Source organism: Bos taurus, chromosome 4 (genome assembly GCF_002263795.3).
Source record: "Bos taurus isolate L1 Dominette 01449 registration number 42190680 breed Hereford chromosome 4, ARS-UCD2.0, whole genome shotgun sequence".
Lineage (NCBI taxonomy): Eukaryota > Metazoa > Chordata > Mammalia > Artiodactyla > Bovidae > Bos > Bos taurus.
The window spans coordinates 89087807-89231985 of NC_037331.1; the positions used below are offsets into that span (position 1 = coordinate 89087807).

The following is a 144179-nucleotide window of genomic DNA, read 5'->3' on the forward strand; positions in this document are numbered from 1 at the left end:
TGGGTCTCCCACATTGCAGGCTTTAAGTCTGAGCCACAGGAAAGCCCATGGTACTTCCCACCCGACCCCATAAAACCACAACTATGCCTACCTATGACAAGCGGTGTTTTCACCTGACTTCAGCAATTGTGATTTTTAAATGTATTACTTTTCTTATTAACACTTATGGCAACTTGGGACAGAAAATCATTTAAGAGGTAGCTAAACTTGGCAAGGGAAATTCTACAAAGACTTTGCTCTCTAATGGAGGACAAAAATCTGCTGAGGGATAGTTTTATGTAAAGACAAATTGGCTTTATCTGGGAATCCATATTGCACAGCAGGGAAAAATCATTCTGAAGGTACAGGAAAACAAAAAAAGTATATACCAGGGTTTCAGGGTTGTATATGAAAAGGTACCAAAGGTACCTATTTAGAAACTGCAACAATATTTGATGGAATATTTTATTAATAGATGATAAGGCTTTCAGTAAACACATGCTCCACATCTTCAAAGTACTGTAGAATAGATGAAATAAAAGAAAATTTTCACACAAGTTGAAAATGTCTTGCTTTGGCCATCGTGGGTTAAGGTTGTCAAGTAAATTCCAACACAGCGCCCTGCAAAGTGAACTCAAAGCAGAGAATAAACGTGAGCATACACTCCCATGCACACACGAATACCAATGTGACTTTGTGGCCTAGATTCCAAGGGGAAGACAAGACAGACATTCATCAGGATGTTGCTATGGTCTAAAAATAGTAGAGGAGTCTCTGAACTATCCATGTTTCACCAATTGGCATATCCGAGGGAATGCTCCCTTACACATTGATGCATTATCTTTATCATTGTAATTGATGCCTAATGCTTTTCTACCCATCAAAAGCAGTCTTGAATGGAAGGGACATTAATCTCCTTGTAAGACGATCATCACTTTGAAATCCTAAGTGATCTCACATTTCCTAATAGCTTAAATCACAACGCTGAAGGGAACAATACAGAGTGCTACTGATTCATTTCCTGACTACCAAAAGATATGATCTCACATACCTGAGCACCCTGGTGAGTTCTGATATTATTTCCAAGTACCAGAGGGTGGAGAAGAAAGATCACTCTGCCTTTCCTAGAGTAGTGGGAGGCTTTGACACTATCGAGAGACCCCGAGGGGCCAAAACAGGAAGAAATTTTTTTCATTTCACCTAAAATGATGCTCTAGAACTTGAGTGTGACTCATCATAGCCGTCAAAGAGCCTGAATTTCCTAATGAAAAGCGCTACAGGAGGCATTTTCCTTTTTTCACATTAACGTAATTTTTTTTCAATGAGTTCTTTAAAAAAGCATAGAAGAATATATCAAGGCAGCTATGTCTATGGCAGAGTCTTAACCTGTATTAGGAAATATCGACAGGCTTTCAAAATTCTGATCACTTGAAAACCCCCAGGGGGTAAGAGTGAAATGATGTCCCAGGAGCTCAGATTTATTTAAAGGGAAAATTCTTTTAAAAAAACTTTTAATGAAAGTTTTAAATAAAATTCCAGAATACTGGAGTGGGTAGCCTTTCCCTTCTCCAGGGGATCATCCCAACCCAGGTATCAAACCCAGGTCTCCCATATTGCAGGCAGATTCTTCACCAGCTGAGCCATAAGGGAAGCCCAAAAGGAAAACAATACCAGATAAAACAGTCTAAACAGTAATAATTGCCCACTAAAGCATTACTGAGTGATTACAAACAAGTTTCTCCTTATATGTGTATGTGTTAGTCACTCAGCTGTGTCCAACTTTTTGCAACCCCATGGAATGTAGCTCACCAGGCTCTTCTATCCATGGAATTCTCCAGGCAAGAATACTGGAGTGGGTAGCCATTCCCTTCTCCTGGGAATCTTCCTGACTCAGGGATCAAACCCAGGTCTCTTGCATTGCAGGCAGATTCTTTACCATCCTGAGCCAGCAAGGAAGCTCCCTTATATGTGTACTGACAAAAAGTCTACAAAGTGACAGAAGCAAGTTGCAGAAATATATTTGTAACATGATGCTATTTTAAATATGTATATATATATATATATATATATATATATATATATACATACATAGTTGTTCTCAGGAAAAACAGTCTGGAAAATTATATAACAAATTATTGAAAGTGTTTTCCTCTGGGGTGCTAGTTAAACCAGCAATTAATACAAACTTACATAGCTTATGCTGTTTCAAATTTTTACAAGTACATGGTACTTTCATTTTTTAAAAATGCTGGATAAAAGCAAAACTCAATGAAATGCATGGTAGAAATTCAAGACACTGAAAATAATCAAAATAATGTAGTAATGTTTTTCCCAGGTACCAGTGAAAGTTTCCAGAAGATATAGAAGAGAGTTGGCTGGATTGAGTCACAATTAGTGACAAACGCATGCTTTGACTTTGGAAACAAAATGGCGGTGAGCTGGTAAGCAGGCGGGAGGAAGATTTTGGTCCAGTCCTGTGAGTGCAAGTAGCTTGGATGGTGGTTTAGTTGCTAAGTCCAGTCCGACTCGCTTGCAACCCCCTGGACTGTAGCTCTCAAGGCTCCTCTGTCCATGGGATTTCCCAGGTGAGAGCCATTTCCTTTTCCAGGGGATCTTCCTGACTCAGGGATGGAACCTGTGTCTCTTGCATTGCTGGAATTCTTTATTCCTGAGACACCAGGGTAGCCTCAAGCTTGGGTACAGGATTCAAAAATCCAGCAGCCAGTACTGTGTGGCAACTGCTTTCCCAGGTAGTCAGACACGTATTCAGCTCCTTCCAGACTATCAACACCAACATTTCTCTATTTATTTAGAAACAATACCTAATGTGCAACAACGTGACCAAGGAAAAAAGAAGTGGGGAATGATGCACTCCTTGGCAGGTATAATTCCTTCAAATAAGGCAGTATGAGGGTGGCCACAGAAACAGCCTGTGAGCAGGTATTTTTTTTTGGTCACATCTAGATAAAGAAGGATCAACTGCCTCAGATTTTCTAAGACATGCACTCTCTTCCTCATACACAACAGGGCAGGGGACTCAACAGTTGATCCAGTAGTGTCTGAAACAATGGAAGTTACGGAGACTAGAAACTGAGGAAGAGGCTGAACACAAACTGCGTTCTTAACTTTATGTAATTTAAGGTCTGGTGGGAAGTTCCTACCACGATTCACAGGGACCACAAAAGGGACAGGGTTTCAACCTGGGCACAATGAACTAGTTGTTGCTCCAGAAATGGAACTCCTCTAAAACTTAGGGCTCCCAATGAGGGTAAGGTACATGTATCACTGGATAAACACTAGTGCCTGACAAACTCTTTTTGTTCAAAACTGACAATTTAGAAAACAAATGATGACAGTCTTGGGGTTTATCAAAACGGACAAAGATAAAGCATGAAAACGCATAGCAAGAGTTACTTTATTAACAAGACAGCCCAGGCTGACACTTGTGGTACCCACTGCACCTCTGACCCCGACTCCCCTAGACTGGGTGCTTCCCGAAGGAAGAGAAAATGCCTCTCTCATTCTTGTCTCCCTGGCGTACCACCAACACGGAAACATACTGACTCAATTGTATGATTCTTAACACTTTCTTCCTCCAATGTTTGATTGATTCAAACTCTTGATTCGATGTTTTGAATCCAAAACAGCAGCATCAGTCTCCTTCACTGTCTTGAACATGCTGACAATTTGGTGATGGGGAGATGGGCATTTAGCCAGGGAGATGTGTTAATATACTCAGGAACTCTAATTTAGAGTTATTGTGAACAGAGGAAATCAGATATCCAATCCCTTTTTGTCAATAACGTGTGAAAAACCTTTTAGTTAGTGTAAGAGAACACATCACTGACTCCTCTTTTAACCTATCTCCAATGTTACTTCAGATATTTAAGAGAACTCACTTGCAGAAAAATCCCATGCTAACTTTTGCTCCAGAATCCTGGAGTGGTTATTAGCAGTGTAGCCTCTGAGCAGAGACGGTGTGAATTCAAGTGCTGACTGACACTTAATAATTGTATGCATTTAGGCAAGTCAGCTTGTCAAGTCTCAGTTTTCTTATCAGGAAAATGGGTTACCTGAAACTAAAATACATATTAGTTACTCAGTCTGTCTGACTCTTTGTGACCCCATGACTGTAGCACAACAGGCTCCTCTGTCCATGGAATTCTCCAGGCAAGAATACTAAAGTGGGTAGCCATTCCCTTCTCTGGGAGATCTTCCTGACCCAGGGATCAAACCTGGATTTTCTGCATTGCAGGCAGATTCTTTACCATCTGAGCCACCAGAGAAGTTCAAAATACAAGTTAAGTACTTACTTAGTATGGTACTTGGTGCATGGACAGTCCTAAATATCTGTTATATTGATACATCTGCTTTGACTCTTCACTTCCAATCATGCCTCAGCTCAACATAGGGCAAATAAATAAAAACAGTTGAAATTATATATTTATTTATTCTTTATTAATACTGAACTAGGCAGATCTGTATCTCTCAGTTGTTAGCAAATAACATACAAAAATTTGTACATATATACAAATATATACAAGTATTTGTATAAAACTGAATACTCATGATTTTAAATTTGACAAATATCATCAGGTAAAAAGCAGACTATCATACTGAGTTAATTTTTCTCTCAATGTTCAACCTGAAATAGAAGTATATTTTACATAAGATCCTAACAAAAAGGTTAATACAAGTAAGCCACGAACATTGCAAATTTAACCGCTTGATTAGATTGAGAAGGAATGGAATAACTTCTAGTATCATGTAGAGAAACAAGCAATCAAAGCACATGATTCTGAAAAAATGGAGTTATCCTCAATGGGTCATAATCAGCACCTGAGGAAAGCAATTCCACTACTTTCACTTAAAGCGAATCACTCTTTCAAGCACACTGTAGCTCACGCAGAAAAGCACTTCTTCCAGGAGTACTTGTTTAAGCAGATCCCTTTGTACAAAAATGAAACAAATCAAATCCTTGCATTCAGTAAAAGTTGAAGGTTTAAGGTGAGGACATTTCCTAAGCCCATAGGCTTGCTAAAATCATCCACATGGCTGATGTAATGCTGATGCTTTTTCTTCAGAAAAAGCAGTTCAACCGGGATGGTAGATGGCAGAGAAATCAGTGGGTGACACATGGAAATACCAACAGGGGGAGCATTTTTAGGGTGCCTGTGCTCAGCAGCTCAGTCGGTTCCAACTCTTTGTGACCCCATGGACTGCAGTCCCCCAAGCTCCTTTGTCTACAAAATTTTGCAGGCAAGAATACTGGAGTGGGTTGCCATTTCCTACTCCAACTGTTAGGTCAGGGTAGCAAAATAGCTTCTCTGAAAGGAGAAGAGTCAAGAGTAAGTGAAAACACAGTCCTTATTTATTTGATGTCTCTCTTTTATACCCCTCACAGCTATCATATTGGAGATTCTGAGCAACAGGAACATTTTGAACTTACAAGAGGGCATTAAGATAACACAATGCCTATTGGTCAAAAAAAGCAAACAAACAAAACAAAAAAAACTGGCTAAAATGGAAAATAAACCACAGAATTAGATGTTTCATGTGTTTTATAGCAATCTCATAGAAAATGGTAATGTTTTCTAAAATTACAATATTTCATATGCTCTAAGCTGAATGTCAAAATTAGATAACATCATCTGCAATTGTAGTATCAAAAATCTGATAGCATATCTGCTGCTCCTTTCCACTTGTGACATTATATGACCTGATGAAGAATTCCAGCCATGGATATGCATCTACAAATCAAAAAAAGAAGTGATATTGAATCATTCAAACTAAACAAATAACTCTGAAAGATGTACCTAAGCATAACACTTAACTAGTAAAATTAACATATTTAATTTAGCTTGAGAAGTAAATAAATGCACTCACCAAATTTAACATCATCTGTTCTTTCAAATACACGGTGGCTTCATGTTACTGTTTTGCAGCAATTCTGACTAATTTGAATTTTTCCCAAATAACAAGAAAAAGTAACAATGTAGGGTTTTCAAAATATTTGATATCACAGGTAGGAATCTAAATCATTCCCAACTTTTTTAAATTTTATTTTTTGGCTGTGTTGGGTCTTTGCTGCTACTTGGGCTTTCTTCTCTAGTTAGAGCGGGAGCTACTCTTCTTTGCAGTGCATGGGCTTCTCATTATGGTGGCTTCTCTTGTTGCAGAGCACAGGCTCTAGAGCACGCGGGCTTCAGCAGTTGAGCCACAGAAGCCTCTAAAGTGCAGGCTCAGTGGTTACAAGCACACAGGCTTAGCTGCCTCGCGGCATGCGGGATCTTCCTGAGCCGGGGACTGAACACGTGTCTCCTGCATTGGAAGGCAGATTCTCAGCCAGTGGACCACCAGGGAAGTCCCTGGTGGGGACTTTTCTTTTTTCTTTTTTTTTTTCTGCTGAGTGCTTACTGATCTCCCCTGTTTTGTTTTTCTTGGTTGACTGTGAAGAAAACCAGCTCCCCTTTACATCTGTCTAGCTGAAAGCCCTGTCAGGTATCAGGTACTCTGTCCAGGCAATACGGCAGCCACAGGTGCCATTTCCAAGCTTTGGTCATGACCACAGTGAATCTATATATAGCTTCTAGAATAGTCTGGTAACATTTCTTCAAGTTTGAATTGGAAAGACACTTAGTATTATCCTAACTATTGGCAAGGGTCAAGCAAGACAGGCTTCTCCCACGCTGTCGGTAGAACCATGAATAGGGAAAATGCTCTTGAAAAGCCATCTGGCAGTATGTATCAAAAGCCTATCACATCTATGGTTTTTGACATGAGTGTTTTATTTTCAAATATCTATCCAAAAGAATCCAAACAGCCAATAAATATGAAAACTGACATCAAATAAAAGTATGTAAGTTAGACTTAGTTATGGATGTACAAAAACTCTCTCTTTGGAATTGTTATAAAATGCAAAGACTGACCAGGGGAAAATAAAACCTGATTTAAGACAAACTATAAAAGTTAAACTGACAACAGCTAAATTTGCTGCTGGTAGAATCTGTTACTGATGAAAAATTGTTAGAAGAAGTCAAATTGCTTTAAAATGATTTAGATCTGCACATTTAAGGCAAAGAGAAATAACGGCCACAAAAGGAAGTAGGTGTAATCAATGGAATCTGACTTGAAGACTGGCTGGTGAATCAAATATTACACAGAAAACAACAAAAGCTAGCAAAATATTTACTAAAATAAAAACTTATAAAATCTGAAATTAGTTAATATTGAATAAACAATTCATCAGTGAACTGGGTAAGTGAGTTTTTTATAGGAAATGTTTGTCAAAATTTCGTCCCTGTTGGCTTAATTTCAACTGTTTGCATGCACAAGCAGCTTATCAAATGTGTTTGCGATCGAAACTGCCTCCCCCTGATACATTTCAAAATATATAAAAAATCTTTTTTTCATTTCAGGAATTACGATTCATACCTGTCTTATCCTTGCCACAGCCTTCATCAGTAGGTAGGTCATACAGTCTCATCAATCACTACTTTATAAATTTATTTGGATTCAGATTTCAAAACTTTTTAACCTCTAAAAGTCCAGAGATTAGCCATAAGCTAAGTATTATTTCAAGAAAAAGAATGAATGGCATTAACAAATATTACTGCCTACCAATTTTTGCTCCTGGAGGACAAAACATATCCATGATCATTTCCATACTGTGCTGAAGATTATCATTGTTTAAGACTTCTGATGCTGGAATCTGGAAGAAATTTTCCTTAAGAAAAACATGAAGAAACAAGGAAATGATCAGAAATTATAATCAATGTGAAAGTATTTGAATATTATCTAATTAAAATCATCTATACTATTTTACTCTATTTATATTGGAGAATTCGTAAACTGGAGTGCTAAACTCTAAAATCTAATTCATTACTTTAATCTAAAGACAGCTTTGAGATACATATAAAATCAAGTTAAATTGTTTTGACAAATGATAGAAGTAATGAGCAGAACACAGTGAAGTTTTCTGTTCTCTTGACAGCACACAGACTAAGCACCTACAATGTCTAAGTGTCAAGTTTAAAAGAGTATAATATATACTATATATTTATTTAACTTTTTTCTCCTCTACTATTTGTAAGATCCAGGAGGGAAAGGAGTTTGCTTGCTTCACTCACTGCCACATTCCTATCACAAAGAATAGCACTTGGCATAGCACAGGTGCTCATTAAATATTTAACAAATGGATAAACTGCTTAGGCAGAAGAAAAGCTGTCCTCCTCTTTATCCCAGATTTTTCTCAATGTGTGTTGTAAAAAATTTAACCTCATTGGCCTTTGCTCTCAGTTTCTGAGAGGTAATCTCTAAAACCTTGGGACATCATGCCTCACAGGCGTGTCTGCATTTGCCTGGGGAACTTGGGTCACTCTAACATTGTGATTTAGGGTAGAAAGTTTGGAGCATGTGGTTTTAACCTGACCATTGGAGGGGCTGAAGACTGAGATAAGTCACATGGGCAGCCAATGACTACCTGATGAAGCGCCAATAAAAACTGGACACTACGGCTCCTTTGGGCTTCCCTGGTTGGCAACACCTCATGTGTACTGCCAAATGTCATTACCAGGAAAGTAACACTGTCCACAATTCCACAGGAAGAGAACAAATGGAAGCTCCATGTTTGAAACTTTCCTGGATTCATTTATGCACCTCTTCCCTTGATGATTTTAACTATACCCTTTAGCCATAATAAATTGTTAACAGTGAGCATAATGGCACACAGTAAGTTCTGTGAATCTTTGTAGTAAAAGAGTGGTCATGGAGACCTTTGTACTTTTGATTGATGTCAGAGGTAAAGGTCTTGGTCTTGGGAACCCCTCAACTTCAAATTGTTAGAAATAAAGGTGGTCTTGTGGATAGCTACCAAGCTTCACATAATACAAAGGATCTCCCCATAAAAGTAATTTCATTCTTTCTAATATGAAATGTTGGAGACTTAAAAAGCCCAGTGAAATGCTAATAGATATTGCCTGAGGGTATGGCCACGCCTCTGCCTTTCTTGGAGTAGAACTTCAGCATGGTATGGAGAAGTCTTTCCTTAAATTCTTATTTTTCAATTTCTCACTATTCACATATTAAGATTATAGTGTCAAATCAAAAGAGAGTAAATACATACATAATTTAAGATTTATGTGCTTGTGTTTTATTTATTCTTCTGAGTTGCCTTAAATGTTCTCAGTAATAAGGTAGGCATGAATAAATATATTAAAATTCAAAAAAGTACTATTTTAGAAATATCTTCACTACCTCTGTTACTTACAGAATCCATGAGGTAAGCTTCCAATACTCCCGTTCCATCGTCAAGAGTAAATGTCATCACAAACACTTGTTGGAGGGGAACAATGCCCAGTGCTAATGAAGGAAAAAAGTTGAAACCATATGAATCTATGTCTTTTTTCTTTGACCACACTGTGCTCCCTCCAGTAAAAGCATGGAGTCTCACAACCACTGGACCACCAAGAAGTCCCACTACGCCTTTTAATAAAAGTAAAGAAAAAAGTTGTTTTGGGATATTATGTTCCTGTTAATCTTGTTTACTAAAATAAATCAAGAGACTAAAAAAAAAAAAACAAAAGGTACTCCTTTTTGTTCCTGAATACTAATATGTTAAGCTCATTTCAGAAGGGTAATTTTGGAATATTACACTATACCTGTATAGAGACAATGACTCAAGAGCAATGGTATCTTTTTTTGTTAATTTTATTTTCAAAAATTTATGTTTTGGCTGCACTGGGTCTTCCTTGCTGCATGAGAGCTTTTCCCAGTTGTGAGTGGCAAGCAGGGGATACTCTCCATTGCACTGCAGGGGCTTCTCACTGTGGTGGCTTCTCTTGTTGCGGAGCACAGGCTCTAGAGTATGGGCTCAGTAACTGGGGTGCAAGGGCTTAGCTGCTCTGCAGCATGTGGGATCTTCCCAGACGAGGGATGGAACCCATGTCCTTGTATTGGCAGGTGGACTCTTAACCACTGGACCATCAGAGAAGTCCCAGTATATTTTTAAAAAACTAAATATTGATATAGCATTATCTTTAAAATGAGTCGATGTTCATAGAAAATATAAAAATGAATTCAAGAAAGGCAATTCAATGAATGCTACCTTATGAAAGAGAAAATTTAAATGCCAGAATGTTCTTACAAAAAACAGCATACAGTTCAATGGTTAGGATTTGTAACCTGTCTCTATCCTTTGGATTTTAAGCACAGAGATCACTTATTTTTTAAAGATAGCATCTGGTTGAATGATGCCAGAATCTGAGATTTCATAATTTGGTTAAGATGAGGAAAAAGGAAGAAATTAAAGTGATACTAAATCCTATGAAAATGTATAGGTTAAAATGAATATCTTACTTTGTGTCTATAAATGAAAGACATTCAAAATGCTTATATAATGGAATATTGTCTTCCATCTGTGGGATTCATATTCAAATATGACTAATAAAGGGGGCAAGTAAGAAAAATAAATTAGAGACATGACAGAAATTGTTAATATAGAGGAACTGATTTTAAAGATTCAAAAGTCCTCAATAGACTGTGGGCTAAAACCAAGAAGGATGAACATAAAACCTACTCTAAGGGACCAATAAGCAAACCAAGAACTATGTTCAGTACAGGATGACGAGACCAAGCTTGAAGCACACAGCAAGAAACTCATGCAAAAGTTAACCTGGACTTTAACTGGACCACAAACAAAATATAAATTAGTAGTATCATATAGCTAGATTAAAAGACAAAGAAAACAAAACCAAGAATACAAACCAATATCTACACAATAAAATTTTCAGGCAAGCAGGAGCACTGTCCAATTTTAGGGAATAAAGGTTTTCTCCATATTCCAAATTGGCCAACATCTGCAGCCCTATTTCTAGCTTTGAGTACCAAACTTTGAGAAGAACATGGGTAAAATGGAATGCTTATTGAAGAGGAGAAATAAAGCAGTAAGAATCATGGGAAAGTACCAAAGGAAGTGTGGGCACCTGCTTGGAGAAATAAGGACTTAATGAATACTTGACAGATTACCTTCAAATGCAGTCTACTGATTTTATACAAGAGGGAACACGTGGACTCTAATTCTATTAATAGTAGGCAAAATGTGGCCCATGTTAAAATTGCAAGTAAGCAGATTTTGCCCCACTGTTAAGTACTGCATCTAATAAGTAAGAGATTTGTTACCTTACAATGTAAATCCCGTGGACAGAGGAGCCTGATGGGCTGCTGTCCGTGGGGTTGCACAGAGTTGTACATGACTGAAGTGACTTAGCAATGTAAACGGGTCCCCAGTCGCTGGGGAGTTTTAAGCCAAGGTTGGATGACCATAGTTAATGATGTGATATAAAAAGACTCTTATTATTCCAGCTAAAGACTTGTATTGGGTAAAAATTGTAATAGCTAGCTCTAAAATTCTTTTCAAACCCAAGATACCATAAACTGCAGAGATTTTTCACAAGTTGTATTTATGATTAATGCTAAATTACTGAAAATTAAAATGTAGTAACTGAAAAATACTGGCAGATTCTTAAAAGTACATTTTCAGGTTTTTTAAATATTTAAATTTTTATTATGATCACTGTGAATGGTTCTGCTTACGAAAAACTAAACTTTAGCATAACCTTTATTTTGATTTTAAAATATCCACAAATACTGAAATATGAGTGAGACTATCCTATACAAAGACAGTTATAATTATAGGACATAGAAATTTAGCTAACCTTCTGCCACAGAAGAAGGAATCCACGATGTTTTATTAACCAGGGAATTTAGATTTTTTATTGGTCTCAAACTAGAGCAGTGTTTACATCTGAAATCAATAAAAGAAAAAATAATTTATTATAAGTAATTATTATAACTCATTTAATTATTATAAATCTTTGCTGTGCAAGCACACACAATTTAAAAAGTATATTATTAAACAAAAGAGCACTGCAATTTCTGTACTTTAATGTGCATATTACAAAAATTATTAAAAAAATAAACTTCTTACAATACAAGCAATCAAAAAAGATAGTACAGTCAGAATATACATTGCTAAGCTGACAATGAGAAAGGTTCCAGGTGCAGGATATTAATTAATTTGGCTAATTTCCTTATTTGGTAAAGTGAAAAACTCTAAAGACTCTTTCGATTTATGGCTCTGAGAATAATATGTAATACCTAAGACCTTAAATTTATAAATATAGCCAATAGGAGATAGCATATTCAAAAGCAGAGACATTACTTTGCCAACTAAGGTCCATCTAGTCAGGGCTATGGTTTTTCCAGTGGTCATGTATGGATGTGAGAGTTGGACTGTTAAGAAGGCTGAGCGCCTAAGAATTGATGTTTTTGAACTGTGGTGTTGGAGAAGACTCTTGAGAGTCCCTTGGACTGCAAGGAGCCCTGGGATTTCTTTGGAAGGAATGATGCTAAAGCTGAAACTCCAGTACTTTGGCCACCTCATTCGAAGAGTTGATTCATTGGAAAAGACTCTGATGCCAAGAGGGATTGGGGGCAGGAGGAGAAGGGGACGACAGAGGATGAGATGGCTGAATGGCATCACCGACTCCATGGACATGCGTTTGAGTGAACTCCAGGAGTTGGTGACGGACAGGGAGGCCTGGCGTACCGGGATTCATGGTGTCACAAAAAGTTGGACACGACTGAGCGACTGAACTGACCTGAACTGAAGTGAACTGACTTTTTATTATACATATTAATATTCAGGAGATGTTGATAAGAAAATACACTTGGATAAAAATATAAAATTAACATTTAAAAGGTTCATGCAGAATACTTTTCATTTGCAATCTAGGGAGGAACAGAGGATAACTATATTAAATATTATCTCCTTTCACTCTTCAAATACACTGAAGTGTTTTCTTTAACAGAAAAAGCTAACTGGGTGAGTTACCTTTAAAAATGGCTCTAATACTAAACTTTAGACATTGATAAAGTAAGTATACAAATTAAAAATTAGAGTAACAAGCATAAATAAGAGAATTCATTACTTCCAAAGTAATGAAAGAGGAAAAAGGAGAAAAATAAGAACATTTTAATAAATTAATCCAATAGATGACTGGAGAAAAAAAATAAAGTAATAACAAAAAAGGGTGAGAAGGGAAACAACAATACTATGGTAAGCGTGGAGAAGGAAATGGCAACCCACTCCAGTATTCTTGCCTGGAGAATCTCATGGACAGAGGAGCTTGGCGGGCTACAGTCCATAGAGTCACAAGAGTTGGACATGACTTAGCAACTAAACCACTGCCACCACCACCAAGTGTGAAACAACATGAAATATAGTGTAGAAATAAAACCTAGATGTTTCAGTAATTAACTTATTTTAAAATCATCTACAAAAAACAACTAAAATCTATTGGTATTTATTTATGAGACCTACTAAAATATAATAACAAAGAAATATAAAAGCAATGGGATGAGAATAAGGTACAATATGCAATTACCAACCAAAAATGCTGATACAGTTATAAGAATATGAAAAAAAATAAACATTACAGCAAAAAATCATGATTATAGATGAAGTTATTACATAAGGATATATAGTACACTGAATTCACCAAGAAGATGAAATGCTGAACCTGAATGAATAAGCAAAAAAGACTCAAAACTTATAAAGTACACATTGACAGAATAAAACGCCACAAACCTACAATCACAGAGGACATTAACCACAGCCTCTAAGAAGGTACTATATAGTTAAAATCACAAAGGAAAGAAGGTTTGGATACAATTAATAAGCTTGTCTAATGGACATAACTAAACACTACTAAACATTAAACACAACTGTTAGAATACACATTCTTTTAAAAATCTATGTAGTATGTACAAATTATGAACAAACATATTCCTTGATAAAGCAAAGATGAATCATTATGAAATACATCAAGTTATTTGGTTAAAAAGTAATTAACTAAAATATAAATAAGAATGTAGCACATAAAATGAGTGTGTAAAAAATTTTAAACATACAGTGAAATAATTCATGGGCCAAAGAAATCATAATGGAAATTGTGAAACATTTAGAAATGACAAGAAAAATAGTATCTATCAAACCTTCGGTTAAAGCTACGGCTATTTTCTCAGGGGAAAATTATAGACTTCAATATAAATATTTAAACGTATACTAAAAAACAATGAATTAAGTAAGGCAAACATTCAATTTAAAACATTACATAAATGGAGTACTAACCTACAGAAAGTAAAGGAAAAAAGTAAAGAACAATAATAAACAAAATACAGACCATCAACAAAAACAAAAGCTAGTTGCTTTGGCAAAAAAGGCCAAGGGTTAAAAAGTTGCAAATAATATAAAGTGAATTCAAGAAGAGACAAAAAGAAGACTTAAGCACTATGAATAATTTTATGTCAATAAATTTAAACCTGAAAAACAAATGAAATACTATTCTAGAAAACTTTCATTACTAAAATAGATTCAAGGACAAACAAATTCTTAAGAGATGTGCAACTGCTAAAAAACTGAAGCAGTAGTTTCAGTTCTATTAAAAAAGTATCATATCCAGAAATCTAAGTAAAGTTTTATAAAAACTTTAAGGTCTTGTCAAACATTTTGGTAAATATGACTACATTAATATTGGAAAAATCTGTAAAATAAAAATAACCATAGAGTTAAAAAAGTATAGGGCGGACTAGAAGTTTCATGAGATGCATGTAACTGCATACAAAAGCTTGCAAAAATTCTTTCTACATCTCTTTGTAGAATTATTACAATCAGCTAAACACACACAGGACTTCCCTGATGACTCAGACAGTACAGAATCCGCCTGCAATGCAGGAGACATGGGTTCGATCCCTGGATTGGGAAGATCCCTTGGAGGAGGGCATGGCAACCCACTCTAGTATTCTTGCCTGGAGAATCCCTATGGACAGAGGAGTCTGGCAGGCTACAGTCCATGGGGGTCACAGAGTTAAACACAATTGAGTGAGTAAGCATATGGCACAAACACACACAAGAACCAAAACAGGGACCAATAATTCAATAGGAAAAACAAGTGAAAAATGTGTATATGGAATTCACAGAAGAGAAAACCTAAATAGCCAATAAACATGAGATGTTTAAACTCACAAAGACAACAGCTACTACTTGATGCTCATCAGTCTATCAAAATCACAAGTCAGACTAATACCAAGAGCTAAGTGTCAAAGAGAATCCGAGGTAAACAAATTTTTACACATTGCTGATTCAACCATATGGCAATCCACTCCAGTATTCTTGCCTGGAGAATTCCATAGACAGAGGAATCTGGAGGGCTGCAGTCCATAGAGTCGCAAATGGTCAGCCACAACTGAAACAACTTAGCACGCACACATGCACGACTGGACCATAATCACTGGAAAAACAATCTGGCATTTTCCAATAAAGCAGAAAATATTCTATAACCCAAGGCTTCACAAAGCAGAACCCTTTGACTGTTTGATCAGGTGGAAACACAGATATTACCTACACTGCCTCTTTCCAAACCTAGTAAGTAGCTCCTAATGTATTTTGATATCTTTTACCTTCTCACTGGCAACTCATTTATAACTCTGTGGCACAGAAATTCTGGAATTCAATTACTTACCTTTTACTAGGATGCAGCTCTGAACTTTCTCTGTAACAAGCATCTAAATTTTTAGAAAGCAAATGAATATTAGCCTTTGCTGCTGCTGCTAAGTCACTTCAGTCGTGTCCGACTCTGTTCGACCCCAGAGATGGCAGCCCACCAGGCTCCCCAATCCCTGGGATTCTCCAGGCAAGAACACTGGAGTGGGTTGCCATTTCCTTCTCCAATGCATGAAAGTGAAAAGTGAAAGTGAAGTCGCTCAGTTGTGTCCGACCCTCAGCTACCCCATGGACTGCAGCCTACCAGGATCCTCCGTCCATAGGATTTTCTAGGCAAGAGTACTGGAGTGGGGTGCCATTGCCTTTAGGGCAGCCTTAAACCTAGCAGAGTACAGACACTCAATATTCATGCTATTCAAAGAAGAGACATATACCAAAAAAATCTATCACCTATAAACTGATACTCAATCACTGTCCACTGAATATAGTAACAACTGGGATAAAATAATAAACAAATAAATAAAATTAAAAATTCCCATGATTGAAAACATACCCATAGTGATGTATTTTTCCTTGTATAAGAAATGGAGCTGAAAGGTCAAGGATTTCCAGGTCTTCATGGCCAGATCTTACAGGAATTACACTATGAAACTTGTCTGAGAGTTTGCAGATTTCACTGAGTGTACCTCCTATTAAAAGGGAACAAATAACCCTTCAAATAGTACAAATATAAAGTAGACAAACTGGGGTATTAACTGTGCAACACCTTAAAGGCAGTAAAATACTAAAAGGATTGACAGAAAAAGACAACAAATGCCATGAATTTAACACACTTATACATTTATTGTTAAAAATAGCAATTTGTAAACTTAGGATCCTATTCACTTTAAAGAAACCACTGAGAAAAAATGCTCAGATATGAGCAAATAAAAGGTTTGTGAAATATGAACCATCATCTTTTAAAATGTATACAAATTGCTCTTTATGCCTGGAACACTTTGGTTCAAATGACCTAAAAAGAGGTAAATTTGAGAATGAAAAAAATGATGGGATTCCCATTAAGTTTTCTATATACTACTAATGTCTAGGCAAATTTAGTCTTGAGTTTGAAATGAATCTTTTCAGTTTTCAGTTCAGTTCAGTCCCTCAGTCGTGTCTGACTCTTTGCGACCCCATAGACTGCAGCACGCCAGGCCTCCCTGTCCATCACCAACTCCAGGAGTTCACTCAAACTCATGTCCACTGAGTTGGTGATGCCATCCAACCATCTTATCCTCTGTTGTCCCCTTCTCCTCCTGCCCTCAATCTTTCCCAGCATCAGGGTCTTTTCAAATGAGTCAGCTCTTCGCATCAGGTGGCCAAAGTATTGGAGTTTCAGTTTCAGCATCAGTCCTTCCAATGAACACTCAGGGCTGATCTCCGTTAGGATGGACTTATTGGATCTCCTTGCAGTCCAAGGGACTCTCAAGAGTCTTCTCCAAGACCACAGTTGAAAAGCATCAATTCTTCGGCACACAGCATTCTTTATAGTCCAACTCTCACATCCATACATGACTACTGGAAAAACCATAGCCTTGACTAGAGGGACTTTTGTTGGCGAAGTAATGTCTCTGCTTTTTAATATGCTGTCTATGTTGGTCATAACTTTCCTTCCAAGGAGCAAGCGTCTTTTAATTTCATGGCTGTATCACCATCTGCAGTGATTTTGGAGCCCCCAAAAGTAAAGTCTGCCACTGTTTCCACATCTATTTCCCATGAAGTGATGGGACCGGATGCCATGATCTTTGTTTTCTGAATGTTGAGCTTTACACCAACTTTTTCACTCTCCTCTTTCACTTTCATCAAGAGGCTCTTTAGTTCTTCTTCACTTTCTGCCATAAGGGTGGTGTCATCTGCATATCTGAGGTTATTGATATTTCTCCCAGCAATCTTGATTTCAGCCTGTGCTTCATCCAGCCCAGCATTTCTCATGATGTACTCTGCATATAAGTTAAATAGGCAGGGTGACAAGATACAGCCTTGACAGACTCCTTTCCCTATTTGGAACCAGTCTGTTGTTCCATGTCCAGTTCTAACTGTTGCTTCTTGACCTGTACGCAGATTTCTCAAGAGGCAGGTCAGTTCAGTTCAGTTGCTCAGTCGTGTCCAACTCTTTGCAACCCCGTGAACTGCAGCACACCAGGCCTCCCTATCCATTACCAACTGCTGGAGTCTATCCAAACCCATGTCCATTGAGTTGGTGATGCCATCCAACCATCTCATCCTCTGTCGTCCCCTTCTCCTCCTGCCCTCAATCTTTCCCAGCATCAGGGTCTTTTCAAATGAGTCAGCTCTTCGCATCAGGTGGCCAAAGTATTGGAGTTTTAGCTTCAACATCAGGCCTTCCAATGAACACCCAGGACTGATCTCCTTTAGGAGGCAGGTCAGGTTGTCTGGTATTCCCATCTCTTTCACAGTTTATTGTGATCCTCACAATCAATGGCTTTGGCATAGTTAATAAAGCAGAAATAGATGTTTTTCTGGAATTCTCTTGTTTTTTTGATGATCCAGAGGATGTTGGCAATTTGATCTCTGGTTCCTCTGCCTTTTCTAAAACTGTCTTGAACATCTGGAAGTTCACAGTTCTTTTTAGTTTAACATTTAATTTAAATATAGATGTGAACAGTTCAAGTAATTGAAATTCCTGTATAGGGTTTATTCATTTTTCCTATGAAAAATCATCACACCCAAATGTTATGACAGGAAGGGCACTAAAACCATCAGGTTGGCTGAGAAGAAATAGAATGTTCAATGGCATACCATTATTAGAAGGCAGCCTTATCTCTGATTACTCAAACCTACCAGTACCTTTTCTGGTATACTTTCACTTAGACTGATAATTCTTCCTCTCCAGGGAAAGAGAAGATGATTTATAAAAATAGTTTCGTGTATTTCCTAAAATTTGTGTAAAATTTATAATGTTGAAATTCAATTGTGAGGGGGAAGTATTTCTGGCATAGTGGAGTAAGAACATTCAAAAATACACAGCTCTATAACAGCAAAAAGAACGTTGGCAAAAATGAACAAATTCAACTTTTTCAGAACTCTAGAAATTACAGTAAAGAAACTGCCTGCAATGTGGGAGACCTGGGTTCGATCCCTGGGTTGTGAAGATCTCCAGGTGGAGTGCATGGCAATCCACTCCAGTATTCTTGCCTGGAGAATTCCAACCACAGAGGAGCCTGGTGTCTATCAGTCCATGCGGTCACAAAGAGTTGGACACGACTGAGTGACTAAGCACAGAAACCAATCAAAGGTTTGCAACAATTCAAGGAGTGGTCATTCAAAAATAGTGGATAAATCTTGGTGAGAACAGCAAGTTTTGTGGCGTTTTAACTTGTCTGGCTCCTATACCTCTTTTCTCAGACCTGTAATAGCAGGATCTAACTACAGTTAGATCCTAGCCTAGGCCTGGAGTTATAATACTCAGAAATATGGTAAAATAAAAATAGCCTGGCTGGCTACAGTCCATAGGGTTGCAAACAAAGTCAGTTACACATCAGGTTTACTACTCCAGGTGTTGAAGTTACATAGATTAAAATTACATGTATTCTGACCTCAGGGAATTTTAAATTCTAATAAAGACAACAAATCTATAAACAGACAGATAAGGCACAAATATACGAAGAAAATGCCCTACTAGAAGTTCATATGGTATGTAATAAGAACGACTCAAATCTGCCTGATGAATCAGAAAAATGCCTGATGCATGTAGGTGTTCATTAAATATTATATGGGAATTGCTGGAGAATTGCTGCATTTACTTCTGAAGAAGTATTAGAGCAGAATTTCCCAGGAAAGCGGCAATGGATTGGCAAAGAGGTACAGAGAAATACACTAGGTTTAAGATGTATCAGCAGTTTAGTACGCCTACAGGGTGGGATGGGAATTGAGGTAGGAGATGAGATTGAAAGTTTGAGGGATAACTGGTAATTAAAGATAGAAGCGGGAGCTACAGGGACTTCTCTGTTAAGCTTCCTTTGGACCTTCAAGGCCAACTTGGCTAAGAACAGAAATCTGTGGGAGGCAGCAAAGCACAGAAGGACCCGAAGGCGTATTTGTCATCCTCTTGGCTCTACAAGGACAGTTCTAATACAGTCTGATAGGATCATGGCTTTATTTTATTTTTAGGGCATATAAATAGTCTTACTCCATTTGTGTGTGTGTGTGTATGTCTTTGTTTTATGTCTATCTCCTGGTACAGGTAAAAATACTGTAAGTTGTCACATTTCACTCATAAAAGTGGCCAAGTTTTTTAAAGCTCTAGTATATCACAATGATGAGGGTAGGGGAACAGATAATTTCATATGCTACTAAAGCATATGCACACTACGATAAGTTTCCTAGAGAGAAACTGGGTAACATTTATTTAATTCTTTGTGCCCCCATAATTACACTTCATCCAGGGGGAGATAAAGTTTATCACAGAGTTACTATGTCAAGAAACAGGAAGTAACTCAGTTTCACTTGTCACTATACTGGGAACCACTATTCCGTGGTTGTTTTCTCATGTATAAAATAGCTTATAATAGTACCAACTTCACAGGATTATTGTGATTATTACATCAGTTAAGATGTAGAAATTAATTAGAATAGTTTCCTATATGCTATAATGTATTAAAACAAGAAATGTTCATGAACACACCACCAATGCTTAAACACATATGTATTCAAACATACATATATATATAATTATTTTTTAAAAGATTATGAATTACTTTTATAAACAGAAAAACATCAATAATAAAAATGATCATCATCCATTGTAATTAAGATCAGTTCATTTACAAAATGAAACTAAAGTTTTCTCTATTGCAAATTAGAGGTGGTCTTCTTTTATTATGTATTGTTATATAAATATTAGATAAAAATAAGACAAAAGTATAAAAGAAATGAAAAAACAAATTTGACTTAAAGCTTCATTCTTTTAAAATACTGTATGTCAAGTTATCTTTACTTGAGTTAAGGATTCCTTCCTTGATTTAGCTGTCAATAGAAGACTTTCACTGTATTTTTATGAAACAAGAGTGACATCCAGAGGCCAAGTCAACAGCAACAATATATAATAAACAGCTTCTTGATTATTATTCAGCTCAAAAATCACACTGGATCTCATTAAGATTGCATGTAGGACTCTAACAAGATGAACAAATGCAAACACTTAAGTTTAATGTATAATTTCAAAATGTCATTCAGTTAAACTTAGATATGTATATGTGTACGTATATAGTTGAATCTGTTACATATATTATATTATATAAAATTTAAAGCAACAATATTTTGATTTTATATGTTCAAGGTTGCCCCTAAAATAAATTTAACAATAATTAATCAGAGAAAGTCAGAAGAAAAAGCTGTATGTTAATAAAACGGTAAAAACATCATACCTTCTATCAAAATTAGACAGTCATTTGAAAGTGGAAGAATACCATTATTTTTCACAAAATGAATAGCTACTTTTCGTTCTCCTTGATCTTTAGTGGTCCAGACCTTTGAATTATATAAGGATGTATTTTGTAGCGTGGTATCTGGGGTTTTGCTTGTACCCTCTTGCAAAATCTTATCCAAATCAATCTCATGTGGCACTTCTTGCCTAAAATCATCAACAATGGAATAACACAAAAACAACTGGTATAAGCTTACAAAGTCAAATTTAACAAATTATCCAATTAAAAGAACATTTATATGCTTATGAATCATCTACTTATTTTAAAATATTGAGATAATTCACTCTGCAGATTAAAGGACTCATTCAATAGAAAGATATTTGATGACATTTCATGGTTAATTTGGAGAAGGCAATGGCCACCCACTCCAGTACTCTTGCCTGGAAAATCCCATGGACAGAGGAGCCTGGTGGGCTGCAGTCCATGGGGTCGCAAAGAGTTGGACACGACTGAGCGACTTCACTTTGACTTTTCCCTTTCATGCATTGGAGAAGGAAATGGCAACCCACTCCAGTGTTCTTGCCTGGAGAATCCCAGGGATGGGGGAGCCTGGTGGGCTGCCGTCTATGGGGTCGCACAGAGTCGGACAGGACTGAAGTAACTTAGCAGCAGCATGGTTAATTAGATCCATATAATAATTACATTAACAACCAGCAATTTCCTTGCCTGGCTCTGTGATACCAAGATTATGTATAATTACTTCTTCACCAAATTGTTCTCCTCTGTAAGGAATGGAAACCTCCCAGTAGGAACCCTATCTTCACTCCAGCTAAACATTCACTTATTATTTAAGTAATTTCACTTTCATAGGGTACCTATTTTATAGACCAGTATTTATTTTGATTCCTTTTAATCTAGAATATATTTTTTTAAATCATATGGCAAAATATGATACAGTAGAAATTACATAATCTGGAATCAAAAGGTCTATTTCCTTTCTTGGTTCTGTCACCAATCAAGTGTGTAACTTTAGGTAAAATCTCTTTAATCTTACTAAATGTTCTACTTTTTTGTGTTGTATTTAATATTTATCTAATTTTACAGCTATGATTGGTCTTTGTTGCTGCACATGGGCTTTCTCTAGTTGTGGGGAGTGGGGGCTACTCTTTGTTGGAGTACATGGGCTTCTCAGGAGATTGCCTCATGGCTCACCTGGTAAAGAATCCGCCTGCAATGAGGGAGACCTGGGTTTGATCCCTGGGTTAGGAAGATCCCCTGGAGAAGGGAACGGATACTCACTCCAGTATTCTGGCCTGCAGAATTCCATGGACCGTATAGTCCATGGGTCACAAAGAGTTGGACACAACTGAGCAACTTTCACTTCACTATGGGCTTCTCACTGAGGTGGCTTCTCTTGCTGAGGAACACAGGCTCTAAGTTGCACAGGCTTCAGTAGTTGTACATGGGCTCAGTACTTGGGGCTTGTGGGCTCCAGAGTATAGGCTCAGTAGTTGTGGTACACAGGCCGAGCTGCCCTGAGGCATGTGGCTACCTCCCGGGCCAGGGGTCAAACCAGTGTCCCTTGCATTACAAGGCAGATTCTTAACCACTGGACTACCAGGAAAGCCCCAAACCTCTTAACCTGTCTGAAATGTTTTCCTCATTTGTTTAAAAAAGGATCATACAGGGTGGCTTTGTTTGGTAAAGTTATATAATTTTACAGAATTTTACCAACTATAATTTGATAATACTTAAAGATCTAAAATCTATACTCATATTCCAACTATTATTTCAAGCCCAAATAGATAAAAAACAACCCCTTGTTTTACAGAAGGAGATCTGATGATTAAAAATCTCCACAAACAGTACTATACCTACATTTCAGAGGGGAAACCATATGTATATTAGTGCACAGAGCACACACACAACATGTCCGAATGACGATGTATATACATGTATTTGTTACATACATAGAGAGAAGATAGTCAAGTTGCATAAATAGAGGAAGAGGGATTAAAAATAATTTTCAGAATATGTCTTGAGCCATAATAAGTACATATATATTCTAATGTTCTATATACTTACTCATTTATATAAAAATTGATGCTTAGAATAAAGATTTTCAGAAACTGAGAAATCCTCAATTATTAACAAAAATTTAAATTATGTTCACTGTATTATAGTTATTAAGCAGGACAGGAATATTTCCAACAAGGTAACAATTAGGAATTTCAACTAACCAGAAATCTTATCCATTTAAGAATTTTAGTTAATAATGGTTTACTTTCAAGATTTTTTTGTTACAAATGAGAAAGTCTGCTTAAATATTTTCATAGTCTGTTACTTGTTTGCATGTATGAGAGCTACTAAATTGAATTTCAGATCTAAAAATAGCACCTACTTTTTTTTACTATTATGAAGAAATATCAAAAGGATTTATCTTTAAGGAATTAGTGTTTTCTCTTAAAAAGATTACCATTCTTTCAAAATACAATAGATTTAAACCATAACTGATTCACTTCCAGGACTTAAACTTATACATAAGAAAATATATATACACAAATTTATGAAATGAAAACTTTGGTTTTATTACAGGAAATACTTACAGTAAATGACATTTTGGACAATAAAGTTTGACAGACTGAAAGAGTCTTCTGGGCTTATATGATCTCAGTTTTGCTCGGATCCGATATTGTTGAGGAGCGTTTTGTTTCAAAATAGCACACAGTGGGGTTTTCTCCAAATATTGATGATCTGTAAGTACTATGAAGAATTTTTGGATTAAGTTAGATAAATCTATAAGGATATCAATATATTCATGATAAGAATCTCCATGAAAAAAATATACAATAAAATCTAAGTTGTATTAACTGTCAACCTTGGTAGCATTTTGCCACATCATCTCTGTCATTTTCTATGTCTCTGTTTATATATATATGTATATATATAAATCTTACAGATACATGATTCACATATACATATATTCACATATTTATATATATATGAATCATTTGATAGTAATTTCCAAACATTATACCCCTTAACCCCTAACTACTTCCGTGTGTATTTTACATGAACAAGAAATTTCATTAATATATTATAATGCAATTTTCAACATCAAAACACTTACCAATGATTATCACTGAATCAACAGATGTTCAAATTTCTCCAACTAGCCCCATAATGCTCCTTTTTTTTTTAAAATTTTATTTTAAAACTTTACATAATTGTATTAGTTTTGCCAAATATCAAAATGAATCCGCCACAGGTATACATGTGTTCCTATTCAGCATTTTATTTTCAGGTCCAGGATCTAATCCTGAACAATGCATTGCATTTATTTCTTCCGTCTCTTTGGAGTCCTTCGGTGTAGAATAGTTCCTAAGATTTTCTTCGTCTTTCAAGACGTTGATATACTGAGAATTTGAGGCTGCTTATTTGGGTGGGTCTGGTTTTTATCATGATCAGACACCAATTATGCATTGCTGGTAGGAATACTACCATGTAAGTGATCCTGTGGCCCTCAGAGCACATGAAGAGCACACGAAGAGGCACGTGGTGTCAGTGTTTTCATTCCTGGGGATGTGAACTTTGCTCAGCTCATTAAGGTGGTGTTCAGTAGGTTTCTCCACTATAACCTTATTATTTCCCCCTCCATAATTAATAAGAAAGCATTTGATAAAATATAAATATCCCAATTTCATCAAATGTTTAGAATCCTGCTAGTTTAGGATCCACCAATGATTGGCAACTTAATAAATTATCATGATTAAAAATGGTGACTTTTTCCCTAACTTGATTATTTCTTTTATGTTTATCAGCTTCCATTCTATTTGAAATAACAATTTTCTATTCAACCTCATTTATTTGTTTTTTTCTTTCTTTACTCTCCATATGGACTAATAGATTCCTACTTTACTCAAGCAGTACTATCTCATCACTAGTAATTTTAATTTTGACACTTAAATTGTACCAGATTTGACACCCTGTCACCATTAACCAGGGGACTTCTCTACTTTATGGCACAATAAGATGTTCCAGAATCATCTTACAATTCTCCTTCCCAATTCTGGAATATGTTATTTCTCCAAGAAGCCCTGGTTGGGGATATTATTTATAAACTAAGATCTGAACACTGCTGCTGCAGCTGCTGCTGCTAAGTCACTTCAGTTGTGTCCGACTCTGTGCAAACCCATAGATGGCAGCCTACCAGGCTCTGCCGTCCCTGGGATTTTCCAGGCAAGAACAGTGGAGTGGATTGCCATTTCCTTCTCCAATGCGTGAAAATGAAAAGTGAAAGTAAAGTCGCTCAGTCGTGTGTGACTCTTCGTGACCCCATGGACTGCAGCCTACCAGGCTCCTATGTCCATGGGATTCTCCAGGCAAGAGTACTGGAGTGGGGTGCCATCGCCTTCTCCGAGGGTCTGAACACTAGGTGTGCTCATTGCTACTGGATGTCATTGTTTCCATTTCCTTTTATCAACAGAGCTGGGGCACATATGCATATGTTTACACCTATACTTACACATATGAGCCTGCATGTGTATGAATATATACATGAGTGAATACATATATACAAACACACACATATATCTATTTCTTTATCTGTCTCTAACACCATGAGTGCATATTAACACCTCCAAATCTAATACAATACCATAAGCTTCTTTCTTCTAGCCCTCTGCCATTTCATAGTTATACATCCTTTCTCCAGTTATGAAAAACTTATGTTTTTATAATAGTATATTACAGAATTTTAATATATTGTGCATATAAATATTTTCTTAATTGTTCTATTTCACCTTAGCTGAAGTAACAGAAGATGGGTATCTGATGAATTGATTATCATTGCTAACATTAAAATTTGGGGGAATATTTTAAGGAGCTCCTTTTTGGGTATACCACTAAATACATAGTGTGGATTGATTAAAACTAATACTATATAAGATATTTTATACTCTCTGCTATGCAGTGGGGCTTATTTTTATAAATATGTCTTTATTTATATGTCTAAATTTATCTATAAAATTTATAGATAAATGATATAAATATATACACTCAATTTAAAAACATATATCTTTCTGGGTTCCATTTTATGCCAGTTAGGATGAGGTAGAGGATTAAAAGATAAATATGGGTATGTTTTTGTTCTCATGGATATACGCTCTCAATATTAGATAGTGCTAAGTGAAAATCGCTCAGTCGTGTCTGACTCTTTGAGACCCCATGGACCATACAGTCCGTGGAATTCTCCAGGCCAGAATACTGGAGTGGGTAGCCGTTCCTTCTCCAGGGATCTTCCCAACCCAGGGATCGAACCCAGGTCTCCCACATTGCAGGCGGATTCTTTACCATCTGAGCCACAAGGGAAGCCCAATGATGAGTTCCCTGATAAATATAAAGACAGACTTCATTATGCTTACTATTGTGTCTCAATTTCAAAGATGAAAATGGTCTTACTTGTAGCTGATAGTTGTTGACATCTTTCAACTTCATATAATGATACTGATCCAGAGCCTATTAGGAAAAAGGAGAGAATTATATTTTAAAATCCATTAAAAGCTCAATGTGGCAATGAAAACTATAAAACATTACTGAGAGAAACTGAAGAAAAGCTAAGTCAATGGAGAAATTTGTTTATAGATTCATGTCATTTGTTCATGGAATGGAAAGTTCAATATTGTTAATAACTGATATTCTTCCCAATTGATTTGTAGATTCAATGCAATCTTAATCAAAATTGCATAGGCTTTATTATAGAGACAAGTGGATTCCATCAATTAAGTGAAAATGGCAAGGAATTTAAAATCTAAACATTTTAAATTTGTTTAGAATCCTAAACAAATACTGAACTGTAGATAATGATATTCATTCACTGAAGTATTTAGAAGGTGTACTTACGTCTGCAAATTACTTTGAAATGCATCAAAAACTAAAATGAATTGATGGATTAAAAAAGATAAAAGACACAGCAAAAGAGTAAAAGGTTAACGGAGAAACTGATGGTGGGAATATGAATGTTGACTGAACAACTGTTTCAACTTTTCTATATGTTTGAAAGTTTTTTTAATGTTGAAAAAGTACACTGTGATGGAAATAAGGGATAGGTAGATAAAATAATAAATTAACTAAATTTAATAGGATGACTTGATGAATGCCATAAAATATAATTTTACTTAAACCAAAGAGCAAAAATAGTGATCACAGCAATACATTTTAGTAATGCTTTCTAAAATGAAGAATTCAAGACTTAAAAAAAAAGTATTCACATTTTGCACTTACATGAGCTTACCACCTTCTATTACATATAATAGTATGTTACATTTTTATAATTTATTATATGAAACATCATATACAAACATATGGATTACTTGTCCTTTAACATCACTAATAAATGGCACAAAGACCCATGGTAAGAGAACCTGCATGGACATCTTAAACTGGCAAACTATAATTTCAAAGAATCTGATTACTTAATATCTGCCATTCTGCATGAAGTGAAACAATGCAAAAGCCTGATTAGTAAACAGATAATAAGAAAATAAGAGAAAAGATGTGCAAAACTGTATTAAAACAGTCTCCCACAAACTGACAAGAAAAAAGAAAAAAAGCCCAACAGAAAATCAGGTAAAGAGTAAGAGCAGACAATTCAAAGAAGTAAAAAGGTTCGATAAATATAAGATTTTTTAAGTTTCCAAGTACTCAGGGAAACTAAATATACCTAAAACCTGCCAAACTGAAAAAAGTACACATATTGTTAAAGCAATACCACTGACAGTATAAGGAAGGGACATGCTATTTGCATTTGAATCCTATGACATTTTGGCATATAATCTGGTGTCATCTACGAAAATAACACGTGTTTACTCTTTGATTCTTCAACCCCACCTTTATGAGTTTATTTTAGAGAAAAAATAAGCTTGAATGTACAACTGTTCAAGGATGTTTATTAAAGCATTATTTGTAAGAGTAAGAAACTGAAAACCACCTGTCTATCAAACAGAAAATGGCTGCATTCATTATATTAGATGGACGTAAAACATAATGCAGCTATGTATACCTGTGATGGGTTCATTTTGATATTTGGCAAAACTAATACAATTATGCAAAGTTTAAAAAAAAAATAAAAAATAAAAGAATGAGTTTGAGTTATATGAATTAGCCCAGAAAGAGGTCTATGATCTATCATTAAAGGAAGCAACCACTATACTAAGGTCTCACTTTTGTGAAAATTTTAAACAGAGGAAAAGATATATATGTTCATATAGAATTATATATATATTTTTATAAACATGAATGGTTTGAAGAAATCATAGTCAACTGTTACCTTTACCTCAGCAAGTGGGCATAAAGGCATGGAAAAGCTACGTAGCTTGATACTGTTGTATATACTACTTCTGTTACTTGAAAATAACTGGAAAAACATTTTAGGAGAAAAGAGATTTCAAAAAGTATAATTATAAATCATACTGGCTCTAAATGATTGGCACCTGAAGTAAATTGGCCTCATAATGGGTGGTTCAAGTTGTCACAGATTAGGCTAAAATGCTCTCATCAAGGTGCTAGGAAATATGAAGAATTTTAAAGCACATAAAATGAAGAAACAAACATGGACAAAATAACCAAATCACCAGCATTTGAATGGCACTGACTTTGCCATCAGTTAATAGTAAGAGAGGTTGGGCAAATTATATGATCCCCATTACTCAAAGCCTCAGTTTCCTTTCTGCAAAAGGGAAGAATAATAGCAACCTCACAGGAGTGCGGTTAGGATTAAATAATGACTGTTAGCATTTATTTAGTGCCTCTCAAGTCACAGATGTTAATTTTAATGCTTATTATTACTGATATAGATAGAGCATAAATATTCATTAAATAGATCATAGTAGGGAAGAAGTTAGGTTGTAGGAAAAAAAAAACATAGGGGATAGAAACATGACATAGATTTTAAAGCTCAAAATGTACAAGCAAATACTGAGACAAAATGGTAAAGGAAAAATTATTACAGATTGAGTAAATTTTTAAAATTTATATTCGAATAGCCATCTATTCAGGTAGATAATAATATAAATATACCATCAATTATCTGCTAATATTTTATAATTAGGTACTTAAATAGCTCAATATAACTGGGAACTCTTAAGATATGTATGATCAAAAAATACTTGGGCTATTGGAAGTAAAGCAGCTAGAAAATAACAAGCAAATTGTTGACTGGGAAATGAATACAGATTTTTAATAAGTATATATATTTTTGTTGTTATTGTTGTTTATTAACTAAAGTTGTGTGGGACTCTTTGCCACATCATGGGCTATAGCCCGCCAGGCTCCTCAGCTCAGTTCAGTAGCTCAGTCATGTCAAACTATTTGTGACCCCATGGACTGCAGCACACTAGGCTTCCCTGTCCATCATCAACTCCTGGAGCTTGCTCAAACTCATGTTCATTAAGTCAGTGATGCCATCCAACCACCTCATCCTCTGTCATCCCCTTCTTCTGCCTTCAATCTTTCTCAGCATCAGGGTCTTTTTCAGTGAGTCAGTTCTTTGCATCAGGTGGCCAAAGTATTGGAGCTTCAGCTTCAGCATCAATCCTCCAATGAGTATTCGGGACTGATTTCCTTTAGGATTTATTGGTTTCATCTCTTGCTGTCCAAGGGACTCTCAGGAATTTCTCTAACACCACAGTTCAAAAGCATCAATTCTTCAGCGCTCAGAGTTCTTTATGGTCCAACTCTCACATCTATACATGACTACTGGTGAAACCATAGCCTTGACCAGACGAACCACTGTTGGCAAAATCATCTCTCTGCTTTTTAATATGCTGTCTAGGTTGGTCTTCTCTCCATGGCATCTGGTCCCATCACTTCATGGCAAATAGATGGAGAAACAGTGGAAACAGTGACAGACTTTATTTTCTTGGGCTCCAAAATCACTGCAGATGGTGACTGCAGCCATGAAATTAAAAGACGCTTGCTCCTTGGAAGGAAAGTTATGACCAACATAGACAGCATATTAAAAAGCAGAGACATTACTTTGCTAACAAATGTTCGTCTAGTCAAAGCTATGGTTTTTCCAGTAGTTACGTATGGATGTGAGAGTTGGACTATAAAGAAAGCTGAGCACAGAAGAACTGATGCTTTTGAACTGTGGTGTTGGAGAAGACTCTTGAGAGTCCCTTTGACTGCAAGGAGATCAAACCAGTCCATCCTAAAGGAAATGAGTCCTGAATATTCATTGATGGGACTGATGCTGAAGCTGAAACTCCAATACTTTGGTCACCTGATGCGAAGAACTGACTCATTTGAAAAGAGCCTGATGCTGGGAAAGATTGAAGGCAGGAGGAGAAGGGGACGACAGAGGATGAGATGGTTGGATGGCATCACCGACTCTATGGACATGAGTTTAAGCAAACTCTGGGAGTTGGCGATGGACAGGGAAGCCTGGCGTGCTGAAATCCATGGGGTCACAAAGAGTTGGACACGACTGAGTGACTGAACTGCACTGTACTGAGGTTGGTCATAGCTTTTCTTCCAAGGAGCAAGAATCTTTTAATTTCATGACTGCAGTCACCATCTGCAGTGATTTTGGAGCCCAAGAAAATAAAGTCTGTCATTGTTTCTCCAGTTTCCTCATCTATTTGACATGAAGTGATAGGACTGGATACCATGATCTTCATTTACTGAATGTTGAGTTTTAAGACAGCTTTTTCACTTTCATCAAGAGGCTCTTAAGATTTTCTTCACTTTCTGCCATAAGAGTGGTGTCATCTGCATATCCGAGGTTATTGATATTTCTCCCAGTAATCTTGATTTCAGCTTGTGCTTCAGTCAGCCTGGCATTTAGCATGATGTACTCTGCATATAAGTTAAATAAGCAGGGTGACAATATACAGCCTTGATGTGCTCCTTTCTCAATTTGGAACCATTCTGTTGTTCCATGTCCAGTTCTAACTGTTGCTTCCTGACATGCATACAGATTTCTCAGGAGGCAGATCAGGTGGTCTCGAATTCCCATCTCTTTAAGAATTTGTTTAGGAAGCATCACTACATAAAAACCTAGCAGATGTGATGGAATTCCAGCTGAGCTATTTCAAATCCTAAAAGATGATGCTGTTAAAATGCTACACTCAATATGCCAGCATATCTGGAAAACTGAGCAGTGGCCACAGGACTGGAAAAGGTCAGTTTTCATTCCAATCCCACTAGGCTCCTTTGTCCATGGGATATTTTCAGGCAAGAATACTGGAGTGGGTTGCCATTTCCTTCTCCAGGGGATCTTTCTGACCCGAGAATTAAACCCATGTCTCCTGCATTTCCTGTATTGGCAGGTGGATTCTTTACCACTGAGTCACCTGCGAAGCCCAATAGGTATATACACACACATAAATGTATGTACATAAATACTAATATAACCCAAATCAAGTAATCCTTACCATTCCAATTTGAAAATGTAACTACATAATTAAGGGAGGAGTACTGTTTTTTTGTATTAGGATACAAAAAGGTTTAGCATGTTTCTTTATAATGAATATCAATTTAACAAAAAAAAAGGAGATAGGGAGATATTAAAAAAGAGAATTTATGTTGATGTAGTAATTTTACTTAACAGAAACTAAACTGGCAGCATCAAAAATCACCCTTAGTTATTAGGGGTATGGAATTAACGGATATACACCACTATATATAAAAACTGGTAAATAACCAGAATTTACTGTATAGCACATGGAACTATATTCAATATCTTGTTAATAACCTATAATGGAAAATAATCTAAAGCTGTACACCTGAAACTAACACAATATTATAAGTCAACTATAGTTAGGTAATTTATTAAAAAACTGTCCTTACTTGAAATGTTTGAAAAGCTGTCCTCTTGCTCTGATTGACATACACCACCAAAACTCTGGTTGGGGGGCAAATGTGCAGATTCTAAAATCCTATAATTGAAAGAATACAACTTTTAATTGCATAAAGCACAGTCAAATAATGGTCAGTTTACCCATAGAAACCAAGAGCTTAGTGAAATTACATGAAAATCTGTGTGCGTTTTTGTGTGTGTACGCATTCTTCAGTAGGTCTATAGCTTTCATCAGATTATCAGGAGGTTCCAAGAGACTCTAAAATTTAAAAATTATCTAGAAAGATAAAAGTGAAATAGTGGGATCATGAAATATTACAAATAAGCTGGGTATATAATACATGTCATTCTAAGAACAATCTCACTCTAGACTCAAGCAATGAAATACTATATGGCTATATTCTGCAATCTAAGAAATAAAGTAGGAAAACTGATATAAGGTTATTAAAATAGCTAATTTCATTGATGTTAAAGTCATCTTGATTTAAATATGTTAAAACAGAAAATAGTTATGTCATTTTAATTTACTGAACAGGATATTTTGTATATCTCTTTGAAAATATGCAGAAGACTTTTTATTTCCCCAGAGTATAGGTCAAAGAGTTTCTACACACAATGACTAATAGGAATACTTCATGGAAAAGGGAAGTACAAGTATAGCAGGATTTAAGGTACTACTCACTTTCTGGGCACACCTGAAAGTTTTAAAAATATGACACCATGAAATAATTCTGCTACCTATTTTCTTAGGTATACATACTTTAGAAAGGCAGTATTTTTTCCATGGAGGACCAAGTACGTTTGGCATTCTAGGTATATATATATCAAGTTTTCCAAACTTTAGCTAAGCTCCAGTTTCCACTGTTTGTTTCCATACTTAGAGAAGGTAAAAAATGGTAGAACATAAAGTGCAAAGAGTAAAGGTAGGAAAGAATATAAGTAAATGTTAGAAAACTAAGGACTATAAACTCAGCTCTGCTACTGTTTAGCTATTTGAACTCACGATCACTTGATTTGTTTCATTTGGTTCAGCTATTTTTAAAAAATGGATAATGGCACAAAAGGCTCTAAGAATCAATTACAAGGGACTCATTAGATTCCCCAGAGAAGGCAACGGCACCCCACTCCAGTACTCTTGCCTGGAAAATCCCATGGATGGAGGAGCCTGGTGGGCTGCAGTCCATGCGGTCACTAGGAGTTGGACACGACTGAGCGACTTCACTTTCACTTTTCACTTTCACGCATTGGAGAAGGAAATGGCAACCCACTCCAGTGTTCTTGCCTGGAGAATCCCAGGGACGGGGGAGCCTGGTGGGCTGCTATCTCTGGGGTCGCACAGAGTCAGACACGACTGAAGCGACTTAGCAATAGCAGCATTAGATTCCCTCTCCTCACCTCAGAACTACATTTTCTTAGAAATCAGCTTAATTAATACCTTATTTACAATTTCTGGATAGGTATATAATAGGCTTACTTTTTCAGCTGATCCACATCGGAGTTATTTTCAGGCAAGACTCTGATTCCCCGACCATAACTTGTGCCTCCATGAAGATGAAACTCTAGGGCTAAAGACGTTGCCAGGTTCTCTGAACTGACTGACTGAAGTTTGGTATGGAGGCTATAAATTCTAAGGAAGCTTCCAACCTAAAAGCAGATGGTTTGTTATTTAGAAAATGGAGAAAATGAAAAAAAAAAATCTCTGATTCAATATTTAACAACTAATATGGGGTACAGACCAATAACCAGGGGTGTTGACCCATCAGAAAGGGAACTGGTATGCTACACTGATGTATACTCAATATCAGCCCCAAGGACACCATATAGAAACCAAAATGTGTGTATGTATACATACATATGCATGTATAGATACGTATTATGCATTTTTTTCAAATCTAAAGGCACATTTTCATTTTGGGGATATTAAGACATGAAATACGATTGAGTCTTAGCTTTAGTAAAATATAGTAGCTGAGAAACCTATTACCTAAATCAAATTCAAGCCCCCTATTTGATTAGGTTGTTGAAAATAACCTGCTTTAGCTAATTTAAGATATATCACTGATAGCTGGCCCACTCAGTTGTGTTTGACTCTTTGCTACTCCATGGGCTGCAGTCCACCATGCTAATCTGTCCATGGGATTTCTCAGGCAAGAATTATGGAGTGGGCTGCCATTTCCTACTCCAGAGAATCTTCTTAACCAGGGATCAAATTCATGTCTCCTGCATTGCCAGGTGGATTCTTTACCATTAAGCCCACTGGGAAGCCCAATTTCAGGTAACATTTAATTAAATATGACAACTAAAACACTCTCATTATGAGACTACTAGAATAGTTTTAAATGTGTTATTATATCAAAATAATAAACTTCCTCTATTCCACAAGAATTCACCTGCCAGTTCAAGAGATGCAAGAGCCAGGGGTTCAATCCCTGGGTTGGGAAGATCTCCTGGAGTAGGAAATGGGAACCCACTCCAGTATTCTTGCCTGAGAAATCCCATGGAAAGAGAAGCCTGGTGGGCTACAGTTCATGGGGTCTCAAAGAGTCTGATACAACTGAACAACTCTGAATGCAGCACACATTCCACAAGTTTGATGGAAAGAAAACATTTGTAAAAACAATTTCTGTCAGGACACCATAATGTGAAACAGACTCTGTGAGTTCAAATGTAGAATTAAACCAAATATATTTTTGAATTAAATGTCCTATTGTAAATTTTAGATGTTGTGCCAAACTTAATCTTAAAAATTTAACTCAGATGACCATTATATCTACTACTGTGGGCAAGAATGCCTTAGAAGAAATGGAATAGCCATTACAGTAAACAAAAGAATCTGAAATGCAATACTTTGATGCAATCTCAAAAACAACAGAATGACCTCTGTTTGTTTTTAAGGCAAACCATTCAATATCACAGTAATCCAAGTCTATGCCCCAACTAGTAATGCTGAAGAAGCTGAAGTTGAATGGTTCTATTAAGACCTACAAGACCTTCTAGAACTAACACCCAAAAAAGATGTCCTTTTCATTATAGGGGACTGAAATGGAAAAGTAGGAAGTCAAGAGATAACTGGAATAACAGGGAAATTTGGCCTTGGAGTACAAAACGAAGCAGGACAAAGGCTAACAGAATTTTGCCAAGAGAACACACTGGTCTTAGCAAACACCCTCTTCCAACAACACAAGAGAAGACTCTACACACTGATATCACCAGATGGTCAACACCAAAATCAAGATGCATCCTTTGCAGCCAAAGATGGAGAACCTCTATACAGTCAGCAAAAACAAGACCGGGAGCTGACTGTGGCTCAGATTATGAACTTCTTATTGGCAAATTCAGACTTAAATTGAAGAAAGTAGGGAAAACCACTAGACCATTCAGGTATAACCTAAATCAAATCCCTTATGATTATACAGTGGTAGTGAGAAACAGATTCCCAGGATTAGATCTGATAGACTGCTTGAAGATCTATGGATGGAGGTTCGTGACACTATATAAGAGGCAGTGATCAAGACCATCCCCAATAAAAAGAAATGCAAAAAGGCAAAATGGTTGTCTGAGGAAGCTTTACAAATAGCTGAGAAAAGAAGAGAAGCTAAAGGCAAAGGAGAAAAGGAAAGATACACCCATCTGAATGCAGAGTTACAAAGAATAGCAAGGAGAGATAAGAATGCCCTCCTCAGTGATCAATGCAAAGAAATAGAGGGAAATAATAGAATGGGAAAGACTAGAGATCTCTTCAAGAAAACTAGAGATACCAAGGGAACATTTCATGCAAAGATGGACTCAATAAAGGACAGAAATGGTATGGACCTAACAGAAGCAGAAGATATTAAGAAGAGGTGGCAAGAATACACAGAAGAACTGTACAAAAAGGATCTTCATGACACAGATAACCATGATGGTGTGATCACTGGACTAGAGCCAGACAACCTGGAATGTGAAGTCAAGTGGGCCTTAGGAAGCATGACTACAAACAAAGCTAATGGAAGTGATGGAATTCCAGTTGAACTATTTCAAATCCTGAAAGATGATGCTATGAAAGTGCTGCACTCAATATGCCAGCAAATTTGGAAAACTCAGCAGTGGCCACAAGACTGAACATGGTAGTTTTCATTCTAATCCCAAAGGAAGGCAATGCCAAAGAATGCTCAAACTACTGCACAACTGCACTCATCTCACATGCTAGCAAAGTAATGCTAAAAATTCTCCAAGCCATGCTTCAACAGTACATAAACTGTGAACTTCCAGATGTTCAAGCTGGATTTAGAAAAGGCAGAGGAACCAGAGATCAAATTGACAACAACCGCTGGATCATGGAAAAAGCAAGAGAGTTCTAGAAAAACATCTACTTCTGCTTTATTGATTATGCCAAAGCCTTTGACTGTGTGGATCACAATAAACTGTGGAAAATTCTAAAATAGATGGGAATACTAGACCACCTGACCTGACTCCTGAGAAATCTGTATGCAGGTCAAGCAGCAACAGTTAGAACTGGACATGGAACAACAGACTGGTTCCAAATAGGGAAAGGAATCTGTCAAGGCTATATCTTGTCACCCTGCTTATTTAACTTATATGTAGAGTACTACATGCGAAATGCTGGACTGGATGAAGCATAAACTGAAATGAAGATTACCGGGAGAAATATCAATAACCTCAGATATGCAGATGATACCCTTATGGCAGAAAGCGAAGAAGTTAAGAGCCTCTTGATGAAAGTGAAAGAGGATGGTGAAAAAGTTGACTTAAAACTCAACATTCAGCAAAACTAAGATCACGGCATCCGGTGCCACTACTTCATGGGCAAATAGATGAGGAAACAATGGAAATAGTGACAGACTTTATTATTTGGGGTTCCAAAATCACTGCAGATGGTGACTGCAGCCATGAAATTAAAAGACACTTGTTCCTTGCAAGAAAAGCTATGACCAACCTAGACAGCATATTAAAAAGCAGAGACATTACTTTGCCAATAAAGGTCCATCTAGTCAAAACTATGGTTTTTCCAGTAGTCATGTAAGAAAGCTGAATGCTGAAGAATGGATGCTTTTGAACTGTGATGTGGAGAAGTCTCTTGAGAGTCCTTTGGACTGTTACGAGATCAAACCAGTCCATCCTAAAGGAAATCAGTCCTGAATATTCATTGGAAGGACTGATGCTCTAGCTGAAGCTACAGTACTTTGGCCACCTGATGCCAAGAACTGACTTATTTGAAAAGACTCTCATGCTGGGAAAGATTGAAGGCAGGAGGAAAAGGGGACGACAGAGGATGAGACGGTTTGATGGCATCACCGATTCTATGGAAATGAGTTTGATCCAGCTCCAGGAGTTGCTTATGGACAAGGAAGCCTGGCATGCTGCAGTTCACAAGATCACAAAGAGTCAGACATGACTGAGCGACTGAACTGAGTCCTAAAAATACCTTTAATATACAGTATTTGATATTCTCTTAAGAAGACTTAAAAAGAGACACATACAGAATATTATTAAAGAAACTGACTTCTACTGAAGGAAGAAGCTGTATAACCTAAATCACATTTATTATAAATCAATTTCCCACCTCTGCTTATTATTGTCTCAGTTCATTGTATTTCTTGTCATCACTCTGGATTTGATAGGAGAGAAACGGTGGGGGAAAGAAAAGGAGGGGGAAATCCGTACTCCTTGAGCTACTTCTTCATTCTCAAGGATACTTTTCCCAAATAATCACACGTTTTATAAAGAGGTAAAGCATTTATTCTTTTCTTCCCTGACTTCTAACACTGACAGAACAGCAGGGGAGCAGGGAAAATAAACTCAAGAAGAAAAACACAAAAGGAAAAATAAAAAAAAGGATAACAAATTGATTTTCCTCATGGTCTCCAAAGTAAAGTAAAAAGAAAATATAAAATTTATTTCTATTTATGCACTTCTATCTCATTCTTTTTGAACATTTATTATTCTATAATTCTTTTTAATATACTCAATATACTAGAACAGTATTTGTATGTAATCTACAAAGTACTTAAGGCCAGACCCAGGTGAAAGATACCATATGCAGAAGTGAAAAGTTTCAAAATATAATGATAATTTCCTAATTAATTACTCTCTAAAATTAATGCAATTTCTGTCAAAATCCCCAGTGCCTTTCCTGAAACTGTAAAAATTGATCTGAAAGTGAACAGTTAAGTTAGTTTTGAAGACTGAACTGGGAGTGAGGGCTTAACCTATGAAGTTTCATTTAAAAATAAAGGTATAAAAATTAAGACAGGCTGGTATTAATGGAGACACATGTATGATCATGGATAAATCTTAGAAATATAATGCAAAAGGAGAAAAGCAATTTATAGAATGATAAATAACTATATGCATTTTTCAGAAAAAATTCATAAAATAAAAGCATACTAAAAATGGTTGTACATACCTAAATGTTAGGATAAATAAAAAAGGATATTGGGAAGCAAAAAATTAGGATAGGCAGAAGTACAAAGAAGGTTCCACACACAGAGTTTCATTTCTTAAAGTTAAAAATACCTAAAATAAGTGTGCAAAACATTTATAAATATTAAGTTTGGGTGACAGACACATGGATGTTCGTTTGTCTCTACTACTGCATTTCATAATTAAACAAAATAATATTTTAAAGATCAAGAGAGAATTTATATATACATAGGCTATAAAAATGACAAGTTGCTATTTCCAGAAATTCCTTCTGGAGGCAGCATTGTATTTTTTTAAGCTTGCTAAATATACTATAAAATATGCCCGATGTGCTGTTAAAATAGACAAATACATAATAAATAGTCTTGTTGTTAATGTGGTAAGATTCCAAAAATACAGGTGAGGGAATCATAATCCCAAAATTATAAAACATATGTCTAAACGTTGTTATAAAAGTCCATTTTAATACATAAACAAAAAAAGCAAACAAACTAGCTATTAAGAAATTATTATTCCTTTTTAAATAATTTAAATATTCCCTATAAACTTTCAAAACTTTCCCTTTAGGTTTAACATTTTTAATAACCTGTATATGTCTGAAAATAATCAAACTATAGTTCTTGGGTCACTGAATGCCAAACATACTAACTAGGTATATTTTATAATTATTTTTAAATTGTGTCAGAATAAGCCTGGGGATTGAAAATACCCTGCTTTTGTTTATAGACAAAATGTTTGAAATGTCATTATGTGTGTGTGTATTAAATGTTTAGGGAATGTGAAATCTTACTTAAAAAGCAAATTTTCAGAAAAATGTTAAAAACGTTACAGCTAAAAAACTTAAGCTGTAAAATGTACAGAGAATTCAATTATGTCATACTTTATAACTGCCTTAATTGTTCTTTATTAAATAAAATAAAAACCACATTTTTCCTGTTCCTACTCAACAAAAATACATGCATTCCATGCATTTCATTATAGATATGCAACTTTAACCAGTTTTCTTCAAGTGCTGATAAGAATTCATTGGCTATCAGTATCATTCGACTCGGGATTTCTTAATTTAGTATGAAATGGTTGGAGTTTACCTCAGAACAAATAAAATATGCTATCACTGTACATTAAATAAAAGCCTACAGTTATATTATTTTTATACAGATAAAATTATTTCCATTTTTCTATAACATTACAGATAAATATGTCATGATATCTTTAGAGAAAAATTAATTGCCTACATTTTCTTAATTATGTGTGCTCAGAGCACCCTCTAGTGGGTGAGATAAAGCAGTGAAAAGGGAGATGAAAAATATTTTTTTTAATTTCAGGAGGCTTACTGATTGATTCATTCATCAGAAGATAGTATTTACTTCACCCTTACAATATGGAAAGCATTGTGGTAGGTACTGTTCAGGACTCGGACAAGAGAGAGGAACAGAACGACCTATAGAAGCAGCACAGAGACAGGGAAGGGAATTAAACGGTAAAAGTCCAATCTAAAATATAAATTTTTTCATTTGTAAAAGAACTCTACCTGTATCTTAAAAAGATTTTAGAATTGGCTTTATCATTACATTTATTTTTGAAACTAATCAATGCAGATAAAATCAGGGAAAAGCATCAAAAGATACCTTCAACGGTCAATTTTCTGACAAAGTATGAACACACTCACAAAGGAAAAAAAGTGCACTTATCACCTTCCTTGATCTGGATTTGACCTAATTTATTGAGTTGGGTGGGCTTATTTGTAAATAGTATGAAAGTGGTAATACTTCCTCTTCAAGAACATTTATTTGCAAAAAAGAAATTAGGCACTAAAATTCATATCTAAAAAAACTGCAATTCACTTTCACTGTTTTCTTCCTATTATGTTGGCTGTATAACTTCTTTAAGGTAGGATGGAAGCCTTATTTGCAATAAAGAAAATCATTTCTTTATACTGCTTAAGAGGATTAGCTCTGGAAGCAGACACTGTACATTCAGATACATGCTTCACCCAAGTGGCTGTGAAATCTTGGGCTTAACCTCTGAGTGCCTCAGTTTTCTCATTTGTAAACAGAAATGATAGTACCTACTGCATGAGACAGTGCTAAATACATATGAAGTGCTTCATAAATGTTACTATTATGATTGCTATTATTAATGATACTCTTCTTGGCAAGAAAGGATACTTGCAAACATAAAATATAGTAAAATGAAGAAAAATATTTCTTAAAATGTTATTAATAAACAAGAAGTGCCATAATTAAGCAGGATGCTTTTACTTAGAAAATTTTATCTCAAAAACTGAGCAAATTCTAATAAAATGCATGATACACATAAACAATTTATAATATATTTTAGAGATAGATTAACAATTTCTTAGATCAATGAGTACAAAGTTAAAGACTGGATTTTATCAAACCAATTAAAAAAGCTTAGCATTTTTTAGGTTTACAAATATTTCATACATCCTCCATCAGTTTCAGCAAATTTTATTACAGGATAAAATTTTTCTTTCTTATTTTCATAGCAAAATTGGGCACAGCTTGAAGATATTCAGAAATGCTCTTAAATTTTAAAAAGCTGTTCAAGCCATTATAATTTTAATGTATCATCTAATAATTTTAAACATGCATTTTACAAATTAGAAATTAAAGAAAAAATAAATTTGGAATTAATTTCTAGACCTCAAATATTACCTACCATGTGATTTACCCTAAAATTAATAAAAACACAAAAGACAAACAAGTTTGCAATGTAACATCACCTTTAGAGATTTAGCCACTTGAACATGGTTATCATAGACTAAAATGTCTGCTGTCAGATTCTGCAGCTGATGGATGCGACTTAAATCACCTTCAAGAGCAAGGTCCTGCATTAAGACTCTCCAAGATGGGAATGGGGTCCTGGTGCCATCCCATACCTGCACAAGAGGCAGAACAAAACTTTAATGACCTTTTTATAAAACTGTGGAGGCTAAAAGAGGTTTATTTGCTGGTAATATAGCTTAAAAGTAATTAAATATATTCCCCCAAATATCTGCTAAGGTTTAAATAGGATCTATATTTTTTCCTGATTGTACAAGGACTACATATGTATAGGCAATGAATAAAATATAAGTAAAAAAATTAAAACTGTGAGCTTAGAAAAATGATTAACACATTGCTGAATTTTATTATTTTTTCTTTTGTGTATTTATAATATATATGTCTTTTCCTTTTTACCTTTTTCTACTCTGCTTTTCATTTCTTACTTTACTGCTGGGCAGTTTTTCAAGCAATCTTATATTAGATGTAATGAACACAAGTGAATGACAATCATGGGTCCTTGAAAAGGGAAAGGTATGTTGGATTGCTGTTTAAGTTACCTTGAGATAGAGATAGGAAAGGAGCACAGGCCAAGCATGCACTATCCCATCCTTAAGACTTGAACTAGCTTGTGCTGTGCTAAGTTGGTAGAGATGACTGATGCTTTATTATGCTAAAAAGGCATCGCAAAAGAGTTTTAATGAGAGGTGGGAATGGCCCTGCATGTCCGAAGTTGGGTTGTACTACAGAAAACAAGCTACTTAAGTAGAAAACACATTTCTTTTTTTAACTGTTATTTTTTTTTTTTTCAGTTGATGTAGAGCTGATTTACAATGTATTAGTTTCAGGTGTACAACAGTGATTCAGTCACACATGCGTGTGATCAGTTACACATGTGTGCAATCAGTTACACATGCGTGAGCACACACATACATACACGTTAACTTTTTCGTATTCTTTTCCATTATAGGTTATTACAAGATATTGAATACAGTTCTCTGTGCTATACACAGGTCCTTATTGTTTATTTTATATATAGTAGTGTGTATCTTGGAGAAGGCAATGGCACCCCACTCCAGTACTTTTGCCTGGAAAATCCATGGACAGAGGAGCCTGGTAGGCCGCAGTCCATGGGGTCGCTAAGAGTCGGGCACGACTGAGCGACTTCACTTTCATTTTTCTCTTTCATGCATTGGAGAAGGAAATGGCAACCCACTCCAGTATTCTTGCCTGGAGAATCCCAGGGACAGAGGAGCCTGGTGGGCTGCCGTCTATGGGGTCACACAGAGTTGGACACGACTCAAGCGACGTAGCATTAGCATAGCATTAGCATTAGTGTGTATCTATTAATTCCAAATGCCTAATTTATTCCTCCCCTTGTCCTTTCCCTTTTGGTAACTGTAAATTTGTTTTCTATGTTTTTAAGTCTATTTCTGTTTTGTAAATAAGTTCATTTGTTTTATTTTTTAAGATTCCAATAATAAGTGATATCATATGACGTCTGTCTTTCTCTTTACTTAGTACCATAACGTCTAGGTCCACCCATGTTGCTGCAAATGGCACTATTTCATTCTTTTTTTGGGTAAATAATATTCTATTGTGTGTGTGTGTGTGTGTGTGCGTGCGTGCATAAAAATGGTATATCTTCTTTATTCATTCATCTGTTCATAGATATTTAGGCTGCTTCCATGTCTTGGGTATTGTAAATAGTGCTATGAAAACTGGACATATCTTTTCAAATTAGTTTTTGCCTTTTCTATATACATGACCAGGAACAGGACTGCTAGATCATATGGTAACTCTATTTTTAGTTTTTTAAGGAACTTTCACACTGTTCTCCACAGTGGCTGCACCAATTTACATTCCCACCAACAGTGTCGGAAGCTTCCCTTTCTCCCTATGCTCTCCAGCATTTGTTATTTGCAGACTTTTTAACAATGGCCATTTTGACCAGTTTTGATAACTCATTGTAGTTCTGATTTGTGTTTCTCTAATAAAGTGATATTGAGCATCTTTTCATGTGCATTTTGGCCATTTTCATGTCTTCTTTGGAGAAATATCATTTTAGGTTTTCTGCCTATTTTCTGATGGGGTTGTTTGGAAAAGACCACATTTCCATACAAGTGTCTGCTAGGGTCAGCTTACAGAGGAAGTACTGAATAATGCTGGTACCAGTGCTAGGTGTTAAAGTATCTTGAGTTTGTGTCACTAGCTCTGTTACTAAAAGAACCGGGACAATAACGTTGGAAGTAGTAACATTATGTCCCAGACACTTATCTTCACTTGGAATTTGTTCTTGCATTGTGTGTACATGTTTTTGAGCAGACCAATTCATGAGTCTTTTGAAGGAGGGACTGAGAGTAGAGTGTAAATCAGACTTTGCTTTGAAATTCTGGAACTTTTGCAATCTTGCATCAAAACTCAATGTGTTAGGAATTTGCATATTATATACAGATCTTTTTTCCAAATAGATAACAATCACCATTTAACAATCTTTCTTTGTCAATTTGAAATGCTAATGTTATTTTTATTATTATATTAACAGCAACATGGGAACAAGAGAGGATGGCAAGGAGAGAAACTTTTTTACTATGTACTGTTTAAAAAAATATTTTAAATTTCTGGGCAATGCTAAAATTACCTACTCCAAAATTAAATACCTTATTAAAATACTACCTTGTACTTTCTACAGTTATGTTTGTTACTTTTTCAATTTCTTGACATGAAAGATTATTCTAATATGCTATGCCTTTTTTTCTTTGTTTATGAAGACATTTAAGGCTCTAAATTTTGTCTTTGAGTATACCTCCAGACATAGCCTTTAACCTATTCTTATTAACATTATAGTCTTAATAACCTATAATTAAAATTAATTTCTTTTAACAAACAGCACTATATAAGGGAATCATGTCTACTAGAATAATTAAAGTGAATAGTTTACTATTTTATAATATTTATAATATTTATAGTTACTAATAAGGAGACTGATATTAGTATCATATCTCAGTTAATAGGAGAAATAATTATGCTATATTCTATGGTGACCGGAACTCATTTGGAGTAAGATCTGGCTTCTTTTGTTTTCAAAATAAAATTTAAAAAATATATAGTTCTAGTTTGGGATAGGAAAATCAACTTCAGAAAAAAAGTATTAAAATCTGACTTCCTGTATATGAAATGAGTAAAATATTGCTATATATTCATCTCAATATATTTTTGCTATGTATAGGAAACATTTTTAAGTATATAAATGAAGGTGCATTAATCACTAAAGAGAATATTGTGAATTTCTATCTTAGTAAGTTTATGTCTGCAATGTCATTTTAGTCATTAGAGTACAGTATTCCATAATACATAAATAATTCACAAAATTCTCTATTGCTAGAACCCAAGTTTTTTTCTGATTTTTGTCACTGTAAGAAATATATGGAGAAATATTCCCTTAAAGGCATTTTCTCACATTCTAAATTATTAGTATAAAATAGATTTATGAAAAGAGTTGTTGAGATGTATAGAGAGACTTCTGAGATTTCTTTCAAATTGTCCTCAAGGAAATCTTACTAAAATAACTTCTTATATTCATAGCTGAATGCTATATTTTAAAATAATCTCTACATGAAAGTTGTTTCTACTTATCTGAAAAGGCTATCGATAAAAATGGGATGCATGCATGATTTCTTGCTTTAGAGAGAAAATGCAGATTCAGCTATGTCAGCTAAAAGGTGGTAGGTTTTACCTCAGAATTGCGTACTAACAACACAGCAGTCAAAAGATGGAGAATACTTCTGTGCACAGCAGATTCATTATCATTAGAAGTGTTTGATGACTAACAAATGCTCATTTGTTAAGTAAGTCACTTGGGGCATAAAGTATGACTAGTTGACTTAAAATACCTTCTCATTTTGTTTGGATGATTTTATGTTGCTTTAGCTTCAGTTTTGTCAGATTTAACTCATTCACCCTTTTTTATAGCACACATTTACTTTCTTAGATTATTTCACGTATATATAAATATGTGCTATTTTCAACTTCAGAAACTTATTTTATTCAATCATTTCTATCTTCGCTATTTTTTTTTAATATGGGCATGATACAACTGATAATAATGCTACAACCCAATACCTGCCCAATGCCACTGAATTCCACTTCCCATTGCATTCCATCACCGCAAAGAATAGGAAGCTAAGAAAGAACCACAGAAGCAGGGCTGAAGTAGTGTTTGTTTAACAGCATCCTGCCTTGGCAGGGTTCAGTGAAGATAATATCAGACAACTGACCTCTCCAGAAGCTATTCATAAATAAACTGGAATAGGTATAAACAAAGATTAGATGGGTCTTAGGTCACCTTTTTAATCCTGTGGATTTAAAAACAAAACAAAATACAAGAAAAATAAACACTTCAAAACCATCTATGATCTACCCGTGAAGCAGGTAGTGAAATAACCCAGAAGAGAACCCAATGTCAACAAACAAAGAAAGCAGATAAGTGAGAAGAAAGGCTACATCCACATGGAGTAACAAAACTACACATTTTTCGAAATGTAGTTTAAAAATAGCAAGAGGAAACAACTCTTTTTACCAGTACTAAAATAAGAAATATATAAACAGCATAAAGTATACTATATTTAAAATATAGAACTGATAATACTATTTTTCTCTAAAAGTTTAGGAATGAAGAAGGAAAGTTCAAGAATAAAGACACATGGGAATACAGGATCATTAAAAAGGTTAGATTTTAAGTTATTAATACATAGCTGCTTATTTATTCCATCAGAATGCTGAAATATAAGGTCTTTTTAGGCTTCGAGGTCATGCTAACTTACAATTCTAAGTACTTAAAAACACCCACCTTTAGAAGAAATGATGCTCCATCCACTTCAGCTTTGCCCAAGAGCTGGCAAGTCAGGTCAAAATACTGCATTGGCTGGACATCACACAATTTGACTAATATTGAAGAAGGTGAAATATGAGTCGATGCCCAAATACGTAAAGCTTCTACCATTTTCTGGTCCTCAGCAGTGAAGTTAAAACACTTGCTTGCAGTACGAGGAATGATAGGGGCCCCCAAAGTTCCCTCAAATGTCAAAGATGCAAAGCCAGAGCTGGTGATACCTTGAGTCTCCTTTTTATATACTTGGATCTAAGAAAGTGGCAATGTAGAAAACAGAACAAACAGGTTACTGATGTAGAACTTAGGAACTGGGAACAGGAGACTATAAAATTTTGCCAATACAGTTATTAGAGGACATTATTTTTAAATAACTAGTGCATGAAATGATAAAAATCTACTGGGCTATATCAAAATCCTTAAGTACCATGTAAACTGTAAAACACTATGCAAAACTTATTTTTTTTTTTAAAGAGCTAGGTGATAGCTCCCCTAATACTATCGGTGCACTTTTACTAACAAGACAATCATTAGCTTTTTTAAAGATATAATTTATAAAAAGAAAAAGGATAATAAGAAATAGTTACTTATGAATATTGTAGGGAAAACTAGAATACTCAAAATATAAGAGTCTGAAGTGGATAAAACGGAGCTGAAACTAAGGTTTCATCAGTCTGACTGAGAGAACTCAGATAAGCCTTAAAAACATTGGCTTTCTGAATTTTGAGGCTCAGTTATTAGGTGCACATGTAACATGACTGTTACATCATCATAAAATAATCCTTCTGAACTTATGAAATGCCTTTTAAGTCTCCTGTAATACTGTCTGATATTAATAAATATATTTATGTATTTATGGAAAATTGGAAAATGTAGTCAACTGATGGATGCTTAAACTGTGATGTGTTAAAACTTGTTTGATATAACTAAATCAGTACATAGATAAAAATTTACAGAAATAAGTGAATATTTTACAAAGGAATAATGGTTAAAAATCAGAAATTTAGGCTTCTATCTCAAGAAGCTACACAAAGATTATCTCAAATCCAAGGAAAGTAGAAGGGAAACACAGTCAAAGGTAAGAGAAATAGAAACATATAATAGAGAAAATCAAAGCTAAAAACTAGTTCTCTGAAGAGATTAACAAAAATAATAACCCTAGAAAATGGTTGATTTGGAAAAAAAGAAATGAAACACAAATTATAATATTAAGACTGCAAAAAAGGATTTATCATTACAAATCCACCAAACAGCTAAAAGATGAGTAACATATGACCAAATTTATACCAATAAAGTCAACAATTTGAATGAAATAATTTTTTCTAAAAATTAAATACATCAAAGCTGATAGAAAGAATAAAAAAAAACTCATTCGTCTTAAAGAAATCTTAATTCATTAATATAATCTATCAACAAAGAAATCATCAAGCTCGGATAGCTTTACCAGTGCATTATTCCAAGCAGTTAAGTAAGGAAAAACCTAGTAATCTTGCATAAACTCTTCCAGAATTGATAAAGAAGGGCCCATTTCCTGTTTTCATGAGGCAGAAAAACTTTAATTTCAAAATTTGTCAAAGACATTGTAGGAAAAGGAAATTCCAGATCTAAATATGAAACAAGAAAATTGTAATGACTTCGAGGAAAACTTAGAAGCTATCTTCATAAAATGAGTAGACAAAGAGTTCTTAAACAAGAAATTACAAAAGTATTGACCATAAAATAAAAGTTAATAAAGTAGATTATATTAAAATAAAGAAATTTTGTTCATCCAAAGACACCATTAAGAGGGTAAATAGGCACTATAGAGTGAAAAAAATATTCACAATTCATATACCTGACAAAAAAATCTGTAGAGCCTAAATATATAAAGAACTTTCACAAATCATTAAGAAATGGATTTTAAAATCCTATAAAAAATGAGCCAAAGACTCAAATGGACCCTTCATACTTGAGAAGACACACACATTTTTAAAGGTTCTCAGTTTCTTAATTTTTCAGGGAAATTCACGTTAAAATCACAATAAGATACTAATACAAATGCAACAGAATGGTTGAATTCAGAAAAATGGAAAATATCAACTGCTGGTGAAAATGTGGAACAACTAGAATTCTTCTGTATCACTAAGAGAGTTTAAGTGGTAAAAATCACTCTGGAAAATTAAATACATAGTTTAGCTACGAAGTGAAGTGAAGTGAAGTCGCTCAGTTGTGTCCGACTCTTTGTGACCCCATGGACTGTAGCCTACCAGGCTCCTCAGTCCATGGGATTTTCTAGGCAAGAGTACTGGAGTTGGTTGCCATTTCCTTCTCCAGGGATCTTCCCGACTCAGGGATCGAACCTAGGTCTCTCGCGCTGTAGGCAGATACTTTATCGTCTGAGCTACCAGGGAAGCCCAGTTTAGCTATAAACTAAAGCAAATATATGCACAGCCTTGAACTTAGGAACTACAATCCTTGATATGCAATCAACTGAAATGCATATTATATAATATACATTATAACTACATATGTAAATGTGTATCTTATAAAATTATACATATTCAGTAAAATATATGTAGTAGACTGTCTATAGCAGCATAATAGCCCAAACTGAAAACTACTTAAACAACTAACAGTCATGTTAGTTGTTTGAACTAAGTCATGAACTAACGGAATAAATATATAAATTCTAGTGTGTTCTAACAATGGTATACCATTTAGCAGTGAAAATGAAGAAAGTAAAACTATATGCAATAGTACAGTTGAATCAAAGAAGCAGAAATCAAATGTTTCAAAAAAAAAAAAAAGACTAATAGTGTATTCTTTTTATATAAAGAACAAATATAGAGAAACTAATAAATGTGAGAAGTTATGAGATTATTTACTGCTAAGGGTGGGGAGAGTGTGAATGGCAACCCTAGGTGAGGGTATAATGGAAGTTTCTACAGTGCTAGATACATGAGCATGCTAATACTGTGGAAAGAGAGATGTATATTCCACTTCAATTAAACAACAGACAAGAATTGTAAATAGTTTTCCATGAACAGTGAGGTTAAGGGCACCAACCATCCATGTAACTAAAAATCCTCTTTTAACTTACAGTCAGCCCTCTATTGGAGACGGAAATGGCAACCCACTCCAGTGTTCTTGCCTGGAGAAATCCCAGGGGTGGGGGAGCCTGGTGGGCTGCCGTCTCTGGGGTCGCACAGAGTCAGACACAACTGAAGCGACTTAGCTTAGCAGACTTCTATCCTCATTTCAGCATCCATGGATTCAACTAACCATGGAATCTTGTTTACTACTGAAAAGAATCCGTGCGTAAGTGGACCTGTGAAGTTTAAAACTGTGCTGTTCAAAAGTCAACTGTACTATAGGAAACAGCAATGTGTGAGAATCAGCTATTTTTTTTTGGAAATGTGTATAAGCCTGTAATATAGTGTTATAATAATAATCTTTCCAGTTCTCTTTAACCAAATGTTCTCCACTATTCTTCTGTCCTCAGGAGAAAGGCATTAATAGAGCAAGAGAGTTATTTCCCACCATATCTAAGACCACTGATAGAATACCCCCGGAGTACCTCACTCATTTATGAGCATCAGTGATCACAAGAACCACAGACAAACCGAAACATTAGAAGAAAAGACAACAAAGATAGTGAAGGAGTTGCATGGAAACTCATGTAACAAGAGCAAAATAGCAAGGGACTAAAATGTTTAAAACTTACGAGACTGAAAATACTTTTCAGTACTGAAAAGCTGATTATTAAAAAATCACATACTATCTAATAGTTTTGCCCTTTTACTAAAATTCTTTCACGAAATGCAGCTAGTCTGAATCGCAGCAGCTAACACTTTCGTAGACGGAGGTCAGGTAGTTTGTTCAAATGAAGAGGTTTCCTAATATAAATCATTTGAAGTCTGATCTTATTTACATTTCTTCTTATCTCTTGAAATGCCTGAAGTCACGTTCTAACAAAGCAATCACATTAATTAGTGTTAAATAGTTTCAGTGAGCAACATTGAGTTCTCTTCAAACAAATGTAAGTTCTAAACAGTATGAGTTATACCTTCAGCCTGTGAAAGCGAACGATATCTCCATTTTTATAAATCATTGGAAGGGCTTCATAATTTCCACTAAAGAACAGGCAGGTTAGTTTTACATTTGTCTGGTCCACAATTGTTACAACTGAGCAATAATCTGGAAAACACAAAAATATTTTACTTGACTTTTCGTATTTCAAAGCATCTAATAAAATAAGAAAGTATTAATACTGAGTTCAAAACATCAAACTTTATTCCTCCCTTTAGTCTTCTAAGAACAGGATCAAAACATAGAGAAATTTTCTTCTCTCTTGAAACGCACTGCCAAATTATTTTGCAAAAATGTTTCACAAAAATTCATTTTAGAAAGTTTAATAAAACAAAAATAAAAACCCTACTTAATGTAAATTGTCTGGAGGTAAAATAACATTTTTATTACCTCAAATTTATAAACTGTAAAACAGATAAAATATTTAAATAACATAATTTATAAACACAATTAAATTTAGAGTAAAAACAAACAAAAAAATACCAGAAGATATTTGCAGTTAATATGATTAAGAGTGAACATATTGCAAAAAGACACTGTAAAAACTGGTTATAAACCCCAGGGATTTACACTGAATATGAAATTCAAATGAACAATTCATAGAAAACTATATAATACCAAATTAAAAGGAAAAGCAATGATCTGCTATTAATACTTACAAAAGGTTACACATGAGAACAAGAGGGGTATTTTATACAATTTAAACTGGCAAAAAAGAACTAACCAAACTTAATGATAGTTGGGCTGCCATGAAAAACAAGTAACTTCAAACTGGTGGTAGCAAAAACTATAATAGATGTTATCATTTAAAGTACATGTTTCAGAAAAATGAACACTGAGAATATGTGTTGATTTCCTTCCTTCTCAATACTATACTCAGTACAGACAGAGGAAAAGATAAACCCAAAACAGTGAAGGGAGAGGAGAGGTGAGGAGAGAAGCGTGAAGGAGATGGAAAAAAGATATCAACATTATTTCAGGAAGTTTGGAAAGTAAATGGTTAAGGGATCAGATGGACAGAGAGGATGCAAACAGAAAATACTCTGAAGCAGCTACAGCAAAGACGGGAGCCTTTAGGATTAAGGGAGACAGTGAAAAACAGCTAAAATTGGGGCTAATGCAAAGTTTACACATGGAACAACTGCTTCAATGATCACCATCTTAACCTTCCCTTGAAGATGATTTCAGGTAGGCAGGTGGGATATCTCAGTCTCTAACTGCACCTCTTCGTGGAACACAGACTGCTTTCCAAGGAAGTTTCACTGATAGACCAAGAAGTGGTAAGGCTTCTGATGAGGATGTTAGTACCCAGAATAAACCCTCTGCATTATCACTTTAGGAGGTCTATAACCAGATAGAAAGCTGTCCTCCCACCCACCTTAGACTGACACTTTCAATGTGCCCGGTGTGAGTACTATTTGTTTCCTATTATAAGATTTGTCTCTTATTAGAAGTGTGAACATTATAAGATTTCCCATTTAAAAAAGAGATCCTGTTGAAAAAACAAACTCTTCATATACAAAGCAAAGGAAACAAATGTCTAAAATGTCTAAAACAAATGTCAAAAATCTAAAATAAATGATACCTACGTTTGTAAATGTAAAAATAAGACACAGAACAAAAACAGAAGAAAAGGAAGAAACACCAGGAGGGGGAAGGGAGAAGGAGATGGAAGAGAACAGAGGAGTACGGAGAAAGGGGCAGGAATGGGAAAGTGGGGAGACAGGACTGGAGGGAAAGAGGGAAAACAGAAACCTGATTCTGTGAGGAGGGGACAATAATTAACTCAGAGAACATAAAAAACTTTAAAAACAAAACCTTAACAAGCATCTTCAAAAACAGTGAAAATACATTATCTCCTCATCTCTTGATGTAGAGAGTCTATTGGACCCAGTTTTTAGTTTTGGAGTTTCCTTTGTCAGTAGTTTTAACTATTTGTAAGGAGTGTTATTTCGTGACATTTTTTCTCTTAGCAGTCTTCCAAAGATTAAAGGTAAATTCACTTATTTTTCAATAGAATAAAACACATTCTTTTTTAATAGAATAAAACATATTCTTGCTTGTGATGACCATATGGCTCTTTTTTACCCTTTTATAAATCTAAGATCTATTATGGAATTTTTAATCATGTATTTTCCTTTATCTTGAAATATTTTTTCAATTTCATTCTCCTATTATTTCATCATTATTCCTACCTATGCTTAAAAAAGACTAAATTAATATTAAAATGGGAAAATGAGAGACTTGCTTAGGAGAAAGATGCAAGAGTGTAAAGAGTCATCCCTGGTGCACGCACTGCTCAATGTGTTATAACACCTTTCAAGACGATATAAAAAAACAAGTTTGAAAATGAACTTTGGAATTTCTTCTTCTGCTTTAAGAATTCAGTTAAGAATTCAGAACTGAAATTTTCTGCTAATGGCCATAGAGAAGAAAATCGATAGAATTTCTTTAACCATTATTAGATGAAGCAGAAGCTGAATGCAAAGACAGGCAACAGCACATTAGATTCTATGGATAATGAGTAATGTACTTTGAATAAAACACAAATGATCTGAAGGTTTTAAGTTTCATGTAATTTCATGACAGACAAAACATAAGGGCAAAGAGATCACTACTCTAATGAAATCTAATTCAGGTACACAAAGATCAAACTCGGTATCTTTATATTTTTGTTTCCTGACAGCTTCTGCAAAATCACGTATCACAGATGTATTTGTACTAGAATACACAAACTCACATTTCATATTTATATCAGAGAACTAGTTACTACTAGTAATTATAGTGTTATTTTAAGTTGCAGTGATTCTAAATTACTCCTCTCATTTTAAATGCTTCACAATGAGCCTCTTTTGTAAACTGGGAATACAATACATCAACAAAACTGCAAATTTAGCAGGCATAAATAACAGTAGTTGAATCTAAATGTTAGCCAGGATGAACTTACAGAGCCCAGTCTTTGTGGCATATACATGATACTGAAGAGTGGAATAACTGAAAAACAAAGCAAAACTGGGGTGTGGTTAAAAAAAAAATCAGGCTTAACCTAAATTTCAGAATATTGAAAACTGCCTTAGGTTTTTGTTTTTCCTGGAAAATGCAGCCTTCCCATAGATAACTTGATAGGTTGCAAAGGACTCCATATGGCACTCTGAGAAAAACAGTGTGAAGACCCGTTTTCTAGAGGGTCTAATATAGGGTCCCATTAGCTTTTGTAGTATCTTTGTGCAAATTAGAAAAAGACTCCTCTTTCTCAAATAGAAATACTCTACAACCTAACTAGCTTTAAGAGGAACTTTACTGAGCCCAAGAGAGTAGCAGTCTTGGCACACATTTACTTTCTGGCCTTTCTATCCAATGCTTGGTCACTGGATGTAAAGAGCTGACTCACTGGAAAAGACTGTGATGCTGGGAAACTGAGGGCAGGAGGAGAAGGGGTCAACAAAGGATGAGATGGTTGAATGGTTCAATGGACAGGAGTATGAGCAAGAGACAGTGAGATATCCAGGAGATAGTGAAGGACAGGGAAGCCTGGTGTGCTGCAGTCCATGGGGTCACAAACAGTTGGACACGACTTAGTGATTGAACAACTTTCTATCCAAACCTTCAGAAACAGGGACACTTGTACATGTGACACCTGCAATGCACACATTCCTTCTCTAGGTCCTTCCTCCTCCCCACTCCCCTTGAAGTGTCTGTGTCAGGTTTGGAGTTAGGTAGGAATGGACTGCCAAGAAAGAAAGAAGTGACCTCGGGACTGCCCAAAGAACAACACAAAGGTTGTGTTGTTGATACATGCTCAGAATTCTAAGAGGGTAAAAGGAATGGCTCCACAAGCTGCTATAGATTTACGTAGCAGAGGGCATTCCCAAGTGGCAGCAGAACTTGGCCTGAAATCTACACAGCTGTGTTTTCATCTAAGTGACTCCATGTGGATGAAAAAGGCATCTCCTTAGACAGTGCACACCTGTGCACTTCACACACGAGCTATCACATGCCAAGTCCCTGTTCTTTCCTTTCTTTCTTTCATTGGAAGTACTACCAATGGCTTTTCACAAGTTTAAGCCAAATAGATCTACCTAGTGCTCAAATCCTTTTATAAAAATAAGATTTTATTAACAGAGAAAAAAGAGAATCTTTCCATAGAGCAAAGTCTTCCTTGAAAGCAAAAAAAAAAAAAAAAAACCCAAAAAAACCCCCTATACTACATACATATATACAGTGATAAAATACTGACATCTGTAAGCATATAAGACTTAGCTCAGTAAGCATCTAAATATTATGCAACGGTAGAATCACCATAGATACTAACTATAGGCGAATGACAAAGCTCTCTAGAACATAAACCTCCTTAGGAATTCCCTCCACCACCACAGAATGCTGAATATTTCAGTGGTGGTTAGTAGTTTGTATTTCAGCAGCAAGGAACTCTACTTGGGTCTCTGCTATTTTCCAATCCAGTTTTTAAAAAAATTTAGTACATAAGCTAATCTGAATTTTATTGAGTGTCTACCTAATGCTAGGTATATATATGTACTAGTCAGGAAGACTACTAAATGAATAGGGCATGGAACCTTCTCTTATGAAGTTTACATTTTCCTTACACTGACTTACCTCTTAACACTAATGCTGTGATCTCAGTTTGTGTGTTATTTTATATGCGAATATTTGCTAGTGTATAGAGTTTATACTCTGTATACATAATGATTCATCACAATAACCGCAGAACTAATGATCCAGATGACATTTTCTAGAATAACTGGAAACTGACATTTAAGCTTGACACTGGATAAACAGACAGGCTTAAGATGGCCCTGGATCCTTGGTGAGCAGTAAAATAAGCATTCATATTTCAGAAAAGTGGTGAAAACAAAATTTTTCATACATTTCACATCTAGCTTTGGAGTTCAAAAAATGAGACCTAAAGATAAATTTCAAACCATGACTGAAGCTTAACCAGAGTCTGAAATTATGTTTAACATTAAAGGATATATACTTTGGTAAAAGATATTTATATTCCTAAATATAGTTTGAGTTATCAAATAATAATAATAATGTACAAAATAAAATGTCAACATTCCAAATTAATTTATGAAATGGAATAATGTATTTGATGTTGAAGCTGAAACTCCAATACTTTGGCCACCTGATGAGAAGAGCTGACTCATTTGAAAAGACCCTGATGCTGGGAAAGATTGAGGGCAGGAAAAGGGGACGACAGAGGATGAGATGGTTGGATGGCATCACCGACTCGATGGACATGAGTTTGGGTGGACTCTGGGAGTTGGTGATGGACAGGGAGGCCTGGCGTGCTGCGGTTTATGGGGTCGCAAAGTCAGACACGACTGAGCAATTGAACCGAACTGAATGTATTTGACTTTTCAGACAGAAAACAAAACCAAACCACAGTACCTATGTTATGCAAGGTATCTTATTCCCAAGCCTACAAATGGCGGGGGGGAGGGGGGAGGAGGAGGGGGTTTTTATGTTATGTTACTTAGCAGTCAGCAACTACTGAGGGCTTACTAAATACCAGGTTTCTGCTAAGCAATTTATACGCATTGTCTCCCTGAATTTTTAGATAGTTGTGTACTAAAATTAACAAACAAGAAAACTTAAGTTTTTTAAAAGGTCTAGGTAAGATATCCAAGTATGAAAGTCACATGTAGCTTAGCATAACTGATTCCTGTGTTTCTATATTTAACCAGAACACTGTACTGTCTCCATATTACATGTTTTTCAAACATAAACAGTAATTTCAAAGAAAGTAAAATATTATGCTTAAAACTGTGATAGAGGCTTGAGAGTTTTTCTAAATAGGAAAAATTATACTGTATCAACTCTATATTATCTACAATTTCATGCATCTATTAAAGGATTCATTACTAAAGAATTAACATATCATTCATTATAATGAAACTTCCTTCACCTATAAATTTACTCCAGAAACAGACCTCACAAACATAGAAAAAGTCTATAAAAATTCATTATGATGATGCTTGAACTTATTTTTACATTCTTTGCAACAATTATTTTTTGACTCATAAGTTAAAAGAAGAAAAGAAAACAAAAAAGAGCATCTTCTGAGGTAGTTGAACAAGAGTTAAATCCTAGTGAAGAGACAAAGGCAATAAAAGAAGATATATGGTTAAATGTGAGGCTACATAGAGAGGTATTTTGAGTGGTTAGAAGAAAAAGAAGAGAGCACAGCATTATAAATTAGGAGCTGGCAAACGATGGTCCACAGCCACATCCAGCCCACTGCCTGTTTATTATCTTTCCAAAGCATTCAACTTTCAAAAAAACACACAAAAAACAGTCTTTTCACATTCATATTCATCTGTCTCCATAAGATTTAATGAAATTACTTAGAATAACAAGGAAAAAGAGTACAGAGAGATTTGGGAACAAAACTGCAAGAACACAAGTCTTGAGAGAACACAGTTCTACTAATAGGAGCAGAAATTGAGCAGGGGCATTAGGGCTGGTCAGTTCTGGATCACCAATTCCCAGCTGTGAGAGCAAAGAGTCGGACACGACTGAGCGACTGAACTGAACTGAACAGGGTTCAATGGGGGAGTGGAAACACTTTGCTCATTGTCAAATTAGATAAGAGGTAGGTTAAGACACTTTCTTATTTAAATAAGGACTTAGCTGTGGGAAGACACCCAATGTGTCTTGAAATAGATCACATATATTTATTGTGTAATGAATGACATATGTGAACACAGCAAATATTTTTCAGAATATTAATTTAGAGGATTTCTAAAGCACGCCAGAAGCAGACATTCTTTAACCAGAAAACACAGACAATAGGCTTCCAGATTTAGTATTAAGTCTTCACAGTTCACAGATTCTATACTACATAGTAGTTGACCAACCATCTTTACTAAATTAATGCATGTCATTGTGTGTTCAGTTGTTGAGTCTGACTCTTTGCAGCACCATGGACTGTAGCCTGCCAAGCTTCTCTGCCCATGGATTTTCCAGGTAGGCATACTGGAGAGGGGTGCCATGTCCTACTCCAAGGGATCTTCCTGACTCAGAGATTGAACCCAAGTCTCGGGCAATGTCTCTCCTGCGTTGGGAGGCAATTCATTACCACTAGCGCCACCTGGGAAGTACCACCTACAGTGAATATATGGTACTTGTAAAAATTCTCCCTCTGAACTGTGGTGTTGGAGAAGACTCTTGAGAGTCCCTTGGACTGCAAGGAGATCCAATCAGTCCATTCTGAAGGAGATCAGCCCTGGGATTTCTTTGGAGGGAATGATGCTGAAGCTGAAACTCCGGTACTTTGGCCACCTCATGCGAAGAGTTGACTCATTGGAAAAGACTCTGATGCTGGGAGGGATTGGGGGCAGGAGGAGAAGGGGACGACAGAGGATGAGATGGCTGGATGGCATCACTGACTTGATGGACCTGAGTCTGAGTGAACTCTGGGAGATGGTGATGGACAGGGAGGCCTGGCGTGCTGCGATTCATGGGGTCGCAAAGAGTCGGACACGGCTGAGCGACTGAAATGAACTGAACTGAAGCTTACTGCAGACACTGAAAATCATTTAGCCTCTTTATGCCTCAATTTCCATATTTGAAAAATGGGGGAAATTAGTATTCACCTCGTATGATTGCTAAAATTAAATATGTAATCACATGTAAAGTGCTTAAAACTGCACCTAGAACATGGCTAAATGGTATATATAAGAGCTGGTCAGTGGTGGTGATGGTGGTGGTAGCAGCAGCAGCAATAGCAGCATGTCTCTTACTGTTAATAAATTGTAACATTCTTATCTAATGAACTCAGATATAATCTTAGAATCTGCCTTAACAAAGAACCTAAAGACACTGCCAATATACAACGTCAAACTAACTGCAGTTGGTACATGAAAAAAAAGTACAGATGTAAGAGATTGCAAAAGAATTCCAATTTGAATTTCCACTGGAATTTCAATTAGTGGCTTTTAGATATGCATCAATCAAGCATCCACAGAGAAATATCTTATAGTTAACAAGATAATCTGGTTCTCAAGTGAAATATCATTTGGAACACAAAGAGTTTCTGAGAAGCTATAAGGTAGAAAATATTCAAATACTAAAATGTTGAAGATAATATAGAACTGCTAAAGAGATAAGAGAATCCTGCTACTTTTATTATGTGTTAAAGATAAAAATACTTTCAAAAAATGTGAAACAATACCACACTCCATGTTTTTGGAAAATATATTTTTCATTAAAAATGTTATTTATGTTTACATGTAATAGACTATTTTTGGTTTAAATGAATTATTAAATGTTAGTCTTTCACTTTTAATTTCCAGTATGTTTAAATATCTGTAACTATGACCCATAAAAATAGAAGCTCCTTGAGATCTTGATAATTTTTAGAACAAAAAATGAAAAATCACTGATTTAGGGCATCAACAATATTATACTCTTTGAAAGTGAAAATTCACAAAGTACTACATTTTATATAGAAAACTACAGAGATGAGGCCCTTGCAATTCTATCATAATCAAACTGCAAAGATACAGATGTATACTTATGGCTGATTCATGCTAATGTACAGCAGAAACCAATGAAATATTGTAAACCAATTATCCTCTAATTAAAAATAAATAAATTTTTAAAAATTGCAAGAAAATACGAATTGGCCCTAACCCTTCCTAGTTGCTAATCTCTAAACTTGACTCCACAGAACAAGTTTCAGCAAACAAAAATCAGAGTACATTAAAAAGGGTTCCATGTTCAAGTAATTCCAAGTAAAATATGCTAAAAATAAAGTTAAACAGGTTCCTTTCTTAAAACTTTTCAGAGGTGATAACATGCTAATAATGCATCATGAACCTCAAGAGCCAGATACAGTATGCAAAATTTACCACTTTTTCATAGAATGTTTCACAGAATTGGTGTTTCTCCCACTGAAAATGCTTTGCTAAAAGTGTACGCAGATTAGATCTGCAAGTTATTTTAAGGGAAGTATTACTGAGAAAATGGAGAACTTACAGACTCACTTGATGAAGATGCAGACACCTTTTCAGGACTGCAGTTCACTGTTGTCTTGAGATATTCTCTTTAGCAGTTCCCACCTCTCCATTATCTACCTATCTCCTGTCTATCCACTGTTTTACACTTTTGTCTCTTCTTTTTTTGCCTTCTTATCTCCTTCTTTGTTGTTACTTACAAGAGAACAATTTAAAATTAAAATCAAAAAAGTAAAATTTCATTTTGATGCTTCCTGATATCAAACCAATTGCTACGCTGACTTCTCCTAATCCTCCAAAAGGGATGTCAAAAGGCTGTCCTTATGTGTCCATAAAATGAGTATGGGGCAACTGACACATTGAAGAATATTCCAAATTTACATAAACTATACAACTAAGTAACCAAAATAACCTAGACAGTGTGTTGAAAAGCAGAGATACTACTCTACTGACAAAGGTCCATATAGTCAAGGCTATGGTCTTCCCAGTGGTCATGTATGTGTGTGACAGCTGGACTGTAAAGAAGGCAAAGCGCCAAAGAACCAATGCCTTGGAACTGTGGTGCTGGAGAAGACTCCTAAGAGTCCCTTAACAGCAAGGAGATCAAACCAATCATTCTTAAAGGAAATCAAATGAATACTCGTTGGAAAGACTGATGCTGTAGCTGAAGCTCCAGTATTTTGGTCATCTGATGCAAACAGCCAACTCATTGGAAAAGTCTCTAATGCTGGGAAAGACTGAGGGTAGAAGAGGGTGTCAGAGGATGAGATGGCTGCATAGCATCACTGATGCAATGGACATGCACTTGGGCAAACTCCGTGAGATGGTGAGGGACAGGGAGCCCTGGCATGCTGCAGTCCATGGGTCACAAAGAGTCAGACATGGCTGGGCAACTGAACAACAAAAACAACCAAAATAAACTTTGAAACAACCGGGTGAACTAAAATCCAGTGACATATGTAACCTTATTACTTGTCCCTAATAATAAAAGTAACTAGCAACCTAGACCATCAGAAAAGTCTAAGATTCAGTTTCCATCTTCTTTATCTTCTTGAAAGTTTATCTTCTTCCATCTTCTTTAAAGTTTATAGACCTTTTTTTTAGTATTTCCTATACAAATGAGTATTTTCTAGCAATAAGTGATAAAGCTTTTCATTTTTTGAATATCCAATAGTATTATAGTATTTGATTTTATATTATGGATAGACAAAAACATAGTCATAAACTTGTACTACATACAATGGATTTAAGTGGGTCAACACGAACAAAACCCTCATACATTTCATTGCATGTAACAGATTCCCCCCACAAAAAAAGAACTGCATATAAACACTGAACTCTAGTTGATAGTTAGTGACGTACATCCTAAAATATTTAGGGATAATGTGTACTGATATCTTCAACTTACTCTGAAATGGATCAAAAAAGAAATTAACTATTGGAGTCATCAACAATGGTCAGTATATATGGGTGTTCATTGCATAATTCCTTCAAATATTCTGTATATTTAAATATTTTTATTAAAATGCTGAGAAAAACAAGTACTTTTTTAAATTAAATATTACCCATATAACAGTATTTTCATTAGCTGTTTGACTAGAACACCTTTATAGAATCTTTTGACCTGTTAAATTCTCAAAAAATCCTGAATTAGGTATATCAGAAATTAAAAGGTATTAATAAACTTATCTCAAAAGTACCAAGAATGAAAGAAAATAGTTCGACAGTATTATGGAAGATAATAAACAAATCAATAAACCATAGTTTTGATCTTTCTTCTTTTCTCAATTTGAAGTGTTTTCTTATCTATAATGCTACATGGATCTTATTTCAGTTATAGAAGGTGATTGTGGGTGATGATACCAGTTTCTCAAAAGTATCATATGAACTGGGAAATTGAGAGGAGTTGAGAGAAGCCTGAAGAGTCTGCTAAAAACTGATGGACAGCTGTTGAGCTTTTGGTAGGGATTGGGGTATATACACTGTTTATAATTAAATGATCAAAACTGTTTTTAGTGGTAACAGAAATTCATGTGTACTTCTAAGTTCTTATTCTGTTGCTGGTACATGGTACCATTAACCTTTTGCTTAAATCTAATTTATATAATGCATTCAATGACAAATCTTTCAAATATTTAGCATAAAATATGAACTTTCTTATCATGATATTTCTGCAGAGAATATGTATTTGGTTTATCACTCCACCCTAAAAATCATATTCACTGGTTTTCACTGGTAATAACCTCTAGGTATACACACAAATTCTATGAAGTCCTGATACTGTTTTCCAAGTAAAGCAAAATTTTTCAAATTTCTAAAAGTAAAAAACTAAAAGTATAAAAAATTATAAGAAATAATCCAAGGCATAAGTTAATTTTTATTAGTTTTCCTATTCCAAACTTCTTAAAAAAAATGCTTCTCATTTTTTAACCAAAAAACAATTTTTTTGTATGTGTTTTCACTCAAAGAGGAGATGGGAAGGTGAGGTTATCATACAACTCTCAGAAAGTTGGAAGTTTATGAAGAAACTTGAAAAACAATCTATTTTTAAGCCATTTGGGTAGAAGTTATACATTTCAGCAGAATGTGTTTTGTTTCAAAAACAACTTTGCTCTCAAACTTAATCTGTACATCAAAAGGTAACATTAATATATCCATGTGTGGTAAGTCATTTTAGTTCTGTCTGACTTTTTGCAATCCTATGGACTGTAGCCCACCAGGCTCCTCTGTACATGAAATCCTCCAGACAAGAATACTGGAATGGGTTGCCAAGCCCTTCATCAGGGAATCTTCCCAAACCTGGGTCTCCTGCACCGCGGCCAATGTTCTTCAAAATATCATCTACTGGCTACAAAACAAGCTCCCGAGAAGAGCGTAAGTAAACATGAGGAAGTTCTCAGACTCTCCTAAGGTTATCTACAAAAATAATGAGGAGTTTCAAACTAAAATTTTATATATTTTGGTGTTTAGATATGTATACAGTTATGTAAGAAACAAAACTTCAGATCCAAGAAATAGGAGGCATTAAAAAAAAATCTGTCCAATAATTTGCCCTGAAGAACAATAGAGTAGCAATACAAATGAAATATTAAACAGCTTTCAGGTTCTTTCAAAAATTACCATTAGATTCCTGATATAACTGGAAACCAAGCTACTCATTTTAACAAATACTAACAGGGCAAACTATCAAACAAGTTTCAAGTTTTTCACCAACTAAATAATCCTTCAATAATGACTACCTAAAATAATAAAAATAGTTATTTTCCCCATGCCTCATTTTTGACTCCCAATGAAAAAAAAAAAAGTGTGAAGTCACAATCAACCTAGAACGTTGTATTTTAATAACAGAGTTACAAAACAAAGGTTCAGTTCAGTTCAGTCGCTCAGTCCTGTCCGACTCTTTGCGACCCCATGAACCGCAGCACGCCTGCCCTCCCTGTTTATCACCCACTCCTGGAGTCCACCCAAACCCATATCCATTGAGTCAGTGATGCCATCCAACCATCTCATCCTCTGTCATCCCCTTCTCTTCCTGCCTTCAATCTTTCCCAGCATCAGGGTCTTTTCAAATGAGTCAGCTCTTCGCATCAGGTGGCCAAAGTATTAGAGTTTCAGCTTCAACATCAGTCCTTCCAATGAATACCCAGAACTGATCTTTAGGATGGACTGGTTGGATCTCCTTGCAGTCCAGGGGACTCTCAAGTCTTCTCCAACACTACAGTTTAAAAGCATCAATTCTTCGGTGCTCAGCTTTCTTTTTAAAAAAATTTTTTTCTTTTCTTTGTTTTTGAAGAAGGGGAGAGCGCAAGGGCCACATGGACGCCCGCGTGCCGTCTTCCCTCCCCCCATCGGCTGGGGCAGAGGGAACGCACACGTGCTCGGACGCGTGTGACAGCCGTGACAGGCACGCGCCGCCGGCCCCCCTTCCGCCCTGGCCCCCAGGCCCCCCGCCCCGCCCCCCCCCCCGGAAAGGGTACGGCGGGGCCGCCCTGCGACGCCCCGGTCCCGGACTCTCGCCTGCAACACGCCTCTCCCCCGTCCCCCAGCCCAGCCCGCGGGCAAGGACCCCCGGTGGGGAAGCGGAGGAGGGCACGGCACCCGGAGGCCAGGAGGCACAGCTTTCTTTATAGTCCAACTCTTAGGAAAAACCATAGCCTTGATTAGACGGACTTTTGTTGGAAAAGTAATGTCTCTGCTTTTGAATATGCTGTCTAGGTTGGTCATAACTTTCCTTCCAAGGAGTAAGCCTCTTTTAATTTCATGGCTGCAATCACCATCTGCAGTGATTTTGGAGCCCAGAAAAATAAAGTCTGACACTGTTTCCCCGTCTATTTGCCATGAAGTGATGGGACCAGATGCCATGATCTTCGTTTTCTGAATAATGAGTTTTAAACCAACTTTTTCACTCTCCTCTTTCACTTTCATCAAGAGGCTTTTTAGTTCCTCTTCACTTTCTGCCATGGTGTCATCTGCATATCTGAGGTTATTGATATTTCTCCCTGCAATCTTGATTCCAGCTTGTGCTTATTCCAGCCCAGCATTTCTCATGAGGTACTCTGCATGTAAGTTAAATAAGCAGGGTGACAATGTACAGCCTTGATGTATTCCTTTTCCTATTTGGAACCAGTCTGTTGTTCCATGTCCAGTTCTAACTGTTGCTACCTGATCTGCATATAGGTTTCTCAAGAGGCAGGTCAGCTGGTCTGGCATTCCCATCTCTTGAAGAATTTTCCAGTTTATTCTGATCCACACAGTCAAAGGCTTTGGCATAGTCAATAAAGCAGAAATAGATGTTTTTCTGGAACTCTCTTGCTTTTTCGATGATCCAGCGGATGTTGGCAATTTGATCTCTAGTTCCTCTGCATTTTCTAAAACCAGCTTGAACATCTGGAAATTCACAGTTCACATATTGCTGAAGCCTGGCTTGGAGTATTTTGAGCATTACTTTACCAGCGTGTGAGATGAGTGCAATTGTGGGGTAGTTTGAGCACTCTTTGGCATTGCCTTTCTTTGGGATTGGAATGAAAACTGACCTTTTGCAGTCCTGTGGCCACTGCCGAGTTTTCCAAATTTGCTGACATATTGAGTGCAGCACTTTCACAGTGTCATCTTTCAGGATCTGAAATAGCTCAACTGGAATTCCGTCACCTCTATTAGCTTTGTTCGTAGTGATGCTTCCTAAGGCCCACTTGACTTCACATTCCAGGATGTCTGGCTCTAGGTGAGTGATCATATCATCGTGATTATCGGGGTCGTGAAGATCTTTTTTGTACAGTTCTTCTGTGTATTCTTGCCATCTCTTTTTAATATCTTCTGCTTCTCTTAGGTCCCTACTATTTCTGTCTTTTATTGTGCCCATCTTTGCATGAGATGTTCCCTTGGTATCTCTAATTTTCTTGAAGAGATCTCTAGTCTTTCTGGTCCACTGGAGAAGGGAATGGCAAACCACTTCAGTATTCTTGCCTTGAGAACCCCATGAAAAGTATGAAAAACAAAGGTAATTTAACTTTATTTTCTTGAAAGCTAATACCAGTAGAGAAAGTACGGAGAGTAGAACAACATTTAATAATTCATTATTCTTTCTTAGTTTCTCTAAATATTAATATAATGTCTGTGTATGTGTACATGTGTGTGCTCATTTCTGTCTGCCTCTTTGTGATCCCACAGACTGTTGCCAGCAGACTCCTCTATCCATGAGATTCTATAGGCAAGAATACTGGAGTGGGTTGCCATTTCCTCCTCCAGGGGATCCTCCTGACCCAGGGATTACACCCGCATCTTTGGTGTCCCTTGCAGTGGCAGGCAAATTTTCTTACCACTGAGCCACCTGGAACCCCCAAATAACCTCTAAAACACATATTTAAACTTTTGATAAAGGATTGATTTTAACTACTTTAATGCTTCAGTAAGACTTCATGTTTAAACTGAGAAAGTGTTTTAACTACTTTAACACTTAGGTAATACTTCATGTAACTTGATATAAGTCTAGAAAAGGTAACAAATGATAAATTAAGCCCTATAGTCTGCAATCTTAAGCAATTCACCTAATTTCCTCAGTATGATTAAGTGTAAATTGCCTTGGAGTTATATTATAAGGAAAAGCTGGTAGTTCATCTAAGCAAGGTCTTTAATCAAAGAAGCATGCATGCATGCATAAATTATATAATCCACAAAAAATTCCTCCATGAAAGTTGCTTTACCATCTTTTATCTATTATCAATACTAGAGCAGCATTGCTTTTAAACCAATCAGTATTTCCCCAACAGTTTTCTATTTGTATGAAAGTTTATTATTGAATCACTAAAGTAAAAGCCATGAAGGCAAATCACTGAACTCAGGTGATACTGTATGCTACAACCTTATCTGTTTAAAAGGATACTTTCTATATAATACATAACAGCACTCTTTAACCATGCTGGTATGAAGTTATAATTTCCACTCATGTTTTTATAATATTGGAAAAGACCATGGGAAGCAGGAAGAGAAGAAAGCATGAACAGTGTGATAGAGATACAGGTTCAAAATACATGTGTGCACATACACACAGATTAGACAGGAAAGTAAGTAGGTAGGTAGACAGACACTCGACAAGTTTATAAATGTTATTCTAGAATTACACCTGGGGGCATTTTCCTCTTATGTTTTACTCTAGGTATTAAGCAACCACAGGTCATAGATAGTATACTAGGTTTAAGGATTTATATTAAAACTAGCAGTGTTCTTTATCTTTCCAGAGTTTGTGCTTAAAATAAGGTAGATAAAATAAAAAGAATGACTTTTAAAATAACTATAAAAGTATATTGATATTCATCAATAAAAAGGAATAAACTACTAATACATGCTATAACATGGAGCCTTAAGATCATTATGCTAAGTGAAAGAAGCCAGAAGCAAAGTGAGGCTCTCTATATGAAGTGAACATAAAGGCATAAAAATATTAGTTTGGTGCAAAAGTAATCACAGTTTTACTTTACTAAATTTTGTTGTTTGATACTGGAATACATTTTTAAATAAATATGGTTATATATTATACATCATTTTAATGCACATTTCTCCCTTTATGTTTTTTTTGCTGACTTACTATTGTTGTTCAGTTGCTAACTCATGTCCAACTCTTTCCGACCCCATGGACTACAGCATGCCAGGCTTCCTTATCCCTCACCATCCCCCAGAGTTTGCTCAAATTCATGTACATTGAGTCAGTGATGCTATCTAACCCTCTTATCCTTTGTTGCCCTCTTCTCTTCCTGCCCTCAATCTTTCCCAGCATCAGGGTCTTTTCCAATGAGTCAGCTCTTCTCATCAGGTAGTCAAAGTATTGGAGCTTCAGCTTCAGCATCAGTCCTTCCAATGAGTATTTAGGGTTGCTTTCATGTAGGACTGACTGGGTTGACTTATTACTTGCTGCTTATTGCATATTTATTTTAGACTATGGAAATGATGTTAGACAAAAAGCAAATTTGAGTAATTTTCTTATTCAAGTTCAAATGGGTTGTAAAGCAGTGGAGACAACTGGCAACGACAACAACACATGTGGCCTAGGAACTGCTAATGAACATACAGTGCAGTGGTGGTTCAAGGAGTTTTGCAAAGGAGACAAAAGCCTTGAAGATGAGGAGCGCAGTGGCATAAAAAACTCATGTAGAGACTGTAGTAAATACTCTGCCTAATGATTAAAAATTGGGCAACATCTGAATAGTCCTCTTTTTTGAGGAGACCTATTGCAGATCATACACTGGGAGAAGAGAATTCACCCCAAGCTCTCTGTTAGCTGTTCTTCCACAGATCCTTATATGGAGGTACAGATAATATACATGACTTACACACATCATAATATTTAATAGATGATTTTGAAACAAGACAGTTATCAACAAAAAGTGAGATCATTGCACACTACATACAAAATAAAATTCGAGGCAATACATCCAGTTTTAAAAATTATAAAATAATTTTAAAGAAAAAAATCTTTTTGCAGATCTTCTATGGGTAAGACTCTCCAAACAAACAAATTATGACTCCACAAGCACTATAAACATTTATATTTCAAAAACTATCAGCACAAAACTAAAATGCTGGGGAAATCATCTATAACATATATGATGAAAAAGAGTAAGAAGCTGCCAGAAATCACTGAAAAAGGACAACCAAACTGAAAAATACGAAAGAGAATATATTTTTATTTTCTTAACTGATGTATGTGAAGTTGGGAGGGAAAGTAATATACTGAAGTAGAAGAAAGTCTTAAAAATGCAGATAGAAATCAAAGTTTTTTGTAACTTAGAAGTAATTTTTGTGAGCCCAATATTAATAGAATCCATTAGACCTATGATGGATATATAATATAATACATTATATATTATATAATATAATGAAGTATTGCATTGACAGCCACTTAAAATATGAGTGTGTGTTAGTCCCTTAGTTGTGTCCGACTCTTTGTGACCCCATGGACTGCATCCCACCAGACTCCTCTGTCCATGGGATTCTCCAGGCAAGAATATGGAGTGGGTTGCCATTTCCTTCTCCACGGGATCTTCCTGACCCAAGGATCAAACCTGGGTCTGTTGTATTGCAGGCAGATTCTTTACCATCTGAGCTATAGGGAAGTCCACTTAAAATATATTTGTAATAATTCTGAATAACCTTGCAAAGACCAACTGCCAATGATTGATACATGACAGTTCTAGCATATAAAGATGTTGACTGTATATATAACCAATACAATCTGAACCAGCCAGTTTTACCACATATGAAAACCATAAATTAAATACAAAATTTTTTTTAATTTTATTCAAGAATATAAACAAGGAGTGTATCACACAGTGTATCATAGGTCCTTAATAACAATCCCTAAAAAAGCCCGCTACAAGAGCATAAAAGTATGCATCAATATACTGCTGACATTCTATTGCTTCAAATTATATTTAAGTCGACTGTTTCAGCACTAAGTACACATTTTCATTATAAAGCTGACAACTGTTGCTGCTATTTTCAAAGTCTGGAATGTTACCTCTTCTTCCTCTTCTATCAAAATCCAATATCCTTTAAAGTTCAGCTCAAAGGGCTACATCTCCTAGAAACTTTTCTCCGTTAGCATTTATCTCTGCATTCCCACTCTAAAAGCACCTTGTTTATTCCTTTAATCGCAGCATAATACAACTGTGCCTTTTATTAACTAGCTGATTACCTTTGGATCTCTCTCACTTATAAACTCTCTGAGAGTTATTTTATCTATGGACAACAACCTATTAGTCTCCGTCTTTAGACAACAACTAACTATAGTATAATGCTACGCAAGCTAGCAAAGACATTTTCTAATTGAATGAATAAAAGAATGTACCACAAGTTTCATGAAAGAATGAGAAAACACTGATATTTTTATTCACTGAAATAATTAAAACTATAAACTCATGAAACATAGTAAGTGGGCTAATAATTTTTTAGAGGAAAAGGTTCTGAGAGACATATTCCTAGGATATGGACAGGAAAGAGGCGATGCCACAAACCTCAAAGAAGTCATCTTGAATATAAGAAAGCAATCCATACAAAGGTTCAGTGACAGAATAAGAAAGTTCTTTCTTCACCTTCACTCTCCAAGTGGAAACCTAAATATTTCCTACTGGCATGGACAGAATAGCCTGAAAACAGTGAAGAGAGGCTTAGCTCTTCTTTCCAAATGCTTAAAGAGATAAGTGATGACTAGCCGTGCTCTGGCTGCCCTCCCATCATGAAAGTAAGATAGCCAAGCAATTGAGAAGTCTCAACTCACTCAACTAGACATAATGCTTTAGCTCGAAAGAAATGGAAAACTCCATGCCTGCCCACAACCTTCATCTCATAGAAAAGGTAAATCCACTATTCAGCTTTAAAATACACATTCAAAAAGTTTAGTATGTTTCACAATGACGATTCTGTCCATTTTCAACAATAAAATAGACAACTAGAATTTTACAAATTGGGGAAAGACTAAAACCAAAGTGAAATCGTGAATAATTATAATTATTGTATTGTAATGATTATCTGTATAAACTGTAAATTTTAATTTCTTGAGGGTGGAAAACAATTACATAAATCTTTGAATGTCTCATGTCTAATATAACACCTGGCACATAGAAAGTTGTCAATGTTTGTTGAATAAATGCAAATGAGTGAACTGAAAAAAAAAAACCTATATATTTATTTTGTTTTAAATGCCATATATTAAACCAATACATATGCTGTAGCTTTGATATTAACTGAATATTCAGATAAGTGAGTCTAAACATATCACAGATCAGGAGTTTCCAATCTGAAGCTCAAAGGAAGCAGGGAATGAATCTTTGATATTGTATGTTTAAGTCTTTACACATGTATATGTATTTTTCTAGAGCAGGTTCTACATAGCTGTCATCATACTTTCATAACATAAAGGTTGAAGACTACAAAACAGTCAAATGTCTAAAGATGCATTATCAATTGTAAAAAATTAAAAATATAATTAAATATTACACACAATTTATGTTACACCTGATGTTTTCATCTTTGATGAATCAGAAAAGCTCCTGGATTATATGGAGTAACAAAGAGTCATTAATCATTCAGTATTTAATAAATGCTTTTTCAATCATTTAAATGTAGAAAATGTGGGAATTTATTATTATACTTTGTGAAATTAAAAGATACTAGCTATATCATCATTAATAGGCAACCAATATTACTCATGCAAAACAAAAATATTCAAAAAATTATGCGACATGACATTAATACAAAAGTGGTTAAGACATTTTCATAAGTGAAAATAGCATTTTTACAAAACCAAAACTAGTAATCCAGAGTTAGCTAGAACATTTAACAAAACAGGAAAAGATAAAGTCCTGGGGTTCTATATCCTAGTACTCTAACCTAAAAACCAGAAGTAAGTAAAATAGATAGGAGCTCTCAGAAATCCAATGTTGTAGATACAATGTTAGTAATTTGATTATACTGCTCAGGAAGGAGCTGCAACAGGTGTCCTTTTTCTAAGAAATCGAATACAAGAAGTCCACTTCTAGAAACACTGTAACATCCAAAACTGGTCAGTTTAACCAAGATGTTTTTTTCTGATATTGAGAATTTTTGATGGAAGGTGAGGTATGAAAATAATTTCACAACATAAAGCATTCCTGAGGAAAGCTTGCAAGCCATAGGTGATGGGCCATACCACACGGCACAAAAAGGCTGAGACCTCTAGGGCCTCAAAGGTGGAGAGAGAATGGAAAAAGGAGAGGTAAACAATAAAAACAGATGATATGAATACTCTGACTATTCTCTCCCTTCCTCTGGGCTCAAATATTAGGAAGAATAAGCACAAACAAGAGTTCTCCCTACTCATCCCATTTGCTCTGTGAGCGGGGATTATACTAACCAAGTAAGCATCACTATACACTGTTAACAGGTCTGGATGGAAATGATTTATGGCCTGCCTCCATCCACCTTACTTAGTAAGAACAGACAATAAGAACAGCGTAAAGGTGTCTCAAGTTTAAAGTAAGTATTAAGCTATTTCTTAAAATCTGAGACAAAGCTAAAAATAAATTCCTTTACACGTGTTATCTAAGAAAATATGCCCAATGTTATCTGTACAAGATGAAACACCGCATACCTAGCTCTCTAAATCCAGCTCTGTAAAGTGAAAGTAACTGTAAGGCTTTCACAGGAGCTAACTGCTACAAATCTCAAAATCCCAAGAAGGTGACAATTACCTTGTCTTCCTACATGAAAGAGGCCATATTATGTACCCCAATGAGTGATTATCAAAATCAATTTTGATGATACAATGATCTTTTAATACATGTTGTTCTCATTATCCCTGATATATTCTTGGTTTTCATGACATCTTATCACAAATGAGTAAGAGACTGAGTATCTGTAGTCCTTTTAACACAGGATTGATAAGACTTCTGCAAAAGCTGCAACTGCCCTGAGACTGAATACAAAGCTTAGGAAATAAAGCTTGTGCAATGCTTTAAAACAAGATGGCAATGTGCCACAGGTCATGTGTAATCATTATCACAGAGGAGGAAAGTCTTCAAGAAAAGCTCCAGCCAAGTAGTAAGGATGCAAAATTGCACCAAATTGCCTCTAATGCACTGAATTGAACATTTATAAAGTGAATTTTAATGAAAAATTCTGGCTGATGATATAGAATTTTTTTCCACCTACCTAAGTTTGAGTTGCATAAAAGTAACTTTCCTCCACATAACTATTTTGTACATTAAGATGTAATATTTAGGTTGTAGCCATGTATTTGTGAAATAAGGTTGCTTTATATCATACAAAAGAGGCACAGCTGTGGGTTATTCCTGTACATTTATTCTAGTACTTCTCAGTGGTAATACTAATGAAGGTGATCCTTTCCTGAACACAAAAATCAGAGCTTTCTGTCTGACTCTCCTGCAGCATGTTGAAGGATGAACTCTATCAAACAGAAATAAAAATGTAAGTGTAACTAAAATGAAAAGACAGATAGTCTGCAAATGCTACTATCTTGCTATTATCTTGCTTGTAAAGATATCGCCCTATATCTTCAGACATATTTTAGAGTTTCAATGAATATATTCAGAAAAAATTGATGACATTCATTTTAACTTAGTATCTCAGAAGAAACAGAAATATAGGGACTGGATATCCGAGAGACATATAAGATGCATAGAATATATAATAAACATATTATTATATAGTTTCCCAGTGCTTTCATTATATACACGTGAATTAATAACACTGTCAGAAGAAAATGATTATGCTATATAAAATTAATGTTGAGTCATCACAGCTGTTTTAAAAACAGCTAACTTTTTATTTTCTAATTTCATTTCATGTTATTTTTTAACATAATATACTTGCTGATTAATTTACTGTAAACTTTTAATGATAAGCAATTGCAACACACCAAGTGCAAAAAAATTTTAAAATTATATCTTGTACCAAGTTAGAGGAACATTATTACCAATATGTCGCTTATTCCTACATTTGGCAGGCCAATGAAAGCCAGCGGGATAACACTCACCATCGGAAGAGGATCACAGTAACAGAATTCTCAGAATGAGCAATGTAAAATTCAGGGGGGAAAATTCAATGAGAAGAAACTACAAAAGTGAAAGTATGTATGTGTATTTTGAATGGTATGATGGGGTATGGAATGTACTTTGCAAAAAGGTAAAGTTGAATGAAAATATTTGAGAAATTCAAACAAAAATTTCTCTGCTTCAACCTTAGGGTTTTTTTCCCCTCCTGCTAAAACAACAGAAATCAGGGTTTTCAATAAAACATCCCTTTGGGCTCTTCAAATTTAGTTACCTTCTATTTCAAAACTTCTTATCTCTAGATTTAATAGGCTTCACATAATCATTTTCACATAAACTAAGTTGTACCTACACATTAACAAAATATTCGGACCACATGAAAATAAAATTTTCCTCCATCCAACAAAGCAAGGAGTAAACTTAGAGGCCATTTCATAATAAAATTTACATATGTAATTTAATTAGGGCTTCCCAGGTAGCTCAGTAAAGAATCTGTCTACAATGCAGGAGACATGGGTTCGATCCTTGGGTCAGGAAGGTCCCCTGAGGAGGAAAAGGAAACCCACCCCAGTATTCTCACCTAGGAAATCCCATGAACAGAGGAGCCTGGCAGACCACAGTCCATGGAGTCACAAAAGAGTCAGATACAACTTAGTGACTGAACAACAATTTAATAAATTAAATCTTTAAAGAATATTAACTCACTAGGAACATCTTAGTGTTCTCAGCTTGAGCCACAGCAGTTAGCAGACACACAGTATATAAAGAAAATGTTTCCTTACTACTACCCGTTTCATATTTTTACATCTTAAAATATGGCTACATCTTAAAACTGACAGTAAAGTATAGCTTTTATTAATAACACATAAAACAATGGTGCGTTTTACAAACTATTGTTTAAAATTAGACTTAACAGAGTAATAAATGTGAAATTTAATGCTGAACTGAATTAAACCAAGATGAAAGTGCACTGTCTGTTAAATACATTAACTCTCAGAAAACTGAAATTCAGGCTTTTTGAACACATTATTTTACATTAGTCTGTTTAAAAGTTTGCACTTTTATATAGAATAGATTCAGTTCAGTTCAGTTCCTCAGTCGTGTTTGATTCTTTGCGACCCCATGAACCGCAGCACGCCAGGCCTCCCTGTCCATCACTAACTCCTGGATTCCACTCAAACCCATATCCATTGAGTCAGTGATGCCATCCAACCATCTCATCCTCTGTTGTCCCCTTCTCTTCCTGCCCTCAATCTTTCCCAACATTACGGTTTTTATCAAATGAGTCAGCTCTTTGCATCAGGTAGCCAAAGCACTGGAGTTTCGGCTTCAACATCAGTCCTTCCAATGAACACCCAGGACTGATCCTTTAGGATGGACTGGTTGGATCTCCTTGCAGTCCAAAGGACTCTCAAGAGTCTTCTCCAACACCACAGTTCAAAAGCATCAATTCTTTGGTGCTCAGCTTTCTTCACAGTCCAACTCTCACACCCATACATGACCACTGGAAAAACCATAGCCTTGATTAGACAGACTTTTGTTGGCAAAGTAATGTCTCTGCTTTTTTAATATGCTGTCTAGGTTGGTCATAACTTTCCTTCCAAGGAGTAAGCGTCTTTTAATTTCATGGCTACAATCACCATCTGCAGTGATTTTGGAGTCCAAAAAAATAAAGTCTGACACTGTTTCCACTGTTTCCCCATCTATTTCCCATGAAGTGATGGGACCAGATGCCATGATCTTCGTTTTCTGAATGTTGAGCTTTACGCCAACATTTTCACTCTCCTCTTTCACTTTCATCAAGAGGCTCTTTAGTTCTTCTTCGCTTTCTGCCATAAGGGTGGTGTCATCTGCATGTCTGAGGTTATTGATATTTCTCCCAGCAATCTTGATTCCAGCTTGTGCTTATTTCAGCCCAGTGTTTCTCATGGTGTACTCTGCATATAAGCTAAATAAGCAGGGTGACAATGTACAGCCTTGATGTACTCCTTTTCCTATTTGGAACCAGTCTGTTGTTTCATGTTCAGTCCTAACTGTTGCTTCCTGATCTGCATATAGGCTTCTCAAGAGGCAGGTCAGCTGGTCTGGTATTCCCATCTCTTTCAGAATTTTCCACAGATTATTGTGATCCACACAGTCGAAGGCTTTGGCATAGTCAATAAAGCAGAAATAGATGTTTTTCTGGAACTCTCTTGCTTTTTCGATGATCTAGCGGATGTTGGCAATTTGATCTCTGGTTGCTCTGCCTTTTCTAACACCAGCTTGAACATCTGGAAGTTCATGGTTCATGCATTGCTGAAGCCTGGCTTGGAGAATTTGAGCATTACTTTACTAGAGTGTGAGATGAGTGCAATTGTGTGGTAGTTTGAGCACTCTTTGGCATTGCCTTTCTTTGGGATTGGAATGAAAACTGACCTTTTCCAGTCCTGTGGCCCACTGCTAAGAATAGGTTATATCTTTTCAATTAACTTTAAAAACAACCCAAGTCTTTTGAATAGGGCGTTTAACCCTTTTACATTTAAAGAAGAACTTACTCTTGCCATTTTGCTAATTCTTTTCTGACTTGTAGCTCTTTTGATCCCTGTTTCCTCTTATGATCTTCCTTTGTATTTCATTGATTTTTTTTTTTTTTGTCATTAGATAAGGTCTGATTCCTTTCCCATTTTCTTTTGAGTACCATCCATAGATATTTTCTTTTTGGTTAACACAAAATTTACATAAGACATTTTACAGTTAAAACTGTCTCAAGCTGATAAAAAATAAACTATCACACATAAAAACGCTACACTTTTACTCTTCCCAACACATACTCTATATCACTGACATTACAACATTACAATGTTATCCTTTTATATTGTGTACCCACTAACATGTATTTACAGGTGGTCCTTTTTTATACATTTGTTTTTTAACTTCTATACCAGAATTAAAATGATTTACAAATCATCATTACAGTATTACAGTATTCTGTAATTGGCTATAAATTTACTTTTTCTATCTTATTCTTTCATATATACTTTCATATCTGTCATGTTACTGTTTAGCATCCTTTTAATTTCTTTATTCTTTAGAACCTAAAGACAACACATATTTTATAAATAAAACTGGCCAAAAAAATCTGCATCAGTATTGTTTGACAATGACAAATCAGAATTGAGCCTATTAGGCTTAGAGTACTGAAGGAGCTGTGTTGAAACCAATAAAGCAGATTCAGTCCATTAAAATCTTCACCCAATACCTACCAGTTCCTCTGCTTAAGTACGGAGGTTTAAAGAACTTCACGACACCATAGACATTCACAATCATGCCACCTTTAAGTTGATTCAGGGGTGTATATACATAATGTGTGGCTGGAGCCTAAAGAAAGACAGTGAATATATCAATATTATTAAGTATTTATTTAGATTTTAGAATCATGTTATGATCAATTTGTAAGTTAATAAATTGATCTGCATCATTTCTTTGTGTCTAAAAAGAGATGGCTTAAAAAAAAGGGAAATGCACAGCTTATGAAGGTTACCGTATAAACTAGTTTTTCTTATAAATATCTTTGATTATTAATGTTGCAATCTGTATACAACTTTAAAAAAAAAAGCAGTTTAAGAGATTTTAGTTCTAGTTTTTAACCTTAACTAGAATCACTTCAAAACTTATGGCATATATTTGTTTTTCTTATACTGCTATGAAGATTTTACTAAGGCCTAAATAAAGACAAATTTGAATATAAATGATACAAAGACATTAAAATGGTAATAAAAGAAGAAAATATATGAAATAACTGTACATAAGTTTGGAAATAAAAGGGGAAGTGATTTACAGGGGTTAGGTAAACCATTTCTTAAAATCAGCAATAAAACAATAACCTAGGAGACCTCCCTGGGATGGAAGGCGGCTTTACCAATAGCTCTCCTCCACATCTGTAATGCCCCTAAGGAACAGGTTGGTCTTAGTCCTCATGAGATGCTATATGGGAGACCTTTTGTTTATGTCAGTCACCTCTTCCTAGGTTCAGAGGCTCAGACCTTCCAGTTTTATACCATGGCCATTGTGTACTTCCAACAAGATATACACTTGTGGGGTGTCAACTAGGGCCCAAAAGATTCTAAACAGCTACCATTATATGCTCCAGGGACTCAAGTCCTGATTAAAGTCTGCAAAGATGGGTCCGAAAAGCTCAACTTCAGCCCACATGGAAGGGCCCCTACGCTGTAATACTTTCTACCCCAGCAGCAGTCAAGGTACTCAGACACGACTCCTGGATTCACTACTCATGAGTCAAGCCGTGGAAAAAAACAGAAGAGGACACTCAATATACCTGTGAGCCCCTGGGAGATCTCAGACACCTATTCAGGACTACAGATGAGTGTCATACCAATGAACACCCCCAAAATTAAGTTTCCGGGGATAAGGTTTCTCAGAACAGTTCTAAAGAGCAAACACAGCTTGGCAGGGAATGTACTCCAAAATAGACATGAGATAAATCTCCTGATCCCTGAACAAGGAGGGGCTTGAGTCATCTTGAATGAGACATGTTGTTTCTGGGTAAATACCTCCAGGTAAGATAATAAAGTAATGCTCAAAATTCTCCAAGCCAGGCTTCAGCAATGCATGAACCATGAACTTCCAGATGCTCAAGCTGGTTTTAGAAAAGGCAGAGCAACCAGAGATCAAATTGCCAACATCCGCTGGATCATTGAAAAAGCAAGAGAGTTCCAGAAAAACATCTATTTCTGCTTTATTGACTATGCCAAAGCCTTTGACTGTGGATCACAATAAACTGCGGAAAATTCTGAAAGAGATGGGAATACCAGACCAGCTGACCTGCCTCTTGAGAAACCTATATGCAGATTAGGAAGCAACAGTTAGAACTGGACATGGAACAACAGACTGGTTCCAAATAGGAAAAGGAGTACGTCAAGGCTGCATATTGTCACCCTGCTTATTTAACTTCTATGCAGAGTACATCACGAGAAAACGCTGGGCTGGAATAAGCATAAGCTGGAATCAAGATTGCTGGGAGAAATATCAATAACCTCAGATATGCAGATGATACCACCTTTATGGCAGAAAGTGAAGAGGAACTAAAAAGCCTCTTGATGAAAGTGAAAGAGGAGAGTGAAAAAGTTGGCTTAAAGCTCAACATTCAGAAAACTAAGATCATGGCATCTGGTCCCATCACTTCATAGTGATGGGGAATAGATGGGAAACAGTGGGAATAGTGTCAGACTTTATGTTTTTGGAGTCCAAAATCACTGCAGATGGTGATTGTAACCATGAAATTAAAAGACGCTTACTCCTTGGAAGCAAAGTTATGACCAACCTAGATAGTATATTGAGAAGAAGAGATATTACTTTGCCAACAAAGGTCCATCTAGTCAAGGCTATGGTTTTTCCAGTGGTCATGTACGGATGTGAGAATTGGACTGTGAAGAAAGCTGAGCACCAAAGAATTGATGCTTTTGAACTGTGGTGTTGGGGGAGACTCTTGAGAGTCCTTGGACTGCAAGGAGATCCAACCAGTCCATCCTAAAGGAGATCAGTTTTGGATGTTCACTGGAAGGACTGATGCTGAGGCTGAAACTCCAATACTTCGGCCACCTCATGCGAAGAGTTGACTCATTGGAAAGACCCTGATGCTGGAAGGGATTAGGGGCAGGAGGAGAAGGGGTCGACAGATGATGATGGCACCACTGACTCGATGGACATGTGTTTGAGTGAACTCTGGGAGTTGGTGATGGACAGGGAGGCCTGGCGTGCCGTGATTCATGAGGTCGCAAAGAGTTGGACACGACTGAGCGAGTGAACTGAACTGAAGTTAAAGAAAGTCTTACAGTCCTCAAAAAAAAAATTCAGATCCTACAGGATCTCAAAGAATGAGCAGGAGAATTCTAGGGGTCGCTACAATCTCTCTTTGGGGGATCCTTCTCCTGGTGATGGGAAATTTGGAGTTGGCTAATACCCGTATTAATCACTGTTATCACCATATTGATGGTGCTTATGATTGCTCCATGTAGTATCAATTGTCTAACCCGTTTTGTCTCTGCCCAGGTCAACAAGCTACAACATTCAGTGCCAGTTCAACAAGGATACATAAAACTAGAGCCGACCACTGAAAATATCACTCACCCTTAGATGGACACTGCTATAAGGACTCTGAGGCTTGAGACTAGCAAGAGGGGGAGGCCCAATGCCCCTCCCCATCCCAGTTCAGCAGGAAGTAGCCAGAGAGACCTCAACGCCCCTATTCCCAAAGAATTGGGCCTCCCATCTTGAGTCTCTTGAGGGAGGAATGTTAGGTAGTTAGAATAGGAAAACAGAATCCAGAATGGTGGTGGCTAACTGAGAAAGAAAGGAAAAAGCCCAGAAAAATAGAACAAAGGAAGGCCTGAGGAGTGGAGTGAGAACCTCAGGTGAAACAAACAGCCCTCCTGGCTAGCCCAATTTACATAGGGCAGGTTCAGGGGGAGGAGAAAAGAAAAACAAATAAAATGAGGAGCCAAAATTGAGACTCTCTCTCTCTTCTCTGTGCTTCTTTTGGGTTGGCCCGCCCTCATGCCTCGAGGATGTATTTTCCTTTGTTTGCCAAATAAAACTGAGCTGTAACCAAGCAGTAACACTGAGCTGTAATAACACTTGTCCGTCCATTGCTTCAAATTTTTGCTGCGGCAAGACAGAACTGAGGAAATTACAAACACTATTAGTCAAACAATCCTGAAAAGGGCTCAGTCACTTGGCTCTGTCACCCACCAATCTCACTCCCAACTGAAATAAGGTTACCTATCATACTAACAGTTACAATTTTTTAAATCTAATCAAAATGAATTGGTTTTTTTCAAGAAGGCTCAGGTCAAACACAAGAAGGACAGAGCTAGCTTAGAAATCTCATCAAACCATGATAAAAAAAATGAAAGAAAAATAATGGTCAGCATATAGGACAGGAAGACCTGAGAGGAGCTCAGCTCCCAAAACAACTGGATCAAATAAATTATCTTAAGAAACATCTCCCTAATGTAGAGATGAAGAGGAAGGGCAGCACAGCTCAAAGACCCTAACCATTATGGTCTTCCAAATAATATACTTGTTAATTCACAACCAGCAATAAACTTCTTGACAGTAATTTGGTTCTCAATGTAAGTAAAACATATGTATATGTGTGTATAGCAGCTAAATTATATGCTAATATTTCAGAATACCTGAGCTTCCTGAAAAACCATTTTTCCTAAGTTCAGAGGCTTTCATTTACTTCTGCCTTATTTACAGGTGCATGGATGAATCAAATATTTGAACTTGACCTATTTATAACAATTTTAAAAATAGTAATATCAGAGTTAATTGATATTTTTAAAAAAGTATAATCCTCTTATTGGTTATTGTTTCCCTAAATAACAAATTTATATTATACTATTATGGTAGTATTCAGAATTTAAAGCCTATACCCTGAAGTTACTGTTAACTAGAAACAAAGTTGACGAACTCTGTCCAATAGAAAGTAAAGGTTTAAGAACAGGTAGAACATAAACTTTATATTAAACTTTATCAACATATTACCTTCATTCTAGTTTCACTCAGCTACAAGTAGTTTACTTGAAAAAATGGGAACCTTTTCATTGCTATGAGATAACAATATTTTTAAAATATTGAAAAAATGATTGTAAAAGAAAAGCAAAATATGTCACAAGTGTAAAAAACTTCTTTACTGAAAATTACATAATTTATCAAATCACAGTTTAGTGCATAATAATCAGTTTTAAACATAAGCTGATGAAAAGCAAAAGAAATGACTGCTTAAGATTTAGAAGTAGCAAAAATCCTAGTGTCTTCACACAATAAAACTTTTTTTCCACTTTAATTTTCTTATATACATAACTTTTGCAAAAATATATGCAAATATTCCAGGTAATAGACAAACCAAATATTAATTATTATGCAAATATATAACTAAAATGTAATATCATTGTGTATTAAAAAAGCAGAGATTATGTTTTCCCATTGTACTGATACTATTTCAAACTTTATAGCTAGCTATAAAGTTGCCTGAATACATATTTGTATGTATATATAGGTATGTGTTTGTGGGAGGGTGTACATTTCTAAATTAAAATGAACATCATCTTACCAAAGACATTGATTCTGTAGAACAATCTCTTACAGATTTAACATAAACCTGAAAAAAACAAGAGGATTTATTTGTATCCAAACATGTGCAATGTGATTACAGATGTTTATTGTATTAAACCTACAATCTTAATTTAAAATATTAAAGTTCACTAGAATGGCATAAAGCTTACAAATGAACAGTGACAGTTACAAAATTGTCTAAGCTAAGCTTCAGTTTAAATTCATTAATTTTAATATCATACGACCACACTGGTCTATATAATGCCCTGTTCAGATAAACAGAATACAACAAAACAGGTAGATGTTGGCCTGCAGGCACATGGCTTGACCCAATTTTGCCTCTCTGCCTGACAGCCTTGACCAAACAGGTAGTCTTCAACTGTGCGTGTGTGTGTATGTGTGTGTGTATGGCGGTGGCAGTGGGGGCGGGGGGGCAGTGAAGAGAGAGGGAGAGGATGAACACCTTTGTGTGTGTGTGTGTATGTATGGGGTGGGGGGTAAAGAGAGAGGGAGAGGATGATCATAAAGAATGAAACAGGAGGAAATATCAACCAGGAGAAATATCAACAACCTCAGATATGCAGATGATACCACTCTAGTGGCAGAAAGCAAAGAGAAACTAAAGCCCTGCTTCCTGCTGCTGCTGCTAAGTCGCTTCAGTCATGTCCAACTCTGTGTGACCCCATAGATGGCAGCCCACCAGGCTCCTCCATCCCTGGGATTCTCCAGGCAAGAACACTGGAGTGGGTTGCCATTTCCTTCTCCAATGCATGAAAGTGAAAAGTGAAAGTGAAGTCACTCAGTTGTGTCCGACTCTTAGCGACCCCATGGACTGCAGCCTACCAGGCTCCTCCATCCATGGGATTTTACAGGCAAGAGAACTGGAGTGGGGTGCCATTGCCGCTAGGTAAGGATAAAAGTGGAAAGTGAAAAAGCTAGATTGAAACTCAAAATTCAAAAAACTAAGATCATGGCATCTGGTCCCATCACTTGATGGCAAATATTAGGTTGGTGCAAAAGTAATTGCAGTTTTGCATTGCTGAATTTTGCTGTTTGATACTGGAATACGTTATTAAATAAATGTGTTTATGTCATACATCATTTTAATGTGCATTTTTAACTGTGGTTTTGCTAATGACTTATTATTTGGTATTTATATTTATTTTAGAATATAGAAATAATGTTAGACAAAAAGCAAAATTCAAGCAACTTTTTTATTCGAGTTCAAAATGGGTCACAAAACAGAGGAGACAACTTTCAACATCAACAACACATTTGGCCTAGGAACTGCTAACTGCTAACATACAGTGCAATATGTTAGCAGTGGTTCAATAAGTTTTGCAAAGGAGACAAGAGCCTTGAAGATGAGAAGCATAGAGGCTAGTGGTCAGAAGTTGACAACTGAGAGCAATCATAGAAGCTGATCCTCTTATAACTACACAAGAAGTTGTTAAAGAACTCAATGTGTTCATGCTAGTCATTTGGCCTTTGAAGTAAATTGGAAAGGTGAAAAAGATCAATAAGGGGTGCCTCATGAGCTGAATGAAAAATCAAAAAGATCATTGTTTTGAAGTGTCATTTTCTCTTATTTGACAAAATAACAATGAACCATGTTTTAACTGGTTTGTGACGTGTAATGAAAAGTGGATTTTATATGACGACCGGTGATGAGCAGCTCTGTGATTGGACCAAGAAACTCCAAAGCACTTACCACAGCCAAACTTGCACCAAAAAAAGGTCATGGTCACTGGTGGTCTGCTGCTGGTCTGATCCACTACAGCTTTCTGAATCCCAGCAAAACCATTACAACTGAGAAGTATGTTCAGCCAATCCATGAGATGCATGAAAAACTGCAAAGCCTATAGCCAGCGCTGCTCAACAGAAAGGTTCCAATTCTTCTCCACAATACCTGACTGCACCAACACCAACAAACTTTTGTTTGTTCAACAAACAAAACAAAGCTATGAAGCTTTGCCTCATCTGCCATATCCAACTGACTACCACTTCTTCAAGCATCTCGGCAACTTTTTGCAGGAAAACGCTTCCACAATGTTGTGGTTCAACAACAAACAAAGCTATGAAGCTTTGTCTCATCTGCCATATCCAACTGACTACCACTTCTTCAAGCATCTCAACAATTTTTTGCAGGAAAACGCTTCCACAATGAGCAGGAAGCAGAAAATGCTTTCCAAGAGTTCATCGAATCCTGAAGCACAGATTTTTATGCTACAGGAATAAAGAGACTTATTTCTTATTGGCAAAAATATGTTGATTGTAATTACTCCTATTTTGATTAATAAAGATGTGTTTGAGTCTAGTTATTATGATTTAAAATTCACAGTCCAAAACTGCAATTACTTTTGAACCAATCTAATAGAAGGGGAAAAAGTGGAAGTAGTGACAGATCTTATTTTCTTGGGCTACAAAATCACTGCGGATGGTGACTGTAGCCACAAAATTAAAAGATGCTTGCTCCTTGGAAGGAAAGCTATGACAAACCTAGATAGTGTATTAAAAAGCAGAGACATCACTTTGCCAACAGAGGTCTGTTCAGTCAAAGCTATGGTTTTACCAGCAGTCATATATGGATGTGAGAATTAGACCATAAAAAAGGTTGAGCACCAAAGAATTGATGATTTTGAACTGTGGTGCTGGAGAAGACTGTCCAGAGTCCCTTGGATAGCAAGGACATCAAACCAGGTAATCCTAAAGGAAATCAACCCTGAATATTCATTGGAAAAGTTGATACTGAAGCTGTAATCACCTGATGTGAAGATCCGGAAACTCATTGGAAAAGATCTTGATTCCGGGAAAGATTGAAGGCAAAAGAAGGGGGCAAACTCTGGGAGACACTAGAGAAAGGAGGAGACTGGAGTGCTGCAGTCCATAGGGTCGCAAAGAGTTGGACAAGATTTAGCGACTGAACAACAATAACAGGAGGAAATCAGTTTTATCTAAAAAGGGGCATCTGATTAATTTAAGGCAAAATCAAGCAGACCATCAAAAGAGGATGACAGTACAATTGCAAAGAATAGGATCAGGTTTAAAGTGCCTGTGAAGTTTTAAGAATTTCATTAACAAATTACTTATCTTTAAGGGATATTATGTTTAGAAATGACATCATTCTAATGTTTAGAAATGACGTCATTCTCATGTTTAGAAATGGCGTCATTCTCATGTTTAGAAATGACGTCATTCTCATGTTTAGAAATGGCGTCATTCTAATGTTTAGAATGGCGTCATTCTAAACATAAAGCTAAGAAAAGGATTTCTATTTTCTAAACTTAAAATATTTAATTATAATAATTCAGTCAGACAAAATAGTTTATCTGCAGATGTACAGAAATACTTCTATTCCATCACTTTAGCTCATTAAAATCATAAAATGATTAGACTAAAAAAGTTGCACACTTACATAAACAGTTGATTTGAAGTTCTCAGATGCTTTCAAAAATAAGCAATGTTTACCATCTCTGCTTGGAGATGAAGATGCTGACAAAACAACAAATCCAGCCACTGCAATGGTGTCCTATATAGAATAAAATAATTTAAAACCATCAATATAACATAATTCTGAAAGCCACATAGATTTTGATTTTTATTACTATGTAAAAGAGGAAATCATTTCTGTAAAATGGAAAACATGTTTCCCTAAACTTAATGTTTTCTGACTCTAAGATTTAGAATACCATCTCCTACAAAAATGGGTATCCGTAATGTAGGCATAGACAAGTACAATGCCTCTCTTAATGGACCAGGAAAACACTAATTAAATCACGTAGAGATTTTTATTTATCAAATAGAGCAACAAAAATGAATGTTTATCTCACTTTATGTGCATAAACTTACATAAATAAACACAATGAAGAGATAGTGATGAGCCAACAGTACTAAGAATGGATATTAAATGAAACTAAATCCAAGAGAGACTACATGGAGAAGCACATGTCATTAGTGCAAAAACTCCATACTGTTATAAAACAAACCTGTATAAAGATACAAGGTAGAAGACATTAATAAGAAACTTCCATTTATATACTAATAAGAACAAAGATATTTTCTTTCCACTCAGGTTTATAATAGTAATAAGTCAATCTAGATTTATTCCTATTCTCGTTTTTTAGTTAAATCTCCCTGTTTTATTTCCCAAATAGTGGAACATCCATATTTAATGAATTTTGTCTTGCTCTATTATAAAAATATATGTCTATATTTTCTTACCTTACTCTTCTAATTTTAACACCAAAACCTTAAGATATATAGAAATCCTTGAGCATTAGGCAATTTCCTTCAATAATTTTAATCTCTACCAAAAAGAAGTCTTCTGCATTACTGATTTTTTATTTGCAAGAGTATAGTGTCAATTCCCAGGATTCTCTATTTAGATCCATTAACTGGGCCATGAGCACCTTGAAGACAAAGCGGTGTCTTATTCTGCTTTGTATTTAGAGGGCTTGGCACAAAGTAGGCCCTCCATAAACTATCCATGAATCAAAGGAAGGATCATAAAATGTCTTTCTAAAATCTCTGGCTCTATCTAGATATTTTAGCTGTGCAAATTTCTCCATCTTATTTTCTTCAGGTGAGACTGCAAACATAATTGTGTCTGTGCTGCTAATGCTATAGTTAAATGGGAGAAAATTTTCCTTCCCACTGAAGATTTCCCATTATCCTGTTTTAGGGAGCTCTAAAGGTTCCTTCAGGAATAAATTACTTTTATAACTAAAAAATATGAAATTTTTTCCAATGTACCTAAGAACAGTATACTCTGATTTAAATGAAAACTTAATATTTTAGTCAAAGATGTGAAGTTGTTTAATCAAACTAACACAAGAAAATAAACAGAAGTAGGGAAGTCACTGGTTTGTCAGTTCTATATTCTCTTCAAAATGCAAAAAATAACCTATCTCATGTTATTTTCTATTTTACTTTAAAATGTCTTAAACATAAAGATATATACTAAATGAAAATGTTAGGGGTAGAGATGCACATTTTTCTATTTTTCTGGGTAAACTAAACTTTTAAAGAATAACAAGTATTTCTTTTACAATGGCAAAAAATTTTAAATAAAGAGATAAATTACTAAAAGCAGGACACACTGCTACTGCTAAGTCGCTTCATTCGTGTTTAACTCTGTGTGACCCCATAGACGGCAGCCCACCAGGCTCCTCTGTCCCTGGGATTCTCCAGGCAAGAACACAGGAGTGGGTTGCCATTTCCTTCTCCAATGCATGAAAAGTGAAAAGTAAAAGTGAAGTCGCTCAGTCGTGTCCGACTCTTCGCGACCTCATGGACTGCAGCCTACCAGGCTTCTCCGTCCATGGGATTTTCCAGGCAAGAGTACTGGAGTGGGGTGCCATTGCCTTCTCCGTATTCATAATAAAACTTTTTCCAAGTGTGTTCTATTTTAACATTAGCAACACAACTCAAAAAAGTTACAACTTTTCCTCTAGCATATAATCAACAAAATGGAAATAACCAAAAATAATCTAAGAAAGGAAAAATAACATGTCTAATTTATTATACTTTTTTTTTTAATTTTACTTTTAATTTTCATTGGAGTATAGTTGATTTACAATGTGTTAGTTTCAAGTGTACAGCAAAGTTAATCTGTTATACATATATCCCCTCTTTTTGGACTATTTTGCCATATATCACATTAGAGAGTGCTGAGTAGTGCTGTGCTATACAGTAGGTCCTTACAGTTATCTATTTTACATACAGTAATGTGTATATGTCCATCCCAATCTCCCAATTTATCCCTCCCCAATATGTATATATATATTTATATTATAAATGTGTGTGTCGTGTGTTCAGTCGCTTTAGTCGTGTCAGACTCTTTACGACCCATAGACTGTAACACACCAATCTCCTCTGTCCATGGGATTCTCCAGGCAAGATACTGGAGCGGGTTGCCATTCCCTCTTTCAGGAGATCCTCCCAGGATGAAACCCACATCTTCTAAATTGCAGACAGATTCTTTACTGCTGAGCCACCCGGGAAGCCCTATAAACATGAATTTGTGTTTAATTTACACATATAAATTGCACTGAAGGGGCTGGGTGATCTCATCTTAACTGAATTTGCCTGTTTTATCTCCAGATACTGCCATTCAATACTACATAAATCATATTCTCTTAAATATCTAGTGCTTTTCCACATATCTTTTTGGAATTTTCTGAGCCCCCACTAATAATAAATAGCATTTTTCTCTTCTGCACATATCTGATCCTAACTATCTTTGAAAATCTAGGCTGTAAATGTTTCTTCCCTGTGAGGTTTATCTTAGATTGTACCCCAAAGAAGGGAGAAGGAAAAATAATTCTTCCTTCTTCTAAACTCTCCTATACATCATTTTAATATTTTTTATATTCTGTGTTATTTATAAACTTTCTTAATATTTTTACTGTCCTTAAAACTCTGTCAGATCCTTGGGACGAAGAATGTCTTATCCATATGGGTGTCTCATACAAGTGACTGGTGGAAGCTGCTGTTCATAATCAGTGGTCAATAAATATGTGCTGAATAAATTAATCAGTACTGGTAAAAACAGAAATATTGAACTTCACAAAGAGAAAAATAAGTGGCCTAGGATTCATATTTAATGATTTATTAATCATAATGGCTCTCAATTCAAATACACAGAGGATAAGAAAGATAAACATATAATAGGCTGTTTTAGTTTGTATAAACATTCACTAGACTAAGTTGAAAATGAGATTTAATATACATTGTTCTAAATTTCTGAGAAGAGCATACTGAAGCCATTCAAACAAGAATGGGAAATACACAGTTTAGTAGTGAGACTAAATATTCTGATATATCAGAGTGGGTGCCTATCTCAGTCTACTGAAACCAGAAACAGGAAATCAGCCTGAGAAGCATAACCGTGCTACTAAAAATGATAAGGTTTTAATCGCTATCTTTACATCAATGTTATAAAAGTGAAAAAACATGAAATGACATCTTTGAACTAACTCAGAATACTCAGGAATCACAAAGAGGTCATTTCCCTTTTGTTACAGTGCCTTAGACTGAGTCCTTGTCACTAAACAATTTTTAGTTTAGCCAAAAGAAATATTTCTACCACAAATTAGTCTCTGAGATAATGAAATCAGGACACATCTTTTTAACATAAGTGTTCTTTAAAAGTGAACAATTAAAAAGAAAAAAAAAAATCAGGCAACTTACTTGCATATAAACAAACATGGTTTTTACATGCTAATATTTCCTAATGATGAACACAATCAGTGGTGCAATAGGAAGCAAATCAATAGATATCAAAAATGTAAATCACAAAACTAGTATATTAATTTGCTAATTTTAATGGATAATACATTAAAATTTCTCATGACTGAGCAGGAAAAGGGCAGAGAAAAAATGAAGCAACTGATAATCCAAAAAGAAAAATTTATCTGACTTTACCAAGCACTAAAGTAATTTTTACTATACGGAACTTGCAAATATTGTTAGGTTATTACACCTTAGAACACTGCTAAAGAGTGAAAGGGTACAGGGAAAAGTCAGGCACCTGATATCACTGATAGTACAGTGACTGACAGAAAATATTTCTCTAACATAAGAAATGTATTTCATGGGTATTACTAGCATCTATTGTATTGTGTAACACCAAGGACATAATTGGAAGTAATACATGCAATATTAGCATGAAAACCAAAATCTTTAAGTGGTCTCAAATCGTTTTATGATCTGATACCCCCACCACAGTCCAACAGTCATATTTTGTGTGACTAACTATGGAATTCTGCCTTCCCATAATTCCTTAGCATTCCAGGGTCCTCATGCAGGGATGATCTACTCTCCTAGTACCCCTGTGCTCATTCTTCCTGAGATTTTTCTTATTCTGTTACTCAATCTTCTCAGTACACATCACATCTGGATAAAATAATTAATTACATAATAGTTGTTTAATTCCACTTTTCTCCACTGAAAATTACTGCATGATGGCAAGGTTCATAACTGTCTTAATCAGTTAAGATTTTTCAGACATCAAGCACAGAAGACAAAAAACATTCAACAAATCTTCAGACAACTCAATGAACACTGAAACATATGAATATACACATGAAACATACACACATATTATACAAAATAAACCTCCATTAAATCTTAACATAAACTATACAACTACCACAAAACTTACTTCATAGAAACCTGGCATTTTAGAATTGCAAAGGACCTTAGAAATCATATAATCAAGTATATCTTCACTTTTCAGATAAGAAAATAAGGGCCAGAGAGGATAAATGAGCAGTCTGTGGTCACATACAGCTAATTATAGTAGAACAAGACAAGAATCCAGATCTCTGATTTCCAGGTACTACTCTACCTGCCCTTTCAAAACTAAATCTTAGAGGGGTGGGAAAAAATATATTAACAAACGTCTATAATTTTGTCAGTTTTGTGGTAAGATCTTTGAAAAAAATTTTTAAGTACTTTGAAAAAGTTGTATTTTATATCTACATATTAATGTTAAAACTTTCTTTAAACGGAAGCTAAAACTGAAAAAAATGCCTCAGATGAATGGAGTTTCAATCAGAGCATTCGTACTCTTGCAAAATGTGCCATTAATCTAGCAAAGATGTTTTAGGACTGCTGTACTTAAACACAGAGCTAAGCTTAAGAAAACAAGTGATGAAGAATGGTATAAGAACTGTAGTATAAAGTTCATCCTTTTATGCAAAAAGTTTTACCTTTGATTTGCAACAATCTTTACCCTAGACACTAAAAACTCTAAAATAAATAGCCTAATTAGACCTCTTAGATGATGAGCATTCATGATTTTAAATGCAGAAAGAATTTAAACTAAATTGTGACCTCAGTCTTCTCACCATTATATTTTAAAAAGGAGAAACTTTGACTCACCATTATCAATATCCTGTTACCAGACAAGTACTAATTAGTTGTATGCTACCACTGCTGAATCACTTCAGTCGTGTCCAGCTCTCTGCGACCCCATAGACGGCAGCCCACCAGGATGCCCCATCCCTGGGATTCTCCAGGCAAGAACACTGGAGTGGGTTGCCATTTCCTTCTCCAACGCATGAAAGTGAAAAGTGAAAGTGAAGTCATGTCTGACCCTCAGCGACCCCATGGACTGCAGCCTTCCAGGCTCCTCCATCCATGGGATTTTCCAGGCAAGAGTACTGGAGGGGGGTGCCATTGCCTTCTCCGAATTAGTTGTGTAGTTCTATCATATTTTAATGAATACCTACTTAAAATATATTTCAATAGCAGAAAACACCTTTCATATCAGTTAGGAAAAATACTAATATCTAATATATCACACATGTTTTATAGAATGCACACATGCTAATTTATTTTATTATAAACTTTTTATATTGCTTTTCAAACAAGAATAAATATAAGAATTTTAAAGATAAAGATAAAAATGTATTTAAAATATAACCAAATAGATCCCTAATATTCAATACCATGTATTTTTTAAAACACTTCTCTAAGATGTTCAAGATATGTTGTGAAATAAAGCAATTTACAAAACATGGATAGTATGATGTCATTTGATAACGCACATTAGAGTTTATGATGTTTATGTTTATGATTAGAGTTATTATGATGTCATTTGATAACGCACACTCATATGAGTTTACATATACATATATATACACATACATATGTAAGTATACATATATACATATATATATAACACTGGAAGGATACCAAAAAAATGGCATAGCAGTGGTATTATCTAATAATGGGAGTAAGTGATGGGAGTGAAACTTTCCCTGTTAAACACCTACTAAGTATTCTCACTTTCATTCCCCTCTCTCCCTCCCTCTCATCATTTCTGAAGAATATCTTTCTTAAAAAAAGACATGATTTGGTGTCTTTATGAAACACTGAATTCTTAGTAATTCAGAATTGTCATCATAAATATTAATTATTTAAACAAAGCTGAAATAAAGTCATGCCTTTAAGGGCAAGAATAATAATAAGGAATAACAGTAACAGGCCTTTACTGGAGCCACTCATAGAAGTGCCTCATTAAAATAGCTATACAGAGATACTGATTTTTACCCTAACTAAACAACCTCAAGCAGATTTGATTGTGTGTGTCATACACTAGCTTTATAAACTTTTATTTCCTAGACCACTTTCCTGATAAGGCTGTCAGGTAGTACATTTTTTTTTTTAGTATACCTGCCTCCAGAACTTCACAGTATACCAACTGTTAAAACTGTATCACAATCAAACATTTTTAAATTGCATCAAAAGTCACTCTGGTTACTATTGTGAGAGAAACAGCCTAATGAACTATCCTAGGAGATTTATAACATGAACTGCATGGCAACTATTTGCTTTCCTCAAGTTTTAAAGTAAGATTTTAAGATACACCACTGATTGAATAACAGCTGTTCACTGAGGAAATAATAAATGACTACATTCTTTTTTTTGTTCCAATTAAAAATTAAGGAAAAAAATTAACTGATTTACCACTTCTTCACAGAAACTTAGCAAGAAGAGAACATAGGCAAAACATTCTCTGACACAAATAGTAGCAATGTTTTCTCACGTCAGTCTCCAAACTCCAAACACAAAACACATATACAACTAATCAATTCTATGTCAAGTCAACAAGTGCCTTATTAGTTTTCGTCTTTACAGTTTCTGAATTACTGTTAAGCTCTCACTGATTCCTCTACCTTAAATCTCTTCCTGGTAGAAGAAAATAAATTGAAAAATAATATGGGAGATAATCAGGGAAACTGGAACAGACTTGATATTATATATATATAAATTATTGTAGGCATAATGATGAAATTGTGCTTATGCATGTATACAAATACATAGGAAAAGAGAAATATACACAGATGTGTGTGTGTGTGTGTGTGTGTGTGTGTGTATACATGACTGTGCTGATGATGTCATGATTTATAAAAGCTGATGTTAACATTTCAGTAGTATAATTATATTGTGTATGTATTCATTTGTGTATACACATAAACACATACATACATATACATATATACATAATTTAAGGACGCTTTCTCTTTTATATGCTGAAATTTTAAGGGTTTAAATTATATAACTCCTGCTATTTGCCTCAAAATAATCTGTGGCAGTAAAATGAGTAGATGAAATGGATGAAGTAAGAGCCTAAATACTGATTACTACTGAAGTTAGATGTTCAGAATATGGACAGTCATTATTCAATTCTTACCACTTATACATATGTTTGAAATTTTTCATAATAAAAATTTTAAAGACTAACAGATAAAATGTTCCACTAAAAACTCTGTGCCTACTGTTTGATGCTTTTCCCCAAATCCTCCAGGCAGATTCATCCTCAGTTTATTGAGGTTGCTACTCCAGTTCTATTATAGTCACCACCATTAAATGATTTCCAATAGACCAGAGAGAGTGGACACCATAAGGTCAAGCACTGTGTCTTATTCATTTTGGTTTCTTTAGAGCCTAGCACAAAGTCAAGCAAAATGTCAGCCCTTAATAAATGTTTACTGAACCTAAATGAATGTAAATGAAAAAAGAGACAGAGTACAGACAATCTCATCTGACTTTGTTGTTTTGCATTGTTTTTCCCTGTATCATTTACTTGTTAGTAACAACCATAAATCAACCATATATCTAATATTTCTGTAGCATCATTTTAGAAGTACTTTCTAATACTAAACAATTTATCAGGAGACATCTATGACTCAGTAATTTTTATAGCTATATGCTTCAATATTAGTTAATTGCCAAAACCGGTTCTGCAAATATCCAGAGGATCACTAATTAACATCAAAGATGTCATATGATTCTTATTAAAAAACAATTTTAAATCATTTTAATACACATGCAGAAAAAAAATCTGTATTATACACCAGAGTGGTTAATTTCTGTAGATGTGCTGTCCAATACAGTAAAAACTAACCATATGTGGCTATTTAATTAAAATGATACAAAGTTCAGTTCCTCAAGCCATATTTTAAGTGCACATTGGCCAAATAAGATAAGTAGCTACCATATTGAGAACACAGATCTAGAACATTTACAGCATAGCAAACACATCTATTGGATGGTAGAACTGATTTTGGTGTGTCTATCTTGTACCCTACGACATTTCTAAATTCATATATATTAGCCCTCTCAGCTTTTTTTTTTGGATTTTTAAAGATTTTATATATATTGGATCAGGTCATCTGAGACTTGTTCAGTTGCTCAGTCGTTTCTGTGACCCCATAGACTGCAGCACGCCAGGCTTCCCTATTCTTCATTTTCTCCCTGAGTTTGCTCAAGCTCATGTTCATTGAGTCAAGGATGCCATACAACCATCTTATCCTCTATCACCCTCTTCTCTTGCCCTCAATCTTTCCCAGCATCAGGGTCTTTTCCAATTAGTTGGCTCTTCACATCAGGTAGCTGAAGTACTGAAGCTTCAGCATCAATCCTTGCAATCAATATTCAGAGTTGATTTCCTATAAGATTGATTGGTGTGATCTCCTTGCTGTTCAAAGGACTCTCAAGAGTCTTCTCCAGCACCACAGTTTTAAAGCATCAATTCTTCAGCGCTCAGCCTTCTTTATGGTCCAATTCTCACATCCATACATGACTAGTGAAAAATCATAGCTTTGATTATATGGACCTTTGTCAGCAAAGTGATGTCTCTGTTTTTTAATATGCTGTCTAGGTTTGTCATAGCTTTTACTCCAAGGAGCAAGCATCTTTTTTAATTTCATCGCTGCAGTCAGTGTCTGCAGTAATTTTCAAGCCCAAGAAAATAAAGTCAGTCACTGTTTCCATTGCTTCCCCATTCTATTTGCCATGAAATGATGGGACCAGATGTCATGGTCTTCATTTTTTGAATATTTAGTTTTAATCCAGCTTTTTCACTCTCCTCTTTCACCTCCATCAAAATGTTCTTTAGTTCCTCTTCTCTTTCTGCCATTAGAGTGGTGTCATCTGCATATCTGAGGTTACTGATATTTCTCATGGTAATCTTGATTCCAGCTTGTGCTTCATCCAGCCTGGCATTTCACATGATGTAACAGAAGTTAACTAAACAGGGTGACAATATACAGCCTTAACATACTCCTTTCCCAATTTGGAACCAGTTTGTTGTTCCACTTCTGGTTCTAACTATTGATTATTGACCTGCATAAAGATTTCTCAGGAGGCAGGTGAAGTGATCTGGTTTTCTCCTCTCTTTAAGAATTTTCCAGTTTGTTGTGATCCACACAATCAAAGGCTTTAGCACAGTCAATGAAGCAGATGTTTTTCTGGAATATCCTTGCTTTGTCTATGATCCAATGGATGTTGGCAATTTGATCTCTGGTTCCTCAGCCTTTTCTAAATCCAGCTTGAACATCGGAAAGTTCTTCGTTCATGTACTTACTGTTAAAGCATAGCTTGAAGAATTTTGAGCATTACTTTGACAGCATGTGAAATGAGTGCAATTGTGCAGTAGTTTGAACATTGGTGGCATTGCCCCTTTTTGGGATTGGAATGAAAATTGATCTAGTCTACTGGTTTCTATTGTTTTCCTCTATTTCTTTGCATTGTTCACTTAAGAAGGCTTTCTTATTTCTCCTGGCTATTCTTTGGAACTCTGCATTCAGATAGGTATATCTTTCCTTTTCTCCTTTTCCTTTCACTTCTCTTCTTTTCTCAGCTATTTGTAAGGTCTGCTCAGACAATCATTTTGCCTTTTTTGCATTTCTTTTTCTCAGAAATGGTTTTGGTCACCACCTCCTGTACAATGTTACAAACTTCTGTCCATATTTCTTCAGGCACTCTATCAGGTCTAATCCCTTGAATCTATTTGTCACTTTCACTGTTTAATCATAAGGGATTTGATTTAGGTCATACCTGAATGGCCTACTTTCTTCAATTTAAGTCTGAATTTTGCAATAAGGAGTTCATGATCTGAGCCACAGTTAGCTCCCGGTCTTGCTTTCGCTGACTGTACAGAGCTTCTCCATCTTCAGCTGCAAAGAATATATTCAATCTGATTTCGGTATTAACCATCTGGTGATGTCCACGTGTAGGGTCATCTCTCGTGTACTGGAAGAGGGTGTTTGCTATGACCAGTGCATTGTCTTGGCCAAACTCTTGTTAGCCTTTGCCCCGCTTCATTTTGTACTCCAAAGCCAAACTCGCCTGTTATTCCACGTATGTCTTGACTTCCTACTCTGAGAAGAGAGATAATTTTACTTCTTCTTTTACAAATTAGATGTCTTTTCTTTTCTTCTTATTTGATTACTCTGGCTAGAAGTTCTAGTACAAGGCTGAATAGCAGTGGTGAAAGCAAGCATCCTTTTCACGTTCCTGCCTTATGAGGAAAGCTTTCAGTCTTTCACTATTGAGTATATTAGCTATAGGTTTTTCATAATTGACTTTTATTATGTTACGATGTTCCCTTCGATTTTTCTGAGTGTTCTGACTACAAAAGTATGTAGAATTTTTCAAATACCTTTCCTGCATCAATTAAGATAATTATTTGTGTTTTTTACCCCTTTGTTCTATTATTAATGTGATGTATTTTGTTGGTGTTCAGTAGCTAAATTTGTCCAATTCTGAGACCCCATGGACTACAGCACTCAGGCTTCTCTGTCCTCCACTATGTCCTGGGGTTTGCCCAAATTCATATCCATCTAGTCAGTGATGCTATTACAATGTAATATAATGTAGTATAATGATTTTCTTACGTTGAACCAAACATAATTTCTGGGATAAATCCCTTTGGTCATGGTGTTTACTCTCCTTTTAATATGCTGCTGGGTTTGGTTTGGTATCATCTTGTTGGGGATTTTAGCAGGCATTTATTTTATAATAATTATAGAAAATATTATAGACATACTCATATAGACTTTAGCTCATATTATTTTTTAGTTAGTAAGGATTATTTTTAAGTAAGAAAAAATGTACCTATCTTTAAGACAGTCTATTGAATACTGAAAATTAAACTTAAGTGAGAGGAAAAATTGTCCCTTTTTCTGTCAATGATAAGTTACACTAATCTCTTTGGAGTGTTCAATTTTAAGGATGTTGCTTTTTAAAAAAGTATAATTTTTCATACATCTGCAAATCTATAATGAATTTCTAAAAAATGGCTTGTAGGATACATATAGCATGATCAATAATTCTATTTCTAAAGAGATAAAGTAATATAAAAATATTTTACCCCTTCATAGAAAACTTTAGCACAGTCCTTGGCTAAGCTTCCAAAAAATAATATATTGATCTTGCTGATCTCTGAATTCGAATTATCTTGTTCTATAGAGAAACACACACAGAAAAACACTTCAGATACAGAACTTTTATAGACACAAAAAAATTGCTGACAACTAAATTCTAAAACCTATAGTTACTTCAAAATAAAATCATGAAGAAGAGTAATTAAAATGCTTATAATTCACTTTTAGTTTACTCTATCACCTTAAGAACTGCCAAAATAATGTACAGAATGCTACTAGGCATTAAAACCAAAATTATAACAGTTTCAACTATAATATGCTTTACAAATTTCTGTAAATACCACATTAACATCACATAATGATCACTTTCAATTTACTTTCCCATGGTTACCATCAAAAGAACTGAAGAAGATACTGAATAAGAACTAAATAAAAATAATTCAATTTTTATACTGTATAACATCACTCTCCAAATACTTTTATTTTTACTGAACTTCTGGTAATATATAATTATTAGAACTTTAAGTTTTAACCTAAACAAGTGAGTTCTCTGTAGCACCCATACATTGAAGAGTAAAAGAGCAGTGTGTGTGTAAAAACTGAGCTTTTTGTGATTTTGACAATAAGAATTATTTGGAAAAGAAGAAACAGATATGCTACGAAGAATCTCATTTGGAAATTCTTGGCTTTGGGGAAGACTCTCCATAATCTTTGTTCTCCAGAGGTCACCTCCTAGAATCACTGAAGCAAGGCCAAATGCTAAGATTCAATTACTGTAACATCTGAGAGAGGTCTCATTAATATCAGCTTTCAAACATTCAATTACTCCAACTGCTCTCATCTCAGACTTTCATGTATCTATGAAGTACATGAAACATCTTTCCAAAACTTGCAGTGTAACTTGTAACTCTTGAATCTGCTACTTTATCACCAGCAATGAAAAAACTATCACACATCTGCCTATAACCTCCTTTCACTTACTTCTGTCATCCAATTCCTCAAAATAAGTAGATACATAAATTGAAACACTAATGTTCTCAAAAATAAAAATACAATGGCTTCTAATCAAGATATAACTTACTTCTTTAGTATAGTAAATGCCCTGTCAGATGTCTATTTCTGGCCATGACAAAGTAATGGGAACTGGATTTGTTCTGTCCTTAAAGAAACGAGAAAACTAACAAAACAACAACTATATATATAAACAACAGTTTGCAGACGCTGGACAACAGGAAGTGCAGGAAACTATTCTCTTTGGGAAGGAAAGCAAAGCCAGAGCCCTAGTTTATTTCCTGGAGATTCCAGGCAACAGAAAATGGAGGTAAAAATCTAAAGAAAGCCCAGCAGCCTCACTGAATTCAGATTTGAGGACAGCAAAGTGGATAGAATTTGTGCGACATGTTGCTGAAAGGAAGACAGCAGCATAGACAAGTGCTCTGGAGATGAGTGCCTTTGGGTCTTTGGCTGAGTACTGATCTCCAAAAGCACAGGAGGAAAGAATCCCAGAAAGGAATTAGAACCACTTGAAAGAAAGAGGCAGAATAATTCTGAGACTCACACAGTGCTGTGAACTGCTCTGGCTCCAGAGTGGAATCCTCATACACAAAGCACGTGGTAAACTTGTCAGAAGGGCACTTCCTTGGTTATCAGGGCAAATTAGTCCCGACATAAACGCTGCTCTAGACCCATCCTAACAAAGTTAATCAAATTGATTCCAAGAGAATTTACAGTATTCCAAAATGAAGACAAATAATATTTAAAGAATTACAAATAAATCCAATATTTGATAATATAAAATTCTCAATGTCCAGCATTCAGTTAAAAAAAGTACCAACAATGTAGAAAGGAAAAATACATAAGAACTGGGGTAGGGAGGGAACAGGGTGGAGAGCTGGGGGGGATCAATAGAAAATAACTCAGAAATAACAGTGATAAAAGCATTGACATAGAAGATTTTGAAACAGTTATTAAAACTGCATGTTCAAAAAAGTAGAAGACAATAGGTGAGGAGAACTGAGAGACATGAAAAAAACTAAACAGGAACTTAAAGAGTTGAAAAATACAATATTAGAAGCTAACAATACAATGACTGAAGTTAACAGCAGGTTAACAGAAAAGAAACGTTAGTGAAAATAGGAAAACAGAAAAATCAAAATCAATTAAAACAAAAGCTGATTTTAAAAATCAATAAATCTCCAGCCAAAGTGATCAGGAAAAAAGTAAGAGAGAGAGACAGAAGTCATGAATTATCAAATCAATGAAATACAACATCATTATAGATCCTACCAACAATAAAAGCATATAAAAAGTATTTCATGAATGACTTTACACTAACATACTGACAACCAAGATGACCTGGATAAATTCCTTTAGAAACACAATCTACCAATGCTTGCTCAAGAAAGAAAGAGATAATTTCAATAGCCCTATGTCAATTAAAGGGACTGAACTTAGAATTAAATCTTTCAAATGAAAAAATCTCCATATACAAGTGGTTTCACCAGTGAATTCTATAAACATTTAAGGAAGAAACAAACAATTCCAGGTAAAGTCTTCCAGAAAATAGGAAAGGAGGGACCATGAACAACTCTTCACTAAGGATAGCATTACCCCAACATCAAAACCAATCAAAATCACTACAGGAAAAGACAGACTCCTACCATATTTTTCATAAATTTAAATGCAAAAATTCTTAACAAAACATTAGCAAATCAAACCTAGGAATATATAAAAGGATAATACATCAGGCACGCCACCACACCCTGCTCTATTTTTCTTCAAACCAAATTTCTGTAAATTATTACCTTGTACAATTATTTGCTGAATTTATTTATTCCCCTACAATGTAAACTCCATGAATGCAAGAACTTTGTTTTGGTCATTGTTATATTGCTAGCTACATTGCTGTACCTAGAACAGTGTCCGTTATGTATATGGTTTCCAATAGTTTTGGAAATATACTTCAAAGTTTATTTCCCATTCCCTGCTGTAGGCCATTCTTCATTCATTCAACTAATTTCAGACTTCAGAATAGATTTACTTTGGTCTCCAAGTATTCTAAACTCTTACCAAGATTATTTAAGGGTTACTAGGGAGAAGAATTAGCTCACGTAACATCTAGGAAAGAAATAACATGCTGAAAATAGCATTATCTTACAATTTGCTGTTTGGGTCACATTAATGAAACTAGAAAATAAGGAGATGAGTTAGCCATTGTAATATCTGGGTAGGACATTAAAGGAATCTGAAGCAAAACAGAAGCAATGGGGGAGTGGGGAGTGGACAGACTTTGAAGAAAAAGATTAAGAGAGGAAAATAATAACTTTTCAATCCATATATTTGATGCTAGAGTAAAAGAATAAATTTTCACTCCATAGATGTTCATACTAAAAATGATTTTTGTGGGTATATGTGTGCTGTTAATGCTGCTAAGTCACTTCAGTCGTGTCTGACTCTGTGCGACCCCACAGACGGCAGCCCACCAGGCTCCCCCGTCCCTGAGATTCTCCAGGCAAGAACACTGGAGTGGGTTGCCATTTCCTTCTCCAATGCATGAAAGTGAAAAGTGAAAATGAAGTCGCTCAGTCATGTCCAACTCTTAGCGACCCCATGGACTGCAGCCTACCAGGCTCCTCCATCCATAGGATTTTCCAGGCAAGAGTACTGGAGTGGGGTGCCATTGCCTTCTCCAGGGTACATGTGTATGTATACATAATGTTACCCATTTCTAGATTATAAGCAAAAAGTTAAGCAGAAATGGTCTTGTCATTTACCTTGAAGTCCAATCTTTAAAACAGCTCTTCTATTTTCACCACAAATTAAAGAAGAGATAAGTGAGAGTTTTCCCTGAAGTGAAAGAAAAGTAGTTACATGTAAATCCAAGAGACTGTAATAACATAATTAAAATTAGAATAAGTTTTTAAGGCTACTTTATTCATCATTACAAAATACTGGAAAGAATCCAAGTACTGCTACACTGGGGAATGTTATAAACAGACTATGGTGGAATTCCAGCAATCAATAAAATGTAATACTATTGATAAATGTAACAACTTGAAGAACTGCAAGGAGTGAAAAGAAGCCACAATCAAAAGGCTACATACTGATACGTGTAACATATAATATTGATACTTTAAAAGAAAGAAGCTACATACAGTTCAGTTCAGTTGCTCAGTCATGTCCGACTGAGGACTCTACTCAGTCGTGTGTGACTCTACACACTGTAAGATTCAATTTACATGGATTCTTGAAAGGCAAAAAATACTATATAACCTGAGAAAACTGGTCAAAAGTGGTCGCCATGGATTGAAATTAAGGTAGCAGCTGACTATAAAATTTGGGGGGAGTGAAAGCCTGTTCTACAGCTTGATTATGGTTGCAGTTACACATTTTTATACATCTGTCAAAACTCACAGACCTATATATACTAAAAACCAGTGAATTTCATAGCAAAATGCATTTAATAAAATTCAAGAAATGTTGAGATACCTGCAGACATGTGCAGGTTAGAAAAAGGAATGTAAGAATTCAAACTGACGTTTCATTTATATCTAAAAGGGTTTATCTTAATAACACCAATAAAAATGCTAGAATTTTAAAAATATTTCACTTAAATTCTTCTATATCAAACACCCAAAATAAGAATGATGAAGTTAGGTACAGCACAGTAATAATATTAATGATCCATCAGAAAGAAAATTAATCAAATCATTTTATTAATAAACACAAGTATGCAAGAAGATGGGGAAACACTGGAAACAGTGGCAGATTTAATTTTCGGGGGCTCCAAAATCACTGTAGATGGTGATTGCAGCCATGAAATTAAAAGATGCTTACTCCTTGGAAGAAAAGTTATGACCAACCTAGATAGCATATTCAAAAGCAGAGACATTATTTTGCCAACAAAGGTCTGTAATCAAGGCTATAGTTTTCCCAGTGGTCATGTATGGATGTGAGAGTTGGACTGTGAAGAAAGCTGAACGCCAAAGAACTGATGCTTTTGAACTGTGGTGTTGGAGAAGACTCTTGAGAGTCCCTTGGACAGCAAGGAGATCCAACCAGCCCATTCTAAAGGAATCAGTCCTGGGTGTTCTTTGGAAGGAATGATGCTAAAGCTGAAACTCCAATACTTTGGCCACCTCATGTGAAGAATTGACTCATTGGAAAAGACTCTGATGCTGGGAGGGATTGGGGGCAGGACGACAGAGGATGAGATGGCTGGATGGCATCACTGACTCGATGGACATGAGTTTGGGTGAACTCCGGGAGTTGGTGATGGACAGGGAGGCTTGGCTTCATGGGGTTGCAAAGAGTAGGACACAACTGAGCGACTGAACTGAACTGATGCAAGAAGCATCATCCTAATCAACCAAATGTGAAGTGAGTTTGCAAATAATAAAAAACATTTGAAAAACAAAAAAACAAACAAAAAACCCACAACATTTGATTAGGAATTTAAATACAATGAAGTAGAGAAGACCAGCTGTAATACATAGAACTTTATTTCATATGACAGAAAATATCAGGAAAATGGAAAACAAAAAAAAATGAAAGATAACAAATGTCTACATGAAGAATATTGATTACAGGGTAAAACTGAAAAGTGACATCATTTCTCTTTTACTATATGACACCTTTTGTCAGTAAGCCCTTTACCTGCTTCCCATCATTCTTAACTTTGACCCAAAATTAAATACACAACAACTAAAATTTAAAAATTCACTGAATATGCATAAAAAATATTGGCTATAACCCCCCAAAAAGTTCAGCAACTTAAAAGACAAAATCAATAGAAATTCCACAATCTGAAATCCTCAGCAAAAACACAAAACAAAACAGTACTGAAGAAAGACAAACAGTACCTGACAGACCAGAAGGACAATATCAAAGAACCCAACATGCAACCATACATGTAAGTGACATCCAGAAAAAGAAGAGTAATAATACGCAAGAAAAAAAAAATCCAAGAAACATTACTCAATAATTTCCCTAATTTGAGAAAAACTATTGACCTCTGCATCCAAGAAGTTCAGTTGCTCACATCAGGATAAGTTCAAATAAAAACCACTCCAAGGCACTTGACAATCCAACTTCAGAAAACAAACAGTAACTATTCTGAGTTGTGTCAGTTCTTACCTGGATATATTTCTTGTCATAATCACTACCAGGCTGTAGGGATCTGATATCCACTTTGTGTAATTTATTTAGCAGATCAACTTCAGGCACTCCATTGACTTCTTTTATTAATTCAAGTGGCATATCAGATCTGCTTCATAGTGTGATGGAAAGCAAATTCAGTTAGGGAAGTTGATAACTTACTGCTGAAAACACAAAAACCAGTATTTTATCCAAAATGTAGTAAATAATTTGCTTTAAGCGTCTTTGATTTGCTTTTCCTTTTTAGTTAGTCATCACTGTTGGGGGAGAAGAAGGATGGGTGAATTATTCTGTAATTTTATTAGATGATCAATACACACATCCTCCTAAAGCATTCAAACTTAACCATTTTCTATTAGTCTTGTATTTTAAGAACTACTTGTATAATTCAGCTTTAGGATCTGTGAAAAGGGCACTAACAACCGCCTTTACCACTGTGCTTTAAAATGTACAAACTATTGAGGAAGCGAAAGGAGGCTGAAAAGTTTCGCGCTTGTTTTTAAATCCCTTTGGCAGTTGTAACATCGTGTAAGTAAACTGTGCCCCAAAAGTTTATGACTCCAAAATATATGTTGCCTCCTCCCTCCAGCCCCTATGCAGTCGAAAGAAACCACTGAACTGCTGTTAACTTGCGCATTTTCAGATTCTTTTTTTTCCCCAAACTTATTGCCTGGGACACGCACTAGTATCGATATTTAGTTTTAGTGTGTGCGCACCAAGCTTCTTCAAGCCAGATGACCGTCTGAGGGCAGAGACATGGATTAACTGAAGTCAGCTGCTCACAAAACGCTAAAATACTCGACACAAGTAAGCTCACGAGAAAGACAAATATGAAGATTTTCCCTGCAATAACTCCTCCAAATGTTGATCTAAACTAAACCAGGCTCTTCATAATACCGGTTCAGGTCCCGACTCACCTCGTAACCACGTCAAGATCTCCAAACTTACTTGGAAATTGACTGACCCGCTCTCTTAAAAGAAAAACTAGGAAGCGTTCGGGCGGGCGCGCTCGTGACGTCACACGCACGGCAGCAACCCAGTCCCACGCATGCGTACACGACCGCTAGGGCATACGAGCGGCTGGTTCTCGGGCCTTTGGAGGACGAACTGTGAGATGGTGTCTAGGCCTAAAATGCGCTGAAAGTTTACCGGAATACCTAGAGAGGATCCAGCGCGTGGCAGGGAGGGTGGCGGCTGTACTACTCCCGCGCCCCGAATTCCCGCGGATCCACTTCGGGCGGCTCCCGCCAATTTCGAGCAGTCTCTCCAGCGGGTGGCAGAGGGAGGAGAGGCGGTGCTACGCATTTCCTAAATCCAATAACCAATGAAGAGCCTTTCGCAGACCTAGGCGGGTTTGGTAGATTTGGAAGCTCCTGGGGACAGGGCCCTTATTTTAGTTCCCAGTTGTCTTCCCCTAAAGGCAAGAGCTCTAACGCAGTTTTTACAGTGAAATAAATCTAGCAAGAAGGAATGCTACTTTTCAGATTTGATCAACCACTTCAATGATTTATAGGACTATGATTTTATGCTATAATTAATGAGCTGTTTAGTTGCTAAGTCTTGTCAGACTCTTTTGCGACCCCATGTGTAGCTGGCCAGGCTCCTCTGTCTGTCGGATTTCCCAGGAAAGAATATTAGAGTGGGTTGCCCGTTTCCTTTGCCAGGGAAATCTTCCCCTCCCGGAGATCAAACCTGCCTCCCCTGCATTGGCATTTGAGTTCTTTACCACTGAGCCACCGTAATTAATGAGATGCTGTTAAATGTGAATCTTCTGCTTATTTTTGATTTTGCCCTCCAATCATTGAAGTGAAACCACCCAGTGCAAAACTAGAATGAAATAAATATTCACATAAATATTTCCAATGCTGTTTGGACTGAAACATCTGCTGTACATATATATTTGCAGGAAGAAATAGCTAACATATTTGAAGAAAAAAAAATTTTTTTTCAGCAGAAAGCACATGTGTTAGTCCATCTTCCCTTTCTCTCCCATCCCTGTATTCATATTGTGATAACAATTTGAGCTCTGCAGCTGGTTATTTGAGGAAAACTATCCAAGGGGTCAATTACACATCTTTTCTCAACCTATTTTCAACTTTTCCTTCTTATTCTCTGTGTTGATCTGAAACAAGTACGACTACCAGATAATTCTCCAACAAGGATGTGTTTATTTGGGATTAGTAGAACGTGGCAACTCAAGGTTTGAAACCACGGGGAAACATGCAAGAAAAGGACTGGAAAGGGAAGAAGAAAGCTGGTATAGAGGGGGAAAGAGAGGTGGGAGAGTTTTAATAAGCAAAGAATTCATGGCTTTTCATTGAGTCTTCTTTTAACCTTATTTTATATTGGAGTATAGTCAATTAATAAACCATGTTGTGATTAGTTTCAGGTGAACAGTGAAGGGACTCAGCCATACGTATATACCTATCTGTTCACCCCCAAACTCCTTTCCTATCCAGGCTTCACATAACATTGAGCAGAGTTCCATGTGCTATACAACACGTCCTTGTTGGTTATCTGTTTGAAATATAGCAGTGTGTCCAGTTCAGTTCAGTTCAGTCACTCAGTCATGTCCGACTCTTTGCGACCCCATGAATCACAGCACTCCAGGCCTCCCTGTCCATCACCAACTCCGGGAGTTCACTCAAACACACGTCCATTGAGTCAGTGATGCCATCCAGCCATCTCATCCTCTGTCGTCCCCTTCTCCTCCTGCCCCCAATCCCTCCCAGCATCAGAGTCTTTTCCAATGAGTCAACTCTTCGCATAAGGTGGCCAAAGTACTGGAGTTTCAGCTTTAGCATCATTCCTTCCAAAGAACACCCAGGACTGATCTTTAGAATGGACTGGTTGGATCTCCTTGCAGTCCAAAGGACTCTCAAGAGTCTTCTCCAACACCACAGATCAAAAGCATCAATTCTTGGGCACTTAGCCTTCTTCACAGTCCAACTCTCACATCCATACATGACCACTGGAAAACCATAGCCTTGACTAGGTGGACCTGTGTAGGCAATGTAATGTCTCTGCTTTTCAATATGCTATCTAGGTTCAATATGCTATCTAAAAGTTATAACTTTTCTTCCAAGGAGTAAGCGTCTTTTAATTTCATAGCTGCAATCACGATCTGCAGTGATTTTGAAGCCCCCAAAAATAAAGTCTGACACTGTTTCCACTGTTTCCCCATCTATTTCCCATGAAGTGATGCTATGATCTTCATTTTCTGAATGTTGAGCTTTAAGCCAACTTTTTCACTCTCCTCTTTCACTTTCATCAGTGTGTACTTCATCCCAAACTCTCTACCTATCCCTTCCCTCCATCATCCTCCCTGCAACCACAAGTTCATTCTTTAAATCTGTGAGTCTCTGTTTTGTAAGTTCATTTGTATCAAATATCTTTGCCAGGAAAGGGAAGTCTGTCTTCTTCCTGTTGAGGTCAGCAGGGTGTGAGATCTCACTTTTCTAGTCTCCCAACTCTATTTTTTTCCCAATATCTAAATTAACAATCACCCAAGTTATAGTGTTCTGGAAACATAAAGGTAATTACTATCTTTTTTAACTTATCCAAATGTGAACTTATTGGAAAGAAAAAAAAAGTTTAAAGAAGATATTTTCATAGGCTTTCTGTTTAGCATAGCCCAAAGCCTTGGTGGTCATCTTATAGTGTTCTTATAAATATATAGGACTGAGACAGGATTTAATATTGGGTCCTACAGGGAAATACATAGGAGCAATTCATTTCTTTGGGAGTGAAACTATCCACTGATCTTATGACTATTGGTTCTCCAAGTTTACTAAAGCCCCAAATTTTAACACCATGATCATAACAGGGGAATTTTTTTTCAACTGTCACATATAAACTTGGTAACACAGAATCTGTATACATGTTCTTAGTTTTAAAAATATACACCATCTAAACTATCTTTTTAGTTAGTCCTTCAAGTTATCCTTTGCCCTAAAATGAGAAAAAAAAAATCTTACTTTCAATTAAAACAAATGGGGAAAAGTACCAAATTGATCTTTTTGAAAGTGGAGTAAAACACTGTGGGGTTCAAACAGTATACATATAGATATGTCCACCTATCACTCCCACCAAATCTTAATACAAACATAATTGTTCATCTCCATAAACCCCAAGACAATTTACTCAACAATAAAGTTATATAAATCAGGTATATGTTGGAAAAGTTTAGAACACAAGGACTGTTTTGAAAGGTCAGTTTGACTATGGAGAATAATATGTCATTGTATCTAATGGTAATTCTAATTGTATCCAATCCAACTCTATTTAATTGAGGTTTCTGCTTATTTTATTTTATTTTTTACATTTGCAATTGACATTTATACACCTTCATCCACAGCCTAAGCTTACTACAGGCAAGGAGAATTGTTTGCTATTGTGACCAATGTGACCAATTGTGACCAATGTCTGGCGCATTGTAGGTGCTGAATATTTGTTGAATGAACAAATGTTAAGGGAAAAAAAATTTTTCTTTCCTTGCCTCTGGCTTCCATCATTCCATTTCACCCCTAATTTACCGTATTACATTTAAATTGTCATTCCAGATAACTGAAGATTTCTTTGTTGCTAAGCCAAAAGGATACTTTTTAGTCTTTCTTACTAAATACTTTTAAAAACAGTATTTTCATCTTGCTACTGTAACTGCACAAGGCCTTATGGGGCCTCTCTGGGACAGGCCCTCCCCCATCATGTCCTCCACTTGCCTCTTGTCTGTAAAAAAAAAAAAAAAACTTTAGCGAAATAATAAATTTAATCAGATAAATGAGAAAATTCAGAAACAAAGGAAAACTGTCAAACAAGACTAAATAATGATAGTTTAGCCATTAAACAAAGTCAAAGACAGTTTTTTTATAAGGGCTATATAAAACATTCTGCACCATATCTTTTGAACTGTTTTGCAGATACAAAACCCAACTCCCATCAGACGAGTTTGCCCACAAACATGCTGCCCACAAGCATGTAGACCCACAGACCATTTGGAACCAGGAGTTGATGATGTTGACTCCTGCTTATCTCATCACCAGCCAAACAAAAGGATGTCCATGAACTGAGCATATACCCTGAAACCTTCTCACGAGCATGTAGCTCTTTTTTCTCTTTCCCCTGTATAATCTCCAAGCAAACCATTGGGAGTAAGGACTCAGTTCTTTGGTCCATGAGTCAACCTTCTCCTTGGGGTTGACAACTTCCTCAATAATGCTCTTTCCTTTTACCCAATATTGGGCTCTCAGTATCAGATTCTTGAGCCATGAGTAGCCAAATTTAACTTTGGTAACACTACCACACGTTCTTAGTTTTTCTTTTACCCTCTATCAACAGAAACTTTTCAAGTTTTCTTTTTTCCTTTCCTGTTAAAGTCTATGAATGTCCATATTCTACTATGATGAAGATATCTAAGAGACGTGTACAAAACTTCTTTTTTTGTTGTGATTGTTCCCAATTACTCTAGGACCCAAATGCTCCCTACACGTATTCAAGCAACTTCTAATCTTGTTCTTCATAACCTCCCAGTTAGTGGCTGAGTTGGGGATGGGTCTGGCTCCAGATCCTACACTTTTCTTCCTCACATTAGCAATTAGTTTGTCCTACAAATAAAAAAAAACCTGAATATGAAATACAGTATAATTTAAGATAATAAGAGGAGGAAAAAAGAGACTGAATCAACTACATAGGGCAATGAGCTCATATAATGCCAAAACAATCCATTATTGTTTTTCTACTTTTACTGAAGCATTATAAAAAGCTACACTAAGACTAACAATCAATGTAACAGCTATTTCAAGTTATAATTTTTAAAGGTGCAAAAAAGGAAGTTTTGGTATAAAATCTACAATGTTCAGTTCAGTTCAGTCGCTCAGTCGTGTCTGACTCTTTGTGACCCCATGAATCACAGCACTCCAGGCCTCCCTGTCCATCACCAACTCTCAGAGTTCACTCAGACTCACGTCCATCGAGTCAGTGATGCCATCCAGCCATCTCATCCTCTGTCGTCCCCTTCTCCTCCTGCCCCCAATCCCTCCCAGCATCAGAGTCTTTTCCAATGAGTCAACTCTTTGCATGAGGTGGCCAAAGTATTGGGAGTTTCAGCTTTAGCATCATTCCTTCCAAAGAACACCTGGGGCTGATCTCCTTTAGAATGGACTGGTTGGGTCTCCTTGCACTCCAAGGGACTCTCAAGAGTCTTCTCCAACACCACAGATCAAAAGCATCAATTCTTTGGTGCTCAGCCTTCTTCACAGTCCAACTCTCACATCCATACATGACCACTGGAAAAACCATAGCCTTGATTAGACAGACTTTTGTTGGCAAAGTAATGTCTCTGCTTTTGAGTATGCTATCTAGGTTGGTCATAACTTTCCTTCCAAGGAGTAAGCGTCTTTTAATTTCATGGCTGCAATCACCATCTGCAGTGATTTTGGAGCCCAAAAAATAAAGTCTGACACTGTTTCCACTGTTTCCCCATCTATTTCCCATTAAGTAATGGGACCAGATTCCATCATCTTCATTTTCTGAATGTTGAGCTTTAAGCCAACTTTTTCACTCTCCTCTTTCACTTTCATCAAGAGGCTTTTTAGTTCCTCTTCACTTTCTGCCATAAGGGTGGTGTCATCTGCATATCTGAGGTTATTGATATTTCTCCCGGCAATCTTGATTCCAGCCTGTGCTTCTTCCATCCCAGTGTTTCTCATGATGTACTCTGCATATAAGTTAAATAAGTAGGGTGACAGTATACAGCCTTGATGTACTCCTTTTCCTATTTGGAACCGGTCTGTTGTTCCATGTCCAGTTCTAACTGTTGCTTCCTGACCTGCATATAGGTTTCTCAAGAGGCAGGTCAGGTGGTCTGGTATTCCCATCTCTTGAAGAATTTTCCACAGTTTATTGTGATCCACACAGTCAAAGGCTTTGGCATAGTCAATAAAGCAGAAGTAGATGTTTTTCTGAAACTCTCTTGCTTTTTCCATGATCCAGTGGATGTTGGCAATGTGGTCTCTGGTTCCTCTGCCTTTTCTAAAACCAGCTTGAACATCTGGAAGTTCATGGTTCATGTATTGCTGAAGCCTGGCTTGGAGAATTTTGAGCATTACTTTAGTAGCGTGTGAGATGAGTGCAATTGTGGGGTAGTTTGAGCACTCTTTGGGATTGCCTTTCTTTGGGATTGGAATGAAAACTGACCTTTTCCAGTCCTGTGGCCAGTGCTAAGATTTCCAACTTTGCTGGCATATTGAGTGCAGCACTTTCACAGCATCATCTTTCAGGATTTGAAAAAGCTCAACTGGAATTCCATCACCTCCACTAGCTTTGTTCATAGTGATGCTTTCTAAGGCCACTTGACTTCACATTCCAGGATGTCTGGCTCTAGGTCAGTGATCACACCATCGTGATTATCTTGGTCATGAAGATCTTTTTTTATACAGTTCTTCTGTGTATTCTTGCCACCTCTTCTTAATATCTTCTGCTTCTATTAGGTCCATACCATTTCTGTCCTTTATCGAGCCCATCTTTGCATGAAATGTTCCCTTGGTATCTTTAATTTTCTTGAAGAGATCTCTGGTCTTTCCCATTCTGTTGTTTTCCTCTATTTCTTTGCATTGATCGCAGAGGAAGGCTTTCGTATCTCTTCTTGCTATTCTTTGGAACTCTGCATTCAGATGCTTATATCTTTCCTTTTCTCCTTTGCTTTTCGCTTCTATTCTTTTCACAGCTATTTGTAAGGCCTCCCCAGACAGCCATTTGGCTTTTTTGCATTTCTTTTCCATGGGGATGGTCTTGATCCCTGTCTCCTGTACAATGTTACGAACCTCTGTCCATAGTTCATCAGGCACTCTATCTATCAGATCTAGGCCCTTAAATCTATTTCTCACTTCCACTGTATAATCATAAGGGATTTGATTTAAGTCATACCTGAATGGTCTAGTGGTTTCCCCTACTTTCTTCAATTTAAGTCTGAATTTGGCAATAAGGAGCTCATGATCTGAGCCACAGTCAGTTCCCGGTCTTGTTTTTGCTGACTGTATAGAGCTTCTCCATCTTTGGCTGCAAAGAATATAATCAATCTGATTTCGGTGCTGACCATCTGGTGATGTCCATGTGTAGAGTCTTCTCTTGTGTTGTTGGAAGAGGTTGTTTTCTATGACCAGTGCGTTCTCTTGGCAAAACTCTATTGGCCTTTGCCCTGCTTCATTCCGTATTCCAAGGCCAAATTTGCCTGTTACTCCAGGTGTTTCTCGACTTCCTACTTTTGCATTCCAGTTCCCTATAATGAAAAGGACATCTTTTTTGGGTGTTAGTTCTAAAGGTCTTGTAGGTCTTCATATTACCATTCAACTTCAGCTTCTTCAGCATTACTGGTTGGGGCATAGACTTGGATTACTGTGATATTGAATGGTTTGCCTTGGAAATGAACAGAGATCATTCTGTCGTTTTTGAGATTGTATCCAAGTACTGCATTTCAGACTCTTTTGTTGACCATGATGGCCACTCCATTTCTTCTAAGAGATGCCTTCCCACAGTAGTAGATATACTGGTCATCTGAGTTAAACTCACCCATTCCAGTCCATCTTAGTTCACTGATTCCTAGAATGTTGACGTTCACTCTTGCCATCTCCTGTTTGACCACTTCCAATTTGCCTTGATTCATGGACCTACCATTACAGGTTCCTACGCAATATTGCTCTTTACAGCATTGGACCTTGCTTCCATCACCAGTCACATCCACAATGGATATTGTTTTTGTTTTGGCTCCATCCCCTCATTCTTTTTGGAGTTATTTCTCCACTGATCTCCAGTAGCATATTGGGCACATACTTACCTGGGGAGTTCCTCTTTCAGTATCCTATCATTTTACCTTTTCATATTGTTAATGGGGTACTCAAGGCAAGAATACTGAAGTAGTTTGCCATTCCCTTCTCTGGTGGACCACATTCTGTCAGAATGTTCAATTTTAAGAAAATGTTCAATTTTAAGAAAAGTTAAAATGTGATTCTCACTAGTAAAAGATAAATGCTAAAAGTAGAATTTTTCACTAAGGAAAGCATGAATATATGGATTCAGTGCTTCCCTAGTGGCTCAGGTAAAGAATCCACCTGCCATTGTAAGAGATGCAGGAGATATGAGTTTAATCCCTGGGTCTGGAAGATTCCCTGGAGTAGAAAATGACAACACACTCCAGTGTTCTTGTTTGGAGAATCTCATGGACAGGGGAGCCTGGCAGGCTACAGTCCATGGGGTCACAAAGAGTTGGACACAGCTGAGCATGATGGATGGACACTTTTCTCCTAAGTAACTGACCATAAGGAAAGAAGTTAATCTACAAGGTTCTGGCACTTCTTATCTCTCATAAGGATTTTTATACTGCTCTTACCTATTTACTTTTTAATGTTGATATTTTGAGTTGAATTTTCTAGTCACCCAATACTCCAAATTTATTTCCAATGCATGAATTGTGGGGTTGTTACTCATTCTTATTGCAATCAGCTATCTTCCTGCAAGTATTTGGTATCATGTTGCATCCCAAGTGCTTGACAATATCATGTTCTACTTATTCTTTAGTTTTCCTAACAGTAATAACTAGATTACATTGTTTAGAGTTCATTTCTTTGCGATCTAATAGCATTTGTGTCCATTCCTAATAAACATATCAGTATCTATAAAATCTTATTTCTAAAGCATCAACTTTTTATATTGTTATATAGTTTAAAAGATGTTTCAAACATAAATTTATAGCAACTTTATATTTCAAGCATAAATTTAAATAAGGAATGTAATCAGGGTATATTATGAAAACAATAAAGATATATTTAAAACATAATATTGAATATCACAAATTAAGAAAAACATTAGAGTCTATTGAAGAGATTCCACCACAATTCCTGTATTTTAGTAGTATTTTTTAAAAATTACGTATAACTTCTAGTTATTGTCACATCAAGTTCAGTGAAAAGCTCTGTCTGAGAGGAATACTGAGGGACAAACCACACACTAAGGAAAAAGTGAATGACTGGAAACAGAATATAACAGCCTGAACGTTTAGTAAACATTACAGGGATACAGATACATGAAGGAAGGGTGAGCAAACCAAGAAGGACCATGATCTTATCAGAAAGAAGAGTGAGACACTCTCCTTTTTGAACTAAGCTGTTATGCCCCTAAGTAACTCATAGACTCTAAGAGATACAGGGTTGATTGAAACAGGCTGTCTCAACAGAGATAAATTTTAGTTAAGTTACACTAAAGATAAATACTGGGAAAAATCTGCATTTACAATATCAACATAAGTTAATTCAGAATAAGATTCTCTGAGAAAACAGTTAATCGAGAAAAAAAAAAAAAAAAAGCCTCGAGGTGCCAATATGTGAGATGAAACACGTTGCCTAACAAAATGGTTCTTTGTTTCTCTGTAGAGGTGCAGAAGAGAAAGGAATTGAGAGGGAACCAGCGAAAAGCTAGAGGGTGTACATGAGTCCCTGAAGAGACGTCATTTTTTGATGCCTGTGCTGTCCTTCATTAACCCATTAAAATTTTTCTAATTTGCTAAAGTTGTTGATCACATGAAATTAAAAGATGCTTACTCCTTGGGAGAAAAGTTGTGACCAACCTAGACAACATATTAAAAAGCAGAGACATTACTTTGCCAACAAAGGTCCATCTAGTCAAGGTTATAGTTTTTCCAGTAGTCATGTATGGATATGAGAGTTGGACTATAAAGAAAGCTGAGCACCGAAGAATTGATGCTTTTGAACTATGGTGTTGGAGAAGACTCTTGAGAGTCCCTTGGACAGCAAGGAGATCCAACCAGTCCATCCTAAAGGAAATCAGTCCTGAATGTTCAATGGAAAGTCTGATGTTGAAGCTGAAACTCCAACACTTCAGCCACCTGATGTTAAGAGCTGACTCAGTTGAAAAGGTCCTGATGCTGGGAAAGATTGAAGGTGGGAGAAGGGGATGACAGAAGATGAGATGGTTGGATAGCATCACTGACTCAGTGGACATGAGTTTGAGTAAACTCCGGGCATTGGTGATGGACAGGGAGGCCTGGAGTGCTGAAGTCCATGGAGTCACAAAGAGTTGGACATGAGTGAACTGAACTGAACAGCCATCAGACTGTAGCCACTCCCTACAGTGAGCCCTGAGGAAAGGAAGCTCAGGATGTGAAAACAGGATAGTGGCCCCAAAGAGATTAGGTGCACATGAAAGAAATGATTTCAGGAAGCCCAGCTTGCATCTTCCCATGCATAGAAAAGCATTACATTCCTTGAGATATCTGGTTTTCCTTAATTAACATTCGAGAACTAATCTGGGTACTGCTATGAAGGGATTTTACAAATCAATTGATGTTAAGTATGGAGGTTATCTTTTAGCATTAATAGACGCAACGTAGTGACTAAACAACAAAAAATGGAGATAATCTTGGGGCCTGACCCAATTAGGCAGAAAGCAAAGAAGAACTTATGGCAGAAAGCGAAGAAGAACTAAAGGGCCTTTTGATGAAAGTGGAAGATGAGAGTGAAAAAGTTGGCTTAAAACTCAACATTCAGAAAATGAAGATCATGGCATCTGGTCCCACCACTTCATGGCAAATAGATAGGGAAACAATGGAAACAGTGACAGACTTTATTTTTGGGGGGCTTCAAAATCACTGCAGATGGTGACTGCAATCATGAAATTAAAAGACACTTGCTCCTTGGAAGAAAAGTTATGACCAACTTAGACAGCATATTAAAAAGCAGACGTTACTTTGACAACAAAGTTCCATCTAGTCAAAGTTATGGTTTTTCCAGTAGTCATGTATGTATGTGAGAGTTGGACTATAAAGAAAGCTGAGCATGGAAGAACTGATGCTTTTGAACTGTGGTGTTGAGATTCTTGAGAGTCCCTTGGACTGCAAGGAGATCCAACCAGTCCATTCTAAAGGAAATCAGTCCTGAATATTCATTGGAAGGACTGATGCTGAAGCTGAAACTCCAATACTTTGGCCACCTGATGCGAAGAGTTGACTCATTGGAAAAGACCCTGATGCTGGGAAAGATTGAAGGCGGGAGGAGAAGTGGATGACAGAGGATGAGATGGTTGGCTGGCATCACCGACTCAATGGACATGAGTTTGAGTAACCTCCAGGCATTGGTGATGGACAGGGAGGCCTGGTGTGCTGCAGTACATAGGGTCACAGAGAGTTGGACACGACTGAATGACTGAACTGAACTGAACTGAACTGATTGATCTGTAAGAAAGTAAGGGACTCGGTCTGTGTTCAGACTGATACAAGTATAATTAAGGCAGCACACACTGAAGAGAGAGAAAGAAAAATAAGAATGAAAGAACTGCTGAAAATGAGCAGACATGAAGGACAGATTAGTCAAAGAGGAACTTTGAATTTCTTAACACTGTAGATGTATGGGTTTATGTCTTGAGTTTAGAGTCACTCTTTTCTGAATGTCCTGCAGAGTATACTATGAGGATAGTTCTGGAAAATCCTGCATGCAATAATACTCACATATAGAACTTTTTATAATCTTAGGATTAAAAAAAATGTGTTAGACTTCAACATATGTGTTTTTAAAAGACTCTGGTCCAGTTCTGAAAGTTGGAGAGCATGGTATCAGGTAGTAAAGTGTAATCTGATTTTTTTTTTCTCTTTTTTACCCATCTTTTTTGAGTGATCAAAAATAGGCACACTTTTAAATCCTTCATAATGAATAGTTTAAATAATGGAAAATTGATTAGGAGGTTGCATTTGTTTTTTAGTTCATCATGGTTATTTGGCATAATTGAGAACCATTTGCTTTAGGTTCAAAACATGTTTTTAACACAAAAAGACATTTTTTACTTCTGTCAGATCTTTCTTTTATTAGTTTAAATAGCATCTGCATTTATTCATTACATTCATACATTTTTTGAGGAAATGGAAAATTCAATATCATAGAGTCCCCTTGATGAAAATTGAGGATATGTTATTTTTTTTTTCACTTGTACACAATAACAGTGAGAAGTTCTAAATGACAGTCTATCTTTTCTCCCCACAGTGATAGGTTATAGCTACTGTATTAGAAGATGAAATATCATTTGTGTTGGCCCTACTTTTACTAGTCCTCAGTAGTAAAATTATTAGTCCAAAGCATCTTTCCTATGCTTAGAGTAGAATAGAAATGATTGCCATATAATCATATTTGAAAAACTTCTAGTTTAATTAGGGTATATTCAACCCAGAGTACAGTGTCAAAGTCTGGCACTGTCAAAGTCTGGCATAGTCAAAGGAATAGAACAGATGGAGAAAAACAAATACTTTGCTTTTCCTACTTATTTTCATATTAAGATGGTGTAAATGAGTCCAAAGTCTAGAGGCATATTTGTTTAACAGTTTTGTAACTCTATCAAAAAGAAAGGAATTGGTAAAAAGAAAATTTATTTTTTCCGCTTTGTCATTTGTACTGACCATGAAGAATTGTTTATGTACTCCAAGTAATCCACTAATCAATTCTATTCATGTTAAATTTACAATACTAATAATATTAATCCGGATAAATCTCAATTTTCCCTCATATTAAACATTCTTCTTTTCTTTCAATTTTTGCCCATTAGCCTTTATATCAAACCATTCATTCCTCCCTCAGAAAAATTCTCTCCTCTTTGCGACAATTACACATTCAGGAATGAGCATGTGGCCCAAGGACAGATGAAAAGGTATTTGCTGGGGACTTCTGGGAGAAAATTTTTTCCTCTCTCTGTTGTCATAGCAACAGTATGACAAACCAACCTCCCATCTTTCTGATACAAAGTGAGGAAACATGTAGATCAATTACTCCTGTATGCCATTCCATGGCCAAAAAGGAAACAAATTTAAGATGAAGCCAGTCTGTGGTAAAGGAGCAGAATGTCAGATTTTTAAAAAATCTGCATTTGATAACTTGAAGCCCTTGTATCAACTAACTCTGAAATTCACATGACTCTGAATTTCAAGTTTTATGAACTTGGTTCAATTTTACATGACTGGCAGTCAAAAGAAGACTTCTTTCAGGCTAGCAACAGGGAATTCATAGGTGTAAGACATCTAACATTGCTAATAATAATCTAACATTTTCATTATCATCCTAGATATCTCCACTCATATTTCTGGAAGATATCGCCAACTTTCAAACAAGAACAGGCTCAAAAGAGAACTCCAGATGTTATGAACTCCAAATTGTCCCTTTTTAATATTCTCTAATTCAATGAATGGCACCACTTTCAAGCAATTAATTACTCAGGCTAAACCACCTTGAGGCTGCTCTTACTTCTTCTAACTTTCTACAACCAATCTGAAAATTCTATTGTCTGTTTTCACATCATATCTACTATTCTGGATCCAGGCACTTGCCATCACCTCCATCAAGTCAATTACATTTCACTGTTTCAAACTAACAGCCTTCTAAAATGGATTACTAACAGTGGAAAATTCTGAAAGAGATGGGAATACCAGACCACCTGACCTGCCTCTTGAGAAACCTGTATGCAGCTCAGGAAGCAACAGTTAGAACTGGACATGGAACAACAGACCGGTTCCAAATAGGAAAAGGAGTACATCAAGGCTGTATATTGTCACCCTGCTTATTTAACTTATATGCAGAGTACATCATGAGAAACACTGGATTGGAAGAAGCACAAGCTGGAATCAAGATTGCTGGGAGAAATATCAATAACCTCAGATATGCAGATGACATCACCCTTATGGCAGAAAGTGAAGAGGAACTAAAAAGCCTCTGGATGAAAGTGAAAGAAGAGAGTGAAAAAGTTGGCTTAAAGCTCAACATTCAGAAAATGAAGATCATGGCATCTGGTCCCATCAATTCATGGGAAATAGATGGGGAAACAGTGGAAACAGAGTCAGACTTTATTTTGGGGGGCTCCAAAATCACTGCAGATGGTGATTGAAGCCATGAAATTAAAAGACTCCTTGGAGGGAAAGTTATGACCAACCTAGATAGCATATTCTAAAGCAGAGATTTATCATTTTACATCTAATTCCCCACACCGGACCCAAAGGGATTCTTTAAAAATATATTGAGAAAATGTCACTTCTGCTAGCAATATCTTTCAGTGGTTTTTCACCACACTCAAAAAAAAAAAAAAAAAAAAAATCTAGCCTCTCACCACTTCCACTTTTACATTCAGATATTCCCCCCAGTCTCTCTGCTAAAAAGTATTGACCTCTGCTGGTTTGGAAACAGACTAAACACACTGAAATTCTCTTCTCCAAATATTCAAAACACTTGGCTCTCTTCTTTGAGGTCTCTACTGAAAAGTCATCTTGCTGAAGGGTGATTTCCTAACCATTTGTTCACTATTCTTTACTATCTTGTATTAGTTCTAAAGCAAATAGGTGACTGTATATTATCAGCCCTAATGACAATATTTGACCACCAGATCTGTTGATAACTGATCATCTGCTCTTAGATTTTTCAGTGATAAGAGGTATAATCCATTTTTGCTTACAACATTTTGACATGAGGTTGTTTTTTGTTTTGTTTTGTTTTCATTTGCAACAAAATAGTTAGTACAAGTGTTTAACTCTCCATGAGCCAAAATCTGAGCTTGGCTATATTATGTAAACCTCACTATTAGAACTACTGCCATCTCCTTTTCATTACCAGTTCCATTACTCTTTCCTTTGTGAAACTTGAGACCACTTATGTCAACAGTAAGGAGAAGGAGAAGATGCTAGATCTTAGAAAGAGAAAGTCACACAGAGAAGACTGTGTTGAGTAGAGATGTGACTTTCAGTGTAGTGATGAAGCCAGCTTCAAGATAAACCACAGATCCCTAGTCTTAGGAAACCAGAAGGGATGGGGTACAAATGATTTGGTCTATACATGTAAGGCTCTTCCGGCAGAGAGCAGATCAAAGAAGAGTGAGAAGGTCTAAAAAGGCAAAGAGAGGGCATATGGTATATGCTAGGTATCTCTATCTCACTTTTTGAAAACTGATTTACAGCTATCTATTCCAGGACACAGAATTAGAAGGTAAAGCACTTACCCTTGAGGAATATTAAACAAAAAGAAAAGGTCCAGACAGTAAAAACCTCAAGGTAAAACAAACCTCACCAAACTATTTTTTTTTTTTTTTTTGAGGATGAATCAGCAATCCATGAGAAAACAGTAATATGAACACTTTTCAGAACATTCTGGGACCTGTAATCGATAATCTAATTCTGGTTTCTCAGAGGCCCTTTGGCAAATACAATTATCTATTACCCTAGTTTAGCACTGTTGCTAATCTTGGAGAACTGTAAAAAGAAAAAAATACTCATATAAACTATTAATATAAGATGAAATATGAAAATTATAAGACTTTCCAGAATAGTATATGGGGCAATTTCCACAGGCTTGTATATACTTCACAATTTTCCAGCTTTCCCCAGATTCAAATAATAAAATACACACTACTGCTAGAGTCATTTTTGTAGATTGATGGGCTAAGCACATTCTAACTTTAATTGCATACTTTGATTACTCTCTGATAGCTCCAAGTTTAACTGTTAGACTTTTGAAGCTATCTTTGACATATCCCCAATTTTTTAATGAAAGCAAATATTAAAACAACACTCATTTAAGTGAGAGAGCAAATATCCACATTTTTGCATGGATTCATCTACACCATGTCTGTGATCTGATATTTGTATTCTGTGGAGATGACTACCACAGAGATGAAAAACAAAGACGCTATTAAATATCGAAAATCCTCATGTATGTGTGCTTAGTCATGTCTGAGTGTTTGCACCTCCAAAGGACTGTATCCTGCCAGGCCCTTCTGTCTGTGGACTTCTCCAGGCAAGAATACTGGAGTGGGTTGCCATTTCCTCCTCCAGGGAAATCTTCCCGATCCAGGGATGGAACCAGTATCTCCTGTGTCTCCTGCATAGGCAGGTTGATTCTTTACCACTAGTGCCACCTAGGAAGTCCTAAAACCCCTAAAGTTAATTAAATTACAAGCTTTAAAGGGCCCCCTTCAATTAGGACCACTAGATAATACAATATCTAATGATACTCTTCAGAACTTTGCACCACATATTATTGTGTTTTAATGTGTAAGCCATAATAAAGCCATTCTGGGCTTTGCAATCTGCCCCATCTCTTAAATGCACATGGAAAAAACATTCTGCAAGTGACAAAGTTCCTCACCAAAAGTACTGCTAACACAGCCTCCTAAATTTCTAGAATAAATAAATTCACAAAGATACTATACAATTTCTTAGGAAAGTTCAATCCGGACCAGAGAAAAAAATCAGGCTTCTAATCAGTAATCATAGGAAGTGTGGAACAAGGACATTGGATGAAGGTGGCTGACTAAACATAAGAACCCTCTCCTGGCCAAATCCCTTTTAAATGGCCATATATATATTTTACAAAATAATAAATATAAAGTGGTGGTGGAAAACTAGAATATCTTTTATCAATTAGCCATGCAATTTGAGGAATTAGTTACATACATAAAACAGAGAAAAGAGGCTCGTGCAAACTACAGCCCAAAAGACATTAGGAGGACAGAGGGACAGATGTGAAATCTTTACCAAAGGATGATTCAATAACACAGCAACACATTAAAATGGTTGGGGAGATCCCCAGAGAAGGGATTACTTGGGTGAGTGCATGTGGAATAGCTGGGCAGAATCTTCTCCTTTTCTGGGGATCAGCTGCTTTTGCCCTCAGAGCAAAGAGGTGATGGTCAGTGCCTGCATCACTGAAGCCAGACATAATCAGACATAAATCTTAGGCAGTCGACCAGCATTTCAATCCCATGGTTTCCTGAGGCCAGCTCTGATATTAGAGCATATATCCACAGCCAGACAAACAGAAATTAACAAACAAAATTATAAGGAACTAGTGTGGGGAAAATATATTTTTTAGGGCTTCCCAGGTAGCTCAGTGTATAAAGAATCTACTTGCAATGCCGGAAACATGGGGAATGTGGGTTCTATTTGTAGGTCATGAAGATCCCCTGAAGGAGGCCTTGGCAACCCACTCCAGTACTCTTGCCTAGAGAATCCCAAAGAGAGCCTGGTGAACTACAGTCCATAGGGTTGCAAAGAGTTGGACCTGACTGAAACAACTGAGCAAGCACATGTGCTTTATTACATAAGTTGCCAAACCCAATTTTTGAAGAAATTAATCTCAATATTTAAGAGACCGAACAGGAAACTTTGAATGGCATTTAATTAACATCTTTAGACTGAGTCAAGATGTTATAAAAATATCAGAAATAGTAACATGACCTATCATATATGTGGGCTTGCCTGGTGACTCAATGGTAAAGAATCTGCCTGCCAGTGCAGGAGGGCCAGGTTTGATCCTGGGTGGAGAAGATCGTCTGAAGAACAAAATGGCAACCCACTATAGTATTCTTGCCTGGGAAATCCTATAGATATAGGAGCCTGGAGGGCTACAGTACACAAGGTCACAAAACAGTCAGATATGACTTAGTGAATAAACAACAGCATATCATAGATGTAGATTACTCAGTTCAGTTCGGTTCAGTCGTTCAGTCATATTGGACTCTTTGCAATCCCACGGACTGCAGCACTCCAACCTCCCTGTCCATCACCAACTCCCGAAATTTACTCAAACTCATGTTCATTGAGTCGGTGATGCCATCCAACCATCTCATCCTCTGTTGTCCCCTTCACCTCTCGCCTTCAATCTTTCCCAGCCTCAGGGTCTTTTCAAATGAGTCAGCTCTCAGCATCAGGTGGCCAAAGTATTGGAGTTTCAGCTTCAACATCACTCCTTCCAATGAATGTTCAGGACTGATCTCCTTTAGGGTGGACTGGTTGGATCGCCTTTCAGTCCAAGGGACTCAAGAGTCTTCTCTAACACCACGGTTGAAAAGCATCAATTCTTCGATGCTCAGCTTTCTTTATAGTCCAACTCTCACATCCATACATGACCACTGGAAAAACCATAGCCTTGACTAGATGGATATTTGTTGGCAAAACAATATCTCTGCTGTTTAATATGCTGTCAAGGTTGGTCATAACTTTCCTTCCAAGGAGTAAGCATCTTTTTATTTCATGGCTGCAGTCACCATTTGCAGTGATTTTGGAGTCCAAAAAGATTAAATCAGCCACTGTTTCCACTGTTTCCCCATCTATTTGCCATGAAGTGATGAGACCAGATGCCATGATCTTCGTTTTCTGAATGTTGAGTTTTAAGTCAACTTTTTCACTCTCCTCTTTCACTTTCATCAAGAGGCTCTTTAGTTCTTCTTCACTTTCTGCCATAAGGGTGGTGTCATCTGCATATCTGAGGTTATTGATATTTCTCCTAGCAATCTTGATTCTAGCTTGTGTTTCTTCCAGTCCAGCGTTTCTCATGACGTACTCTGCATGTAAGTTAAATAAGTAGGGTGACAGTATACAGCCTTGACGTACTCCTTTTCCTATTTAGAACCAGTTTGTTGTTCCATGTCCAATTCTAACTGTTGCTTCCTGACCTGCATATAGGTTTCTCAAGAGGCAGGTCAGGTGGTCTGGTATTCTCATTTCTTGAAGAATTTCCCACAGTTTATTGTGATCCACACAGTCAAAGGCTTTGCCATAGTCAATAAAGCAGAAAGAGATGTTTTTCTGGAACTCTCTTGCTTTTTCCATGATCCAGTGGATGTTGGCAATTTGATCTCTGGTTCTCTGACTTTTCTAAAACCAGCTTGAACATCTGGAAGTTCATGGTTCATGTATTGCTGAAGCCTGGTTTGGAGAATTTTGAGCATTACTTTACTAGCGTGTAAGATGAGTGCAATCGTGTGGTAGTTTGAGCACTCTTTGGCATTGCCTTTCTTTGGGATTGGAATGAAAACGGACCTTTTCCAGCCTTGTGGCCACCGATGAGTTTTCCAAATTTGCTGGTATATTGAGTGCAGCACTTTCACAGCATCAACTTCCTTCTTAATGAAAACTATATCAACTATCTGCCTTGATATTACTCATTAGTAAGTAGATAAAAAACAAACATCTTTACTGTATAGCTCAGGAAACCCAGTTCAGTGCTCTGTGGTGACCTAAATGGGAAAGAAAAAAAAAAAAGAGGGTATATATATATATATATATATATATATGTATATATATATGGCTGGTTCACTTTTTGTTGTACAGTAGAAACTAATACAGAATTGTAAAACAAGTATACATCAAAAATTAATTTAAAAATGCTTGTTTCTCTTTTTTGGTGATTTTGTTTAGTCGCTAAGGTATGTCCCACTCTTTGCAACCTCATGGATTGTAGCCCACCAGGCTCCTCTGTCCATGGGATTTCCCAAGCAAGAATCCTGGAGAGGGTTGCCATTTCCTTCTCCATGATTTCTCTCTTTAGCTAATTATTTTTCTGCATCTTAAGTCTGATGATAAATGGCAGAGATTTTCTCTTTGCTTTTCCCCTTTCTATTTTCAATTCTACTATAAACGCATATATAAATTAAAAATAAGAGACAATTCTCCATGTTGAAAATAAAGGAGAGACTTCCCTCACCTCTTTTCTTAGAATACTTACTTTAGAAAGCCACAATTGATAAGCTTTTCTTTTGTCTCTGAAACATGTAAATCTTTTAGAAACGAAATAAAATCCTGAAGAGTTTTATGATCCAGCTACTTCTCTCTCTAGGAAACTGGAATGTATCTCCTTGAAATGAAATCAACAAGGAAGAAAAGGTCCCAATCTTCTTATTTTTGAGAGAGAGTTGCAAAATCACCTCCTAGAATGAGAAGTGAACTCTTTCATAGAGGGGAAAAAGGAAAGTTGAGAGGGTAATGGAAAAGCATCCAAGCATTTTCATTGGTTGACTTGTGACCATTCTCACTGGCTGACATCTCACTGCCAAGAAACAAGGAGTCTATCTTCTTCCTGTTAAGCTTCATTAGATACTGGTCACAGGGTGTGAGAGCTCCCCTTCTGGTCTTCTGACTCTTTAAAATTCAGCTTTCTGTTTATTAACTTACAGTCCAGTAAAATCTCTCTGGAGAACCAACGTTTTATAACCAAGTTCAGTTTCTGTTCTAAGCCAATGCCTAACTATGCAGTAACATGGCGATTTTATTACAGGGTAGACAAATTCAAGGTTATTATGGATAAACATCTTTGGCTGTATAGTAAAATGTTTTTGTGCTTTGCTCAGAAATGTGTTTTACCAATTATTGTCATCAGTTCCAGAGAATTCTTTTTTATAGCAGTAGTTACATGGCAGAACCTAAGAAAGACTGAAGAATGAAAAGTGACTTAATTAAGTTGCCATAACTGGATCTGAGTATTTTTTACTTTTAAATAAAACTGCAAGCACTTAAATATTTTGAAGTTAACACTTTATTAGGATAAATAGAGGAAATTCCCACATCTCTTGGTATTAAATTGTTCCAGGCTGTTTGGCTTCAAAGCTGTTTACAAGTAGCTAGGGCATTGATTTATAGCATAAATTTATAGCAACCAGAGAGGCTAGTTATTTTATTACTTAGTAACTAGAATTTAGGTTGTGAAAATGCAGCAAAGTCTACATTGAGAACAGTATGCCCTCACAATCTGTAGTTCATATACAGAGTTTGTGTAAAATTTAAAGTAAATCATCTTTAAAATGAAGATATTTTGAAATGAAAACAGTCATATTACTTTGAATTCTTATGTTCAACCATTACCTCACACTGATTTCAAAATCTTTCTGTGAACATGTATATAACAGAAAAATTGGTAGGTAAGCTATAACACCAATGGAAATCTTTAAGAAAATTTAAATTTATCAAGTGACAAAAACATATACATTTTATTTTGTACTTGACATTATTCTTTCAGTTCTGATAATTTATACAAAAATACTTAAGACTTTTAGGACTAATTTTTAATTATTGGTGTCTAGGAAACTGTTATCATTTTCACAGTCTCTATTGTGATGGTTCAGATACTAAAGTTTCACTGTAATGGAAAGAATGCAGGCAGTGATGCTTTTTCTTTTTGACTGAACAGAAAAGTTCTGAGATAAATACAAGGCATTTTTTTCCCTTGTTCTTTTGGGGAGAATGTCATTTTCCATTTATCAATAACTAATTGAAAGACTATTGAAGCTTATGCATCTTTAATGAAAAGCCCTTATACTCACTTTGTGGTGCTACTGTTATTTGACATCCCGACAACTCAATGGAAACTTAAATAATGGATATAGAAAAGTGAATGAGCGGCAAAACACGATATATTTAAAACAAAAATATTACACTTTCACCTAAATGTGAGAAATGAGTCGATTATTTCTACAAGGTAAAAAATAAGCTCTTTAGAAGGTAATTCAGTCAGTTCAGTTCAGTCGCTCAGTCGTGTCCGACTCTTTGCGACCCCATGAATCGCAGCACGCCAGGCCTCCCTGTCCATCACCAACTCCCGGAGTTCACCCAAACTCATGTCTATCGAGTTGCTGATGCCATCCAGCCATCTCATGCTCTGTCGTCCCCTTTTCCTCCTGCCCCCAATCCCTCCCAGCATCAGAGTCTTTTCTAATGAGTCAACTCTTTGCATGAAGTGGCCAAAGTACTGGAGTTTCAGCTTTAGCATCAGTCCTTCCAATGAACACCCAGGACTGATCTCCTTTAGGATGGACTGGTTGGATCTCCTTGCAGTCCAAGGGATTCTCAAGAGTCTTCTCCAACACCACAGTTCAAAAGCATCAACTCTTTAGCGCTCAGCTTTCTTCAGAGTCCAACTCTCACATCAATACATGACCACAAGAAAAACCATAGCCTTGACTAGACGGACCTTTGTTGGCAAAGTAGTGTCTCTGCTTTTGAATATGCTATCTAGGTTGGTCAAGCTTTCCTTCCAAGGAGTAAGCGTCTTTTAATTTCATGGCTGAAATCACCATCTACAGTGATTTTGGAACCCCCCAAAATAAAGTCTGACTCTGTTTCCACTGTTTCCCCATCTATTTCCCATGAAGTGATGGGACCAGATTCCATGAACCAGTTTTCTGAATGTTGAGCTTTAAGCCAGCTTTTTCACTCTCCTTTTTCACTTTCATCAAGAGGCCTTTTAGTTCCTCTTTACTTTCTGCCATAAGGGTGGTGTCATCTGCATATCTGAGGTTATTGATATTTCTCCCAGCAATCTTGATTCTAGCTTGTGTTTCTTCCAGTCCAGCGTTTCTCATAATGTACTCTGCATTTAAGTTAAATAAGCAGGGTGACAATATACAGCCTTGACGTACTCCTTTTCCTATTTGGAACCAGTCTGTTGTTCCATGTCCAGTTCTAACTGTTGCTTCCTGGCCTGCATACAGGTTTCTCAAGAGGCAGGTCAGGTGGTCTGGCATTCCCATCTCTTTCATGATTTTCCACAGTTTGTTTAACCACACAGTCAAAGGCTTTGGCCACACAGTCAAAGGCTTTGGCATAGTCAATAAAGCAGAAATAGATGTTTTTCTGGAACTCTCTTGCTTTTTCGATGATCCAACGGATGTTGGCAATTTGATCTCTGATTCCTCTGCCTTTTCTAAAACCAGCTTGAACATCTGGAATTTCACTGTTCACATATTGCCGAAGCCTGGCTTGGAGAATTTTGAGCATTACTTTACTAGTGTGTGAGGTATTAACATAATAATAATAACATAACTTGTAAAGATTTTAAAAGATTAAATTATGATAAAATGAGATTAAAATCCACTGGGAAATGCAACAGAGCAAAACAATTCTTTATGAAATGATCTCACAGCTAAGGCAGGCAATATTAGCTCTTAATTTTGTTGCAACAGCATGCTTAAATCTTCATCCTACAACATTGAACCTGTAGAATTACAGAAAATCAAATATATATTTTAATATATTGGAAGTGTGCTTCCCAGGTGACTCAGTGGTAAAGAACCAGCCAGCCAAAGCAGGGGACTCTAGAGACTCCAGTTTGATCCTTGGGTCAGGAAGATCCCTTGAAGAAGGAAATGGTTAACCCACCCCAGTATTCCCACCTGGAAAATCCCATGGACAGAGGAGCCTAGAGGATTACAGTCTATGTGTTAGGTGAAGTACACTGATTGAAACCACAGTAACCATTTGCATTAGTTGTTTTTATGACAGGAGGTCCTTAAGGAACATAGAACTAATAAGCCACCACCAAATACAAGAATTCAGGAAAGGTCAAAAGGTGATACCATGCATCCAACCACCTCCCAGAATCCTTCTCACTGGCATCTATCTTGGCTGAGTAATGTGTGCACCACCAGGAAGGACTCTTCATCAGAATGATTGGCCAAAGACAACCTGGAAACTAATGCCATCATCATAAAACCCGAGGCTGCTAGCCAGAGCTGGCAGAGCAGTTCTCCTCGGTTCCCTTACCCTACTGCTCTCCTCCTGGGAGCCCCTTCCCAATAAAATATCTTGCTTTGTTAGCGCATGTATCTCCTCAGATTTATTTCCAAGTGTTAGACAAGAGCGCATTTTCGGCCCTGGAAGGGGTCCCCCTTCCTGCAACTCATAGGATCTCAAAGACTCAGATAAGAGTGAGTACACTCACATGCCCATGTTTGAATTAGATCAACTTTCAACCAAAACACAAGTTCAAAAATATATAAAATAATGTCAGCACGTAATGTAAAACAAAGTTTTATGTTCTGTGAAACCTTTGAGAAATGGAGTATTTCCTGCCATACTAGTAAAAAGGATTTCACAGTCATCAACAGTTGCAGCCCTTCAGTGTGAGCTGGTGAGCCCTGAGGGAACTCAGGAAGGAGAAGAATGTCTGCCATTTAAGTGAGTGAAGCCGCTCCGTCGTGTCCAGCTCTTTGCAACCCCATGGACTGTAGCCCACCAGGCTCCTCCATCCATGGGATTCTCCAGGCAAGCGTATTGGAGTGGGTTGCCATTTCCTTCTCCAGGGGATCTTCCTGACCTAGGGATCGAACCCAGGTCTCCCGCATTGCAGGCAGACGCTTTAACCTCTGAGCCACCAGGGAAGCCATTTAGCAGCCATCAAACTACAGCCACTCCCTAAGGTGAACCCTGAGGGAATCAAATCAAACTCATCACAAGGACCACAGCCTTGTTTAACTCAATGAAGCTATGAGCCATGCCATGTAGGACCACCCAAGACAGACGGGTCAAGGTGGAAAGTTCTGACAAAATGTGTTCCACTGCAGAAAGGAATGGAAAACCACTTCAGTATTCTTGCCTTGAGAACCCCATGAACAGTATGAAAACGCAAAAAGATAGGACACTGAAAGAGGAACTCCCCAGGTCAGTAGATGCCCAATATGCTACAGGAGATCAGTAGAGAAATAACTCCAGAAAGAATGAAGAGATGGAGCCAAAGCAAAAACAAGGCCCAGTTGTGGATTTGACTGGTGATGAAAGTAAAGTCCCATGCTGTAAAGAAAAATATTGTATAGGAACCTGGAATGTTAGGTTCATGAATAAAGGTAAATTAGAAGTGGTCAAACAGGAGATGGCAAGAGTGAACATCGACACTTTAGGAATCAGTGAATTTGTTATAGCCACGCGTTCCGGGAAACAAACTCACTCAGAAGGACAATGCAGATAGTGGAGTGCAGTTTATTATACCGGAGGGCCCAAAGCAGTCTCCTCTTAGCCAAGAACTCCGACCAGCATTTGTGAAAATCTTTTATACCCCTTGTGTATGTGTCCAAACCCACCACCCCAAATTCCTTGAGACTTACATAAACAAAGGAAGGGTAAATACAATCACAATAACCCCATCATTCATGTATTATGTGTTCTAACAGTTAATAATCAATAAGCCCACGATTACATTACAAAGAGTTAATAATCTATAAGCCTGTGGTTACATTCCAAACAGTTAATAATCAATAAGCCTATGGTTACATTCTGAAAGATACAGAAAGAATTTATGACCAGTCTGGAGGCAGGGGTGATTAGATTATGTTTTCTCTTAGGTGATGAGTAACCTGGATATGATTTTTTTGTTTGTTTGTTTTTAATCTTTTATTCTGAAGTCCAAGATTAACACAAGAACTATTAACAGCATTTTAAAAATCTCAAAAGTCACTTTTTGTTGGCATAGCCCAATTTCAATTGTTTGTATATGGATTTTAGCTTACTACTTTTATTTTTTACTTTTTAAATTTAATTTAATTTTATTTTTTAAACTTTTTTTTAAATTTTATTTTTAACTTTACAATATTGTATTGGTTTTGCCATGTATCAAAATGAATCCACCACAGGTATACATGTGTTCCCCATGTATGTGGGTATACATTTCCCCATGGATATGATCTTCAAGATTCCCCTGTCTAGAGGGGGTCTTTTCCTTCTGTTGTAGTTTCCATAGGCACTAAGCACAGAGTTCAGAGTCCATTGGAGAGGTGGCCGAGCATGATCAGCATGAACAGGACTAAGATGGAGTCCAGCTCTGTCTGTTTCCTCCTTCAAACTAAAATGGACTGGAATGGGTGAATTTAACTCAGATGACCATTTATATCTACTACTTTGGGCAAGAATCCCTTAGAAGAAATGGAGCAGCCATCATAGTCAACAAAAGAGTCTTAAATGCAGTACTTGGGTGAAATTTCAAAAACAACAGAATGATCTCTGTTTCCAAGGCAAACCATTCAATATCAGAGTAATCCAAGTCTATGCCCTGACCAGTAAGGCTGAAGAAGCTGAAGTTGAACAGTTCTATCAAGACCTACAAGACCTTCTAGAACTAGCACCCCAAAAAGATGTCCCTTTCATCATAAGGGACTGGAATGCAAAAGTAGGAAGTCGAGAAACACCTGGAGTAACAGGCAAATTTGGCTTTAGAGTACAAAATGAAGCGGGGCAAAGGCTAAAGAGTTTTGCCAAGAAAATGCACTGGTCATATCAAACACCCTCTTCCAACAACACAAAAGAAGACTCCACACATGAACATGACCAGATGGTCAACACCAAAATCAGATTGATTATATTCTTTGCAGCCAAAGATGGAGAAGCTCTATACAGTCAGCAAAAACAAAACCAAGAGCTAACTGTGGCTCAGATATTGCAAAATTCAGATTTAAATTGAAGAAAGTACTCAAAACCAATAGACTATTCAGGTATGACATAAATCAAATCCCTTATGATTATACAGTGGAAGTGACTCAAGGGATTAGATCTGATAGAGTGCCTGAAGAATTGTGGATGGAGGTTTTTGACCTTGTACAGGAGGCTGTGGTCAAGAACATCCCCAAGAAAAAGAAATACAAAAAGGCAAAATGGTTGTCTGAGGAGGCCTTGCACACAGCTGAGAAAAGAAGAGACACTAAAGACAAAGGAGAAAAGGAAAGATATACCTATCAGAATGCAGTGTTCCAAAGAAAAACAGGGAGAGATAAGAAAGCCTGCTTCAAGATCAATGCAAAGAAACAGAGGAAAACAATAGAATGGGAAAGACCAGAGATCTCTTCAAGAAAATTAGAGATACCAAGGGAATATTTCATGCAATCATGGGCACAATAACAGACAGAAATGGTATGGACTTAACAGAAGCAGACGATATTAAGAAGAGGTGGCAAGAATACACAGAGAACTGTACAGAAAAGATCTTCATGACCCAGATAATCATGATGGTGTGATCACTCACCTAGAGCTAGACATCCTGGAATGTGAAGTCAAGTGGACCTTAGGAGCCATCACTATGAACAAAGCTAGTGGAAGTGATGGAATTCCAGTGGAGCTATTTCAAATCCTAAAAGATGTTGCTGTGAAAGTGATGCACTCAATATGCCAGAAAATTTGGAAAACTCAGCAGTGTCTATAGGACTGAAAATGATCAGTTTTCATTTAAATTCCAAAGAAAGGCAATGCCAAAGAATGTTCAAACTACCGCACAATTGCACTCATCTCACATGCTATCAAAGTAATGGTCAAAATTCTCCAAGCCAGACTTCAACTGTATGTGAACTGTGAACTTCTAGACGTTCAAGCTGGATTTAGAAAAGGCAGAGAAACCAGAATTCAAATTTCCAACATCAACTGGATCATCAAAAAAGCAAGAGAATACTAGAAAAAACTTCTACTTCTGCTTTATTGATTACACCAAAGCCTTTGACTATAGATCACAACAAACTGGAAAATTCTGAAAGAGATGGCAATACCAGACCACGTGACCTACCGCCTAAGAAATCTGTATGCAGGTCAGGAAGCAACACTTAGAACTGGACTTGGAACAACAGACTGGTTCCAAATTGGGAAAGGAATACATCAAGGCTGTATATTGTCACCCTGCTTATTTAACTTTTATGCACAGTACATCATGCTAAATGCCTGGCTGGATGAAGAACAAGGTGGAATCAAGATTTCCTGGAAAATATCAATAACTTCAGATATGCAGATGACACCACATTTATGGCAGAAAGTAAAGAAGAATTAAAGAGCCTCTCAGTGAAAGTGAAAGAGCAGAGTGAAAGAGTTGGCTTAAAACTCAACATTCAGGAAACGAAGATCATGGCATCTGGTCCCATCACTTGATACCAAATAGTTGGGGAAACAGAGGAAACAGTGAGAGACTTTATTTTGGGGGGCTCCAAAATCACTGCAGATGGTGACTGCAGCCATGAAATTAAACAATGCTTGCTCCTTGGAAGAATAGCTTTGACCAACCTAGACAGCATATTAAAAAGCAGAGATGTTACTTTCCCACAAAGTTTATCTAGTCAAAGCTATGATTTTTCCAGTAGTCATGTGTGGTTGTGAGAGTTGGACTATAAAGAAAGTTGGGTGCCAAAGAATTGATGCTTTTAAACTGTGGTGTTGGAGAAAACTCTTGAGAGCCTTTTGGACTTCAAGGAGATCAAACTAGTCAATCCTAACAGAAATTAGTCCTGACTATTCATTGGAAGGACTAATGCTAAAGCTGAAACTCCAATACTTTGGCCATCTGATTCAAAGAACTCACTCATTGGAAAAGACCCTAATTCTGGGAAAGATTAAAGGCAGGAGGAGAAGGGGACAACAGAGGATAAGATGGTTGGATGACAGATCGACTGGAAGGTCATGAGTTTGAGCAAGCTCCAGGAATTGGTGATAGACTGGGAAGCCTGGAGTGCTGCAGTCCATGGAGTCACAAAGAATCATAAATGAGCCACTGAAGGAACTGAGACTGTAGCCACTCCCTAAGGTAAGCCCTGAGGGAGTATCTAAGGAGCTCAGGATGTGAAAACAGGATCCTGCCTTCAGATAGCTGAGGTCCATATCAAAGGAATGATTTTAGTGTTCCCAGACTCTTCCATTTCTACTACAAAGAAAAACTAAATTTCTTAACTTGTTATATCTATTTTACTTTAATTTACAAAAAACTTTTGATGTTTACACTACCTGCATTTTGTTGTAAAACTTCTATTTACCTGGCTAGTCCCCTTGTCTCCTTGAGTAGTTCTTTCACTTAGGTCATTTGAGATGCTGTCTCCTGGGCTTGAAATTCTAAAATTCCCACTGAATATAACAAAACTCTCAACTTTTAGGTTGTCAATATTTTTTAAGTCAATATCTTTCTGTTGGAGCTAAGAAAAGTTATAGTTATACCATATGCTATATACATTTATTAGATGTATGACTTCACAATCATTCTAACTGATGAAGTATGCCACATATATAAATTCATACAAACTATGCCAAAGTCTTTGACTGTGTGGATCACAATAAACTGTGGAAAATTCTGAAAGAGATGGGAATACCAGACCACCTGACCTGCCTCTTGAGAAACCTGTATGCAGGTCAGGAAGCAACAGTTAGAACTGGACATGAGACAACAGACCAGTTCCAAATAGGAAAAATAGTACATCAAGGCTGTATATTGTCACCCTGCTTGTTTAACTTATATGCAGAGTACATCATGAGAAATGCTGGACTGGAAGAAACACAAGCTGGAATCAAGATTGCTGGGAGAAATATCAATAACCTCAGATATGCAGATGACACCACCCTTATGGCAGAAAGTAAAGAGGAACTAAAAGGCCTCTTGATGAAAGTGAAAGAGGGGAGTGAAAAAGTTGACTTAAAGCTCAACATTCAGAAAACTAAGTGATGGGACTTGGCATCCGGTCCCATCACTTCATGGCAAATAGATGGGGAAACAGTGGAAATAGTGGCTGACTTTATTTTTGGGGGCTCCAAAATCATTGCTGATGGTGACTGCAGCCTTGAAATTAAAAGACACTAGCTCCTTGGAAGAAAAGTTGTGACCCATCTAGACAGCCTATTAAAAAGCAGAGACATTACTCTGCCAACAAAGGTCCATCTAGTCGAGGCTATGGTTTTTCCAGTAGTCATGTGTGGATGACAGAATTGGACTATAAAGAAAGCTGAGCGCCGAAGAATTGATGCTTTTGAAATGTGGTGTTGGAGAAGACTCTTGAGAGTCTCTTGGACTGCAAGGAGATCCAAACAGTCCATCCTAAAAGAAATCAGACTGAATGTTCATTGGAAGGAGTGATGTTGAAGCTGAAATTCCCATATTTTGGTCACCTGATGTGAAGAACTGACTCATTTGAAAAGATACTGTTGCTGGGAAAGGTTGAGGGCAGGAGGAGAAGGGGCCAACAGAGGATGAGATATATGGCTGGCATCACCGACTCAATGGACATGAGTTTGAGTGAACTCTGGAACTTGGTGATTGACAGGGAGGCCTGGCGTGCTGTAGTCCATGGGGTTGCAAAGAGGTGGACATGACTGAGCGGCTGAACTTAACTGAACTGAAGCATATTGTATACCTTGATTTCTGCTTGTCTTCTTTTGTGAATAAAATCCATATATATTTAATGCAGATATCCAGCTTCTTAACTTTGTCACCAGTTAAAATGAAGCTAGTCAAGCCTGTATGGCTAGAAGATATTTTGGAACTATGTGAAATCATTCATGTTTTGTAAGAAGACCTGGATTTGTAATAAATTTTTTGTGATATTTATCTGGAAGAATAAATTTTGGTTTTAAAATGAAATTTATTGCTTCTTAACATGTCTTTGGCAGCACAAAAAATAAGCCTTCCAGAAAGAAAACTATTTTGACAAGAAAAAATTTAAATATTTAATATTTTATTTTAAAAGCGTATTTCATTGATAATCATATAAAATAACATTGTCATCAATGTGAATGAAATCAGAACTTTAAAATAAAAATATTAGAAGTAAGTGTTTACCTTAACTGCCCTTCAGTATGTTTGAAAATAAGGGGAAGAAAAATGTTGTATTTGATACATATTAACCACAAGAAGATTCTGTGACTATGTAACTCTCAGGAAAAACAGATTAAGGAAGGAAACAATCAGGTTAAAAGGGTCCTTGTAAAATGATTTAAAAAAAAAAAAACTCACTAGGAAGATATAACAAGAAAAATAGTTTAAGAATCTATTTTCCTGCTACTTATGAATGTATAATTCTCAAAAGGCTTAATACTATATTAGTTCTACTTGAACAAACTTCTTTTTATTCCTTGACATCTCTCCTTGAAAGTTTAGAACACATTTCTCCCACTAAGCCTACCAGTATTGATTTTTTTCTAGCCCATTTCTACTTCCCCCTATGCTCTTATATAGTGTACCCTATATTGAGTTAGATAGAAAATCTCACAGGAGCTTTGTATTTTATGTGTTTATAAGTGCCATGTACCCTTACAACTATTATAAATAAATAATAATGACCATCTTGGGGAACAATAAAACATAAAAGTGTCAACCTTTCAAACAAAAATGAGTTACCTTCCTTTCTCTAACTGTGCCTTAGAGACACCTTCTTGTAAAATTCCAGAAAGTCTTTCAAGCATATTATTTAAGTTAGAAAAGAAAAAATAATGCTATGTCAGTGTAAGGTGAACAACCATTTGGTCTGCCTCATTTTAGCACTGAAAGTCAAGTTTCTCAGGTTGGAATTCATGGAAACTGGGATATTTCGTTGCCCAATAATCTCACTCTTCTTTTAAGAAATCTGTAGCACATACAACTCATACATGTTTGGGCAACAACCAAATTAATATCCATTATAGAGAAAACTATAACAACTTTTTTTAAATTTTATTTTATTTTTAAACTTTACAATATTGTATTAGTTTTGCCAAATATCAAAATGAATCCGCCACAGGTATACCTGTGTTTCCCATCCTGAACCCTCCTCCCTCCTCCCTCCCCATACCCTCCCTCTGGGTCGTCCCAGTGCACCAGCCCCAAGCATCCAGTATCGTGCATCGAACCTGGACTGGCGACTCGTTTCATACATGATATTATACATGTTTCAATGCTATTCTCCCAAATCTCCCCACCCTCTCCCTCTCCCACAGAGTCCATAAGAAATCAAAGTCTTCTATTTCTATTGCTACAAAAGGAAAATGTCTGTGCTTTTGTAGCCTACATATCTTCTTCTGATTTGGTTAAATATAGAGAGTTTTTACTAAATGGAAATTTGCAAAATGGTAGAATATGACTTCCTTTCGATTAATATGTATTGTCAAGTCTCTAGTACTCCTTGAGTTTTTATGAAGCATTGTAGAGAAACTCACAGTTATTTTCAGGCATCTTACCATCTGATAAGTTCAAGAAAGTGAAAAAGCTATTAATCAATTTTTAGAAAGAATTCTTTAGAGTTTGATAGCATTGCATTTGTCTACAGTTCAGTTCAGTTCAGTTCAGTCGCTCAGTCGTGTCCGACTCTTTGCGACCCCATGAATCGCAGCACACCAGGCCTCCCTGTCCATCACCAACTCCCGGAGTTCACCCAGACTCACGTCCATCGAGTCAGTGATGCCATCCAGCCATCTCATCCTCTGTCGTCCCCTTCTCCTCCTGCCCCCAATCCCTCCCAGCATCAGAGTCTTTTCCAATGAGTCAACTCTCTGCATGAGGTGGCCAAAGTACTGGAGTTTCAGCTTTAGCATCATTCCTTCTAAAGATTTCCCAGGGCTGATCTCCTTCAGAATGGACTGGTTGGATCTCCTTGCAGTCCAAGGGACTCACAAGAGTCTTCTCCAACACCACAGTTCAAAGGCATCAATTCTTTGGCACTCAGCCTTCTTCACAGTCCAACTCTCATATCCATACATGACCACAGGAAAAACCATAGCCTTGACTAGACAGACCTTTGTTGGCAAAGTAATGTCTCTGCTTTTGAATATGCTATCTAGGTTGGTCATAGCTTTCCTTCCAAGGAGTAAGCGTCTTTTAATTTCATGGCTGTAGTCACCATCTGCAGTGATTTTGGAGCCCCAAAAAATAAAGTCTGACCCTGTTTCCACTGTTTCCCCATCTATTTGCCATGAAGTGATGGGACCAGATGCCATGATCTTCATTTTCTGAATGTTGAGCTTTAAGCCAACTTTTTCACTCTCCACTTTCACTTTCATCAAGAGGCTTTTTAGTTCCTCTTTACTTTCTGCCAAAAGGGTGGGGTCATCTGCATATCTGAGGTTATTGATATTTCTCCTGGCAATCTTGATTCCAGCTTGTGTTTCTTCCAGTCCAGCATTTTTCATGATATACTCTGCATATAAGTTAAATAAGCAGGGTGACAATATACAGCCTTGACGTATTCCTTTTCCTATTTGGAACCAGTCTGTTGTTCCATGTCCAGTTCTAACTGTTGCTTCCTGACCTGCATACAAATTTTGCCAACATTGACAGCTATTTTTTTAGCTAAGGAAGTGATTAAAATATAGAGTTTACAAGTAAAGAAATATATGTAATTAAAATGTGACATATTTTCATAAGTAAATAATATAAACCTCTCTGCTATCTGAATTATAAAGTATATTTTTCATATTTGATAACTTAGAAAATTTGGATTTTCTCTTGCAGTCAGGATGGTTCTGGGCTCCCAATAATATATTCTCAAAAATGTTCATCTAATCACAAAACCATACCCTAAGTGGGAGTTCCAAAAAGAAATAATACATGATCCAGCCTTTAAGGGATGAATATTCTGTTAGAGGTCAAAAGTGAAAAAATGAATTTGTTAAGGTAGAACACAATACAACTGAATATAGAAGGTACTCTCACTATAAGAAGTTACTAAGGTGTATAGTAAAAGCTTTACAAAGGATATGATGCTTGAATTAGACCTTGAATTCATTCATTAATTCCTTCATTTATGCAAGCATGCATGTATGTCTCAAAATTATTAGGCATCAATATTGTGCCAGGCCCCATGCTTAGTGCTGGCTATATGTTGTAAACAAGAGAGCCTTCTGGTATCACACAACATATACTCTATTAGGAAAAAGAGCTGATAAACATGTTCACAAATAAATACAACACATTAGACACAGATGCTGTCAAATGTTATCAAAAAATAAGGTGATATGAGAGAGACAGGTGGAAGGAGTTGAGGAACAAACAGGAATTATTCAGGAAGATTGGAGTGGGGTGGACAAAGGTATTCAAAGAGAAAGACAGGTCCTATTAAGTTTTCTGACTTACTGCTACAACACAGATGGCACTCTACTTAAGTGGTCACCAACATCCTTCCTTTTTTGTTGGTAACTCTCTTAAAAAGTAAATCTCAATATTACAACTATCACATTCTAATTTGTCTCTGTTTGTTCAGTCTTTTAATTTCACATCGTTTTCCTCCATTTATTGCCTTGACAGACTTTTAATTTAATAACATTTTCCTACCTACAAACTTTCTTTAATGCTGATTCCTATTCCTTCTCTGGTATGACCAAACTTCTTTCAAGAAGTTGGAGAGTAATGGGATTAATATCAAACCAGAAAACCAAATCTTATATATAACTTCCAGGGAAATACACATAGGTGCAAGAAGAGCTATATAAAATCAGTAATAGACCTGGATAGAGGTGAAAATGATGTAGAAGAGAGAAAAATAAAAAGATCAGAGCAAGAAAAGCAGGTCCAACATTTTCCCATTATCAGGGATGAAACAAAATTCTACCAAATAAGGCAGAGGGTCAGCTTCAGATAAAAGTTTAGGGTTGTTAGAAACTCACCAACACTTTGACCTTGGGTACCAGTTCTTGGCTTTATATGAATTCTAGAAATGATTATCCTAAGCAACATTTACTTCTAGAATACTCTATCAGTGTAGATCTATGCTTTCTCCTGCTAAGTAGACCTCTGTGAGGTCTGCCCAACACATTCACTACCTGTCCAAACAACTGAAAATGAAGAATTAGAGTGCACAGTACATGAGGGCTTATATTCCTGCTGCCATAGTCGTCTGCTTTGGAACCAAGACCTGAAGAGAATGGTTATCTTCCTCATATATGCTGCGTGGGGTCTACCTTGCTCCTGTGTGTGCGAGCCAACTCACTTCAGTTTGTGTCCAACTATGCGACCAACATCTTTTAGGATGTGAAATAGCTCAACTGGAATTCCATCACCTCCACTAGCTTTGTTCGTAGTGATGCTTCCTGAGGCCCACTTGACTTTACATTCCAGGATCTGGCTCTAGGTTGGTGATCGCACCATCGTGATTATCTGGGTCATGAAGATCTTTTTTGGATAGTTCTTCTCTGTATTCTTACCACCTCTTCTTAATATCTTCGGCTTCTGTTAGGTCCATACCATTTCTGTCCTTTATCGAGCCCATCTTTGCATGAAATGTTCTCTTGGTATCTCTAATTTTCTTGAAGAGATCTCTAGTCTTTCCCATTCTGTTGATTTCCTCTATTTCTTTGCACTGATCGCTGAGGAAGGCTTTCTTATCTCTCCTTGCTATTCTTTGGAACTCTGCATTCAAATGGCTATATCTTTCCTTTTCTCCTTTGCCTTTCACTTCTCTTCTATTCACTGGTATTTGTAAGGCCTCCTCAGACAACCATTTTGCTTTTTTGCATTTCTTTTTCTTGGGGATGGTCTTCATTCCTGCCTCCTGTACAATGTCATGAACCTCCGTCCATAGTTCATCAGGCACTCTGTCTATCAGATCTAGTCCCTTAAATCTATTTCTCACTTCCACTGTATAATCATAAGGGATTTGATTTAGGTCATACCTGAATGGTCTAGTGGTTTCCCCTACTTTCTTCAATTTAAGACTGAATTTGGCAATAAGGAGTTCATGGTCTGTGCCACAGTCAGCTCCAAGTCTTGTTTTTGCTGACTATATAGAGCTTCTCCATGTTTGGCTGCAAATAATATAATCAATCTGATTTCAGTGTTGACCATCTGGTGATGTCCATGTGTCTTCTCTTCAACACAAGTCTTCTCTTGTGTTGTTGGAAGAGGGTGTTGTCATGCACTATGACCAGTGTGTTCTCTTGGCAAAATTCTGTTAGCCTTTGCCCTGCTTCATTCTGTTTTCCAAGGCCAAATTTGCCTATTACTCCAAGTATTTCTTGACTTCCTACTTTTTCACTCCAGTGCCCTATAATGCCCAACATATGTCCTATAATGAAAAGGACATCTTTTTTGGGTGTTAGTTCTAAAAGGTCTTGTAGGTCTTCATAGAACCGTTCAACTTCAGCTTCTTCAGCGTTACTGGTTGGGGCATAGACTTGGATTACTGTGATATTGAATGGTTTGCCATGGAAACTAACAGAGATCATCCTGTCATTTTTGAGATTGCACCCAAGTACTGAATTTAGGACTCTTTTATTAACTATGTGGCGACTCTATTTCTTCTAAGGGATTCTTGCCCACAGTAGTAGATATAATGGTCATCTGAGTTAAATTCACCCATTCCAGTCCATTTTAGCTCATTGATTCCTAAAATGTCAGGTTCATGAATCAAGGCAAATTGGAAGTGGTCAAACAGAAGATAGCAAGAGTGAACATTAATATTCCAGGTTCCTATGCAATATCACTCTTTACAGCATGAGGCTTTACTTCCATCACCAGTCACATCCACAACTGGGTGTTGCGTTTGCTTTGGATCCATCTCTTCATTCTTTCTGGAGTTATTTCTCCACTGATCTCCAGTAACATATTGGGCACCTACTGACCTGGGAGTTCATCTTTCAGTGTCCTATATTTTTCCCTTTTCATACTGTTCATGAGGTTCTTAAGGCAAGAATACTGAAGTGGTTTGCCATTCCCTTCTCCAGTGGACCATGTTCAAGTAGGCCTTAGAAAGCATCACTATGAACAAAGCTGGTGGAGGTGATGGAATTCCAGTTGAGCTATTTCAAATCCTAAAAGATCATGCTGTGAGGGTGCTGCACTCATTATATCAGCAAATTTGGAAAACTCAGCACTGGCCACAGGACTGGAAAAGGTCAGTTTTCATTCCAATCCCAAAGAAAGGCAATGCCAAAGAATGTTCAAACTACCACACAATCTCACACACTAGTAAAGTAATGCTCAAAATTCTCCAAGCCAAGCTTCAACAGCACGTGAACTGTGAAATTTCAGATGTTCAAGCTGGATTTAGAAAAGGCAGAGGAACCAGAGATGAAATTGCCAACATCTGTTGGATCATAGAAAAACCAAGAGAGTTCCAGAAAAACATCTATTTCTGCTTTAGTGAGTATGCCAAAGCCTTTGACCATGTGGACCACAACAAATTCTGGAAAATTCTGAAAGAGATGGGAATACCAGACCACCTGACCTGCTCCTGAGAAATCTGTATGCAGGTCAGGAATTAACAGTTAGAACTGGACATGGCACAACAGGCTGGTTCCAAATAGGGAAAGGAGTACATCAAAGCTGTATACTGTCACCCTGCTTATTTAACTTATATGCAGAGTACATTATGGAAATGCTGGACTGGATGAAGCACAAGCTGGAATTAATTTTGCTGGGAGAAAGATCAATAACCTCAGATATGCAGATGACATCACTTTTATGGTAGAAAGCAGAGAACTAAAAAGCCTCTTGATGAAAGTGAAAGAGGAGAGTGAAAAAGTTGTCTTGAAACTCAACATTCAGGAAACTAAGATCATGGCATCTGGTCCCATCACTTCATGGCAAATAGATGGGGAAACAATGGAAACAGTGACTCACTTTATTTTCTTGGGCTCCAAAATCACTGCAGATGGTGACTTCAGCCATGAAATTAAAAGACACTTGCTCCTTGGAAGAAAAGTTATGACCAATCTAGACAGTATATTAAGAAGTAGAGACATTACTTTGCCAACAGAGGTCCATCTAGTCAAAGCTATGGTTTTCCCAGTAGTCGTGTATGGATGTGAGAGTTGGACTATAAAGAAAACTGATCATTGAAGAACTGCTGCTTTTGAACTGTGATGTTGGAGAAGACTCCTGAGAGTCTCTTGGACAGCAAAGAGACTCATCCAGTCCTTCCTAAAGAAATCAGTCCTGAATATTCATTGGAAGGACTGATGTTGAAGCTGAAACTCCAATACTTTGGCCACCTGATGCGACAAACTGACTCATTTGGAAAGAGACTGATGCTGGGCAAGTTTGAAGGTGGAAGGAGAAGGGGACGACAGAGGATGAGATGGCGGGATGACATTACTAACTCAATGGAAATGAGATTGAGTAAATTCCGGGAGTTGGCCATGGACAGGGAGGTTGTCATGCTGCAGTCCATGGGGTTGCAAAGACATGACTGAGCGAATGAACTGATCTCAATTTAACTGCAACCAGATGAACTGTAAGCCACCAGGCTCCTCTGTCCATGTGATTCTCCAGGCAAGAATACTAGAGTGGGTTGCTATTTCCTCCTCCAAGGGATCCTCCCTATCGAGGGATCAAACTCGCATCTCTCATGTCTCTTGCATTGGCAGTCTGGGTCTTTATCACGTGTGCCACCTGGGAAGCCCTTGATGCTACCTTGAGCAAATTCCATTGATATCAATTGCTTGGATGAAAGACTTTAGCAGGTTATAACAATAATTTAAAAAATTATGTTTCAAGGTATTACTGTTTTAATTGTTTTTTAAAAAATGACCATACAGTGAGGGGAGAAAATGGTTACTAAAATAGAACTGTGAAATGATTCACAATCTCACTGATGCTTGTGATACTGTTATACCATCTTCACTGTTAGTGTTTTATTTATGGGGTAAGTGAAGCATTCATTTAGAGATTGTCATTTCCTTCACATTCTTTAAAAGGGAGCAGAAGAGCCTGTTTAAAAGGAGATATCTTGGCTTGGTTCCCAATTCTCCATTCCTTTCAGTTAGTGTTGTACTAATTAGTTCAGCATGATCATCCAACTGTCAGATAGTATTTAATTCAATTCATTTAATTTCCACCCAACACCTTTCCATAAAATTGAACAATGACTTATTGTTTGTTTTCATCAATAATTTTTCATAGTGAATGCTCTACATTCAGGGATAGCATTTGTTACTCTGGCAGATAAAAAATTCTGTACACATACAAAGACAAGTAAATACCAGTTTGCTGATAAATTCTAGCATGAAAAATGCACTCACTTTACTAATGAACTATTTAATAAACAATGAATTTTTATTATATAACTTTTTAAGTATCTTTAGGAACATTTCATTTTGACTTTCTAAATAAAGGTGTACAGTGTAGGGCATATGATTTTTTCAATACAAACTTAAAAGTATTTTTATTATACTTTCACTGAGCACTTAACATTATAAATATTTGCCCTCAATGTCTCTTTGTGTGATATTTAAAAGTTACATGTGACTTTATTATCTATGACATGGCAGTTTAATAGCCAATTAAATTCTAAAAGTCAGCGTTCTTTTAAAAGAGAAAAAAAGCAGGCATGGGAGAAAGATTCTGTACTGAGAAATTATGAGTAAGATGTTTTTAAGAATGTATAAAGTTATTTTTGCAAATGCAATTTTACTTCCAAATTCTGGCAGAATTTTAATGTCTGTCTATGTATCAAGAGATTCATATTTTAAAATATTATCAAATTTTTATCTATTGCTCCCAAATGTGTTCTAATTCTCTCAGTGCATCTGGATAAAGACATTTGCCAAGAAGATAAGCAGGCATGACTCCTAAAATGGCTAATTTTTTGGTCCAGAGAGGAATGAGGTTTGTTAATGAATAGAAATGTAAACATTTGTTGAATAAGATGTAAGCCTGTTTATAGTACAAATGTGAAACTATTTGCAGCTATAGCCAACAAAATAAACAGAACTACTAAATCCCACTAATATTCACAAGACATTAAGACTGAGAAGTTTACTCTGGAGAATTCTTTGCTTCCTTGATTTTAGATAGATGTTCACCTAGGATTGGTTTAATGTAAGGGAAGTATAGGAGTCTTTCTAGTTTGAATGGTTTTGAGATATTATTTCTGGTCTACACTTAAAATCCTTCGAGTCTCCTTGGGAATAAAGGCAAAACACATGGTAATGGGTTTGCCAAGATGGTATCAGTGGGAGGTGAGGAGCACCCAGGGCACCTACGATGGGGAGGCAGGTAGACCATGAATGGAGAATCTCATATCTGCTGTAGATTTTTATTCTTAGAATTAATGTTTAACTTTCATAAATGTTGACAAGATTTCCTATATCTTAGTATTCATTAGGTAAAAGTGTATTCATAGGGAAAACTAGATCTCAATGCCAGTAAAAGGATCATATTCTGTTCTAAAATATAACATTTAAAGATAAACCATTTCTCATAAATTTTTTTTTAATTCAATGCTTTTAATCAGTTGAATTACAACTGGTATTTGAGAAAAGTTGAGAAGGTAAAAACTGATATTTATGATTACTTCTTCAGGCGGTGGGTAGGGAAGCCCCTAAAGAACTGTACGGAAGGAAGTCAAAGACAGACAAACAGTAGGTCCAGGTAAGAGAAGCACCCAATGCTATGTAAAAACAGATAAAAGAAACCAAGTAGAGCAGGACTTCTAAGCTTCATGTAAGTGATCAGGAACAGAGATCTGGAGAAGTTGAAGCAGCAGTAGGAGATGGGTTTGTCAAAATATTGATGAATCAGAAATATTCATCACTTGAAGGAGCTAGGGCAATGTAACTGGAGAACAGAGATACAGAGCCAGAGTAATGGAGAATTAAATGATTCTGAAACTGAGGCTATTTGCTCCCGCACAGCCCAACTTTCTTTCTTCTTATCTCACGCCAATCAGTTTCAGTACTGAGTAACCCTTGTCTGGATGCCTATAGGTATTAGCATCCAAAAACAAAGACCTGACTTCTGTGGGATTGCTAGAGCAGGAAGTCACGGTTTTCTGGGAGAGATAGTTCTTATATTGATCATTTAAGCCCGTGTCTTCATAAAATATTAATATGACAAGGTTTAGTTAGTAGATGTTAGCTGCTGAGAGTGTCTGGTGAGATCTGAGCACATGTCAGATAATAACTCCAACATAATGCTTTTCTTTTAAATCAGTGAACACAAAGATCCTTTTCCTTTTTGCTGCATAGGAAAATTCACAATGTTATTGTGGAATACCCTGCAGTTATTGCACATCAAAGAAATGTTTTTCATTTTAGTCTGGCATATGAAACTCCACATATACCTAAAAGTATATAATAGTTATTGTCAACATCTCATGTCTCCAACTTTAATGTTTAGCATTTAGAGTGCAGTTGGTGTGATGTTCTGCCCAGAGACTGTTCTTAAAATCCCAAATGAGAAGAAATTGTGTGGTGCTTTTGGGCATGAATACACGATACTGTTCAGAGCTTTATGATCCTAGGATCATACTTGGGCACTCAAATGGCAAAGTAGACATGTGGCAGAAGATCCTAGAGGGTGTTTTTCCCCATTTGCATAAGATGGAAAGTCAAACCTGTAAAGACAGTCTGAGATTTTGTTCATTTTTTAAAAATAAAGGATATTTAAATGTAACATTGATTACCTAGTCTGATTATTCATTCATTTAGTTAAATTCCACAAACCTTTCAAATAGAAATGAGATACAAAGTGACAAAAATATAACTCCTTACTTTCAGGACTATATATAGGGAAGAGACAAATAAATACAATTAACTATGATTTATGGCAAAAAGTGTTGAGTCAGCTATAGAGTCAACTCAAGATCTATATGTGTGAAAAAAGTATAATTCTTGCTAGGAAATCAGGGGTATTTTCCTTGGAAGATATGGGCTTTGAGTATTTGTACTAAGTGTTAAAAATTAGGTAAGATTTCAGCAGTCAGAAATGGAGAGAGAGAAAGGAATTCATGGAAAGAGACTAGCAGTGAAGGCTAGCAGGCAATGTGTAGACATCAAAAAACTGGACTAGTGTAACTGGAATGTAGGGAACAAGGAACAAGACTGGAAAGGCAAATGGAGTTGAGATCACAGAGGGCCAAGTAGATGGATGGTATTCCTTAAGAAATACCAAGTCGTTGCACAGTTGAATATTTGCAATTATATTCTATATATAAACTAAGATTATGGCATCTGGCCCCATCACTTCATGGCAAATAGATGGGGAAACAGTGGACACAGTGAGAGACTTTATTTTTTAGGGCTCCAAAATCACTGCAGATGGTGACTGCAGCCATGAAATTAAAAGACACTTGCTCCTTGGAAGAAAACCTATGACCAACCTAGACAGCTTATTAAAAAGCAGAGACATTACTTTGCTAACAAAGGTCCATCTAGTCAAAATTATGGTTTTTCCAGTAGTCATGTATGGATGTGAGAATTGGACTATAAAGAAAGCTGAGCATCAAAGAATTGATGCTTTTGAACTGTGGTGTTGGAGAAAACTTTTGAGAGTCCCTTGGACTGCAAGGAGATCCAACTAGTCCATTCTAAAGGAAATCAGTCCTGAATATGCATTCAAAGGACTGATGCTGAAGCTGAAACTCCAATACTTTGACCACATGATGCACAGAACTGACTCATTTGAAAGACCCTGATGCTGGGAAAGATTGAAGGCGGGAGGAGAAGAGGATA

At 36.4% G+C, this 144179-nt stretch overlaps 1 protein-coding gene across 11 annotated transcripts; it reads right to left on the reverse strand.

Annotated features, from left to right (window-relative positions):
• Positions 1-4409: 4409 nt before the first annotated feature.
• POT1 (protection of telomeres 1) lies at positions 4410-102760 on the reverse strand. Of its 11 annotated transcripts, none has more exons than XM_005205670.5 (20): positions 102622-102760; positions 101444-101573; positions 99082-99154; positions 95296-95387; positions 83545-83658; positions 80128-80175; positions 75254-75368; positions 49968-50098; positions 45884-46174; positions 40995-41150; positions 33300-33469; positions 31816-31904; positions 26428-26484; positions 23574-23730; positions 20968-21173; positions 16095-16230; positions 11694-11782; positions 9248-9339; positions 7600-7705; positions 4410-5729 (listed from the first exon to the last, which is right to left on the reverse strand). In XM_005205670.5, the coding sequence occupies exons 2-20, from the start codon at positions 101564-101566 to the stop codon at positions 5617-5619; spliced, it is 2358 nt and encodes a 785-aa protein (XP_005205727.2). In that variant the 5' UTR covers positions 101567-101573; positions 102622-102760; the 3' UTR covers positions 4410-5616. The 11 variants fall into 11 exon arrangements, with proteins under 11 accessions (XP_005205727.2, XP_015325898.2, XP_005205724.2 ...); XM_015470412.3 differs by having other exon boundaries at positions 101444-101576; XM_005205667.5 differs by lacking the exon at positions 102622-102760 and adding an exon at positions 102382-102436.
• Positions 102761-144179: the final 41419 nt, after the last annotated feature.

Excerpts from the sequence above, each read along its gene's own strand:
- POT1 (XM_005205670.5), bottom strand. The coding sequence starts at position 101,566 with ATGCCACTTGAATTAATAAAAGAAGTCAATGGAGTGCCTGAAGTTGAT. Across the intron at positions 95,388-99,081 it reads TTTAAAGATTGGACTTCAAG|AACAAGATAATTCGAATTCA; the intron begins GTAAATGACAAG and ends GTTTCTCTATAG. Across the intron at positions 31,905-33,299 it reads GATGTGGATCAGCTGAAAAA|GATTTTAGAATCTGCACATT; the intron begins GTAAGCCTATTA and ends TTTCAATTATAG.